General features: G+C 39.7%; 3 protein-coding genes across 13 annotated transcripts; 1 reads left to right on the top strand and 2 right to left on the bottom strand.

Moving 5' to 3' along the window:
* Window positions 1-31,024: 31,024 nt before the first annotated feature.
* LOC117257970 (sushi, von Willebrand factor type A, EGF and pentraxin domain-containing protein 1-like) lies at window positions 31,025-65,810 on the bottom strand. 9 transcript variants are annotated; one of them, XM_033628398.2, is made up of 27 exons: window positions 65,660-65,810; window positions 63,066-63,150; window positions 61,124-61,312; window positions 60,823-60,922; window positions 60,515-60,591; window positions 60,242-60,421; window positions 59,921-60,100; window positions 57,739-57,927; window positions 57,440-57,539; window positions 57,147-57,220; window positions 56,874-57,053; window positions 56,550-56,729; window positions 53,783-53,962; window positions 53,494-53,673; window positions 52,517-52,696; window positions 43,203-43,391; window positions 42,902-43,001; window positions 41,815-41,888; window positions 41,542-41,721; window positions 41,220-41,399; window positions 39,354-39,398; window positions 38,097-38,276; window positions 36,591-36,608; window positions 36,442-36,489; window positions 35,909-35,978; window positions 33,469-33,529; window positions 31,025-33,173 (listed from the first exon to the last, which is right to left on the bottom strand). In XM_033628398.2, exons 2-26 carry the CDS (start codon window positions 63,124-63,126, stop codon window positions 33,469-33,471), a joined length of 3,195 nt encoding a protein of 1,064 aa, XP_033484289.2. In that variant the 5' UTR covers window positions 63,127-63,150; window positions 65,660-65,810; the 3' UTR covers window positions 31,025-33,173. The 9 variants fall into 9 exon arrangements, with proteins under 9 accessions (XP_033484289.2, XP_033484290.2, XP_078025943.1 ...); XM_033628399.2 differs by having other exon boundaries at window positions 63,066-63,146; window positions 65,660-65,791; XM_078169817.1 differs by having other exon boundaries at window positions 65,680-65,695.
* Window positions 65,811-75,899: 10,089 nt separating this feature from the next.
* ptpn22 (protein tyrosine phosphatase non-receptor type 22) lies at window positions 75,900-112,700 on the top strand. Of its 3 annotated transcripts, XM_033629190.2 has the most exons (27): window positions 75,900-75,949; window positions 76,761-77,019; window positions 80,709-80,817; window positions 82,779-82,855; window positions 82,991-83,086; window positions 83,280-83,318; window positions 83,563-83,634; window positions 83,866-83,925; window positions 84,943-85,085; window positions 90,894-90,960; window positions 91,064-91,141; window positions 91,332-91,418; window positions 93,187-93,739; window positions 93,837-93,923; window positions 95,530-95,619; window positions 96,837-96,908; window positions 97,020-97,156; window positions 98,827-98,854; window positions 99,063-99,161; window positions 99,344-99,412; window positions 99,522-99,658; window positions 104,493-104,520; window positions 108,188-108,250; window positions 108,554-108,657; window positions 110,190-110,220; window positions 110,306-110,389; window positions 110,476-112,700. In XM_033629190.2, the coding sequence occupies exons 2-27, from the start codon at window positions 76,918-76,920 to the stop codon at window positions 110,535-110,537; spliced, it is 2,574 nt and encodes an 857-aa protein (XP_033485081.2). In that variant the 5' UTR covers window positions 75,900-75,949; window positions 76,761-76,917; the 3' UTR covers window positions 110,538-112,700. The 3 variants fall into 3 exon arrangements, with proteins under 3 accessions (XP_033485081.2, XP_033485082.2, XP_033485080.2); XM_033629191.2 differs by lacking the exon at window positions 75,900-75,949 and having other exon boundaries at window positions 76,660-77,019; window positions 99,066-99,161; XM_033629189.2 differs by lacking the exon at window positions 75,900-75,949 and having other exon boundaries at window positions 76,663-77,019.
* rsbn1 (round spermatid basic protein 1) lies at window positions 112,665-127,184 on the bottom strand. Its single transcript, XM_033627920.2, has 7 exons — window positions 126,513-127,184; window positions 124,149-124,816; window positions 120,910-121,047; window positions 120,239-120,381; window positions 119,954-120,121; window positions 118,626-118,734; window positions 112,665-118,518 (listed from the first exon to the last, which is right to left on the bottom strand). Exons 1-7 carry the CDS (start codon window positions 127,087-127,089, stop codon window positions 117,982-117,984), a joined length of 2,340 nt encoding a protein of 779 aa, XP_033483811.1. The 5' UTR covers window positions 127,090-127,184; the 3' UTR covers window positions 112,665-117,981.
* Between the last annotated feature and the right edge of the window lie 204 nt (window positions 127,185-127,388).

Genomic DNA, 127,388 nt, shown 5'->3' with positions numbered 1-127,388 from the left:
GTGGAATTTGGGATTACGAACAAAACTCAGCTGGTTGTTTTTATTGTGGTGTGGCTCCCCCCTTAGCGTAGTTACAGCTGCCAAATACGTCATGTTTTCCCCCTCCATGCCAAAGCACGCCCCTTCTAAACTCATTGATGGTAAGATAATATTGGGTGGAATGAGGGGTGGGTGGTAGAGGAGAGCACCCAAGGGACCGAGCGGGACCCTGAGGTCAGGGGGTGTGGTCTGCAGGGTGAGCCTATGATGAAAATTAAAAGCTGATAAACTTTAAGGTTCATGAAAAGGTTACAGGTGTGCCAGCAGGCAGTAGTAACAAAATGAGCCCATCAAGTCTTTGATCCTGCACGATGATGGATTTGAAACATACAGAATTTAAAACTCCTCATCACTGTCTGTCACATCATGTCTCTCATCTCCCTGAATTTCCTGCTCTAGGAAAAAATACAATCAGGAATGTTTACCCACTTCCTTTCTTTCTGGAACATCACGTATGGTGCTGATACTGACCGGAAAACTGTGAATAAAACAACATGACCTCTCTGAAGCGCAGGCAATAACAGGATTATGTCTGTTCACATGTTTTCATGCTACAAAAATGCATTATATTCAGTGATTACTGTGGGCATGTTGCAGTTATTCCCAGAGAATTTAAGTACAAAACAGAAACAATCCCAGCCTGAAAAGAAAAAAAAACTTTACATGGTTAAACAGTAGGCCACTATTTAGATTGGTAAAGTGTAAATACATTTTATCATACATCTAAAAACAAAGATATTTAAACATGCAATAGGTGATTTTGGCCACTTGGGGGCAACAGAATCGAGTTGTGAACAAAATACTGATCCTTGAGGACTTTTTCTTTTTACTTTTAGTAGGTGCTGCTTATGCCTTACACCCCTTTTGGGGTATAGGCTGTCGACAAGGGACCTCCAGAGTACCCGATCGCTGGCTTTCTTTTCCAACTGTGTCCAGGTGTATCCCATCGTCTTTGTGTCTACCTGCAGATCCCTTTGCCAGGTGTTTCTTGGACGACTGCTCTTTCTCTTCCCCTGAGGATTCCACGTCAGAGCCTGTCTGGTGATGTTTGACATTGGTTTTCGAAGTGTGTGCCCTATCCATTTCCATCTTCTTCGTCCAATTTCATCTTTAGCAGGTATTTGCTGTGTCTTCATCCAAAGATCTTTGTTGGCGATCTTGTCTGGCCAATGGATTTTCAAGATTCTTCTCAGCCACCTGTTTATGAAGCTTTGCACTTTGCTAGCTGTGTTATTTGTTGATGTAACATAACTGCTGTATCAAAGTAATGTAACTCGTTACATTTGGTTACTTTTCTGACAAATGTTTCAAACTGTGCAACAAAGCTGAAAAAGTCCAGAAATAGGCTATACCAGGGGTAGGCAACCTGTGGCTCTGGAGCCGCATGCAGCTCTTTGGCCCCCTCCAGTGGCTCCCTGTGGCTTTGACATAAGATTATCTGGAAATGAATAATGGTTATTGTTTAACATTCAGATTTTAATTTGTCATTGTTGTAGAAAGGAAAATTCTTGGAGGAAAATAATATACTGTAGACCACCAATGCTACAAGGTTAGAGTACTTAATAATTATAAATAGCCCACTGACAGTGTAGCCACCTTGTAGTAAGTCATATTAATGAACGCTCATTTAGACCTGTTTGTAATGTTGATGGGCTAATTTAGACTTAATAGGCTGGTATCTATACTCAAACGCTTTATTTGAGATATAAGCTTTTTTTATGAAAACAATACATATGTGGATGTAACCATTTTGTAATCACCAACAGTTTGATTAGTATGTGTACTGACATATTTTTTTCTCACTAACTGTAGGCCTAACTAATTACAATTTTTATTTTGTGATTCAATTACATTTAACTAGTTACATGAAGCCTAACTAGTTACTCCCCCACAGTGCATGTATCATGTATTCTAGGTTCACCCCCAGTTTATCTGAAAAGATGATTATTCATTTATTTATTTATTTTAAAAACAACAGTTATACAAAAATACAAACTGTTAGTCTGAAATTACTTCCAGAATAACCGAAAGTCTCTTTTAAATCATGTGGACGCGAAAAAATAATCGATCTGCTAACTGACGAAAAAAGTATTTAACCTGTTCCCGAACTTCCGCTTCCGTTTGCCAATTAAAACAAGGATGGCGGCCAGGCGGGCACCTGGATAGGTAACTCAGTCGCACCTTGGAAACATTTTACAAATATTTTTTTTTTATCGTGCAGCGGACTGAATACTTTTTCTTCACGTTAGTTGAAGAGGTCTTTGTGGATTCAGGATACACAGCCAAACCAGTGGTAAGTGCTGGTTTTTAAACGACTTTCTGGATTTTCCAAACATTTCCAGTTGGTTAGCTGTTAGCTAATTAGCGACGGTTGTATTACCCCCGTGACCCGGATGTATGCTAACACCCGAGAGGCACAAACTGGGGCTAGCTGCTTAGTGTTCCTCTTTGTCAAATACGTTACAATATAATTGTTATTATAACATTATTTTATAATTACTGTGACATCTGTGTCTGTCTCATATATGTATACTATCTTCACCAGCTAGCTTAACTGCTAGCTTTTCCTGTTTGCTGTGTGATGCTGGGTAGGTTAGCATCAGATTAGCATACAGTGGGCTAACGTTAGCTGCTGAAAAGATTTGCTTGCTGGGCTTGAAACAATTTACAGGAGTGACACAAAGCTGGATAAACCCTAAACAATGATCCAAAAGACGTTGAAACATTTAAAATAGCAAAAGGGAAATGAGTTGGGGTGATAATACTTTATGGTCTTATTACTAGGAGCAATTCCTTTCACAAACAAGTAGTCACATGATGTATAATTTACTTGAAAACATTGATTGTAGACAGGCTAGATGAGGCATTTCTCCAGGTGCGATGTCCATAATATACTCTCCATATATGAGTGCTAATATGATTCAGTATGGCTCAGTGCAGCTGAAGTATCTTCAGATAGAGATGAGTGACTGGAGAGCTGGCTGGAGATCTGACCCTGGAAAGGAAGTTACGACACAAGTCTTTGTATTGTTACTGTGGAGGAGAGTAAACAAAACATCTGTCAGAATTAATTGCAATGGACAGTTTAATCATATGTAGTGTTCTGTGAATCAACAAAAGAAATGCATGATTTTGCACAGGCGGACTCACACTGTATCAAAGCATGAGGGTCAAACAGGGATAGATATCTAATCAGTGCACAATCTGCCAAAATATCCCCTCCAAGATCTGCGATCAAAATGGATAACGTGCTGACAAAGTACAATTAATCCTAACCTGGACTTGATTAACACAACTCAGCTGTTTCACCTGTTTTTGTTTCTTAGGACTAAACCAATTTACCGTGACTAATCCATACATGAACGCCTACAGTTGTGAGCAGTTAGAGCCCAAGAGGAAGTTTCAGAAGTGTACTCTACTTGAACTTGATGAAATGATTTATGTTTTGGACACACTGGCAGCAGTGAAAGGGTTTTTTTTCCCCCCCTCATGCAACAACACCCATGCACAATATGCATCCACCCACATTCACACAGACGTTCTCTCAAAATCCAAAGTGCATGACAGCTGGGGAGAAATGTAATATACTTTCAAATACTTTGCAAAAACAACATGCATCATGGGAAATGTACTATGCAGTTTCAAAGCTGGGATCCACATTAAGGGAGGGGCCCACTGTAAGACAAATATGGGGCCCCATTGACTAATGTGCACGCATGAGGGAGTGACCAGACACATCCCACTTGTAACTGTCCTTTCAGACAGCTGTGTCAAAAGCCAGTGAGGTTTTAATCAACACTTGTGCAATAACAGTTTTACACTTTTGGCTCTGTTAAAAAAAATCACTACAAAATTAGTTTAGTGTTAATAAACTGCAGGTTTTCGTTATGTTTATATAATCTCTTTTGCTCTGTACTATCCTTCTGCAATTTCTAAAGTTGCTAAAATAACAGTTTAAAATGAAGGGACTGTGCTGCATTACAAAAGCAATGAATGTACTAATGAACAAATGATGAAAATTGAAAAGCTTACGTCTAATATTTTGTTTCCATAGCCACCTAAATGGCAAACAACAATGGAAACTTAAATTGATATCCCGTCTGTTTCCTGCACATTACTCTGTGCTGCCGTTGACAATTCCCAACATCTGCTGGGGGAAACAATCTGGAAGGCATTGTCTCTTTTTTCCAGTGATGCAACTGTCCACAGAAGGCACATCACACCCTGTAGTAAACTGTAGGACACACAGTTGATTGCATACTAATGATAATTTACTAAAGCTGTCTTAAGTAGTGCAGACAAATTGCACAATAACGCAGCACAGCCCACAATAAAAGCCTACAATAAATCTAATTTATCAGGCTGATAAAAAGGTGTGATGTTAGCTTCTAAGTACTTAAACTGTAATGTTCATTAAAAATGTACACGCTGTGAAACAGGCACATATGCAACATTCTGCAAGTGATTTATTTACACCAGCCCACAGTGACATAATTCAAACTTTAGATGGAGTGAAGCAGCCAGAGGAAAGTTTGAGTGTGATTGTTGGGTTAGGATGCCCCCTGCTGTGGCCTTTGGGGCAAACTGGGGGCAATTTAAAAACAGCAAAGTCAAAGTCCAATGAAACGAATAAATAGCAAAGTGAAAATAATGTGTATAGTCTTAGAAATATGATTCACGTGGCCCAACAAAAGTTTTAACTTCAGTCTTATGGGAGTCCTCATGCACATTATGTAAACTACAATGTGAGCAGCACAAATAAAGCTGCTTGGTTATTGTGTTGAAGTGAATGCATCACTTCTAATTCCATGCTCTTTGGATCTGCTTAAATATATGTCAACGTAGAAAAATATGGACATATTCTTTCAGGCTGGTAACCTCATCACCATTCTCTAAGCTGTACACTCTGTCACTTCACAGAGGAAGGGCATTCACCGAGTCTACAAGTAAAGCATACTGTGGTTGAAGCTTTGTGTTGGTAGATTTGTTCCTTACTGAATACCAAGGCCTTGGCGCTGGATATGTAGGCGCTGATTGGTCATTCCTCCTTGTGTATATGCACTTGACAGCAGCTCATGATGAAACTGAATGTAAGTCAGTAAGATGAGATCAGATAAAGATGAGAGAACTTAATTGATCCAGTGCAGGGGAACACAAGTATCATAGCAACAAAAGGAAGCACAAGAATCAATCTATAGCACATTTAATAACGTATGAAAAATAGAATACTAAACAAAATGTAGCAGTTGAATTAAATGTCATGTATAAAAATATTATAAAAGTAAAATAAAATAGTCACAACTGCGTTAGGAATTAGGAATGCATTAAATTACTCAGTCTAAAAATTGTACTTCAATTCAAAGAAAAATTGCACCTGAGGTTAGTGTTGTCTCAATACTAGAATTTTAAACTCCAAGATCATCCCTTGAAAAATAGTGATATTTTTACTAAAAGACAAATACAACTAGGATATAGCATGATCATAACATCTGTTTGTCTTGGTTACTGGCAGAGAACAGCAGAATGACTGTATTAAGTATTGACGATGAGAGAGCACAAGAAAGCACAGCTGGTACCGGTGTGTCAATACTGAAGAAAATGAGTATTGAAACTGAGCAAAAAATAGGGAGAGCTGCACTGGGTTAAGGCTCTGTGTAGTTAGTTGTAAAAAAAAAAAATCCGGTGCTCTTCAAGGTTGGTGCAAAGAGTCACTTAAAAATGACTGGTCAGCTCACTTAGTGTAAAAGTGTGTAAGTCCACAGTGCTGGCAGACTGTCCGAAAATGCATCAAGGCACTCTGACTGTAGTTAAAATCCTTCATAAATTCATGAATAACCAACGCGTTTCGACTAGAGAGTCTTCATCAAGGTGTAAAATGCATTGGAAACAGGTGTGCACTTTAGAGCTCATGTAGGGGTCACATGATATATTGGTATGGCCCTACTAGACAATAACCACATTGACAAAAATAGCAAATGAAAATGACATAAATGTATATTTTAAATAATTAACATATTTAGTAACAAGAAAAAGGGTCAATGTGCAATAAAAAGAAAGGAAACAACAGTGAAATAAATTAAGAATTGTTATGGATTGTGACAAACCTACACATAAAGTGGCAGAATCTGAGAAATGTATAAGGACAAAAAGCAATATGTGTGAGCGAACAACAATCTCAGAGTGTATGAAATTGAAATATTGATTAATTATTATAAAAAGTGTAACTCAGTATTTCAGTTTTATACACGTTATGAGTGCCTCGGCTGCATTTTTGGACTGCTAGCCTATACTATGAACTTTTACAGTAAGTGAGCTGGCCAGTCGTTGTTTTTATCTCTCAAATATTTAGTTTTGATATGTAGGGATAAGTCAGTATTTTTGTGTTTTATGTTTATGCCAAGTTAGAACATTTTTTGTTATTTCACATCAGAGACTTCAGTAGACTATTTGTGTTTTTGTCTTTGGCTTATTGCTGTTTTAAATTGGGCAAGTTTCAGCCAGAAATGGTGATGTCACGTGTTTCCATGCACCAGCTACAGTTTCACAAAATTTAAACTAAAATGATGGTAGTTATTATGAGTGTCTTAGGGCTGCTGTGAAACTGAGCCTACTCAGGGCAACAAAAAAGTTTATCTTGGGTGCATCGGTAGGATGGACAACCAAGAAAGGATGGCAGAGGAGATACGCGTATGCCAATGCAACTGGGCTGAACAGCCACAAAAAAGGTTCACAGGCTGAGGTCAGTGCAAAAAAAAAAAAAAAAAGTCAATTTATTTAGGACATCCGTGCACAAAAAGAAGGGTGCTCAAAATGCAAATAGTGATTAAAAAAAGTGAATAAAAACGGCAACAAACGTTTCAGTCCTCGACTTTCATGACTTCATGACTGTTTTTCATGTCAGTAACACTGATCAAAGTCAAGGACTGGAACGTTTGCAGCTGTTTTTATTCACTTTTTTTTTTAAATTATTTTTTGCATTTTGAGCACCTTTGTATTTGTGCACGGATGTCCTAAATAAATTGACTTTTTTTTTTTTTTTTTTGCATTGATCTTAGCCTGTAACCTTTTAGTGGCTGTCCAGCCCAGTTGCACCGGTGTGCAGGTATCTCCTCTGCCATCCTTTCTTAGTTATTTTGAGTGTTAAATAAATAATACCTCAGGGTGTTTTTGTCCCCCAAACCTTAATTATTGCTTGTTTAGATACAAATATCAAATGATAAAGACCAAGGGTTTGAAATTAGCACCAGCCACCAGCCAAATGCTGGTCAAATATCTAAGTGGCTACTAGATTTGCTTCACTCAGCCAAAAAAAACAATGGTAATCTAGATTTTGGAATCCACCAACCATGGTGGCAGGTGGACAAAAAAAAATTAATTTCCAACCTTTAGCAGACACACTTTGAAGAGTGGATATGAAACCTGGTTTTAAGGGCATTTAATCTTTAAATGAAGGCGCCTAATGGATGCAAATGTACTATTTAAAATGCGTATGATTTAAGATAAGATAAGATAACTTAATTTGCCATTTGTATACCTGGACACAGTCTGAGTACAGAGGAATGCTTGTGCAAAAAACACTTGGAGTCATGTCAGAAATAGATAGATGATAAATATCCATCCATCCATTCATTCATTTTCATCCGCTTATGTGGGGCCGGGTCGCGGAGGCAGCAGGCCAAGCAAAGCACCCTAGTTATCCCTCTCCCAGCAATGCTTTCCAGCTCCTCCTGGGGGACCCCAAGGCGTTCCCAGGCCAGATGAGATATATAATCCCTCCAGCGTGTTCTGGGTCTGCCCCGTGGCCTCCTACCAGTGGGACGTGCCTGACACACCTCCAAATAGTAAAAAATAAAGTGCACAAAACAAAGTGTTAAAAAGCAAACAAAAAAGAGGGTTTTGCACATTATAAGTTTAGCACATTTAAAGCTTTTATTGTACATGAACGGGGTTATATGAGTCAGTGTAGTTAGTCCTTATTTGTTTTCGCCATCAGTCTCACTGTTGCAGGGAGAAAACTGTTAAAGATTGGGGTTTATGTGTGAGCATGCTTTGTGCTCTGCTGTGTCTCAGGCTGTGTGCTGGATGTTTGTGCCTGAGGAGGGTGTCAGCTGTGTGATGATGCTCACATAGTGTAATTTAGTTATTCTTTCTAAATATTATGTTTTTTTCTAATTTGTGACTCAGATTGTAATATAGTAATTTAACTTATCTGATTATTACAAAAGAAAAGAAATAAAACTTATTTATTTTTTAGTTATTTTCATGTTTAATGGGAGAAAACATGTTGATGAAAGTTTGGAAAGTACAACATCAAAGAGTTTTTGCCGCTGTGAACTTCCGCAGTAAGATGATAATTAGACAAGATTTTAATTTTCTGTTGAAGAGAACAGCTCAATCCTGCAAAATGATGTGCTACAACCTTCTTTGTTCATCTTGCAAAGGTCAAAATAATTAAGCAGGATACTGAGCTGTTACAGGCAAGATCAATAACTGATCAGATAATAAGAAGTTGCAAGAAAGTAGGTCCTCCTGTGTCTTATATAATGCAAAATCGCTTGTATTGGCTTGCAATGTCATGCAATGACGTATTCATATATACTGAATGTGTTTTATTTAATTAAACATGTTCACCTCACAGTTGCTCTCGCGCTCCCTCTAAGAAAGGTCCCAAACGCGATTTTGAGCAAAACCGGAAGTACAGTGAAGTGTGTCTCTCGTCTCGCCTGCTCTCCACTTCCTCTCTGAGCCTGTTTGTAAACCTGCGTCAAAAGCACGTGATCTTGTTGACGCTTTTCGGAGCAGCGTCCAATCAGGAAACGGGGGTGTGTGGCGGTGGGCGTGGCGTGTTTGTGTTGCTGTGAAAATGTCGATGGACAGGGGGGGTTTTCATTAGAGCCAGGGACCACTGTGGATTAGATGATAACAGGAGTGCTGATGGGCGGTAATGGCAGCCGTGACGGAGGTGTAACCGTGGAGGGGGACCGGACCGGGCATGTGTTGCGAAAGAGGCGCTGTCGGTAAGTCATCCGCCCCCTCCAGGAGACAGCGTTTAATGTCCATCCAGTACCTGCTCCTGTGAATCTTATATACCATCAGTATAAGGATTTAGGTTACAGTGGATCAGTGGTGGGCGGTAGGCTGCTTCACTATCGTCTCATAACCTACTTTTTATCCCTCTGTGTGGTTTTTCCACAGTGTTACAGTTTTAATTCTTTATTTCCTAAACGCACAATTTGTTTTCAAACTGTTCTTATTAAAGGCCAGTGAGAATTAGCCTGCGCACGACCGTGATTTGATTATTGCGATGTAGTGCGCATTTTTCCAGCGTCACCCGGAAATAAGCAAGGCATTTGCTCTCAGCTGTTTCCTTATAAAACATGCCTGGGGGGAGTGTGCCTCATTTTTTTCTTGAGGAGCCAGTGAGAGGGCAGAGGAGCAGGGTGGGATGGAGAGGTGCGCTGGATGCTTGCTGCAGGAGGATGTTGCGCACTTCAATTTACCTCAGGAGTGAGTGGTCTTTGCATCCATGCCGTACTGCGTATTGATTTCATTTTTGTGCTAGATGTTGTATTAGTCTGTCTTTATTGATTTTTGCTTGTTAGTGGCAGTTTTGATTTGAATATTATTGATTCAACTTTTGATATCCCTTTATATCAGAGTTCTAAGTTAATTTTAAAGTTGCAGAGGAGGGGAAATTACTTTAAACTAGTGTTCTCTCAAGAAAAAAAATCATTTGTGAGGAAAACTATATTTTTGCTGCTTTTTCCAGGACATTCGGATTATACGCACTTTGAATTGTGTTGCTGCTGCACCACTCAAAGTGTGTTATACTGCGTTTAGTACAATATCCACCTGAGTTTACTGTGTTTAAATTATAAAATATGTAAAAATGTGAAATTAGTGACCACGTCATTCAAAAAGCATTTGCTGCGTATATGCCTTAAGTTCAAATTATGTAAGGTTGTTTTTCCCATTGTTCATTTGCAGAAATAGAATTCCTTCAATGGGTTTATTTTAGAAGTATATATATATATATATATATATTATTGATTTTTCTGTTAATTTTTAAGTGCGTGTGCCTGCTGTTCCACTGCCTTGACTCAGCTTCATCCATCCAGAGGTTTCTATGTCATACGCACTTTTTATTCCTGATGTAAACAAACCCCCCAAAAGCAATACTCTGTCTTAACACAGGATGGCGTATTTCTGCAGGCTCAGGTCTTTTTACAGAGCATCAACTTATCAGACACAGTGCTGTTTGAATGAGTCAGATTCTATAAGTATTAATGCAACATTACAGAGTGAGGGGGAAACAGCAGTTTGCACGTCTGAATGAGAGCAAGTGGATGTGTGTTTTTATTCATGTTGTGCCTTGTAACTTTGTTGACAGGAGGACTAGCACATCCATCTGTTGTGCTCTGGAAAAAAAAAGGCCTGACATCTCCTGACGTCAAAACCCCAAACCGACTGCTGTCGGTTGCCGGATTGATTTGCCAACTGCTTCAGAGGCACAGTAAGAAATAACATTGTTCAATGATGTGGTAGAATGAGCTCTGAGGAAATAAATATATTTCAGAGCAGAACGAAACAACAAAGGAAAGCTTAGAAATAGAAATTGCATGCCTCCCAGATAAATAGTGCTATTGTTTCTTGTTACAGAGAGAAATAAGGTAGTACGTTAAACTTTCTGAGCCAGTGCTCTTCACAGCAAACAGCCAGCAGCATCTAGGACGTACGGCAACAACAGTGCAGCAGCTCACTGTTTATATCAGTTATTGTCAGAAAGTCGAAGCTGTTGGCCAGGTGCGTATTTTCAATATTTAAAAGCAGGGCGGGGCCAGTAGTCAGCAGTCATGTACGAGCAAAATTATAAAAGTTAACAGTTGCACAGCATCAAAGTGTCACATTATATCTGTACAAAGGTCACTTCACTGCGACTGTGTCCAACACTCTGCTGCTGAGCTAAGGGGGAAGCATTTGAATTTACTGCGCAGTGTGTTTGACATGTCTCATAATACTGCCTGGGATTTTCTCTGGACCTGCCGAGACTTCTTTTTCATCATACAGAGCGTGATGCTGGAACACGTGCCGACGTCCCCCGAGAGAGTTTGCATTCCTCTGAGTGGTTACTGCACATCAGGTAATAACAGGCGAAGATTACACCGTTGACTGTCAATAAAACACTGTTAGAGTGCTACATCTTTTATTTTTATTTTTTCCTAAATATATGTGCATTTAGGAGCAGTGTCCATTGTTCCCAACTCAGCCAAAAACAATATCAATGGAGCTGACTGGGCACCTTTCCAAGGGAGAGATTAAGGTTTAGGAAGTGGAACAGGCATGGCTGATAGATGACATGGCTAAAATTAACACACTGCCCACTGGATGAGGAGCATAAATAGCAGACAGGAAGGACCGGCACTTGAATGTATCTTTAAAGCTGTAGCGCGTCTCTGTCAGCATAAACACAAACCACTGTCACAGTAAAAGCTCCTGTTCTCCCTTAGAGGGTACAGGCTGTTGGGAAAAGGAGTAATTTCCATATTATCAGCAGCACTTGAATATCTGTAATAATGGATGTGGATGTAGTAGAACTGCCAGTGACAGCAATCAAAATCAGGGACACATTAATTGCCTCAGGTATTTGATACAGCAAGCAAAGTCATGCATTTTAAGCACCAAACCAAGTGCTCAACATTCATATTCCTTGGTGTTATTGTAGTCGTCTTGCATAGGACGCACATATAGAGCAAGGATGTCTCCATCCCAGAAGAAAAGATAGACCTCAATCCTCAGATCAATACCCTGAGCATCTACCAGTCTGCTCTGAGCAAACATGCCTTGATCCCTCAGATCCCTTACATTTCCCATATAGCTCCGGGGTGAAAGCTGATTCTTTTACCAATGCTCGCCTTTCTCAGTCCTGTAAGGTGAAGCTGTGGGCTCCATATCCTCTGTCTCCAGTGGGGAATTAGGACATCACGAGCTACAAGTGCTTCGGGGAAGAAAATTTACGGCCACATGAAAAAGCCAAATGAAAATCCAGGCTTGTAACTGCAGGATAATGGAAAATTTAAGACATCCAAATAGCAGGACGGTTTGTGCCTTGTTTAAATGAGAAGGTTTAGGCGGTCAGTGAGTCCGCACTGCAGCACAGTAAATATTCTCAAAAAAGTAGTCGACGTGTTAAGATGTCAGGAATACTCGCTGTCCCCTGTGGAAGCATTGTTCCAAGTTTTTAAAAATCATGAATTATTCATGGGAGCACTTGTTAAATGTAAATGCGCACATTGTCATACATCTCTGCGATGACTAAGTGTGTTGGTGTGTTTACCTTTAGTTAACTGGGACAAAGATTTTATTTCAGTTTAGCACATAAAGGGGACTTTATGCTACAGACACGCAGGCAGAGCTAATAGGCACAGCCTTGTTGAGAACAGACGAGCTCATGAAAGAGACAGAACAAAGCTTGTTCCTGTTAATTCCAGTATTGTAGCGGAAGCTGGACCAGCACAAATTGGCTAATTTGCCAAATTTAAGACCTCCTACTATGACAGATACAAACATGGTTTTTAATTGGACTTACCTTTACACTGGGCCACTGGTCTCCTCGGCCCCTTAGCTGAAAGAGAGATGGAGCAGGGACCCCCTACTACATGTCCTGTTTTAGGTGGAGTTGCATATTAAACTGAGCCGACAGTAACGTGTAAGGCTGCCTCAAGTGCCATTTTAAAACGTACCTTGTCATGGTGCAGACAATACTCAGCTAATAAAATAATAATTATTGACAGATTGATATATTTATGTATCATGTTTTAATGTTAAACTTATATTTGAAGGGCACAATGATTTAGTGTAGGTTAGCTAGCTCTCATGATTGCAGGATGACTCATCGGTAACATTTAGCCTATCCTATCGTCAATGCGTTATTTTGTAGGATTTTTTTTTTTAGCTTTGTTTAATGAATAGGATTTTATCTTTGCTAATGATATTTTTGACTCACAGTAATGTGAATTTTCAGACATATTTGAATTTCATATATACATAAATTATTAGGGCTGACCTTCGAATCCATTTTTGGACATTCGAAGCTTTGGAGCTCAGAACGAATTTAATTTGAAGCCTTCGACAAAGACGACGGCGGGGGGGGGGGGGGGGCTCCGCGGAGGTCCACACAGACTAAAAGTGGACTGTGCCCTGTGTGCGCAAAGCTCAGATTTTACGACAGGCATTTTTACAGGACACTACAACGCGGAAGTGCGCTCAACTATGGAAGCCCGAATGACTGCAGACATTCCTCGCGGAGTCCGCTCCGCTTATAGTGCGCCCGAGTCTGTGAGCACCTTAAATTAAACTGCAGCACAATCAAACAGATGCACAACTCAGAGCATCAGAAGTGTCTCCGACACCAGACTCAGAGCGGCTCTGAGTGCGCTCGTTGTCAGTAGCGGACTGGCAGTGTTGCGTTTAAGGCCTCCCCCAAAAAAACGAAGAAAAAAAAAAAAGCGCCGAAGCTTCGAATTTTTTCTTTCACAATCGAATCCCGTGCCATTGAACAAAGCTTCGAATTTTTTGGGTCAGCCCTATAAATTATAAAAAAAATTATAACATCAATCTAATTGTATTTAAAAATTACAAAAACATTTTGTGGCCCCCTGCAGTCACTCTGAGGACCCACTAGGGGTTCACAGACCCCCGGTTGAAGACCAGTGCCCCACACTAATTACAAATATTTATAGTGTATGCATCTTGGTTTGAGTTTTGTATTTAATAGAATCGAGGGCTGAGCGATATGGAGGAAATAAAATATCACAATTTGACAATTGAGCTTTCTGCTAAGTCATCATCAGTAACGTAGATATACGACTAACTGGGTCAAGGCAAATATTAGAACAGCTAGAACAGTCTGGTAAGTTAAAACAAATTACAGCACTTTACTGTAATACGGCCCATAAAACCGGGAAAAGACAACACTTAAGATACCCAAATTCTAAGATATCTAGTCTCATAACACAGTAGAAAAAAATGAAATTAAATCAAAGTTACTGATCAAAATGTTGGTGATTATAAAGGGTTACATCTGAGTGTATTCTTTCTGGAAAGACGTCTATATAGAGTAAAACATTCATTCTGTTGTGTTGCATCTTGCCGCAGTGCAGGAATGTCGTCTTTTGGCACGGCCTATTTTTGGACATTATTCAGCTTTATTGCCCAGTTTAAATTATTTGTTAGAAAGTAATCAAATTTTAAGTTAGATTACTTTGAGTTACATTACATTTTTAACAGGGTAACTTGTAATCTGTAACCTGTTACATTTCAAGAACAACCTTCCCAACACTGATTGATGTATAGCCCGGCCCTACTAGAGTCCTTCTACAATTAATTCCCACTATTATTCATACGTCATTGGTTGAAACACTACAATGCTCTATAATTCAGCCAGTGTCATGTCTAATAGAGCGCTCCATATCTGTGTTATAAGTCAAATCAGATCATTTCAATGCTTGTTGATTTTTGTTTGTTTTGTTTTCGTACTCTAAAAAGTGTCTTTCTCCTTTCATCTCCCCACAGCTCCGTCAGTCTGATTTACATTACAAATTAAGAATCATCTGATCAAGGTATGTGACCAATCAGATAAAACTGCAAAGACTCAAGTTCCTAAAATAAACTCTGCTAATGTTTGACTGAACCAAAACAGACTATTTATAAGACAGAGACAGGAACACAGTCCTTTTAAAGGAACAGCTACATTCCCGGTTTACATTCAGCACAATTAACTTGCAAAGACACTAGACTATTTTTATACTACGCTCTGGCATTTAATAAGATTTATGATTAGTTTAGATGAAAAGCAGTTTTATTTTGAATAGAAACAGAGAATGAAACAGTTCTCTGTGTTTCCTTTAGGCCAGAGCTGTGGTAGGAAGCACAAAGAACTGAAAGAGGAAGTACATGTGGTCGACCTATTCATGGTATAGCCTCAAAGTGTGGTCGTGACAGTCAATCACCACACACTGTATACTGTTTTTCAACACTTGGTCCACTCTGGAGGTAAAAAGTAGCAGCACTGAATAAGGAACCGCTTGTGTTCTGCGTCAGAAATCACTGTAGTAACCAACATATGGGTATTACAAAAGCATCGCATTACAATGTAAACAGAGCAGCATGTAAATATTCCCTTTGGTGCAGATTCAGAGATAAGTGGTGTCCCTCATTAACCATATTTAAACTGCTGAAAGACCATCTGAGTGCTTATGCAACTGATACATAAGCTGGTGATGTGCCTTTAAAACCAGTGGGTTGTCAGGTGATCGAGGAGGCTCAGTCAGCTCAGCCTCACAGACAGAGGAGCCAGTGCGTCTCTAGCCGAGAGCAGAGAGGAGTGCGCCAGAGAGGAGGGCAGCGGAGAGTGAGAGAGACCCAATTATAAGGGGACATGGGGGGAAATGGGGACACTGCAACGTTACAGAGTGGGGGACAGGGAGCCATGGTGGTAGGGTCCCTTTAACTGCAGTCTGCTCATGCTCACTTGCCTTGTGTGGCAGCTAGCAAGTGTGTTTCTGGCTCAGCTTGATCAAGAAGTTGCGTTGTGTAGCCACAACAGTGGTATAAAAGCACAGAGAATTAAGTGCTGCGTCACACTCGGGAAGAGGAATAGCGTGATCATGCGCGCGTGTGCACGGCTGTGCGTGTGTGTGCGTGCATGCGCACGTACATGTGCATTTGTGTGGGTTCTGCTCTGTTTTTGTGTATATGTGTTAGCTGGAAGTAGCAGTCTAATAGCAGTTGTGCTGTTGCAACAAGATGAAAATAAAGAGTGCGTGTGTTTGAGAGGCAGGAAGGGAGAGAGAGGGAGATAAAGGGAGGGAGGGAGAGCAAGTCAGAGAGACAGAGATTTTGGATTAGTTGCTACGTCACTTTTTCATGTCAGAAGAAACAGGAGCTGAGATAACAGAAGCCCAGAGTCATCGAGTTTTCCACCTGAAGTCGACACAATGGTTTCGGACAACCTCGGCTTTCTCCTCCTCTTCCTCTTCCTCCTTGGTAGTTTTGATCTGCTCTGCCTGTCGCTACTGTATTTGTGTGTGCGTGTGTGTGTGTGTGTGTGGCTGTGTAAGTCCTGTGAGCTGGTAATCGGGGAGTTTCAACATGGATGCTGAAGATGTGACACAGTTTCTCTAGGTCTTGTTGTGATAGCATGGTAAGGTGTGTGTGGTTCGGGTGGGCAGAGGTGCGACAAAGGGGTTAACAAAAGAATATTCTGGAAGGTTCTTAATATCACAGTGAAGCTCGGTCAGGAATGTTTTGCTGAGAATTATCAAGGTATTCAGGCGTCGCTTTTTTTTGTTGTTGTTGCCACCATCACCTTAAGGAAGACGGATGATCATTACAGTGGTGCAAATAGGTGAATACAATCGTGCATGGTGCCATCTGACCTATTATGAAACAGCATTAGACATTTAATACACCATTATGGGAGTGTGCGCAGATGCAGCCAGGTGGACATTACAGCAGCCTTCAGAAACGACAGGATAAGTTCGTTGATTTCGGTCAAGAGGATAACAATTTTCACATCGCTTCATACGTATATAGATATATATGTCTATGTGTCTGTGTTGGAACTGTTGACGGCCGGCCTACTTGTTGTGTTTAACTCTTGATGGAGTTGAGGAGTGAGCATGGGGAGGCAGACATGTATGAAGGCAGGGGCTGGGTGGGATCCAGCTGTACGTTGCTATCAGACAACAGATCAGCTTGGTGTCTGTGGCTAGTGGCACTTGTGTCATGTGATTTGTTTTCACCCTCCAGGGCCACTGGGATTTGGCAAAACCCTTCCCAAGACACATTTGTTTCTGCGTAGTTAGGAGAGACAGAGATGGTGACGCAGTCATTTCAGGGCTGGACTTCACCTCAGCCAGTCCACAGCTTCTATCTCTCCCTTCCTCTCTCTATCTTTTTATCTGTCTGTCTGTCTCTCTTGGAGAAAGGGAGCAGCAGAAGGGACTAAATGTCATGGCTGAGGATCAGAGAGGGAGAGAAAGAGAGGAGAGGAGGAGGAGAGAGTGAGATCGAGAAAGAGAGGGAAGTTGTTTACCTTGCTCTCTTGGTGACTCTGCTTTGGCTTCTCTCCAGTTCACATGCACTGGACTTCCTAAAGCTGCTGCATCACAGGCCATCGTGCCAAAGCTGGATTCTCATTGGGTGGGAGGAGCTCCCCTGACTCCACAAGCTGCACAGCAGCACTTTATTGGCTTAGTACGAGCAAGCAGCTGGAGTTCAACATCTGATTGGTTTAAAAGCACTCTTCTCTGATACAAAGGCTTTGCAGTCGCAGAAACACTTCTCCATGGAAACATCAGTACCTTGTATGTTTATACGTGTTGACCTGTTAATATTTCCCCTATGTGGGTTTTATGCTTGTGTTTCTCTTGTGACGTGTTTATTGTACCTTCATCATCACCTTGCTGTCAACTGGAGTGATAAACACATTGCAGAAGACTGCGATATTGTACTTAGGGATTGTTTGAGTTAGTTGAAAGAGAGTATCAGGAAAAGAAGCACTTTAAAATCTGTCACTGTTTTTTTATTGGTGCCTTTTGTGTTCGGCTCGGTCTTCAGATTGTTTCATAAAAGAATGTTGGAGATAATTTTTGTTCCTTTTGTTAATATTTAATGAGCAGCTTGTTGTATTTTAGCAGGATACTGAAGGCAGCATAAAAGTAGTACACTTTAGTATCTGTTCATTTATCACATGTATTATTCTTATTGTGATATTTAACAATGTTGTAGCATACTTTCCTCATATCAGTACTATCGTGTAGCCGATGGTGACATTTCTATCTGTACTTGTCTCATATGACGCAGTGGGCCAACCTCAGACTTGGTAACACATCTTACAGGTGCTACGATTTCCTAATTATTTCCTCAGTAGTTTACTGAATAGAGCTGAAATGTGGACTAATGACACAGAAAATAGAGACAATGGTCTAAGACAGTGGTTCCCAACCTTTGTCCTTATTAAAGGACCCTTTTTCTATCATTAAGTAAACTGCGACCCCTGACTAAGTGTAATCACACCCAAGGCCGTTGCGGCAAGGACAGTACCTTTGTACACAGGATGCCCTCGCTAACAACTGAACTGCTTGGTGCCCCATATTTGTAGGAACTTTATACTTTATAATTTTTACAGTTTCATTTAGTTCTCTTTGTAGAAATTAATGAAATGCGTAGATGTATATTTTTTCACGACTTTTAAAATTGAGACGGCCTCACGACCCCCTGTGAAGTTTTGGCGACTACCAATGGGGGTCGGTAACCAGTGGTCTAAGACAGTTGTTCCAAACTATTCCAGCCACAGAGTCCAGATTTCCCCTGAGTCATTAGTTTGAGGTCTCACAGTTTAATACATTCAGCGTCATACTTGCGTTTGGCCACGTCGTCGAGCTGGTTTTGTGTCTCTGTCAAGTAGCTGTCGGTTAGTCACTCACTCTACAGCAGGAAACGGCACTTCAGAATACTGCTGGAAATTAACTGTACTTAAAAATAAGTGTGGGTTTTTGACGAACTTGCCACATTTACGAGTCGCTTATGGTCCATTCAGAATGGACCCGCAACCCACTTTTGGACCATAACCCACCATTTGGGAACCACTGGTCTAAGACATTATTTCAGTTTGGTTATTAGTGTTGTGTTTATAACCGTGTTTTGATCTCCAGATGAATTTCCTTGAAAGAACTGCTAAAATATTAATGACTGTGAAAATCTGACATAGATCGATTTAAACCAGAGTGAATATGTTTGAAGACAACATTTTATTCTCCGTATGCCTGCCTGTGGACATTTTTAAAATTTTTGCATGTTACCTGAGTCTCTCGGCTGCTCTGGCAATTAATCAGAATTAATTAATTGGAAGTGTTCCAATAGACACTGTCTCAATTAATATTAAATTATGTAGTGCCTTCCAGGATCTTTCCTACAGCTTTACACCGACATTATCAGCTCCTCTCTAGGAAATAATGGGAAACGATAGGGCCTGTAAAATAAACTGTTACTCAGGCCTTCCTATTCACTCTGAACCATCAGAGCAAAAAGCCCCGCTCAGCATCTTCTGCATCGTGTGCCTGCCTGACACTCGCTGACACCTGCGATGAGGGAGGACTTTAAATCCCCAGACAAGAGAGGTCTTCGTGTCCTCCTGGCTCGAAGTCCAACGTCCAAAATATGCCACATTTCCGAGATGATGCAAGAGCGTGTGTGGCTGCCCATGGTCTGCATTGCAGCTCCAGCCTCTACAGTCAGCGTCTTTCTCTCTCTTTCTCTCTGGCTCTCTATCCTCTAAATGTGCTGATGGTATAACACACTGTATACCGCCGCTGCCTATTTATTTCTTTCCTCTGTAAAGACCGTCGTAAAGAAAGAAGACGATTCTCAGCATCAGCGCTTAAGCCAGTCACCTCACCTCGATGGGGGGTCATTCCTTATGAATGAGTTAACGTTACAGTTAGTTAGTCCACCAGTCTGTGTAGGCTACACATCAACACAAGGCGCTGTCGTGACACACACTAAGAGACAGAAATACACTATTCCGGCTTCAGTGCAGACAGCTGAATCATGATGCGTGTGGTTTTTTTTTCTTCTGTATTTTGACTTTATAGTATTTTGTAGATGTGTTGGAAAGTACAACAGTGAGCTTACAAAGTGCTTATCATGCATGTTTCACTGCAGTTTACTCACTCAGCGATTTACTGCAGGTATTATATTCCTGTTTCTCTGTAAATGAGGACCGCTGTGAGGGTATTCACCCCCTATGGGCTTCCCCAGGGTGCCTCACAGCACCATCCTGATTCCGTCATTGACCGCTCTCCGAAGGCCTCCTGTCCCTTTAAATCTTTTATAAGCATTACACAACAGGTCCAGTGGCACACAAGCAACAAACACCCCGAAAAAGAAAACTGACAGGGTTGGGTTGAGCCAGCCAGGCGAAGGAACCAGACACCTACGGACAGACAGGCCCTCTGATCAGAGCCGTCACTGTGGCTACAGTGCAAACACACACACACACACACACACACACACACACACACACACACGGCCTTACACACCCCCACAGCGCCAAAAAAAAAAGGCTTGGCCTGGTCCATCTGAAGCCTGATAAGGACTTGTAAGGGCCGTGGGGATTTTGTCCTTCCTCTTATTGTGAATTTCAAAGTAAATTGCATCTGATGTTTTGAGGCTGGGGCTCGGCTCATCTGATTTGGCTTTAGTCAGTTTCGAGACAAGTAGTATTTGTGGGAGTTGTCATTGTAAACATGAAGAAATGAAGGCAGGCAGACTGTGTGTGGGCGTGTGTTCTGGAGAGATATGGGTTTGAAGCAAGACAATGATTTGTTAGTGCTCCTTTCACCTGCATGCAAAGAGTAAAAACAGCGGGGGGGGGGGGTATTATAAATGGTTGGGTAGTTTTGTACTTTGTTGAAGCACTTGGCAACAAGTCAGTGAACTGGCCACTACCTGTCTTTGCCCCACCCTCTCAGTGTATTGTAGCTGCGTGTCTGCGTCATGGCTCTCATTGCCAGCGATTGACTGCCACTTCCTTGCTTTTTTCCCTCGTAGTGGCTGGAGAGCAACGCACCATCATCCCCACTGTTCTACGCAGCAACAGAGACAAGAGGACTCGTCGAAGTGCGTCTGCATAGAGCTGCAGGTGAGCCCGAAAGACGTGCAGTGGCAGTGTTTTGTGTGTCTGTTCTTGTTTGGCCCTTTCACACATCCGAGAAGCTTGGATCAAGTATCAGATCAGTTGTGTGGGCGTGTTAGAGAGAGAAATAGATTGAGAGAGGGAGAGAGAGGTGTTCTGGTGCTTTCTCAGTGGTTTTCCATTTCATAACTCTCCCTTCATCTGCCTCCCTCCTCTCTGCTTTCTGTCCTGAAACAGGGCGGTGACTCAAACTTCTTACTGGGCACCAGCATGAGTCTAAACCATCCTAGAGTGCATCACATTTGAGGTCTCTGACAGTCTCCGAGATACTGTCAGGCTTCCCCCGGAACATCATCCTGGTGCAAAACAAGGTAGAGACGGACAAATATAAAGCTTACTGTGCCTATTATTATTAATTCATCAGCGTAATGGAGACCAATGAGGCGTTGTTTAAAAAATTAATTGTTCTACTTGCAAACGGTAAGGCCTCCAGACGAACCAAGACTTTAACATGACAACGTATCTAACAGCTGTTATCTCCTCGCTGTCCTCTCATAGATCTTATTTCAACATTCCCAGCTGAAAGAAGGAAACAGTGTAACTGCCTGTTGTGATTAAATGTCATGCATACTTGTGCCATATTTTCGTGGGCGTTAGGTTAATGCATAATTCACATCTACAAAAAGGACACGCACTGGGTAGTTTTCATACTTACAATAAGCTGTTCTATAAGAGATGTATTTCTCTTTGTACCACTCCAGTCCTTTCACGACTTCAGGTGACGAGTGTTAAAAGTCGGGCTGGGTACTGATACTATCGGCCAAAATAACCCAGTACCAAGTGGTATCGAAACTTCTCCAATAGGGGTGCAATTAACTGTTATTTCCTGGATTGATAGATTCATTTTTTGGTTGATAACGTCAGAAAATGGTAAAAATGTTGATAAGTGCCAAAGCCGAAGATGACGACCTCACATCTTGTTTTGCCCACAACCCAAAGACATTCTGTGTACTGTCAAAAAACAGTAAAGAAACCAGAAAATATTCACATTTAAGAAGCTGTAATCAGAGAGATTGTTTCTTTAAAAAATACTCTAACTGATTCATCAATTATCAAATAAGTTGACAGTTAATTTCACAGTTGACAACTAACCAATTGCTCTAGTCTAATGATACCTGCATTCGACCTTTTTTGCACTGGGAGTCTGAACCCAGACCGTCCCGACTCCCCGCTGGGTTAGTAACCTTTCTGTTGCTGCTCTCTGGAGCTGCTCTCCTCCCAGCAAATGGTTAGCTCAATGTCTGCCTGGTTAGCACGAGCTAACACAGCAGCAGCAGCAGCTAACATCCGGCACCGAGACATTTAACAGCCCCCACAAACTCCAACAAACACCAGCACCGAAACAGTTTGACTCTGTCATTTAACCCGTTTATAGCCGTCGTCAGTTTAGAACTACAGTTGCTAACTTTTATGAGAATAACTTTGTCATATCTGTTGAAACTGACACTACATTCTGAAAAACATACATGAGACAGTCTGTGGAAGAAAAAAAAATCATATTCCTCCTCCCCTCCCACTGCCTCTAGTGGCATGTACGACAATCAGACTGCGGCACGGTCAGCAACAATCAATCAGAGTTGAGGAATCTCAAACACAGCTGTCAATCACTGCTCAAGAACTGCGGTCAAACTGTCAAATATGATGAAATATGATCAAATATGAATCAAGATTGTTACAGCATTGCCTATTTCTCACCTCAGATGTTTTCAGAAATATATTCTAACGTACTGTTTTTCTGTAAAATGAGAAGGTTGGTCCAGTTGGTGTGTGGTGTTTGGTACTCAAGTTTAACTGTATCCAACATGGTGGCCTGGTCAGAAAAGTTCTTATTTTACAGCAAAACAGTACATTTAAATATATGTAAAACATATTAAAGGAAATGGCAACTTTAGAATGAAAATAAAGACAGTACTTACTGACCCTCCTGCCGACAAGAAGTCCAGTGTAGTTTTCTAATCCACAAAAAGCCACTCGTTCGGGGTATCGGAAGGCTTATCCGTCGTAATCCAAGTGCCCTGAAGCCACGATATGCAAAATTGACTTGAATAGACGTAATTTACTCCACTTCTATAGCATAATTTCTCACCATGGTCAGTTAGCCTGCCCTGCTGGCGTGCTGTGTTTACATGACAACTTGCGCAAGACTAGCTGATGGCTAGTGGTGGTGCTAGTTCTCGAGTCTCGCACGAGTTGCCATGTACACTTGGATTTATCACGTTTTCAAAATGTGGGTTCCATGCACTTCAAGTGTTGCTGTTATCCCGGCTAGCTGTTATCCTCCAATACCCCGAATGAGTTTTGTGGATTAAAAAACTACACTGGACTTCTTGTCGGCATGAGGGTCAGTAAGTACTGTCTGTATTTTCATTCTAAAGTGGCCATTTCCTTTAAGGGGAGAAATAGTAGGGCTGGACAATTAATTGAAACCGACATTCAGAACCTCTAGCCGACGTAATCTTGCCCATGTTGGTAATTTCATGTTGTTGGTTGTTTTTTACATTCTGTTAACACCTTCCCCACTGTGTGTGTCCATGTAGCGTCCCCTTAAAAACGTACTACTGCGTGTGTAGTCATGTGATTCCGTCCCGTCCAGTCCGCAACCTGGAAGCAACATGAAGGAAGCAACGTTTGGACACATTTTGGCTTTCGTGAAGACTACACCAAACAGAACGAAATCAAATGTAAACCGTTTCAGTGACCAAAGGTAATACTGCCAATCTGTTTCAACACTAGTAGCATTATCACGTTACCAAATACAATCAGTGCACGGCTCAAAAACACAAAGAGACTGACAAGCACCTAGCAGCGTTGCCAGGTGTACGATAATTATTGTATTTGTACAATAATTTGGCCCTCTGTACGATGTACGATCAATAATCCCAAAAAGGCCAAATGTACGATAATTTGACCATTTCATGAATGTGTGGTTGTAATCAGTATGCCAGAGTTTTTTTGTGAGCCCTGAAGGCATCTGTACCCACGTGACATGTTTCCAGCCAATCGCACTTTGCTTAGCGTGAGATACATGTGACGTTTGTCTCTGAACAATGAGCACGATTGGCTGAATGGTCAGCTGTGCCCGCCCCACGAGGCGCTAGGACCCGTCAGGAACTCGAGCAAGAATGAGATTCAAAACAGAAGAAGAAGAAGAGGAAAAACAGAAGCAAAGAAAATGGAAAAAAAAAGTAAATACTAGAATGACTATATTTGCCTATAGCGCATCAGTAGGATTGTTATTTTGGTAATGACGGATGTACGATAATCTCCCTCAAAATACGATAATTTTGAGTCTCTGGTACGATAATCCTACTTTTCCCACCTGCCAACGCTGGTGCCCAGCAACAAGTGCCTCCACAAAGCAGCTCTCGATAAAACAAGCATTTACAGAGGCTACATGATATGAAAAAGATTCAAGAAAATAGTTCATCTGTGTGTTTCCTTTAATTATTTTAAAATCACAGTGATAAGATGTGCACTCTTTCATTAGAAATAATATCCCAGCTGTAATAGTTGAGCGTATTTACAGTACAAACCAACAACAAAATAATGGTTCATGAGTCGTAATCGAGGTAAAATGTTTAATTAATCATGATGTTGATTTGAAGTCATATCACCCAGCCCTAAGAAATAGGCAATGCAGTGAATCTTGATTCATATTCGACTGCAGTTCAGGAGCAGTGATGACATGATTGACAGCTGCGTTAGAGACTCCTCAGCGCTGATTGGCTGTGTAACGCCAATAGAAATACTACAAGGCAACAGAGAAGGCAGAGGAACATGATTTGTTAATAAAATGACTAAACAAAAATTGTAATTAGAAATACTAGGTATAAAAGCATCATCAGTGCAAGTCTCAATGTGTGTCTCACCATTAAATCAGACTGAATATACCAGCTTGAAAAGGTGTGTTTCCAGGTGGGATTTAAAAGCGGAAAGGAAGTCAATATTGCAAATGTCATAAGGGTACGTAAGCTTTAAGGGTACTTATATTGGTACTGGTATTATAATACTTTAAATGATGCCCAGTCCTAGATACCCAATGAGAAAAAGATGTCTAACTGTTAATACGTAACAGTCATTAGTAACTTTAAAGAATATGCTGTGTGGGCCGAGACTACAGTGGCTCTAAGTTTTTTCAATCCTGGATTCCATAACACATTTTCCAGTCTTGAAAATCTACACTTTAATAATGAGAATATTTCAATCCAAACAGTTGTATGTATCACAGGCAAGTCTGGGCTTTCTCCCCCAGCGCTACTGCCGTATCACAAGCTGCTTCACATCTTCAGTATCTTTCTAAGGCTTTATTTTAATTACAGTACATGCAGATATCAAGCTACGTGTGTGTGTGCTGCTGCATCCGAACCATTCCTTTTGTTCTCTCAAATTTCTTTGTTTCAATTAGTCTGACTGAAATGTTTCTGAAATCCCCTGAAGGGAGTCCTGCTGGTCCATTCTGCACTGTTTTCAGCTATGATTAATGTTCTCTTCCGTTATCTTTTCAGATTTGAGGGTGTTTGACACCACAGAAGGATGCCTTTTGTCAGACGCGCCCCTCTTGGAAGCTGGTTTCAGATGGTGGCTTAGAGTATTGTCATCTATCTAGCACCATTTGAAATCAGTGTTCTTGGGGTGGGAAGTGTTTTCACTGGCCAGCAACAGGCCGCTGTGAAGTGTCACGAGAGGAGTCCGGAGATAAAGGTATCACTCCCTGAAGCACGACTCACCGAGCTACTAACCACCGGTCTGCACTGACGTTCTGACAGCTCAAGCTCTTTGTCCTCTCTCCAAGGTTGACCGATTTCTTTTGGTGTTCAGAGTCTGCTTTTGTTTCTAGCACCATTTGAAATCGGTTACAGTGAAGGACAGATCTCATCTCATCTTGAGGAGGATTTTGCAAGTAAGCCGCGCTGTTTATTTTACAGACTGCAAATCGACTGTGGCGAAATTACAAGTGACTGTGTGAAATTATGAATTAAACATTAATTATTCTTATCCTGGATCTGGATGTTTGCAATCGAGGAAGAAGTATTCAGATCTTTCACACAAATTACGTTTATTTAAAATGACTTTTTGACAAGACAGATTTCTTGTATAATCGAACGTACTTGGTAATAAAAACCATTCAGATTCTAAAAGTCACAATACCACCCTGTAAAAATACTCTATACGTTGTAAGTAAAATTTCTGCATTTTGCTTTAGTGTTACTGTTACTAAAATATTTATGTATGTTCTATTTAAAACTATAATCTGCAATGTAACTAAACAGTCATATACTATAAATGTAGTCATGTAAAAAGTACAATATTTCCCTTTAACATGTGATGAAAGTATGAAGCAATGCATGGAAATAGGCGAGTACAGGTAGCTTAAAACTGTTCGTAGGTACAGTACTAGAGTAGATGTACTTGTGACATTTCACCACTGGATGTTTGTCTGCCATATTGATCAAAGGTGTATTTGAACAATTTCGAGTCAAATCCACAAGGTGGCGCTGTGATATTAAATATTGGAGGAGTCCTTTTTTTTATTAGTCTCTGCACCTACAGCTGATATTAGCTATAGACAAGAGACCAGGTGCCCACATGCAGCACTTTTAGAGACTCTGATCTATACTATTACATTCTTAGGATTTTTTATGGCACATCATACTATGACTTTGATATGACACACTGCACTGTGCACTGTTGCCTCACAGTAAGAGGGTTCTTGGTTCGAACCAGGGGTGGGGGAGCCCTTCTGTGTGGAGTTGGCATGTTCTCTCCGTGTCAGCGTGGGTTTCCTCCAGGTGCTCCAGCTTCCTCCCACAGTCCAAAGACATGCAGGTTAATTGGTGACTCTAAATTGTCCGTAGGTGTGAATGTGAGTGTGAATGGTTGTCTGTCTCTATGTGTCAGCCCTGTGATAGTCTGGTGACCTGTCCAGGGTGTACCCCGCCTCTCACCCAATGTCAGTGGGGATAGGCTTCAGCACACCCGTGACCCCTAACAAGAAAAGCGAGTATGACATACTATACTTTGACATTTGTTTATGACACACTGTACTATGTCTGTATTTTAAAACATTTGAAATAATACATGATTATTTTCCTGACATACTAAACTATAACTTTTATTTTAATTTTTCATTACATACTATCCTACCATACTGTCGGGTTTTTTTATGATTCTGGATGACATACTATACTTTTTTTTTTCTTTTTTTTATAGTGTTCTTACGACATAATATACCAGGGCATTGTTGAATTTTTTTTTTTTTACAACATACTTTACTATGACTATGTTTTTTATAATTTTATTTGACACACTATACTAAGTTTTAGGAACATGCTTTTTTTTTTACATGATTTTGGACGACATGTTATACTATGACTTTTTTACATGATTTTTGACGACATACTATACTATGACTTTTTTTACATGATTTTGGACGACTATGACTTTTTTACATGATTTTGGACGACATGCTATACTATGACTTTTTTACATGATTTTTGACGACATACTATACTATGACTTTTTTACATGATTTTGGACGACTATGACTTTTTTACATGATTTTTGACGACATACTATACTATGACTTTTTTTACATGATTTTGGACGACTATGACTTTTTTACATGATTTTGGACGACATACTATGACTTTTTTTTTTTACATGATTTTGGATTATACACTATACTGTGATTTTTTTTACATGATTTTTGATGACATGCTATACTATGACTTTTTTTACATGATTTTGGATGATACACTATACTATGACTTTTTTACATGATTTTTGACGACATGCTATACCATGACGTTTTTTCATCATTTTGGACGACATACTATACTATGACTTCTTTTACATGATTGTGGACGACATACTATACTATGACTTTTTTTTACATAATTTTGGATGACATACTATACTATGACTTTTTTACATGATTTTGGACGACATACTATACTATGACTTTTTCACATGATTTTGGACGACATGCTATACTATGACTTTTTTACATCATTTTGGACGACATACTATACTATGACTTCTTTTACATGATTGTGGACGACATACTATACTATGACTTTTTTTTACATAATTTTGGATGACATACTATACTATGACTTTTTTACATGATTTTGGACGACATACTATACTATGACTTTTTCACATGATTTTGGACGACATGCTATACTATGACTTTTTTACATCATTTTGGATGACATACTATACTATGACTTTTTTACATGATTGTGGACGACATACTATACTATGACTTTTTCACATGATTTTGGACGACATGCTATACTATGACTTTTTTACATAATTTTGGATGACATACTATACTATGACTTCTTTTACATGATTTTGGACGACATACTATGACTTTTTTTTACATAATTTTGGACGACATACTATACTATGACTTTTTTTTTTGGACATAATTTTGGACGACATACTATACTATGACTTTTTTTTTTTTTTTTTTACATAATTTTGGACGACATACTATACTATGACTTTTTTTAACATAATTTTGGATGACATACTATACTATGACTTTTTTTTACATAATTTTGGACGACATACTATACTATGACTTTTTTACATGATTGTGGACGACATACTATACTATGACTTTTTTTTACATAATTTTGGACGACATACTATACTATGACTTTTTTTTTTTTTTTACATGATTTTGGACGACATTATTACTTTTTTTCATGAGTTTGGACGACATACTATACTATGACATTTTTTCATGATTTTGGACGACATACTTTTCTATGACTTTTTTACATCATTTTGGATGACATACTATACTATGACTTCTTTTACATGATTTTGGATGACATACTATACTATGACTTTTTTTTACATAATTTTGGATGACATACTATACTATGACTTTTTTACATGATTTTGGATGACATATTATACTATGACTTTTTTACATGATTGTGGACGACATACTATACTATGACTTTTTTTTACATAATTTTGGATGACATACTATACTATGACTTTTTTACATGATTTTGGATGACATATTATACTATGACTTTTTTACATGATTGTGGACGACATACTATACTATGACTTTTTTTTTTACATGATTTTGGACGACATACTATTACTTTTTTTCATGAGTTTGGACGACATACTATACTATGACGTTTTTTCATGATTTTGGACGACATACTTTTCTATGACTTTTTTTTACATAATTTTGGATGACATACTATACTATGACTTTTTTACATGATTTTGGACGACATACTATACTATGACGTTTTTTCATGATTTTGGATGACATACTTTTCTATGACTTTTTTTCATCATTTTGGACGACATGCTATACTATGATTTTTTTCGTGATTTTGGACGACATACTATACTATGACTTTTTTTCATGAGTTTGGACGACATACTATACTATGACTTTTTTTCATGATTTTGGATGACATGCTATGCGATGACTTTTTTTTCATCATTTTGGACGACATACTATACTATGACTTTTTTCGTCCGAGGGTCCAAAGGACAAAGGGATGTCGTATGCTGTAAAGCCCTCTGAGGCAAATTCTGATTTGTGATATTGGGCTTTAGAAACAAAATTGATTGAATGATAGTATGTCGTCCAGAATCATGAAAAAACGTCATGGTGTAGTATGTCTTCAAGAATTATGAAAAAACGTCATAGTATAGTATGTCGTCCAAAATGATGAAAAAAAGTCATAGTATATAGTCCTTCGTCCAAAATGATGAAAAAAAGTCACAGTATAGTATGTCGTCCAAAAAAAATGTCTTTTACAGCTGTGTGTGTGTTCTATGCTGCTGTCCCTTTTTCCCCTCCTTTGCAGATCTGCCCAGGTGTGCTGCATTACCTAACGAGGTGCAGCACACCTGGCATGGGGAAGGTGCTTAAGGGCTCCTGTGCCAGCAGCAGACGAGAGAGGCTCTGGTGTGGGGACTGCTGGTCCTGCTGCCTTTCACCGTGGGAGTTTTTGTCGTCTTGTCTACTTGTTTTCATTCTAATAAATCCCATGGATTTGACTGTTTTAAAGGTGTTTATGTGGATATTATTGGGTCAGTGATGAGTTTTGTTAGCCCCACAGGGCCGCCCAAGGGTGGGGCGTAACAGGTCAGAGTATAGCATGTCGTCCAAAATCATGAAAAATCTTAATAGTATAGCATGTCGTCCAAAATGATGATAAAAAGTCATAGTATAGTATGTCGTCCAAAATTATGAAAAAAAGGTCATAGTATAGTATGTCATCCAAAACTATGAAAAAAAGGTCATAGTATAGTATGATGTCCAAAACTATGAAAAAGAGGTTTTTCTTATGATCTTGGATGACATACTGTAACAATTTTTAAGATGTTTTTATGACACACTTTACCATGACATTTGTAAATGTTTTTTTCTAATGACATAGCATACTATTTCATTTTTTAAAAGTTGTTGTTACATACTATGATATGACATTTCTGTGGCACTATACCATAACTTTTTTAATTCTTTATTTTGACAACATACTAAACTATAACCTTTTTTTTATGATTTTTGGTTACATACTAGAAACTTTTTATGATGTTTTCACAACATATTATGGCAGTTTTGTATGATTTTTCTGACATAATTTTCAAGGACAATTTTATGATTACACTTTGGCATACAAAATTATGACCTTTTTATGCAATAGTAATCAACGTTCAAGAGCTATACAAGATGTTTCCATGGTCCACCTTTGGTCTGCAGTCTGATAAATTATGCTGTAGATAGTTTCCACTTTAATTATTTCTCATGATTAGGCTAAAAAATTTGGGATCTCTCATATTTCAGCTGGGAAGTATAAGAATTGTCCCATCGGCCATCAGAAACAAACATGAGGGCATCCCTTCCCATTGGTCAGCTTGAACCTACAATCCTGTGGCTGTGAGGTAACAGTGCTCACCACTGCACCATGCTGCTGCCTTTACAACTTTCAATAAAGGCCCTAAAGTGAGTCTTTCAAACTTCTCTATTTCATACGTATGCACATTAAGAAAACACTGTGAACACACTATTGTCTGGTCAGTTGTGACTCAGGAGGCAGGGCAGGTTATCTGCTAATCACAGGGTTTGTAGTCCAATCCCCGCTGTCCATATCTCCCAGTGCTCCTCATGATTGGTCAAACCTAGCCTCCGGTGTGTAAGAGAATGGTTGAATTACAGAAGAAAATTCAAAGCACAGTCCATGATTATGTTTATTTCATTAATTAATACAAAAGATAGTGCCAAAATAGCACTTTTCTGACTGCCTCAAAATCATACAAAACTCTGGAAATGTTCTGACACAAATTTATTTTAATAAATAAAGATAAAAAGCCAGGCAAGTGCAATTTTTTTCAAAGATCACAGTCTATACATCTTTATAAGACACAGACACAAAGCCCGTATTTCAATACTTAAAGTCTGCCTCTTCTTTTGGGTGGTGTGGGGGTGAACAAATACCAAACTGACAGTGGCAAAGAGACGTCTGCAAAACCAATTCTTTACGAGGAAAATAAATAATGTACTCATTTAGAACTTAATTTTTCTATTTTTATGTCATGGGAAACTTTTTTTGAAAGCTGGTGAAGCTACAGGACATGAAAACCAATGTGCCCAACATGACATCACACATGGCTAATTATTTAGCATTAGCATTAAGCTAAGGCAGGCCTATAATTAGGCCTCCATTAACAAACGCACAACAATTGACACACAACAAGCTAACAAACACTTGATAATTTGCATTAAGGCATAAAGAGCATGCCTTCTGCTCAGGCACTACATGTTTGGGACAGTTTTATAGATCCCTTTGTTATCTCTGGAAAGGTGGAAGTTGAATCTACATGATGGGAGGACGGGTTTATCGGCTATATGAGTGAGTGATTTTGCTGGTGGATTAACTATTTCAGCTACACAAATGTTGTCATTTCTGATATACGAAATAGTTACAGGCAAATCCACTGTGTTCTAAAGCATAAACTAAAACTGTTGAACTATGGCCGTCCTTACACCTGGTATTATGTGCGTCTTGGGTGATCCGATCCTAAGAGGACAGCTATGTCTGTCTGTTCACACTTGGCATTACAACGCTTCTCAGCATACTTCTCAAGTGACCACTTGTGATCGGCTCTTACTTCCACACTCTTAACATCAAATAAACACGAACATCACTTCTGTTTTGCAAATATCAAATGTGTTTTTAACCGGACTGAGGTTTGTCATGCTGCAAGATCACAAGCTCCACACTGGGGATAGCTGCTAAGAGTCTGCTTACACACACACACATACACACACGCACACACACACACTCAGTGACGGGGCTATCTGTCTGCATCACATGCTAACGTTACCCAACCAGTTTCAGAGAGAGTCGAGCTGTTTTGGTGTTGGTGTCAGTTTGTTTGATAGTTGTTGCTGTGTTAGCTTTTGCTACCTGGGCACATGTTGAACTGACTGCTGGGAAGAAAGCTGCTCCAGAGACGGTCCTTCAGCACTGCATCTAACTTGTGTAATGGCAGCAACAGAAAGTTTACTTATCTGGTAGGGAGAGTCGGATAATCAAGGATGTCGTCTTAGCAGAAGGTCCTTCAATGCGACAAAATACTATACACACTGCTGAAAAAATGTAGCCATATGCAGCCATTTGATTAAATCTCAGGACGCATTGACAACGCACTATACCTGTACTTGGAGCTCCCCACCTGTGATCCAATTGTAACGCATGTTAATACCAGGTGTAAACAAGGCCTTTTGATTTTTGAATGTTTCTAGTCTAAACAAAAATAATTTAACCCTACCAGCTGTGTTTAAGGTCGAGCATGCATATATTCCTAACTGATTTTGCTTGTTTTAAGCCACTGGTATAGCTGAGCTATACTGGTCAGGCTGAGCTGTGCTCTGAGCTACAGTGCAAACATTTATATTCATACAGAGCGTTCAGGCTTCTGATAAACATGAAATCACATTCCTTCATTATAACAGCACTGAAACATGCTGCTGTGATGCTGTCAAGGAAAGGGAAGGCATCCCAGACATTACTGATTTGAGTTATGCAAAATAGAGAAAAAAAACCTAGTTATGAGTGACCTGTCAAAGATTAAGATTATTGTGGACTAACTACAGAATCCGCTTAAAGCATAAACATAGGATTGAGCTCAATTTGTTGAGGTTTCTGAATATCACGTCGGCTTTTGATACTAATGGCCATGGAGTTTCTTCAGTCTGTGGCATCCACGTGCACGTGGACAGCACAAGTACATTCCAGGACAAGTCCTGTGACGTTCCTCTTCTCAACCGACATTTTTCAACCCCAGCAACATTGGACCAGCAGGACCGCGATGCTTACTACAGAGAAAAAAAGAAGCAAAGAAAAGTAATCTAAATTAGACATGTTTAGGCAAAGTGTATGACAGTGATGAGTTTTAGGAGAAGTAGCACAGGAAGTGGTCCGACAGGTTAGTTAGCAGCTATAAAATTATAAAGAAAGGGAGGAAAACATTAGTGAAACATCACAGACAGACAGTATGAAATTCATTCATTCAAGCATCTGCCTACATTATCACGATTCCTGGTCATCACATCATTATCTGTTCATTTGGCATAAACGAGTTCAAGCGCCCTCGGCAGTCCATCCTCTTACCTAGAGTGCTACATCCTCTCCATCTTTTGGAACCACATTGTCAGGAATGCCGCTCCGAGAGCTGTAATCCAATAATGACTGGTCAACGTTACAGCTTAGGCACGACGAGGTAGATAGGAAGCGAAGCAAGTTTAAGGAAGATCAGAGAAGCAGCCTCTTCACCCACAACACCACACACTGCCCATTGAAGGAGACCTCGCAAACACACACACACACCACAGCCCAAATGTCCTAATTTGTGTGGGTGTTACTTTGGGATGCAAAATGCTACCTGTTCATTTCTAACAGCAGAAATCAACAGGTCACCACAGCATCATAGAGAGCACTAAAGTTCAAATTGCAGTTTCATATTCCTGGTGTTCCAAAATTTAAAACAAGATCACTGTAAAAAAATAAAAATAAAATAAACCCCATAATGTTCACGCAGTGTATGGGCTCTTCACATTGTTTACATAGAATACAAATGTGAAGAGCACGCACCTCTTCTGCAGAAAGAAATACAGGACAGTAATAGCACCAAACACTCTTGTCACGTTGTCATCATATTTCATTGACTCATGGCCCAAGCTGTGAAACCTTCACGCATACTTAAGTTTCAAAACTTTATAAGAAGCAGTGTGGCAGGATTTATTCAAATCTTCAATTTTGAAGACGTTTGAAGAGTTAGGCTTTTCACACAAACAATTCTACCCCAACAGGAAATGAAATGTGTTTGCTCAGAAACGTTTCCAGAACCAAGACATACAATAAACCACTACTTCCTGTTTTGCAGATAAAAATAGCCAATGTACAAACCGAATAAACCGGAAAGTCAATTTCAAACAAGAACTACAGACTTCTTTCTTACATTTTATGGCGTACTGTGAGATGACATTTTTATTGAAAATTTAATGGCATAGTATACTATGACTTTTTTTAATGACATGCTGTACTGTGACATTTTTTTATGCCATACTATGACTTTTTTTGCATACTAAACTTTTTTTTTTGCTTTCTTTTTTCTTTACTTTTTTTAATGACAAACTACATTATGAAATTTTTATGATTTTTTTATGGCATACTGTACTATGGCAATTCTTGTGACATGCTATACCATGCCTTTTTTAAAATTACATTTAATGGCACACTATAATATGGCATTTTTGTAATTTCTTCAGCATATTATACTATGACATTTTTGACATACTTTAATATGACATTTTATGACATTGTAATGGCAAACTATGACTTAATTTATGCCATAACATATATTTTTTTAATCGTACTATGACATTTTTTCAGATTTTTTTTGCATTCTATAATAATTTTAATGGCAAACTATGACAATTTTATGCAATAATATATCATTTTTATTACATTTTAATGACTATGACCTTTTTAATGACATGCTATCCTTTTTTTTGCATACTATACTATGACATTTTTTTCTGTTTTTTTTGGCATACTATGACAATTTTTATGACATGTTATGTGATACATTTTTTAAAATGAGTTTTTATGGCATACTATACTATGGTATTTTGACATTTCTGATTTTCTTTATGGCACACTATACTATGACATTTTCATGTTTTTGTTTTTTTTTTTACATTTTACTGGCATACTATGGCTTAAATATATTTTTTGACATACTTTACTAAGCCATTTTTATGACATACCATACTATACATTTTTTATGATTGACCTACTATACAATGGAATTTTAATGTTTTTTTAAAGACATACTATGACATTTTTATGACAATCTATACTACAACCCTTTTAATGGCATACTGCACATGGACATTTTTATGACATGCTTTACTATGGCATTGTTATATTTTTTTTTGGCAAACTATGCTATGACATTTTTGTGACATATTACATATTTTTTTATTACATACTTTATGGATTTTTTTTCTTTATGGATTACTATACTATGGCATTTTTAATGGCAAACTAAACTATGACTTTTTTATGCAATACAATAACATTTTTATGAAATTTTAATGGCAAACTATACTATATTTTTTTAAGAACTTTTTATGATATACTATACTATACTGTAACTTTTTATGACATTTTGCTGGCATACTATATCACTCTTTTTAATTACATGTTATACTATCACATTTTTATGGCATACTATGACATGCTGTATTATGACCTTTTATGGGATACTATATCATCACATTTTATATAAAATTTAAATGGCATACTAGACAATGACTTTACGATGACCTTACTTGTGGCTTTCTACTAAGTGCTTTGAGGGCTTACTACAGCGCCCCTCAATGACAACGTTGACACTGTGTGGTAGAGAAAACCCTTAGTCAACAGTGCACACAACTTCAACATGCAACACTTAATGGCACTGAGATGTGAACAAAAGATGAGGAAGCCACGACAGTGACAAAGCCATTGTAAGGGTTAGTTGGCATAAATGAATAAAATGTGTTACCCTCGCTTTGTCTTGATGCACGGGATTCCACAGAAATACCATCCACAGAAAACGAGGGCAACAATGACAACTATTTTGATAAGAAAAACAAAATTGATGTTTGAAGACGATGACGTAAAAATGACAGGCCATGAGGCCAACAAATGTAGTGTCATTTAAATGCCATTAGAAGTGTTAGACTGGTAATCCCAAAAACTTTTTTTATGAAAGTGCTTCTTAAATTACCTCTGCTCTTTGTTTGTGAGAATATAAATTTGATATTATTTAGCCTTACATGCACATTCCATGGCAAAATGGATATCATGTACAAAACACAAACCACAGTCAAATGACAAAATGAAACACAGCCCTTACTACATGAGTATATTCTTTGTTATTAGTTGACCCAAATAAGAACATGGTGCCCTCTCCAGAACTTTACGGTCTACTTTAATTACCCATATTTTTATTCTGTGGACAGAATGATCTTATTTGGGTCAACATTATCTCTTTACATTCTTGATCTACTGTTAAAGGATGAAGTTGAAACTTACGTGTCAAACCAATACCCAACCCCAGAGCCAGGCTATTTCCATTATTGCCTGTAAAGAAAAAAGATGAAAGAAAAAAATAGTGGTTTTGGTTATACTGCAATGCTTCTCTGCTACTTTTAAGTAAATATGAGATTTCTTTGATGACTTACCAGTTGTGTCAGAATCAGCTGAAACAGAGATAAAAGTTAAAACATTGAACATCAAGTCCATCTACATATCCACACAGGCATTATCAACTGGACTCAGCAGTGTTTTGAGGAAACATTAATGTGAAGGACATTATGATGAGATAACATGTTTGGCGACAGCTAGTGTGACTGCTTTGACTTAAACACAGTATAACTGCACGACTGCTCTCAGCTCTCCTCATGTTTTGGTCTTGAAATCAATTATATACCTATGATGAATGTAATTGTTATATGTATGTATGTATTTATTTATTTACATCAGTTGACATATTGTTTTCGCAAATTGGAGTGTGTGCAAAATTATGGAAATATTCAAGGTGGAAAGTTTCCATGGGAATTAATGGGAATAAAATTGAAACATTGGGGTTATTTGCTCAGTTGTATTTACCGTGTCATTTGTAAATAGAAACTAATCTTTTACCATATCATGAATAGTTCATTAATTTGCCAAATAAATCCATTGATTTGTCAAATACATGCAATGTAAATTGGTGTTGTTTGAGCTACTTGTCCATACTGAGTTTATTGTATACAGTAGATGTCAGTCAGCATGCCCCCAGTTTGGAGAAGCAGGCTGGAATACTGTGTAGGGATGCTCGTGATTAGATGTCTAAATGATTTAAACGTCCGCCCCCTCGCTAGTCGGAACCAGAAACATTAGTCGACTAAACCAATTAGTGTTTTATTCATGTATGGAGCAAAATACTTCTCATTTCAGCTGAAATTTAACTATAATTTAGATGTTGTTTTATTAACTTTAAAGTGAATTGCTAGAATTTCTGTCAGATAATCTACAAGGCTCAATGTGCCCCACATTTCAGAGGCCATTTATTTATATTAGATGTTACTTTAGTGGTTAACTTTTGACTGAGTTGCCATCATGTTCACATTCATACCGCACAGCACAAAGTGTCTCGCACAGTGGCATTAAAATCTGACATGGTTGTTGAAGATTGTGATTAAAGGCTTCAAAGGACTCTTAATGCACACAATATTTTTTGGGACAATGTTTCAAGTACTTAACAATAAATTGTGCTAAATTTTGACTGTTTTCTGAGTGTTTTTTCCTTTTTTTAGACTAGTCGACTAGTCTTAATTAGAATTTTCATTTAGTAAACGGGGAAATTAGTCGCAAGGAACATCCCTAAGGACGACCCTAAATTTATTTCATAGATCCATCCTTAATTTCATGGCATAAAGAAGGGGCATTTGAGTGAGACAAAGACAAAGGAAGTGTTGCCATAGCAATTTCCTGACTTTTAAAATGTAACCACTGAGCAAAAGGAGAAAAAAACCTATGCAAATTGGATCTAAAAGGGAAACCATGGAGAGAAGTATATAGAATGTTACGTGATAAAACCTGTAAGAATATGATAGCATCTGCATTACTATAAATATGTTCATACATAACACGCTGTCTTTTCTGTACAGACCTAAACCAAGTGCTAATTGTCATTTATGACTTACCTTGACATTTTGGAAGTTCAGGTGACCACTGACCATCTCTCCCACATCTCAGGGTGGGCTCTCCTATCATTTTATACCCAGGTTTGCACTGGTACGTCACCAAAGACTGGTATCCATATGGGGGTCGAGTACCTCCAATCCTCTCCGCATTTGTAATATGAGGTTCTTCACATCCACGCACTGTAGGCAAAAAAAAAATCAAATGGAAATTAATACAACTGTTCAAAACAACTTTTTCCAGAGTATATGAGAGTATCAGTCACTGCTGAGTTTATAGGATAAATAACATGAGGCTATTTAGTTTGTTTAACAAAAGGACAAGGTATGGAACTGTTCTATAGGGAAGGTAACCTTACATGACTTCTGTTGTGATCTGGCACTATACAGAAAATAAAATGAAATAAAATTAACTTGACCTTCAAGGGGGGTCGGGGCACCCCTCAAATATAATGGTAGGGGAAACACTGGTATAGCATAATTTGTTTTGGAAAAATGGATTGGCTAACTGTTTATGGGTAAAATTAACACTTGGGAATGTTTGTTTTTTGAATGAATTTGAGTGAATTCAGTATCTTTCAGATTCAGATTCATATTCAGAATACTTTATTAATCCCCGGGGGGAAATTGTTTTTGGAACAAAGCATTTTATAGCATTTTGACGATTTACTGCAAGAATGTGATCAAATACTGTACCTTGATTTATAAGAATCATAATTTATACTTGGGAATGTTTGATTTTTGAATGAATTTGAGTGAATTCAGTATCTTTCAGATTCAGATTCAGAATACTTTATTAATCCCCAGGGGGAAATTGTTTTTGGATTCACATTCTTGCAGTAAATCGTCAAAATGCTATAAAAAAAATTCTATAAATATCACAACCCTATTTACCTTGTTGCAAGAAAATAAACTCTAAATTCTTTTGTATGCTTCACCAGGACCATTTAACAGCATTTCCTTTACCCCAAAAATATGATTATAGGTTGATCCAAGATATAATCACATGGCTTTAATACTGTAAAACACCTCAGACTTTTGGTGTCGTTCACCTCAAAAAGTCCTTTTTTGGCCCAAACAAAGGTTGGCTTATTTGGGGTGGCAGACGGGTATGTTAACCAATTAATAACTATGGGTGTAAACCACAAGTTTCATCACATCCTATGCCAGTGGTAGGGGAAACAAAGAAGTTGCACCATTTTATCATGTGACAAACACTATGGCGCTTCAGATGGTTTTGAACATTAACATAGACTTTACCTGATGGTGTGGTGGTGGTGGTGGTGGTTTTAGGTGTGGTTGGTCCTACAAAAACAAAGGGCTAATCAGGACAGTGTTACCAACACATAGATATATTTATTCACTTTGAATATGTTGTTGTTGGCTGTAGGAACTAATTAAAATACATTGCACACACACTTTATTTGACACAGAAATTATTACCTCGCTGTTACCCCATATAATTGAACCCCCAACAGTCCAGCACTAGCTACGTTACCATGCTAGCTACATTAGCTATGGCTGATTGAAACAAACATCTGTAATCCTGGCTGTTTGATAATCCAATTGCATTGCCCCATCTGAAATATTTCCATGACTCCATTTAAGTACTTTAAAATAGGTGGGCCTGTATAGCAATATAGCCATACACTGTTATATGCCCACTTTCCAGGCATTTGCAGATAAGTACATTTCGAGCACTTGCTAACGGAACTCACAGGTAAGCACATACGAATACTCTGCAAAATGTCATGGCTGCACCCCTCTTTGGGGAAAAGAAAACCAAAGATCATACAGATGTCGGTGCAATTTGACGTGATTGGATTATAATTTTGACAAGTCTGTATGCATTTATTTCTTATTGAACATTTGTGTTTGTAGACATGTCAGATAATTGTTTTGTGACTTGGAGCTAGCACTGAGCCCACACTGTCACTGACTGCAGTCCCTGAGGAAATAATATTAGATTTTGGGAACACTGAAAAGGCGATTTCAGAGATAGGCAGACAGAAGAGTCTAAGTATGTGTTTGAAGGATATATCCAGGATGTCAAACAGACTCCGCAGCAAAAACATGTTAAAAAGACAAAAACAGTTAGCAGTGTGAGCCCAGTGTGCAGATCACAGTGCAAGAGTGAAAGGGAAACTGGGGCGTTGGTAGCGCAGTGGATAGAGCCGGCGCCCCATGTACAATGGCGATGCCTCGCTGCAGTGGTCGCAGGTTCGACTCCAGCTTGCAACCATTTGCTGCATGTCACCCCCCGTTCTCTCTCCCCCATTTCACTCTATCCTGTACATTAAAGCCCAATTTTCAACCAGCTGTGTGTCACCGCAGTGTGCGCAGATTAACAGTGTTTGGTTCCTGTAAAGGGGGGGTGGTCTTCATACTATGTCATAATCAGTAAAGAAGCAAAAGCAGCACAAGTATGCTATAACTTTAGTGACTAGCTAGCTAACCATGCACTTTTCAGGGTTTGATTTTGGTTTTGGAACAGGAAAGAAACGTACATCTTTTATTGACTTTTCACAAAAGGAAAACGGTTATTATTGATACATGACGTGCCCCAGGCACAACATTTAGCTCCAAATCTACAGAACCAGCCTGAAAATGAAGGAAGTCTAAAAGGATTGCATGACAGTCAGCTGTACAGTTATCGGACCCTTGCCAGAGCTGGCTGATGCTATGCTATGATTGGCCAGTCTCGAGGGGCGGGACTTAGTGAAGGGTCAATTTACAGTATTTCTGATTTCAAAACTTTTCAAGGAATTTCATGACTGTGGTAACCATGAACTAATTTCATAGATTCATCTTAAAATTTTAATTTTTGCATTTTTAAAATGTAGTTATTTCATGGCATATCTAACGGGCATATGAGGGAGAGCAAGAAAAAGAAACTGTTGCCATAGCAACTTCCTGATTTTTAAAACTTAACCACTGAGCAAAAGGGAGAAAACAAACCTATGCTATTTTAATCTAAACGGAAACCATGGGCAACATTATCTGATTAACCTAATCACATGTAAGAATGCGATAGCATCTGGATGATTATAAAATCATGTTCAAACATAACAGGCTAACTTTTCTTCACAAAACTAAACAAAATACAAATTGTCATTTATAACTTACTATGACATGTTGGAAGTCCAGGTGACCATTGGCTGTCTATTCCACATATCAGGGTGGACTCTCCTATCATAATATACCCAGATCTGCACTGGTACGTCACCGTAGACTGGTATCTATGAGGGGGTCGAGAACCCCCGATCCAATCAGCATTTGCAATAACAGGCTCTTCACAGTGAACCTCTGCAGACAAAAAAAAATTTAAATGGAAATTATTACAACTGTTCAAAATAACTTTTTCCAGAGTATATGAGAGTATCAGTCACTGTTGAGTTTACACAGGGAAAATGTTAAAAGATTGGATAAAAAAATGAAAGACACTTACTGATACATGTGGGAGGAGAAGGCTCAAACCCTCCATCAGCTGAACATGATATTGTTCTTGATCCAGAGAGTGTGTAATCTTGTTGACAACTGTACTCCACAACTTCTCCATATTGATAGACTTCTTTATCTGGCCTGAAAGTGCCGTTCTGTACTGGAGGTGGGGGATTACAAGTCACCACTGCAAAATACAAGTGACATCTTTTAGAACAGAGACAGACAATGAGCTTTTATTTTGTCATGTTGCTTGTATTAACACAGAGAGATTACCGACCTTCACACTCTGGCATCCTGCCCATCCACCCTTGAGCTCCACAGAGACGTGTGTTTTTTCCAACCAATCTGAAACTAGTTAGGAAATCCAAAAAAAAAAAAAAAAAAATATATATATATATATATATATATATATATATATATATATATATATATATATATATATATATATATATATAATTAACTAACTTCAGACAACAAATTTCAAGAAGGATCTGCAGGCCCTACTGAGCACCTGAGAGTAAGTTTTTTTATTTGGAAACATAATTGGTGCTGACATTTTCCTGTTACGGTCCGGGAGGCAGACACCGTCTCCACATTTAAGACTAGACTTAAGACTTTCCTCTTTGATAAAGCTTATAGTTAGGGCTGGCTCAGGCTTGCCCTGTACCAGCCCCTAGTTAGGCTGACTTAGGCCTAGTCTGCCGGAGGACCCCCCCTATAATACACCGGGCTCTCTCCCTCTCCCTCTCCCTCTCCCTCTCTCACTGCATCTTGCTAACTCGGCCATTCTGGATGTCACTAACTCGGCTTCTTCTCCGGAGCCTTTGTGCTCCACTGTCTCTCAGATTAACTCATATTGCAGCGATGCCTGGACAGCGTGACGTGTGTGGTTGTGCTGCTGCCGTGGTCCTGCCAGATGCCTCCTGCTGCTGCTGCCATCATTAGTCATTAGTCATACTTCTACTGTTATTATACACATATGACTATTGTCACACATGTATACTGTCAGATATTAATACATACTTTCAACATATTGTACCACAGTAGCCAGAACTATAACTATAATATTATTACTTTCAATAATGTTGTTGTAAACTACTGTCATTACCTCTCTCTCTGGTTTCTACCATTTTTTTTCCCCGTTAAAGGGGTTTTTTGGGGAGTTTTTCCTTATCCGCTGCGAGGGTCATAAGGACAGAGGGATGTCGTATGCTGTAAAGCCCTGTGAGGCAAATTGTGATTTGTGATATTGGGCTTTATAAATAAAATTGATTGATTGATTGATTGATTTTAGACTTAAAATATCATATCTGTCATTACATTTTAAAAACATGAATTATCAGAGTTATCAGCTTATTACTAACCCAACGTTGCAAGTGACCACTAGTTCATCACCAAACTCTGTCCCTCGAGGGTAGTCAACATTTCCATTTGGCACTTCTTCAGCAGCGCCACAGTTTCTCCCTGAAAAAAGAAAACCCTCATATGGATTAAATTCCTCCTTTAAAATTGACTGGATATTATTATGCACAAATAATTCAACAGGCTGGCTACTTCATATTATCAGTTACTCATCTAATCAAAAAAAGAGAATTTGTTCAAACTGGCTGTGAAATACTGCTGCTATTACCAATCTGAATGTAAAAATTATGTGCTAATATTTACTCTCGCATTTCAGCATCAAAGTACTCCAACTGCCAGCAGTACAAGTAATGGATGCAGACCCTCCTGCAGACACGTGGCCAACAGCACAGGCAAAACTAACTTTGGTCCCATCTGGGAATGTGTCTAAAAGAATGTATTCGTCCTTCAAATTCATGTTGTTTCCTCCTATAGGTCTGGTGCAGTCTTGAGCTATAATGAAAAATAGAGAAAGAGAAAGAAGAACACAGTGAGGACAAGATAGCGTTAGACAAAACACAAGCTTGTGTATAATAACATACAGTATGCAGCAAGCTTATCTGCTCTGCTACTGACCTTTAGTTGTAATGACAAGGCCAAGACTGCTCAGTAGAAGGAAGTAAGTGGCATCCATGACGGTGTATGACAACTCTGAGTGAAGTCAGTGAGTTTTCTGGCAAAGAAAAACACAAACATAAGCATTGCAAAATTAAAAATTATATGTATTATCATGAACAATATGACACGGCAAAACCCTAGTTTATACTAGCACTGATTCCAATCACGCAGAGCTATCTTCACAGAACACATTAAATTACAGTCATGCAAGCTTGGATGGATTACTGAACGGGCCTACCAGGCACAGGCCCACTGGCCCAAAGTGTCAGGAGGCCCCTTGGCCTTCACTTGCAAAATGTTACTCAAATTAACTCGTATCAACCAGAAGAAGACTCAAAATGACCATCAAGAGACACATAAGAAACAACTAGAGGTGCAAATGAACCACGGAGACACAAAATATCAAAAACAACCACACAGAGACACTAGGCAACTACAAAGAGACATAAAACAACCAAAAAAAGACTTTAGATTGCCTCAAAGAGACATAAAACTGCCTCAATAAAGCACAAAATTACCAAATAGCAACCCAAAGGGAAAGAATGCAGAAAGGACACACAAAATAAGGGCTGCCCCCGACTAAGAATTTCCTAGTCAACCATTAGCCATCATTTAGGGCCATTAGTCGACTAGTCGCCCGCATGTTTACGATATTAATTTGATTATTAAATGATATATTTTGGGCGGGGCAACACAATGGTTTGAGTTCAAGGTGTGAGAAAGAATAGTATCAGTAACGTTGTTAACACTGTGCTACATTACAGAGAAATACAAAACCGTACTAATGAACCTTCATTAACATAGGCCTATATTTTATCTACAAGTGCACGTCACACACTGAGCGAGCCGCCTGTTAATGACGCTGTGGGCTAATGGGCATGTAGCTACTTCCATGTTTCAGATGATACGTCATGTTTGTAGTCGACCAGTGAAGATGAGTTTACATATCACCCTGGGTTCGTCCTTCACCTTCTCAAAATGATCCCACACTTTGGATTTCCTGCCCGACATGTTATTAACTAGCCTGTGGAATAACCGCAGGTACCAGCCCTGGAAATTAACCTGACTCCTGTCTGACTGCTGAGCGTGGACACTTCTTGTGTCTGTCCTTTCAAATTAAACTCCCACATGGTCCAGTTATATAGAATTTGATTTATTTTGACAAGGTGCAGCTTTGTTTTTGTTGGGGTTTTTTCTGCGACTAAGCGACTACTGAAATCTTGCCAACTTAACAACCTTTCTGGTCAACTTATGTTTGGTTGACTTTTAGGGGGCAGCCCTACACAAAACAAAATACACAAATGACCTTACTGAGATACAAACAGAAAGATGCACAACGTCTACAAAGAAATGCAAAACCACCACAACCACTTGCGTCTTGCCCCTGCCAAGGACTGGCGATGAGGCCTTTTGCCTATCTGTGCCGAAGGACGCCATTACCTCATAATCTGCCTATGCATGCCAGTTATCTTCAACTGTGAGTTACATTAAACTAAAACGTCACCTTAAGAGTTTAGGTTAAAATATCACAAACAACGATACAAATGTAGTCTCAAATGTATGTACACTGGTCACTTGCCAGTCTTGGTTGGTAACTGTGCTCAGTATTGTCCTTTGTTGCCAAACGTCACTCAATATAAATCAGTATTAGCTTATTAGTGTGACGCTGCTTATATACTTTATCTTAACGGGTTTTTTCACAGCTTAACTGTAGCGTCAGCTTCAACTGGCAAATTCGGCACGTTTTAAAAGGGAGAAACACAAGAAAGCCAGCACAGCAGTAAAAGCTCACCCCGTATCATCAGTAACTTAACATTACCGCTGTAACTTATCACCCGTGTTTTCCAAACAGTGGGCGGTAACGAGTTGCGGTTAAACTAACTGCGTAAACCGAACTCTAACGTCCATTTATATGTAATATATGCCGAAATTACCTGTAGATCCTAAAGGTGATGAAATCCGCCAAATTGTGTTCACCTGACAGTCTGAATAAGCGCGTTTTCACTATATTATCAAAGCGTGAAGTCACAGCAGTTCCTGTAACCCAGGCTTAGAGTTAAGCTAGCAGGCTAACGTTAGCTTACCAGTTAGCTAACGTTAGCTTACCAGTTAGCTAACGTAACATCGTCAACCGTTAATCCTTCGTTGTTTCCAGTCGTGTTAGTGTCGCTCTTCTGTTATCTGTTAATTTCGGTTAGAGCAGTTTGTTAAGGCACGAAACCGTTTTTGACTTACCCAGCTGAGTGTGAAGGATCACTACAATGGTCGCTGAGCTTCAGTGATCTTCGTTTCCCCCTTGAGCATGAACGGGTGTGACTTCCGGTCTGACATAGGCGTGGCTTTTGCATGTATTCAGTAAGTCACATCTGACTCACAGCAAAAGTCAAATGAACATACTGTTGACCTCTATCCATGAAACTTCAATAAAACACTACAAACATGTGTTTTTGGACTTTTATCGGTGCTAATAACTGATCTGAGTGTCTGTTATGCCTCGGCCTACCTCCAAACGAACAGTAAATAAATGCTACATCAAGAAAACCCTCTGTAGCTGCTGGTGGAATGTAACTAAGTATATTTATTCAAGTACCGTACTTACTACTTACTTGACTTCTTTACAAATTAAAATGTTTGCATAAAAACAGGACAAGTTCATAAAATATGCTGCTTTGTTATAAGGGACTGTTCTTTATTTATGTGGCTGGGGTGGTACTTTTTTTTCTTTTTACCATTCCCTGAAGCTACAAGTATTACTTTGAGTGTCCCTGAGTGACTGGCAGAAAATACATGACCCTCCCTCGACCATAAATTAGGCAGTAGATGTTTAAATCTTACCCCTTGATGTTTGAAAGTGAAGTCATGCATGTTGCTTAGTTCGTGCAAACTGTTTATTTGTGGCCAAAGTTTAAATGAGACATAGAATAAAATGATTTTGATGAAATATCACTGTTTTAAGATCACATCTGGTTTTGTTTTTTTCCTGACGGAAGCACTCATGGCACATGATGCGTCCAAGGACTGTTGAAATTTGAAAATCCAATGACAATTTCTGTTTTTACAGTTTCAGCTACGATAAATGGTGTAATTTTTTAAAAGAAAACATGTCTGCATATTTTCTTTAAAAGTCTGAAGTAAAATAAAAACAAAATACAGCCATTTCAATTTATATCCCCCTCCCTTAAGCCAAAATAAAAACATAAGCCCCTCCCCAGTGCTTAGAAAATAACTTGACATGCCTCCCTCTTTTGCATCACCCCTCCTCCCCCCTCATAAGTAACGAACAGTCTCTAAATTAAACTACCCAACAGATTATCCTCCTGAGACCCACACTTTTGTATGGTATGCTTTTTTTAATTTCTCCTAGTTAATTCGGATCAATTGGACCCGATAAGTATAAAAAACATTGTCAACAATAATAATAAAGTCCCAATGTCCTCAGATGAGTACCTCTTATCTCGTTGTCTTATCTCGTTACTGTCGCTAAATTGGTTCAAATTTGTTGCCATATCAAACTACAAACATTATTAATCATAAATAAGCAAGTTTCAACCATAAAATGTGATCAGGTTTTGGACCTTGTCCACTTTTGTGTCGGGATCAGCTGCAGACTGACTTGGCAGAGATGGCTGCCATCTTGTTTTTCCATTAATGAATGAATTGTGCTCTTACTACCACTAGATGGCACAAAAAGTGTCCACGAACGAGGACAACAGGTCTAAGTTAAGTAGAATGACGTATAAGGTCAAGTGAACCCAAAATGTGATGTCCTCATATGAGGACACAGGGTCTCAGGAGGATACCATTAGTTGATTAATCAGTTAGATGGCTGACAATTGGCAGCTATTTTACTAAACATTTAAGTGACCCTCTAGTTTATTTTGAATAATTTTTATGTATTGGGGGCATGTTTTAATTTCTATTTTTTTACACTTTTTTTTAAATAGGGTACTCTTTCTTTTCATAGTTAAAGTACATTTTCCTCATTATACTTTCTTACTTTTACTTAAGTTACATTTCAATGCAGGGCTTTTCTTGTCACAGAGTATTTTCACAGTGTGTTTTTTTCCTAAGTGAAGGAACTGAAGACTTCCTCCACCACAGCATATTACCATACAGGGCTTAAGAAGCCAACTGGGCACCCCTTCCTAGAGCTGTTTGGTCCATACGATGTAAGGACAGGGCACTAGATCTAAACACCCTATAGAAAACCTGAAAGGACTAACAGAAGGTTTAAAGATGGCGTCGCTGTTGTGACTAAAGTTAATGTGAATGCAACTCCTTACATTTCCCAGAATGTCTTTGAACTCTCCTGGTAATGTTGACTGATGTGTCATGTTCTGTCTAGTCACAATTTGCCTTCATTTCAATGGTAACAATGGAGACCACTGGACCAGGCATTCACAAAGCGTGATGTAATGGTCCCTGCCCTGGCAGGGCCAATAAGAGGAAGTGATGTACTTCCCACAGAGCAACAAGTAATCGGTCTTTTTATAAAATGTTCCTCTTTAACTATTTTCCTCTCCTGCCCCGAAATCACACAGCCCACTTCCCTTTTATGTCACTTCCAACATCTTAAAAATAATACAAAGCTTGTGCAGGGTGGTTACGGAATCTTGGGAATGGAACATATTTTTTATGATTTGGACATACAAAGTCATTTTTTACTTTCTAGTTGTAATAATGACGGGTACAATATTTACAAAAACCAGACAAACCCAACAGCCCACATAGTCTGAAAGTGACAAACAGTTTCTACAGTACATTGTAAGTAGTACAATATTAGGGGATTTGCAGCTTTTCACACAAGGAAAACAGATGACTCCATCGCAGTTACTGGACACCACAAGTTCAAGGATGATAACTCTGCTTTCTAGCTTCAGATCGATGGGCTGTTATAGGTAATATATTGTATTCTGTGTCCAGCACTGAACATAATCCTCCTTCTCAAACTCAGTCAGTATATTTCTATGTCATAAAACAACTTATCGCTGATTCATTGTTTGTGCAACAGACTGGTTTCCTAATATCAGGCTGAAGTATTTGCATTTCTCTGAAGACACTTTCCTTGTGCACACAGGCCTACATCACTCATAAAATTTACACTCTAGTTTTACCTGGAACAAAGACTAAAGCAACAGCAAGCTTTACATTTTTATTTTGACACGCTCCGTCTTTGAATCATCTCTCAAATCACACTCATGTATCAAAATAAAGCCAACATACTCGAAGTCAGTGCTGCCACATGGCCTTTATAATGACCCAGTGTGGAGGGAGATGAGAGCAGTGCTGTTTACGGTCAGGATCCGTGGGTTTGGCTTTCCGTTGTAAAACACCCATGGCCTCAAACACGCCCTGCCCGTTTCCTAATCTTCTATTGTATGAGCTGTTTACATGAAAGAACAGAATGAAAATAAGCACTCAGGCTGACTGCATTTGCTTGATCTGTTAAAAATAAATTCACATTCTAACAAATCAGGAATGTTCACAGAGCAACAACTGTTCTTCATCATTAGCCATGGTCAACACTGCCAGTTGTAAAAGTTCTGATGTTTATTGATACTATTTCAATAAATATAAACATAAAGGACTCTATGTCAGGTATCAGTTCAAGGGGGATCCAAATGCAGACTAACAGGCATGTTGAATTTTTAATAAAAAGCAAGCTTTAATTCAGACGATAGTAATGATCCAGTACAGGCAGGTAACTAAAAGTCAAAATGCAAGCAGAGCCAAAACTAAATTGAAATTCTGAAAAACTGAAATCCAAACAGCACACCAGGCAGGAAATGGAGCAGGGAATGACACCAGGAACACAGGGGTGAACACAGGATGAATATGGGATGAATATGGGAACAACACAGAATGCACACAGGACGAGCACAGACAAACTGACCAAGAACAAAGGGAAACCCAGGTATATATAGTATCTCACATAAGTGAGTACACCCCTCCCATTTTTGCAAATATTTCATTATATCTTTTCATGGGACAACACTATAGAAATGACACTTTGATATAACTTAAAGTAGTCAGTGTACAGCTTGTATAGTAGTATAGATTTACCTTCCTCTGAAAATTACTCAAAACACAGCCATCAACATCTAAACAGCTGGCAACATAAGTGAGTACACCCCACAGTGAACATGTCCAAATTGTGCCTAAAGTGTCAATATTTTGTGTGCCAACCATTATTATCTAGCACTGCCTTCACTCTTTTGGGCATGGAATTCACCAGAGCTCACAGGTTGCTTCAGGAATCCTCTCCCACTCCTTCATGATGACATCATGGAGCAGATGGTTGTGAAGACACCTTGCGCTACCCCACCTTCAGCTTGAGGATGCCCCACAGGTGCACAGGTGAGTTTATCACCTTCACCTTCAGCTTCCTCAGCAAGGCAGTTGTCATCTACTAGGTGTGTTTAGGGTCATTATCATGTTGGAAAACTGCATTGCAGCCCAGTTTCTGAAGAGGAGCGATCATGCTCTGCTAGGAATTCATGTTTCCCTAAATGAACTGAGCTCCCCAGAGCCAGCAGCACTCATGCAGCCCCAAACCATGATGCTGCCACCACTATACTTGACTGTAGGCATGGGACAGTTGTCTTGGTGCTCTTTCAGCATGTGTGGCACCTTGGTGAAGAGCACCAAGACAACATGATAATGGCCCAAAACACACCTAGTAGATGACAACTGCCTTGCTGAGGAAGCTGAAGGTGAAGGTGATAAACTCACCTGTGCACCTGTGGGGCATCCTCAAGCTGAAGGTGGAGGAGCACAAGGTGTCTTCACATCCATCTGCTCCATGATGTCATCATGGAGGAGTGGGAGAGGATTCCTGAAGCAACCTGTGAGCTCTGGTGAATTCCATGCCCAAAAGAGTGAAGGCAGTGCTAGATAATAATGGTTGGCACACAAAATATTGACACTTTAGGCACAATTTGGACATGTTCACTGTGGGGTGTACTCACTTATGTTGCCAGCTGTTTAGATGTTGATGGCTGTGTTTTGAGTAATTTTCAGAGGAAGTTAAATCTATACTACTATACAAGCTGTACACTGACTACTTTAAGTTATATCAAAGTGTCATTTCTATAGTGTTGTCCCATGAAAAGATATAATGAAATATTTGCAAAAATGGGAGGGGTGTACTCACTTACGTGAGATACTGTATACACAGAATACTAATCACAAGAACAAGACACAGCTGGAGTAGGAAGACATGGGCAAAAGGAGGGAAATGGAGATTTGCCAACAACAATGGTTTGGAGGGGAACACAACGGGGGAGCAAACAAGCCCGTCCCAATACCCCCCTTGGCCCTACCCCTAGATTTGCACGTTCCCGCGAGGGGTAGGGGTGTCCCAATTCCTTTTTGCGTGTAGGGGGTAGTGGGTATGAAACTAGTCCTTCGGAGCGAGGGATTTCAGATGCTGACTTGCCAGCGAGGGGTAGACATTGCCATGGCTACCACCAAGCAAGAGACGGGGAAAAAAGTTCAGACATGTACGGTTAATTTCGCAAATAAACATGAAACGTTTTCGAATAACTGTGTATTTGTGTAGAGAATGGTATAACAATTTTTATTGCTATTCATGACGTCTAGATTGGAGTTGACAGCAAGCTAGCCAGCTAGCTAACGTTACCTTCGTCAGGTTGCTTGTTAGCTAGCTAGTTAGCTCGCACTGTCTGGCATCTGTCCTGTTCTGCAAAATTGTCGGATTTTTCACATTACAATAACATGCCAGCTATTATAACTATGCTGCCTCATAATTTTAGCTAGCTAGCTAGCAGAAGTCCCCTGTTGTACATATCTTATTACTCTAATGGTACGTTAGTAGCAAGCATAATAGTAGCTCCATTGTAGATGCCGGTTGGAAATGTAGATGGCTCGTGGCTTCCTGTTTAAAATAGTTACGTATGCGTGAATGTAACCGACGCAGTGACGTAGTGAGTGGTGTCCCAGTTCCTAGGGAAAGATTTCAACCCCTACCCCTTGTTGCTTCATTTCGAGGGCCAAGGGACAGTGGGCAAGGGCTAAGGGTAGTGGACAAGGGGGTATTGGGATTAGGCCTAATACAGAACAGGTGTGAAGGGAAGACTCTGGAACAGGGAAGGACTGATGAGACAGGTGTGACAGAAAAGAGATGGAAAAACACACAAGGACAGGAAGTAAAACCAGACCCAACACATAAACATAACAGGCTGACTTTTCTTTACAGACCTAAACCCAGTTTATTTATGACTCACGTTGACATGTTGGAAGTCCAGGTGACCATTGGCTGTCTATTCAACATGTCAGGATGGGCTCTCCTATCATAGTATACCCAGAGCTGCACTTGTATGTCACCGTAGACTGGTATCCATGAGGGGGTCGAGAACCCCAAATCCATTTAGCATTTGTAATACGAGGTTCTTCACACTGAACCTCTGCAGGCGAAAAAAATATTAAATGGAAATGAATGCAACTGTTCAAAAGAACTTTCCAGAGTATGAGAGTATCAGTCACTGCTGAGATTACAACGGGGAAAATGTTGAAAGGTTGGGGGAAAAAAAGAAAAACACTTACTGATACATGTGGGAGGAGAAGGCTCAAACCTTCCATAGGCAGAACAATATATTAATCTGGATCCAGATAGTGTGTAATCTTGTTGACAACTGTACTCCACAACGTCTCCATACAGATAGATTTCTTTATCTGGCCTGAAAGTGCCGCTCTCTACTGGAGGTGGGGGATCACAAGTCACCGCTGCAAAATATAAGTGACATCTTTTAGAACAGAGACAGACAATGAGCTTTTATTTTATATATATTTTGTATTAACACAGAGAGATTGCCAACCTTCACACTCAGGCTTAGAAAACAGTTTTTCTGATTTCATACCTTTTAAAGGAATTTCACGACTGTGGTAACCCTGAATTAGATTTATAGATTCATCCTAAAATTTTGTCATTTATGACTTACGTTGACACGTTGGAAGTCCAGGTGACCACTGACCGTCTCTTCCACATGTCAGGGTGGACTCTCCTATCATAGTATACCCAGGTTTGCACATGTAGGTCACCATAGACTGGTATCCATGAGGGGGTTGAGAACCCCAGATCCACTCAGCATTTGTAATAACAGGCTCTTCACACTGAATCACTGCAGACAAAAAAATATAATAAATGGAAATTAATACAACTGTTCTTAATGAAGGGTCAATTCCAAACCATTTACAGGCCTAGAAAACAGTTTTTCTTATTTCATAACTTTCTAAGGCATTTCATGACTGTGGTAACCCTGAATCAATTTCATAGATTCATCCTGAAGTTTTATATTTGGCGTTTTTAGGGTTCGAGCCCCATGCGGCGCAAGGACCCTTTTGAAATGCAAGGAATTCTTCTTGAAAAGTCATGAAACTTTGCACACATACCACAATTGGTGAAAAATTGTATATTTTAAGGGTCTCATGCTTCGGTGCAAAAAAATGGCTCAGTAGCGCCCCCTACAAAAATTCTATGAAGCAGCCCCCAAAGCTGGTTTAACCTACATGTACAAAAATTGGGAGGCATATGTAACATCCCAAGATGTACAAAAAGTCTCTTGGAGCCATACCCTAAAGCCAACAGGAAGTCAGCCATTCTTAATGTAATGTGCAATTTTGGCCATTTCCTAGGGGTCTGACTTTAACAAACTCCTCCCACAGATGTGATCCAGTCGTCTTAAAATTTAGTGTGTACCATCCTAAGACATTGGACATCAAAAGTTGTTCAAAGTTTGAGTTGTTGTCAAACTGTGTGATCGTGGGGAGGCGTCAAACTTCCATGTTTCCCTACCAAACAGGAAGTGGTTTGTAACTCCAGCATACATGTTCTAATCTGCCCCAAACTTCACGTTTTATAAGACTGCAGGCCAACCACATGCGCATTAGGTGTCATGGTGATTGATTTATGACTTACGTTGACAAGTTGGAAGTCCAGGTGACCACTGACCATCTCTTCCACATGTCAGGGTGGACTCTCCTATCATAGTATACCCAGGTTTGCACATGTACGTCACCGTAGACTGGTGTCCATAAGGGGGTCGAGAACCCCAAATCCACTCAGCATTTCTAATGACAGGCTCTTCACATTGAACCACTGCAAGCAATTTTTTTTTTTTAATGGAAATAAATACAACTGTCCAAAATAATAGCTGAGTTTACATGGGGAAAATGCTGAGAGGGAGAACATTTTTTTAAACACTTACTGATACATGTGGGAGGAGCAGGCTCAAACCTTCCATGGGCTGAACAATATATTGATTTGGATCCAGAGAGTGTGTAATCTTTTTGACAACAGTACTCCACAATGTCACTATAGTCATAAGATTCTTTCTTTGGATGGAAAGTGCCATTCACTATTGTAGGTGGCGGATCACAAGTCACCACTGCAAAATAGAAATTGCATATATTAGAACCGAAATAGACACTAGAGTTTTCATTAAGACGTTATTTACAAGTGGCTTTCAAATCAGAGAACACTGCCAGTTTAAACTGGTGGTAAAATATTGCTGCTATCAGGAGTTTAAATGTAAAATTCAAAGTCATGTTGGGTTCTCCAACAGGTTTGTAAAAGTTGACCATATGACTTATGACCATGTTCATCTCTGCTTCCCACATCTGCCTTACCTGTAGGGTGTTATGTTGGTTCATAGATATTATTAATATTTTGTACACTTCACTAATTATTTTCTTGTCTCCATTTCCCATGTGTACTTCTTTTATAAAGTTTTCTATAGATGTAGCTTTTATGAGTTTGCCCACTCATTGTGTGTTGTCAGGAAAGTTCTTCACTGCAAGTATTTAAAGAAGTCTTTCCAGGGGAGATCAAAATCATTTTTCAACTGTTCAAATGTCTTAACATTATCGTTGTTGGGGCGTCGGTGGCTTAGTGGTAGAGCAGGCACCCCAATTACAAGGCTGTTGTCGCAGCAGCCCGGGTTCGACTCCAGCCTGTGGCCCTTTGCTGCATGTCACTCCCTCTCTCTCTCTCCCCCTTTCACACTTGTCTGTCATATCAAATAAAGTTTGATAGGACAGACCCCCTCCCCCAAAAAAATATCAAAAGATTATTGTTGTTAAATAACTGATGCAGATAGGTCGGTCCGTGATCTGACCATTCTCTAAAGATGGCATCCAGACTGTTAGGTGTAAAGGTCTTCATAGATCTAGTGCTTGTCAATGAAGAGATTAGCTTTGGTAGTCCAAAGGACGGACTTTATTTTATTCCAGATTTTGAGTGTAATCTTAGTCCAGTATGACATTTCTTTTGTAGGGGCATCTAGAAAGGGTAGGATTTTCAATGGCTCTGTGCTCATATATTTTTCAATATTAAGGCAGCGTGTGTACACTCCTCCGAGAATCGCCACCTTAACGTGGTGGAGGAGTTTGAGTGTCCCTGTGAACCTGGGTGCTGTGTTGTCGGGGGCTAATAGCCCCTAGTGGGGTCTCCCAAGGCAAAGTGGTCCAGGGGGAGGGACCAGACTAAGAGCGATTCAGAGACCTTCAATGAAACAGACCACTCGGGAGAATAGTACCTCACCCGGTATGGGGAAACCAGGGCCTCCTCCTGGAGACAGACCCGGGGGGAGAGGTCGCCAGCGAGCGTCTGGTGGCCAGGCCTTAGGCCATGGGGCCCGGTCGGTCTCAGCCCGAAGAAATAACATGGAGCCATCGCCCTGTGGGCCCACCACCCGCAAGGATAGAAATTGGGGTCGGTTGCATTGTGTGCCGGGCGACAGGCAGGGGCGGGGGACCTGGCGTGCCGATCCCTGGCGTCGTGGACTGGCTTTTGGTACGTGGAATGTCACCTCTCTAGTATGGAAGAAGCCGGAGCTGGTGCCCTCAGCTGGGGACCTCAGAATTGCATCCCTGCTTTTCGCAGATGATGCGGTTCTGTTGGCTCCATCACACCGTGACCTCCAGCATGTGATCGGGTGTTTTGCAGCCGAGTGTGAAGCAGTTGGGATTAGAGTCAGCACCTCCAAGTCTGAGGCCATGGTCCTCTGTTGGAAACCATTGGTTTGCCCTCTCCGGGCTGAGGGAGAGTTACTGCCTCAAGCAAGGGAGTTCAAGTATCTTGGGGTTTTGTTCATGAGTGAGGGTAGAATGGAGCGTGAGATGGATCGGCGGGTCGGTGCGGCTTCTGCAGTGATGCAGGCGCTGCATCAGTCCGTCATGATGAAGAGGGAGCTAAGCCAGAAAGCAACGCTTTCAATTTACTGGTCCATCTACGTCCCAACCCTCACCTGTGGTCATGAACTCTGGGTAGTGACGGAAAGAATGAGATCGCGGATACAAGCGGTGGAAATGAGTTTCCTCTGTGGGGTGGCTGGACTCAGCCTTAGAGACAGGGTGAGGAGCTCGGACATCCGGAGGGAGCTCGGAGTAGAGCCGCTGCTCCTTCACGTGGAAAGGGGTCAATTGAGGTGGCTGGGGCATCTGATCAGGATGCCTCCTGGGTGCCTCCCGCTGGAGGTGTTCCAGGCACGTCCCACTGGTAGGAGGCCCTGAGGCAGACCCAGAACACGCTGGAGGGATTACATATCTCGTCTGGCCTGGGAACACCTTGGGGCCCCCGCAACCCGGACCCGGATAAGCAGATGAATATGGATGGATGGATGGTGTTTGTGCCATTTTGAATCCATACTACAAAGGCTTTGTTTGTGGAATTTTTTAATGCAACAATATCATGCCATATATAACAGGCATTTGAGTGAGAGCAAGAAAAAGAAAGTGTTGTGATAGCAACTTCCTGATTTTTAAAACATAACCACTGAGCAAAGGGAGAAAACAAGCCAATGCTAATTTAATCTAAAAGGGAAACCATGGAGAGAAGTATATAGAACGTTACGTGATTAAGCTAATCACATGTAAAACTGCAATAGCATCTGGATTATAAAATATGTTCAAACATACCAGGGTGACTTTTCTTTACAGACCTGAACTCAGTACTAATTGTCATTTATGACTTACGTTGACACGTTGGAAGTCCAGGTGACCATTGGCTGTCTATTCCACATGTCAGGGTGGACTCTCCTATCATAGTATACCCAGGTTTGCACATGTACGTCACCGTAGACTGGTGTCCATAAGGGGGTCGAAAACCCCAAATCCACTTAGCATTTGCAATAACAGGTTCTTCACAGTGAACCTCTGCAGACAAAAAAAATATAAAATGGAAATTATTACAACTGTTCAAAATAACTTTTTCCAGAGTATATAAGAGTATCAGTCACTGTTGAGTTTACACGGTGAAAATGTTAAAAGATTGGATAAAAAAAAATGAAAGACACTTACTGATACATGTGGGAGGAGAAGGCTCAAACCCTCCATCAGCTGAACATGATATTGTTCTTGATCCAGAGAGTGTGTAATCTTGTTGACAACTGTACTCCACAACTTCTCCATGCTGATAGACTTCTTTATCTGGCCTGAAAGTGCCGTTCTGTACTGGAGGTGGGGGATCACAAGTCACCACTGCAAAATACAAGTGACATCTTTTAGAACAGAGACAGACAATGAGCTTTTATTTTGTCATGTTGCTTGTATTAACACAGAGAGATTACCGACCTTCACACTCAGGCATCCTGCCCATCCACCCTTGAGCTCCACAGAGACGTGTGTTTTTTCCAACCAATCTGAAACTAGTTAGGAAATCCAAAAAAAAATATATATATATATATAATAATTAACTAACTTCAGACAACAAATTTCAAGAAGGATCTGCAGGCCCTACTGAGCACCTGAGAGTAAGTTTTTTTATTTGGAAACACAATTGGTGCTGACATTTTAGACTTAAAATATCATATCCGTCATTACATTTTAAAAACATGAATTATCAGAGTTATCATCTTATTACTAACCCAATGTTGCAAGTGACCACTAGTTCATCACCAAACTCTGTCCCTTGAGAGTAGTCAACGTATCCATTTGGCACTTCTTCAGCAGCGCCACAGTTTCTCCCTGAAAAAAGAAAACCCTCATGGATTAAATTCCTCCTTTAAAATTGACTGGATATTATTATGCACAAATAATTCAACAGACTGACTACTTCATCTTATCAGTTATCCATCTAATCAAAAAAAGAGAATTTGTTCAAACTGGCTGTGAAATACTGCTGCTATTACCAATCTGAATGTAAAAATTACGTGCTAATATTTACTCTCGCATTTCAGCATCAAAGTACTCCAACTGCCAGCAGTACAAGTAATGGATGCAGACCCTCCTGCAGACACGTGGCCAACAGCACAGGCAAAACTAACTTTGGTCCCATCTGGGAATGTGTCTAAAAGAATGTATTCGTCCTTCAAATTCATGTTGTTTCCTCCTATAGGTCTGGTGCAGTCTTGAGCTATAATGAAAAAGAAAGAAAGGAAAAGATGAACACAGAACAAGTGAGGCCAAGATAGCTTTAGACAAAACACAAGCTTGTGTATAATAGCATACAGTATTTAAAGAAATCTGTCCAGGGGAGATCAAAATCATTTTTTAACTGTTCAAATGTCTTAAGATTATCGTTGATAAATAACTGATGCAGATAAGTCCATCCATGATCTGACCATTCTCTATAGCTGGCATCCAGACTGTTAGGTGTAAAGGTCTTCATAGATCTAGTCTTGTCAATGAAGAGATTAGCTTTGGTAGTCCAAAGGCCGGACTTTATTTTATTCCAGATTTTAAGTGTAATCTTAGTCCAGTGTGACATTTCTTGTGTAGGGGCATCTAGAAAGGGTAGGATTTTCAATGGCTCTGTGCTCATATGTTTTTCAATATTAAGGCAGCATGTGTATGTACCATTTTGAATCCATACTATCAACGGCTTCATTTGTAGCATTTTATTAATGTAGTAATTTCATGGCATATATAACGGTTGAACTCAATCTTTTATAGTTTCAAAATAATCAAAGTTTGGGTACCCTGCATGGTCAGTGCTTAGTAGCGCCCCCTTTTGGAAAGTATCACAGCTTCTAATCGCATTCTGTATCCAGTGTTTCAATTCTTGTTTGAAGGATTTTCTCCCATTATTCCTGCAAAAGGCTTCTACCTCTGTGAGATTCATGGGCCGTCTTTATGCACTGCTCTTTTGGGGCCTATCCACAGATTTTCAATGATGTTTAGATTGGGGGATTGTGAGGGTCATGGCAAAACCTTAAGCTTGCGCATCTTGAAGTAGTCCATTGTGGATTTCAAGGTGTGTTTAGGGTCATTGTCCTGTTGTAGAATCCATCCTCTCTTCATCTTCAGCTTTTTCTATAGATGCTGGGATGTTTGCTTCCAGAATTTGCTGGAATTTAATTGAATCCATTCTTCCCTCTACCTGTAAAATGTTCTCTCCGGGCTGAGGGAGAGTTACTGCCTCAAGCAAGGGAGTTCAAGTATCTTGGGGTCTTGCTCACGAGTGAGGGTAGAATGGAGCGTGAGATGGATTGGCAGGTCGGTGCAGCTTCTGCAGTGATGCAAGCGCTGCGTCAGTCCGTCATGATGAAGAGGGAGCTAAGCCAGAAAGCAAAGCTTTCAATTTACTGGTCCATCTACGTCCCACCCCTCACCTGTGGTCATGAACTCTGGGTAGTGACGGAAAGAATGAGATCGCGGATACAAGCAGTGGAAATGAGTTTCCTCTGTGGGGTGGCTGGACTCAGCCTTAGAGACAGGGTGAGGAGCTCGGACATCCGGAGGGAGCTCGGAGTAGAGCCGCTGCTCCTTCACGTGGAAAGGGGTCAGTTGAGGTGGCTGGGGCATCTGATCAGGATGTCTCCCGGGTGCCTCCCGCTGGAGGTGTTCCAGGCACATCCCACTGGTAGGAGGCCCTGAGGCAGACCCAGAACACGCTGGAGGAATTACATATCTCGTCTGGCCTGGGAACACCTTGGGGTCCCCCAGGAGGAGCTGGAAAGTGTTGCTGGGGAGAGGGATGTCTGGGGTGCTTTGCTTGGCCTGTTGCCCCCGCAACCCGGACCCGGATAAGCAGATGAATATGGATGGATGGATGGTGTTTGTACCATTTTGAATCCATAATACAAAGGCTTTGTTTGTGGATTTTTTTAATGCAATAATGTCATGCCATATATAACAGGCATTTGAGTGAGAGCAAGAAAAAGAAAGTGTTGTGATAGCAACTTCCTGATTTTTAAAACATAACCACTGAGCAAAGGGAGAAAACAAGCCAATGCTAATTTAATCTAAAAGGGAAACCATGGAGAGAAGTATATAGAACGTTACGTGATTAAGCTAATCACGTGTAAAACTGCAATAGCATCTGGTTTATAAAATATGTTCAAACATACCAGGGTGACTTTTCTTTACAGACCTGAACTCAGTACTAATTGTCATTTATGACTTACGTTGACACGTTGGAAGTCCAGGTGACCATTGGCTGTCTATTCCACATGTCAGGGTGGACTCTCCTATCATAGTATACCCAGATCTGCACACGTACGTCACCGTAGACTGGTATCCATGAGGGGGCCGAGAACCCCAAATCCACTTAGCATTTGCAATAACAGGTTCTTCACACTGAACCTCTGCAGACAAAAAAATATAAAATGGAAATTAATGCAACTGTTCAAAAGAACTTTTTCCAGAGTATATAAGAGTATCAGTCACTGTTGAGTTTACACGGTGAAAATGTTAAAAGATTGGATAAAAAAATCAAAGGCACTTACTGATACATGTGGGAGGAGAAGGCTCAAACCCTCCATCAGCTGAACATGATATTGTTCTTGATCCAGAGAGTGTGTAATCTTGTTGACAACTGTACTCCACAACTTCTCCATACTGATAGACTTCTTGATCTGGCCTGAAAGTGCCGTTCTGTACTGGAGGTGGGGGATCACAAGTCACCACTGCAAAATACAAGTGACATCTTTTAGAACAGAGACAGACAATGAGCTTTTATTTTGTCATGTTGCTTGTATTAACACAGAGAGATTACCGACCTTCACACTCAGGCATCCTGCCCATCCACCCTTGAGCTCCACAGAGACGTGTGTTGGTTTTTCCAACCAATCTGAAACTAGTTAGGAAATCCAAAAAAAAAAAAAAATATATATATATATATATATATAATAATTAACTAACTTCAGACAACAATTTTCAAGAAGGATCTGCAGGCCCTACTGAGCACCTGAGAGTAAGTTTTTTTATTTGGAAACACAATTGGTGCTGACATTTTAGACTTAAAATATCATATCCGTCATTACATTTTAAAAACATGAATTATCAGAGTTATCATCTTATTACTAACCCAACGTTGCAAGTGACCACTAGTTCATCACCAAACTCTGTCCCTCGAGGGTAGTCAACGTATCCATTTGGCACTTCTTCAACAGCGCCACAGTTTCTCCCTGAAAAAAGAAAACCCTCATATGGATTAAATTCCTCCTTTAAAATTGACTGGATATTATTATGCACAAATAATTCAACAGACTGACTACTTCATATTATCAGTTATCCATCTAATCAAAAAAAGAGAATTTGTTCAAACTGGCTGTGAAATACTGCTGCTATTACCAATCTGAATGTAAAAATTACGTGCTAATATTTACTCTCGCATTTCAGCCTCACAGGACTCCAACTGCCAGCAGTACAAGTAATGGATGCAGACCCTCCTGCTGGCATGTAGCCAACATCACAGGCAAAACTAACTTTGGTCCCATCTGGGAATGTGTCTAAAAGAATGTATTTGTCCTTCAAATTCATGTTGTTTCCTCCTATAGGTCTGGTGCAGTCTTGAGCTATAATGAAAAAGAAAGAAAGGAAAAGATGAACACAGAACAAGTGAGGCCAAGATAGCTTTAGACAAAACACAAGCTTGTGTATAATAGCATACAGTATTTAAAGAAATCTGTCCAGGGGAGATCAAAATCATTTTTCAACTGTTCAAATGTCTTAAGATTATCGTTGATAAATAACTGATGTAGATAAGTCCATCCATGATCTGACCATTCTCTATAGCTGGCATCCAGACTGTTAGGTGTAAAGGTCTTCATAGATCTAGTCTTGTCAATGAAGAGATTAGCTTTGGTAGTCCAAAGGCCGGACTTTATTTTATTCCAGATTTTGAGTGTAATCTTAGTCCAGTGTGACATTTCTTGTGTAGGGGCATCTAAAAAGGGTAGGATTTTCAATGGCTCTGTGCTCATATGTTTTTCAATATTAAGGCAGCATGTGTATGTACCATTTTGAATCCATACTATCAACGGCTTCATTTGTAGCATTTTATTAATGTAGTAATTTCATGGCATATATAACGGTTGAACTCATTCATGGGCCGTCTTTATGCACTGCTCTTTTGGGGTCTATCCACAGATTTTCAATTATGTTTAGATTGGGGGATTGTGAGGGTCATGGCAAAACCTTAAACTTGCGCATCTTGAAGTAGTCCATTGTGGATTTCAAGGTGTGTTTAGGATCATTGTCCTGTTGTAGAATCCATCCTCTCTTCATCTTCAGCTTTTTCTATAGATGCTGGGATGTTTGCTTCCAGAATTTGCTGGAATTTAATTGAATCCATTCTTCCCTCTACCTGTAAAATGTTCCCTGTGCCACTGGCTGCAACACAAGCCCAAGGTATGATTGATCCACCCCCGTGTTTAATATACAAACATACCTTTGCTCATTGCATCCAGAAAGTTCTATTTAAACTTCATCAGTCCACAGGACTTGTTTCTAAAAAACATCAGGCTTGTTTATATGTTCATTTGTAAACTTCTGACACCGAATTTTGTGGTGAGGACACAGGAGAGGTTTCATCCTGATGACTCTTACATGAAGGTCATATTCATACAGCTATGTCTGCACAGTGCATCACCACTCCAGAGTCTAATAAATCTTCCTGCAGGTCTTTTGCAGTGAACCGCTGGTTTTGATTTGCCTTTCTAGCAATCCCACGAGCAGCTCTCTTGGAAGGTTTTCTTGGTCTTACAGACCTCATCTTGACCTCCACAGTTCCTGTTAACTGCCATTTATTAATTACATTACAAACTAAGGAAACAGCTCCCTGAAAACCCTTTGCTATCTTCTTATAGTTTTCTCCTGCTTTGTGGGCATCAGTTATTTTAGTTTTCAAAGAGCTAAGCAGCTGTTTAGAGAAGCCCATGGCTGCTGGTTATTGGGACAAGGTTTCAGGAGTCAGAATATTTATAAAGCTTTGAAATTTGCATCACCTGGCCTTTCCTAAAGATGATTTGAACAAGCCATAACCCTAACAACCTTATTATGGTCTGAGACACTGTTAAGAGTTGTCTGAAATATCTTGGGGTGCCCAAACTTTTGCATGGTGTTCCTTTCCTTTTTTTTTAATCTAAAATTGTACAAAACAACAATAACACTGATCTTGCTTAAAATGTTGAAAAGCATGTTTCATCTTTAACTTCATGGCATTTGGAGATCAGCTCATCTTCTACTTACTTAACTATTCACAATAATGAAATTTTTGAACGGGGCGCCCAGACTTTTGCATTCCATTGTATCTGCTTGGCCACTAACCTTGAGTTGGAAGACTGCTCAGTAGTAGCAAGAGAGTGACACCCATGACAAGATATGGCATCTCTGACTGAAGTCAATGACCTTTCTAAGACAAAAACAAAATCATGCGAGACGATCTTAGTATCAGCTTCATTAACATGGTTCATACTAATGGTAATTCCATTCAAGCAGAGCCGTCTCCACAGAACACAACAAATTACAGTCTTCTTTTTTGCGTCCTCACCTCAAACTAACAAAATTTGACCTTATAGTATGGGTAAATTTAAAGAAACACTCACCTTCAAAGTAAAAAAGATCCTGCAACACATAAAAAATGTCCTCATATTTAAACTCTCATTAAAAAAAAAAAAAAATGTTAACAGTTTCACTGAAAATCTAAAAGAAATCCTGTGGAGAATGACAATGGATGCTGGGATGACATTTATTTGTAGGTCAACCTGGAAGTTAACATCAGCCATGTTCTCTTAGCGAAAATCCAATGGAATTTTACCATTGGATTTGGGATTATTGAAAAAATAAGGTCTGCGGCAAACAAATGTTTAAGATACTAGCATGTTTGTTTCAGCAAGATAATCTGACAAATGAACAACAATTTTATTATGTTGGAAGCGTAAATGCATTCGCCAGAAGTAAAAAGCTAATGTTAGGCTATAAGCAAATTACAGCCTACACCATGGTCGCAGGACTTCACTGTTGCTACCACAATGAGGCAGCAAAGCTGTGTTAGCATGATAATGTTCTGTAGTCTCATTTAGCCAACTGCTCGTAACCGCCTCTTTTAGGACACATAAAAACTTTAAAATTCATGAGTTGTTTTTTACTGATGTATTTTATGCTGTAAGACAAAACATGAAAATGAAAATCTGTAGCAGCTGCAGCTGAAAAATGAAGTCAACGCAGACATGCCGAAAACTGCAGTTCCTTGAGTGGCCACTTGAGGCTCGCTTCAGAAGCGAGTCAGTAGACCCCTATGTTAAAATTTCCAACTTTACAGCAGAAATAAACATGTTCACAGCCTGGTACAAAGATTTTTGGCCTCTATAGCTGGTTTCAACATTCATGACAACTACGGGGGGTGAATTTTTTTTTTTTTTATAACTCACTCATTTGCGATTTATTAAGTCGTCACTTTATGCATATTCAAAGGTGGGGCCCCTTGAGTTACAGTCTGTCTGCAAGGCCTCACCACAATCTATGAATAAGATCCACCCCTCACTCCTCCACAGCGCCAACCTCTCAACCAAATATGGTCAATTCTGGCTCAAAGAAACCAAGATGGCGGCAGCCAAAATGCTAATGCTTCAAAACGGCAGTCCACAAACCACTGGGTAATGTAACCGTGGCTACATCCATTATTTATACAGTCTATGGGTACGCCAAAAAAAAAAGGTCATAGTTACAGTATGGCCATTTAAATGTCATAAAAAAAATCATAAATATGTCATAGTATGCCATAAAAACAACTTTGGTCTCTATAGCTAATTTCTACTCTTTGCTCATCCACAGCTCCACCTCTTATCCAAATATGGTCACTTCTGGCTCCAAAAAAACAAACAAAAAAAAAAGACAGTGGCCAAACCCAAAGCTTCAAAACAACAGTTGACAAACCAATGGGTGACATCACAGCTCTGTCCATTATTTTATACAGTCTATGAAGAAAAGTCATTGACTTTGAGAGAAGACAACCGCAAATGATAAAATGCTAATGCGAAATGCATGCTATGACTTTGAGCACATAAAATCCAAAGCAAACCTACCTCCACTAACAATACTACATAGACAGGTCCTTGGGATTTAAAATCTAAAAAAATACATTATTTTAAGAGTCGTAAGTGCTATATCGTAGGCAACTGGACTTGCTCGCGTTTCTTGAAGACGTTTCGCCTCTCATCCACGAAGCTTCTTCAGTTCTAAATGACTGGTACAAAGTTGCAGGCTATAAACCCTGTGTGGGTGGGAACCCTTGCAGAGTTGTAGGGGCCTTAATGACTCTGAAACTAAGAGCTCATGTGACCCCTACGACTCTGCAAGGGTTCCCACCCACATTTAGAACTGAAGAAGCTTCTTGGATGAGAGGCAAAATGTCTTCAAGGAATGCAAGCAAGTCCAGTTGCCTACGATAAAGCACTTAACAATTACCATGACCTGGATGACTGAGAATCTTCACCGACATTATTTTAAGAAGTGTTACTGAAATTTCAACTTTTATAACAGCCCATTATTCAATGGTCATTTAATTCAAATAAATTAGTGAAATTTCTGATTTATGGTGACGATGAAGGTGACATTAATTAGCCAACCTTTAATTTTCTTAAATACAGTAACGGTACAGTTACAGGCATTCATATTTTAGCATATGCCAACAGTCAAGGACACTACACAGGAATTTCTGGCAAACCTTTTAAGGAAGATCTTAGCATTCATTCATTAGGTAAGTTACATGTAATGTAAGAATTCAATGCAGTTTTAGAGATACTTCACAAGTCAGTTTGGCTGCTCCAAGCACTGAACAAAACAACAACAAACCCTAAACGGTGGCTAGTTTGACCGCTGTGCCCCAGGCTTGTTTAACTCAGCTGTCAGATAGCACTTACAAGTAAGTGTGAAGAATTACTTCGGCAGCTGCTGCTGGTGAATTTGGATATCCGTCCTGATGGCTGCCACTTTATAAACAGTGAAGCATTTTGCGTCCTGAGCCGAAAGTTACCAACATACGATAACCCCTAACCATGAACCTTAAATATTGACAACACAAAGTCCAAACATCACAAACACAGTTTTTGCACTTTTATGCCAAAAACTGATTTAGGAAGGAAAAGTTGTTCAATCATTATTTGAGCCTCTAAAAACTCCCCAGTATGTCACAACTTGTCTCCAGACAATCAGTCGGCTAAATAAAAGTTTAATCAAGAAAAACCTTTTTGAATGTTGTATATGGCCAAATAACCAAGCAGGGCATATGAGGTCATAGGCAAGTGGGCACAGATGCCAGTAAGGACCCTCTCCACTACCTGCAGCCCATATCCCTCAAGCTGCCGGGTTCATACTGAGTGTTGTCAATACAGAGCATCAGACCTAAACCTCCTGTAGGAAACCCGAGGGGACAAAGAAAATTGAAGATATTATAGGCCAGCATCACTCATAAAATTTATGACTCTAGCGCCTGTTATTGGTTTATACTCACAAAGACAGAAACACCAACAACAGCAAGCTTTATTTACAGTTTTTAATTACACATGCTTCAATGAATGGTCTTTGAAATCATACCCATGTCTGTATCAAAAGAAAGATAACATGCTACAAGTCAGAACTACTGCAAGGTCTTCGTCAGAGTCTCTGAGTTGGACTTTGTAAATAATCCAGGGCCCGAAAATAGGGGCCTGCAAAAGGTCACTCAAATTCAAAGTCAGCCAGAGACTCAGAAATGACCACAAAGAAACACAAAATGAGTACAAAGAGACACAACAAGACCATAACGAGTCACAAAACAACAAAGAAAAGATGCAAAACAGCTGCAAAGAGACAGAAGCTTACAACTATGAAGAGGCAAAACAACCAGAGACAAAAAATGACTATAAAGAAATTCAAAGACTACAAAAGACCCAAAATGACCACAAAGAATCATACACTGACTATAAAGAGATGTAAAACAGCTGCAAAGAGACATAAAGAGACTCATAATGACTATGAAAAGATGCAAAACAACTACAAAAAGGGGTTAAACAGCAGACACAAAAATCTAAAAAGACACACAAAAACACCTCTCACACACACACATGAAACACAAAATAACAACAAAGAGGTGCAAAACAGCCTCAAAGACACACAGAAACTTACAACTACAAAATGGGCAAAACAACCTCAAAGAGACTCAACGTGACTATAAATAGATGCAAAGTAACTACAAAGAAATTCAAAATGAATACAAAAGACCCAAAATGAATACAAAAGATGCAAAATTACTACAAAGAGATGTAAAACAGCTGCAAAGAGACACAAAGAGACTCACAATGACCATGTAAAGTGGCAAAACAACCACAAAGAGACAAAAAAATGACCAAAAAGAAACATAAAATGACTACAAAAGACATAACGAGACACAATACAACTAGAGACAACGTGACTATAAAGAGATTTAAAATGACTACAAGACTAAAAATGACCACAAAAAACTTTCACAAACCACAAAGACACACAAAAAGTCCACAAAGAGCAAAAATGACAACAAAGAGATGTAAAACAGCTGCAAAGAGACACAAAGAGACTCACACTGACTATGGAAAGAGACAAAATAACCACAGAGACACAAAATGGCTATAAAGAGATTCCAAATGACTACAAAAGACTAAAATGACCACAAAAAAACCCATAAAACTACGAAGAGGCACCAACTGTCCACAAAGGGCCAAAAATGACAACAGAGAGATATAAAACAGCTGCAGAGACACAAAGAGACTCACAACAACTAAGAAAAGAGGCATAACAACCACAAAGAACAAAAAATGACCGCAAGAGACACAAAACAACTACAAAAAGGGGCTAAACAAAAGCAGAGACAAACATCTAGAAAGAAACACAAAAAGACCACAATGAGACACAAAACAACAACAAAGAGGTGCAAAACAGCTGCAAAGACACAAAGACTCATGACTATGAAAATAGGACAACAACCACAAAGAGACAAAAAAGGCAGCAAAGAGGTATACAATGTCTACAAAGAGACACAAAACAACCACAAAGAGCCTCAAATGACTATAAAGAGACGTAAAACAGCTGCAAAGAAACATAAAGAGACTCACAATGACTATGAAATGGGAAGAAACCACCACAGGGACACAAAATAACTATAAAGAGATTCAAAATGATTACAGAAACATAAAACACCTCTAAAGACACACAAAAAGTCCGCAAAGAGCAAAAATGACAACAAAGAGATGTAAAACAGCTGCAAAGAGTCACAGAGACTCACAATGACATGAAAAGAGGCAAAACAACCACAAAGAGACAAAAAATGACCACTAGGAGGTTTAACATGACTACAAAGAGACATAAAAAGTCCACAAAGGGCCAAAAACAAGGAGATGTACAACAGTTGCAAAGAGACACAAAGAGACTCACAATGACTATAAAGAGCGGCAAAACAACAAGAGACACAATATGACTACAGAGAGATTCAAAATGGCTACAAAAGACTAATAATGACCACAAAAAAAACCCCATAAAACTACAAAGAGACACAAAAAAGCGACAAAGAGACACAAAAACACAAAATACGACAAAAAATAAAAGACACACAGAACAACACAGATGTGGAACAACTACAAAGAGACGCAAAACAACAACAAAAAGAGGCTAAGCAACCACAAAGTCTGTGTTTCTAACTCTTTCTGTATACAGAAGAAGGGGCCCATTGTCTCATTATCTACCAATGGCCCTAAAACATGCCCCATGTCCTAATGCTGGATGCTATTACCTGTTTACAGAGAGAATAGAATTAAAATAAACACTCTAATTTTGCTTGATCTGATAAAAATCAATTCACATTCTAACACATTAGGAACGCTCACAGAGTCAGTTCTTCCAGCTGGCATTGTGAAGGTTTATTTTTTAAATTAAAACTATTTCATTTTAATATAATGTATGACAAATATTATTCTAGTGTTATTTGAGTAAACATAGACACAGATCATTCCTCTTTAAACATATTAAATGGAAATGATTGTGTGTGTGTGTGTGTGTGTGTGTTTTGGTGGTGGCATTGAAAAGCTATCATTTATAATACATTACAGTGGTTTGATAAACGCTACAATGAGACACTCTGATAAAAACGCTGATGTCCTCACCACGTGCTATCAAAGAACCTTGGCCAACAATAAAACCACAAAGCAATGTCACAGGTGCTGATATGGCTTCCAAAGAACTACCACTGTAAAAGCAGGTCAGTTAACCATATGGGGCATTCGCCTCACACAAGCCCTCCTCCTCCTCCTCCTCCTCCTCTTGGCACGTTTGTGTCTCACTTTTGTACATTTGAGTACTATGCACAGAAATATCAGTAAGGATGCAAAAGAAGCCCAGCGCAGCAGCATATACCAGAATGGCACTCCTGTCCATGCCCTGAAAAACAAAGATTTGATCAGTGACTAGTTTTCAGACAACAAACACTTTGTGGATCCATTTTAGGAGTTATGGATGAATGAATCCAACCTGCTGAAAAACAGATCTTGTTCCGTGTCATTGACTGGAAGTGACCAGTTGGTTGCGTCAGATTGGATTTTTACAGTAGCTTGGCAGGTCGTCAGAGCTGGAGTTGTGGCCGTGGTGGTGCTCATTCTGTCAGCGCAGTCATAAACGGGTTGGCCTGATGATTAAAAAGAAAGACATTATGATGGCATTTCTTTTATGAGCTTGTACTTTGTGCAATAAGGATTTCACAACAGCCTCAAAACAAATCAGAACCTATGAGTTCATTCTATAAAGCCCATGTTTATAATGTATTATATCTTCCTATTTAAAGCTCTGTGTAGGATGTTCATTACAATTTCGATCTTTAAAATAACTGATGGCAAAAGAAAAATGAGACAAGGGTTCCCAGGGATCTGTAAGACTTTAAGGAGACATTGAATTCATTCATTCATTTTCCATAACAGTTTATCCTGTTAGGAGTCATGGGTTTGCTGGAGCCTATCCCAGCTGACATTGGGTGAGAGGCAGGGTACACCCTGGACAGGTCACCAGACTATCACAGGGCTGAGACAGCCATTTACACTCACATTCACACCTACGGACAATTTAGAGTCACCAATTAACCTGCATGTCTTTGGACTGTGGGAAGAAGCTGGAGTACCTGGAGAAAACCCATGCTGACACAGGGAGAACATGCAAACTCTGCACAGAGGGGCTCCCCAACCCTGGGGTTTGAACCGGGAACCCTCTTGCTGTGAGGCGACAATGCACCACTGTGCTACATTTAATTAATTAATTTAAAAATAAGACCGTAATTGGTATTAAAATGTCTTAAATCAATTTTTCAAAAAATTTAACAAATGCTAAGACATGGTGCATTGGATTTTCATTTATTTTTTCTGATCTTGCTCTGTAAAATCTCAAAATAATTGGTAACTTCTGTCTTTTAAAAATAACTTAGCAAATGCCTCACACATTAACGTCACACAGATCAGGACAGCGGAACCAACAATAATCATATTTTGTTTCCAGCCGGGATGCTCAGAGCAGTGCATCCATTGTGTGTGGCTAGCTGTCACTGCACACTGTCCAACATGGAAATGTGCATCAAAATTTGGTGTCATGGCCAAACCCGCTACAGGCAACACAAACAAGGTTCAATGGACTTTATGCAAAACGTTTTTCTAACTCAGCGCAAAGAAAGTCAGGGCAGTGGAATCCCACAAGCAGAGTGTGTCACCCAGAAAACCTGCCTAAAAATGCCACATATTTAAAAGTCATTTGTGAAACATTGTCCCTAACCCTCAGTAATTAATGTGAGATCATGTTTGGTTTTCTTTAGATCTGATTATTGATTGATCTTAAATTTCACTCTGAGTGGCATTCAAAAAGTTTTAAATTTAACTTGCCCTATAGCTGAAGCAGCCCTGGAGACAATCCCACTGAGGGGTGCAATGTATAATGTGTCACAGGTCATAGTCAAATCATACACACAAGGGCCTCAGTACAATATACAACTACAGTCATTTGAAAAAACAATCTATATCAGTTATTACAATCACTCATTTTGCATTCAAGCTTATAAGGTCTTTTTCTGCCTTGAACGGACTGGGAGTGTGGTTAAGGCTTTTCAATATAACTTCATGATAGTAATCTTAAACCATAAGTGAATTGAGGGTGTATTCAGGCAGCAACAATCACCATGTGTTGACTCTGACGTCAGAACCGTCTGAAAAAGGAGAAGTGTCAAAAGTGTATTGGCAAAGAGGAAACGGAGCCGCAGCTTTACTTGCAGCGCAAAACTGACTGAGAATGTTTCATTCACTGGGACAAACACAGACAGACGTTATACTTTTAGCTTGGTTTCATGTTTACTTCTATCCTCCATTTATACTGTATAAAGCCTTCCACAGCAAAAATGAAACCATAAAGTTATGCGATTTTGTTTAGCCTTGATCTTTGTAATCGTACAGTAAAAACTGTAAACAAGTGACAAAATGTTCTCCCAACAAGATTTGCATTCAGAATGACACGAATCTTACAAAATGGTTGTACATACTGTACTTGTAACAGCGTATAGAAATACTTGAAACCCACAGAGAGCTGACATGAAAGCAGTACAACATACTTTAACCACACTCACCATTCATTGTGCTTGTAGAAGGCAAATTAATGATAGTGAACTTTCACACACAGTCAAAGCAAAGCAATTATAAGATATAGTCAGACTTTTTTGTGAAGTAGACTTGTAATATCTGATGTCTTTTTGCTGTATAAGTACTTACCGTACAGTCTGACTTACTGGAGCTGTGGCTATAGGTCTGCCATTGGCTGACTATTTAGGCCGCCATTTTCCCTTCCTTCGACTATCTGTCTGTTACCATTTTTAAAATCCCCCTCGCTAAGGGAAACAACCGAAACAATCTCCAAGCTAACAAATCTGAAAATGACAAGTTTTGACGAAGATTTGGATCATGCAATACGGCCTGGCTGCTTTGTTCTTTCGATGAATTGTGGTAAAGATCTTGAGTGCTAGCTCAAAGGCAGCTGGACTCAATAGAGTTTCTTGAAGATGTTTCACCTCTAAAATGGTAACAGGCAGACAGGAAGAGAGAAAGAGAGAAAGAAACTCAAGTCTGGTAGCCTACAATATATTACTTAAGATTACCATGACCTGGATTTCTGAGAAGCTTCACCAACTTCTTGTAAATATCTCCAACGCATAAAACTACTTGTGAACACACACAGGAAAAGCCCAGACTCCGTCTTGCAGGACTCTCATGCCCAATGTTGACCTGTTTTCTGACACAGAGTTGATTTGTCACCTCCTTTGAAATGTCTCCAGTGAAACGCCTTTTTTTGCACTGGGAGTCTTATCTCGAACCGTTCCAACTCTCTGCTGAATCAGCAAACTTTCGGTTGCTGCTGTCAACTGAGCCGCTCTCCTCACAGATTCTGGTTAGCACAAGCTAACACAGCAGCAGCACCACCTAAAAAGACGTTCTAACGAACTCACACCAACTCGATAATGTCAGCTGTGTGATGCTAACAGGTAGCCCTGTCACTGTGTGTCTTCCTCTTAACACTATTTTGCAAGGGCACCATCTCTGAATCCTGGGTTTTGCTTCACATTGGACGATTGTGATTGGTTCAGGGAATCAAAAACAAGCCAGAGTGTTTTTCCCAACAGCAGAATGGTAACATGGTGATTCCAGACCTTTGTCTGGTACTGACACGGTGCTGCTACACAAGACTACTTACAGAAATTAATCTGACTCCTAATAAGTTATGCTTTAAAACAATACTATGATGCTTTATAACATTTCTTATTAATAATTGTGCCTGCGTTATGGAGCATTTAAAAGGAATCTATAAAACACAGGCTTCACATAAAGTGTGACCTAATTCTTGCATTGATATTTATAGGAGAGAATACATCACATCCGTTCTTACCCTCCGCACAAACAACATAGATACAGCTGCTGTCTGCAGGCATCAGAACCTGCACCGAGAGAACATCACTCCTCTGACTGCTTATGTCATTACTGGCAATACAGTAATAATCGCTGTCCTTGTCCAAGGTGCCACAGCGTAGGTGTAAGTCTGATGAGCTGTGAAGCAGGAAGTCCTTGTGGTGTGTGTGTTGGTACCATGTGTAATGAACGCCAGTGCCCCTTTTACAGCCACAGCGCACTGTCACCGGCTGACCCCAACATGTCTGTCTGTCCACCAGAGAGCTCAGGGGCCAAAGACTGGGTTTAGATACTGGAACTGGGAACAAGAAGAAAGCAATATATTTGAATTCAGCCTGACAGTATACAGACACAAACGTGCAAAAGCAGTCTGTGATTATATTTTATTCTTACCTTCAGTGATGACCACGTTAACTGAAGTCATGATGTCAGCATATATTTTGTCAATCCCAACCCAGTACACTCCAGTGTCGCCAAATTGGAGATCTGTGACTTTCACAAACAGCCCTCCTTTTCCTAGATCTACTACCTGAGACCTGTGTGTATTTTTAGTTGTGCTGTCTGAATCTGCCAGAATCGTACAGGTGCTTCTAGAGTCCCCTTGGCACCAGTACTTTTTACTGAACAGGAATCGGTTTGTGTCATAGCTGCATTTAAGAATGAATTCACCTCCAATATGTGCTGTGGTCTTTCGATCACATCGGAGCTGAAGACTTGCTGGAAGACAAAAATCTGAGTCAGTGAATCAGAATCAAATTGCTCATAGCTACAGCAAAAAAAAAAAAAAAAAAAAAAAATCAGGTTATTTCACAATATATTAAACTTTATTTTTAATTTATTTCATTTCATTTTTCCTGACAATAATTTTAATATTAACATTGTAAGCTTTGTAATAACATGCAAAAACAGGTCACAGAAAAACCTTGATGTAAACTTAAACTCAAATTATCAAAGCGAAATAACGTTTGCAACTGTAAATACTTTCCGTGCATGTGAATAATTTCCACAAGTCGGGCAGGCAGATCACACACATTTCACACAAGGAGTAATAATTATTACATGATGTGAGAATGTAATGCGATAAAATGGTCATAAGCATATCTTAATATCATGCACATCTATCTATCTATCTATCTATCTAGTTTTTTTTCAGTTATCTATTCCAGTTATCTATTTTTCATTTCCCAAAAGGTACATAAATTAGTTTAGACATTTTATAATAAATAAAAACAGTGTTACGATAATTGATACAAGGCTACTCACCATGAAAAAGCAAAACCAAACACAATGTTTTCATTTTGATGTTTCAAGTCAGAGTGTGAGATTTTAACAACTACCAAACACACAGGAAGCTATAGAGGTGGACTGTGGTGATCATAGCTTCCTGCAGGTGCTTTGAGGGTTGCAGAAATGCTTCTGAGTGCTGCTATGCCCAGAACACACACATGAGTTGTTGCATGAATAGACCACATTTCAGATAACTCTCATGTGTTCCTGTAAAAGCCCCTTAAGGCATGTAGAGCCTCAGTTTCATATATGGGTACACTGCATTTTTAATATGGCAACACATTATAGTAGTTTGATGTGTTCCTTGACCTTTGAGATAATAGCACCTTCATTTGACTCAGTCACTTCAATATATTTTGTCACAAACTGGCCTAAAGTCGGTGACGAAAACTGAAGAATTATACATGAAAACCTCATTAAAAAAATACCCACTCTTGTTCTTAGAAACACAGCTGATTATGTCCTGAACTCTCATAAAGAATTACCCACTTTTGTATCTGCAAACACAGCTGGTAATGTCCCAACATCTTATTTAAAAAAGCCACTTTTGTCACTACAAACATGGCTGGATATGTACAGACCTCTCATGAAAAAATGACCCAGTTTTAGCTAGAAATGTCCTGAATTTCTGTTAAATAATATCCGTTTTTGTCGATAAAAACACGGCTAGAAATGTCTAAAATTCTCATTTAAAAAATACCTGGATTGGTCGCTAGAGAACATGGCTAAAAATGTCCCTGCCTCTCGTTAAAAAATACCTGTCTTTGTTGCTAGAAACACAACTGAAAATGTACCAACCTCTTGGTAAAAAATATCTGCTTTAGTTGTAAAAAAACATGGCTGACAATGTCCCAACCTCTCGTTGAAAAATACCCACTTTTGTCGCACAAACACAACTGGAAATGTCCAGATGTCCAGATCCCTTGTTAAAAAATACCCATTTTTGTCACTACAAACACTGCTGGAAATGTCCCAACCTTTCGGTAAAAAAATCTCCACTTAAGTTGCAACAAATGTGACTGACAATGTCCCGACCTCTCATTAAAAATTCACTCCATTTGTTACGACGAACATCGCTAAAAATGTCCCAACTTCTCATTAAAAAATACCAGCTTTTGTCGCTTCAAACATGGCTGGAAATGTCACGACCTCTTGGTAAAAAACATCTGCTTTAGTTGCAAAAAACATGGCTGACAATGTCCCAACCTCTCTTTGAAAAATACCCACTTTTGCCGCACAAACACAACTGGAAATGTCCGGACCTCTTGTTAAAAAATACCTGCTTTTCTAACTACAAACACAGCTGAAAATCCCCCTATGTCTCATTAAAAAAAAATTCGGTTACATGGCTGGAAATGTCCTGACCTCTCGTTAAAAACAACCTGGTTCTGTCGCTACACATGAAATAAGCTGTAAACAAAGTAAGTTTATAGTTGATTTAATATTAATAATTGTGTTGTACAGGTCAGTAATGAATCCAGCAGTGTGTGTTTAGTGTGTGATGAGTGAAAGTAAAAAAAAAAAAAAAATCGTTAACCAAACCAGCTGGTGGGAGGGGGAGAGAAGAGAGGCATTAGAGATGAAGTCACTTAAATAGGCTGTGACCCAGTTTACACAGGTGTCGGTAGTTTCCTGACATCCTTCACCACTCTGCCTGTTGACTCCTGAACCAGGAAGCCAATTTGTCTCAATTTGTAGTTTCAGACTTGAATCTGTCTGATGATGCTTTTAACAATAAAATTCCACAACCCCCTGTGTAAATACAGCCTTGTCAGAATATCTCATTGTGTAAGTTTATCACAAGGCCACTAGATGTCGCCATGCTACTGATGCAGAGTAACACCTGCTGAGTACAGTGAGCAATACATTGTTTACTTCATATGAACTAAGGCACAGTAGGCTACCTCCTCTCATATGAACTGCATGTCAGCTTTTCTGGTAAGCCTGTTCTCAGTACGCTTTCCTTATCACTCTGATGTTTTCATCTTTATATCATGGTACTAGCTATGTAAGATATACTTTACATATATGTTTCATTATTTTTATCCATACTTGTATTCGCATACAGCTTGTTTTATGTCATAAAGGGAAGTCTCGTATGGATGACTTAATGCCCACAGTTCCTTGAAACAGAGCTCCTCCCATTGCTCTTTAAAGCCTTCTAACTCAAATTTGAAGCTGCTCACCCACTAAACAAATTACATAAGTTTTAGAAGAAATGGCAGAGGTTACTGGTAATTAATCTCAAATACTGTGCAGTGGTTTACCAAAACAAATGGCATATGTGGAGATACAGAAGGCATAAATGAAGACCCAGACAGTTGACTGGGTTAATTCCCCTCTCATCAGAACATCAGGCTTTTCAGGATTCTCAGACACCCTCTGTCTTCACCACTCCCTCTGTCGCTGCCTCCATCCCTACCCACATCCCTCCTCCTCCCCTCTTGTGTGCCCTGAATGTTGTCCAACAGGCTAGACTGCCTGCTCGCACTCTGACTTCGGGTAGCAACAGTTGTTGGTGCAACTTTATATGCATAAATGCGTGGCCCACACTGTTAGTGGGTGTCTCCCTTCCCGTCCCTCTGCAGCAATGTCATGCAATGAAACACCCGGGTAACTTTAGGACCCAGTGAGAGACACCCAGGGGGCGCGGCAGTATTTTTAATCTGACCACAGAACCTGTTAGCTTACTCTTGCTTCCTCTAAGACAGTTCACGCGTTCCCTCACAATAGTTCCTTGATGTGACAGTTGCAATAGAGAAGTGCTCTGTGTAGCAGCAGCAGCAGAGGCGCCACAGCCCTGAACTCAAGCCTCGGCGACCCTAATCCATGACCCCTGGATGAGGACCTTTGTGTCCTGACATGCCTGTGAAAGGTGCACTATCCCAGGCAGTGTACAGCCAGCCATGGAGCAGCAGGCCTGGATACTGAGGAGCTTGCTGGCCCAGCTGGAGAGACAGGAGGCTGTGGATGAGCAGGCACCGAATGGCATTGCAGGGGAGTTTGCGGTGAGTCAACTGTCAAGTTCCTTTTGTTGGAGTATTGTTGTTAGTCGTACTGTAGATAAAGAAGACAGATTTCTTCCTAACAGCGATGTTTGTTGACACTGAATGAAGTACGTACGTACGTACATTCTTAATAGTTTTCCAGACTGCCAAAACGTCACAAAAGGCAACAAGTTCAGGGAAGTAACACGCTGCTATTGTAACGCCACTTTTAAGCTTCCTCTTTGCACTGATGCTTGTCTTTGAAGGCGCATGAACAAGGAAGACTCATAGGCAAATCTATTGTAACATTTAACAACTAACAAAGCTCGTTCAATTAGTCCATCACTTGTTCAGTTATCAGTCATCAGCCTAGTACACACGGAACAATACATGTACATTCACACACAACACATACCCACAAATTCCTTCTCCTCTGAAGTCTTGACACCCAAGATGACATCATCTGTGGGCTGCTGCCATGGTGATGAGTGACATGCCAGTGCCTGAGGACAGCACCGAGTGCTTCACATGCTGCCCCTCTGCTGTCATGCCGCTCCCACCCCGATCACTCCAGAGAAAGGGGTCTACTGCATCACTTCCTTTAAGAACAAAAAGCACTCTGTGGTGTTAACGGCGCAGATGGTCCACAAGGCCATTAGCAGACTGTTCGGAACTGCGAGAACTGGCCTCCGAACAAAAAGACCAGTGTCTTAACAAATCCTGTGAGTGTGGACGTGCCATGACTTTAATTTCAGTGTCAGACGTTCCACACAGTAAATTCCACATGGAAATCCTCTCGGTTTGTAAACTGTCATGTCAGTTTCTAGTAAAGTGAGTCATAGATTCTGGTCAGACGGGGTTGAATCACATAGAAACTGGACATGTATGAATGTTGTGGGATTGGTCACATGCCATTTGACCCCTTGCCTTTTTAACTCTCCTTAAGACCGAACAAGTAGTCATGGAAACTGAAAAAAAAAACGCCAAAACATTTTAAAGGGACCGTTCATCCCCAAATCAAAAATACATATTTTTCCTCTTACCTGTAGTGCTACTTATCAGTCTAGATCGTTTTGGTGTGAGTTGCAGAGTGTTGGAGATATCAGCTGTAGTGATGTCTGCCTTCTCTCTAATATCATGGACTAGATGGGCATTTGGTTTGGGGTGCTTAAAGTGCCTGAAAAAAAAAAAAAAAAAAGAAAAACTCAGCATCAACGTCTCTTTCCAGAAATCATGACCTGGTTACTCAGGATAATCCACAGGCCTTGTTGTGAGCAGTTTCATGTAGAAACTATTTTCTTTCTACACCTGCCAACTGTATCACTGCAAAGAAGGAAGCGTGCATCTACTCATGGAGGAAAGGTTCATGCTCATGACAGCGCTGGATGTAAACATAAATGCATCCTCGTTGGCTGAACCGTGACAGTAAGCTAGCAGTATTGATGTGCTGTGTCCAACTGTATCACCGTGCAGTAGGAAGTGTGCATCTACTCATGGACGAGAGGCTTGTGTTTGTGACAGTGTGCGATGTAAATATTAATGGTGTTGTCCTTGGCTGAGCCAGCGCATTCTCACTCCCAACACGTCAAATACCGTGGCTTTGTCAATAATTTTGGCATCAGATACAAACGTACAGAGACACTTTTGGCGGTATGATACACACCATCAGAAATAGCAGCCACTGTCCACAACCAAACTCAAACACTGCCGCGTCAGAGATTGACAGACTGAGAAAGTGAGAGTGAGAAAGTCCGTATAAGGCAGATGGGTATGGGTGGGTCAAACAAACACCTGAGGTCTCATTTATAAACATTGCATATGCACAAAATGAGGCCTAAGAGAGGTGTATGCCACTTCCCCCGGAAAAGTTGTAATCTCTGAAAACAGACTTGATTGGAGCAACTTTGACTCATGCTCATTAACATTTTGGAGACAGGAAATTGGCGACACAGATGGTTAGGTGGAAACCTGATTGAAGAATTAGTCAAATATTTTTTGGCGCACTCCATTTTTGTCTTTTGTCTGTACATACATTTTTAGTATGGATCCTACGCTTTGTTTTATAAATGAGACCCATGGCTTTCACCAAGGAGCCCACTGTTTGTTTCCTGTTTTAAACCAAAGTCAAAGTTATTTTATTAACAACATAGTGTGCTACGATGTATACCATGCTACACTAGTAACGTATGTAACATGACATGTGGCACTTGACGTGACATTGATGTTGTTTTCTAAACTTAACCACACTCTTTTGTTGCTTCATCTTAAGGTAATAAATGTAAAAACAAAGTGTTTTACCTACATATTAAATGTATTTTGAAAAAGACTGTATGTATGTAGGGCGGCACGGTGGTGTGGTAGTTAGCACTGTCGCCTCACAGCAAAAGGGTTGCCGGTTCGATCCCGGGTGTGGGAGCCCTTCTGTGCGGAGTTTGCATGTTCAGTATGGGTTCTCTCCGGGCACTCCGGCTTCCTCCCACAGTCCAAAGACATGCAGATTGGGGACTAGGTTAATTGATAACTCTAAATTGTCCGTAGGTGTGAATGTGAGCGTGAATGGTTGTTTGTCTCTATGTGTCAGCCCTTCGATAGTCCTAGCACGTCATATTTTGACATTTAGGACACTGACAATGTGGTAGTATTTGATGAGTTGGGATGAGAACAGGTTGGCTGAGCTGTAACTTTAGTTAACTCAGTGCTGCTAGGTAAGATTGAGTCAGTATCAGTACGTGGTAATACACTTGGCAGGTCTAGTTCAGTAGAAAGAAAATGGTTCCTACACAAAACTGCTCACAACAAGGTCTGTGGATTATCTTAAGTAACCATGTCATGATTTCTGCAAAGAGACATTGCTGTTGACTTTTTTAAATGTATTTTTCGGTGCTTTGAGCACCACAAGCTGAGTGCCATCTAGTTGTATTATATTGGAGAGAAGGCAGATACGTATCTCTACAGCCGATATCTCCAACACTCGCAACTCACACCAAAACAATCTATATTGATAAACAGCGCTACAGGTAAGAGGAGAAATATGTATGTTTTTATTTTGGGTTGAACTGTCCCTTTAATAAATCAACTACCATCGATTTGTGTCACAGCAGTGAGGTGGTATTTAAAATAAAGTTACCTATGACTTGAAAGCATCATACGGTACGCAGCCACCAATATGAAAAAAGATTTTGCTTGATAGAAAAACATTTATTTATCACATTACCCTACCCACATATGCTGAGACTCATAATACTTTGATTCTACCTGCACTGCCTTCATTATGAAAAGTCATGAAACTTTGTTTTGCTGATCATAAGTTGGAGAAATCTTATTTAGGTGTATTAACTCTACACTCGACTATATGTGCATTTAATGCCTCAACAAAAGCTGAGGCACATTTTACACTGTAGTCTGTTAGAAAAACAGTTTTCAGCTTTTTGGTCATTTTGTTGTGGAATAGCAGTGACACATAGTCTACATAAAAACAAGCTAATACTGGGGACATTTTCATAATACAGCAGTACTCCAATATATAGTCTCAACAAGTTACTTAACCACCAACATGGTTCAGCCACCACCGGCAGATTCTAAACATAACTTAATTTATCAGTTGGGAAAGTGGGGAAAAAGCCGTTTGACATTCACATAGCTTAAAGAAATTAAAACTTAAATGCTGTAGTTGAATATAAAATGATTAACTTTCCTTCTTTTTTCCCCAGAGGTTGAAAAGTCAGTCAATGAAGTACCGCACTGACAGGACCTTCCCAACCAAGACAGCAGAGAAGCAGGAGAACATCAAGAAGAACCGATACAAAGACATTGTTCCTTGTAAGCTCTGCTCGAGGCACATTTCACATTTATACTTCTGCATTAGATGATAAATATACCTCTGCATCAGGGCTGCTCAGATAAGATATGACAGAGAAACTGTGACTGTGTGACCTCTCTATAGTCACACCTCTGACACATTAATGCTCAAAGTAAATGTGGATGGATCAAAGAATAGGCTCATGGTATTACAGGCTGCATGGCATTTAGATACAGATACACAAACACTGTGATGCAGACAGTGTTTGTGTTGTTTGTGAAAGTGATATGGATGAGCTCGTGTTATGATCTGCTCGGTTAAGGGTCGACAACCTATACGATCAAAAGAGACATTTTTTTTACCAGGAAAAAAACAACATAACTTTGCAGAGAAAACGAATCTGTCCACGAGTTATTTAATGCTCTGTTTTCCTCCAAGACTTTCACTTTTCTGGATTTGGAATCTATAGTGAGTTGAGCTAGAGAAACTGGAGATTAGCAACCATTATCTGGTGCACATTTAAGTTGGTGAAATGTTAATTTTTTTTTAATTAGGTGTATAGGTTCCACACATTTAAAGTTGAAGAATGCAAATATTTCCCCCGTGCTAGCTTGTTAATCTGGTACAAGTAGAGGCCGGCGATATATCGAATATACTCCATGTATCGCGCCTTGTTCCACATGACTATATTGTTGAGTGTAAATTGTCACGTTGTTTTTTTAGCCACCGGCTATCTACCTCTCTCTCATACACACACACAAAGAAAGACTCACAAACATTATACATCACACACACACACTCCTCTGCCCATCCAGACCACCACTGAGCAACAGAGTGTGAGCAGGGTAAAGGTTTTTTTCTCCTCTGCAGGACTGCAGACCACTAATGTTATTATTTAGACACATTCATGCAGTAACACTGCAACCTGCAAATAGTATCAATATATGAACTAGAGAGCTGTTAGTTTGTTAACTATTGCTGTTTGTTTGATCAATACTTAATGCAGCTTTATTATAAGAGTACTTTATTTAACTTTATTATGACTGTATTTTATTTATTTTAATCTTAACACTACCTAATTTAACTTTATTACAGCAGTACTTTAACTTTATTAGCAGTACTTTGTATAACAGTGCTTTATTCAACTTTATTTTAACACTACTTAATTCAAATTTATTATAACACTACTTTATTCAACATTATTACAACAGTACTTTATTTAACTTTATTATAAATTTACTTTATTCAACTTTATTATGACGGTATTTTATTTATCTTAATTATAACACTACTTAATTTAACTTTATTTTAACACTACATTATTTAACTTTATTGTTACACTACATTATTTAACATTATTATAACAGTACTTTATTTAACTTTATTATAAATTCACTTTATTCAACTTTATTATGACAGTATTTTATTCATCTTTATTATAACTACTTAATTTAACTTTATCATAACACTACTTTATTTAACTATATTTTAACACTAGTTTATTCAACTTAATTATAACACTATTTTATTTAACTTTATTATAACACTATTTTATTTATCTTAATTATAACAGTACTTTATTCAACTTTATTGTGACAGTATTTTATTTAACTTTATCGTACCTGTAGTTCATTTAATTAAAAAAATATCCTTGTACTTAAAATTTAAAACATTTCAAAATATTGCAATATAATTTTTTTAGCTGTATTGTCCAGCCCTAGGTACAAGTGTGACTAATTATGTTGACAGATCGTATTTGATTAATTTTTAAAAGTACATTCTCTATATCTATTAAATAGGACAATGTGGAATATGTCAATCTGGTTTCAAGAAATAAATACTAATATAATTTCTTCTGTTTCTAATTTATTTTAATTCTTTGTATTTTTTTGCACCATAAGGCTGTGAGAGGTCAAACAGTCAGTGACTTCTGAGCTGTGCAACATTGATATTACAGCTACATATTTCTCTCTCATTTTAGTCGACCACACCAGAGTAAAGCTCACTCTCACCACATCTAAAAATGACACTGAGTACATCAACGCCAGTTTCATCAAGGTAAATTAAGTTTTTTTTTCTAAGCAGAATCCTTTTTTTTTTTAAATAAATAAATAAATAAATAAATTACACTTTCAGTATATGTATATTTACAGTATGTAACTAATGTCACTAACAGCTGTGTTTTGTCTACAGGGAGTGTCAGGCTCCAGGGCTTACATTGCTACTCAGGGTCCTCTTCCTCACACAGTACTGGACTTCTTGAGGATGCTTTGGGAGTACAACATAAAGGTATGACCCGCCTGCCGTCTGTGGGCACAACAAGGTGTTTCAACGTATACTGTTGCTCTCAAAACAACTATTAGCATGTGTTGGATAAAATGATCCTTACCTTGGTTACATAAACTGACCTTTTGAACTCCACCAGCAGTGATGTGGTATATTTTGGTACATCGTAAATCTTGTTGTCTTGTCTTGGCTCCAGGTCGTGGTGATGGCCTGTCGAGAATTTGAGATGGGAAAGGTAAGACAATTATCTACATGTCCATGCTGCTCCTGCTGCTTGTGTACCATCAACACTTGTGCATTCTGTGTATCAGTTTACCTTCAGCCTGCTGTGGTTTTATAAACCAAAACGCTGGGTCACTGCATGTGTTGGTCTGATGTTTAGATTGAAGCCATTTTTGTTGCGCCTGTAAGACCATTTAGAACAATGTGAAATGTAAAATGTGAAAACCACTGTTCTTTCTTTCCTTTTTTTTTGGTAGAAAAAATCAGAGCGTTACTGGCCACAGAAACAAGAGCAGCCATTTGTTTGTGAGCCATTTACAGTTTACTGTGTGAGTACTTTTATTTTCACAGTCACACTTCCTGCTTTGACGTTTCTGCAGAACGGTTCCATAACATGTGCTGACACACTATCTCACACTATCTTCACACAACATCTGTGTCACACAATGCTTGGTTTTACTATTATTAACACAGTACAAAATAAATTCAAATTATCCACCTTTTTACGGTAACAATAAGTACTCACTTTAAAGACGCACTGCTGTTTTTCTTCTTAACAGGATTCAGAGGAAAATAAAGGAGATTATCTGACAAGGACGTTACGGGTGACTTATCGCAACGTAAGTAGTGTTTATACTGTACTCTGACTGTGAGAATAACTGTCAGGGTGATTCTCCTGAGACAAGCAAGAGATTATCAGCTTATATTGTTGTTAGCTGCTACAAAGACTGGAGGCAGTTGCTGAAATTTCAAAACTCATGAGATCTTGTAGACAGGATCTACTCACTAAAATCTTTTTTTTTTTTTTAATTATATTAACAGTTTTATTGATATTTCTTTCTTTTGGAGTTAACACACATTCAGCAAGGGAAAATTAGATCAGTAAGACACAAGAACAGAGAAAAAGAAAATCCCCCCCCCCCTCCAAAAAAATATGTAACATACATTGGATCTCATACATCCGTTGTATACAAGCCTTAAACTGGACGCTACTGTTTTAAAAGTGTACAGACAGTGTCACAGTGGTCTTCTAGGCCCTTATCAAAGTCTTTGAGTGAGCAGGCTGCCCGTTCCATGTTCAGCAAGTCCAGGTATTCCTTCAGCCAAGACTCCCTAGTGAAACAGGCTGTTTTATGCTTCTACCAGTTTAGAAGAATTAGTCTCTTAACAGATAAGCAACCTAATGTCCATAGGCGCTCAACATTGACTCCAACATTATTGTCCCATTTCAGGCCCAGCAAGCATTCTTTGGGGCACACTGAAAAACTCGGACATAAGAGATATCACTTCTATCCAGAGTGTTTTAACAACTGGACAGTCCCTGAGCAGGTGGAATAAAGAACCTTGGTTGCCACAATTAAGCCATCTTGGATAATCTAACAGGAGTAATATATGCTCTGCACAGAATCTTATATTGTATGATCCCTCACACATTTTGAAGATCTCAAAGATGACCTCCAAATTATGTTCCACCAAGAGGCAAAGAAAATAATTTGGTTTATGTAAATCTACAGCTTTTACAATGATACAGTCACTAAAAGCAACATGAATATGTTTGTCATGAACCTTGTTATTAAATGTGCTCTGAAAAGAGGTTTGATTTGTTATTGCATTTGTGATGCTTTTATTTTTTCTAGTGTAGCCGAACTTTGAAACAGCTGCACTATTTCAACTGGCCAGATCACGGTGTACCTGACTCCATCCCTCCCATTCTGGACATGCTACAGGAGATGCGCTCCTATCAAGCCCATGATGATATCCCCTTTTGCATCCACTGCAGGTCAGGCTTCCTCATGGAATTTATTTCTACTTAGTTCTCCTTAAGAAAAGCGACCTCAATCCATCTATTATCAATAATTTTAGGCCTGTTTCAGGCCTAAAACTGCTTATTTATTTATAATAAAATCTGCCACAAATATCAATCAGACAATCTGGAATGATAAAAGCATTCAGTTGGAATTTCTGGAGAGGTCCTCGCCTGGTTTCACTCTGATTTAAGTTTTTCAGTGCTGGTAAATATACTACAATTACTTATCTAATTCTACACAACGGTGTTCCACAGGGCTCCATGCTTGGTCCACTATTCTAACCATACATGCTTCGACTGGGCCAAATTATGCAAAAACACGGTGGGAAATTTCATAGCCATGCGTAGCTATCGGGCACTGTGGAATAATAAAACCATTCAGTTGGAATTACTGGAGAGGTTGTCACCTGGTTCCACTCAGATTTTAGTTTTTCGGCAATGGTAAACATGCTACAACTACTTATCAAATTCTATAGGATGGTGTTCCACAAGGCTCCATGCTTGGTCCGCTATTCTAACTATATATGCTTTCACTGGGCCAAATTATGCAATAACATGGTGTTAAATTTCATAGCTATGCAGATGACACGCAATTGTATTTATTTACGAGTTGAACAGTCTAAATTGTTTGACTGCTTAAAGAGTATTTCAATTTGGATGACTAACAACTATCTGAAATTAAATGAGGAAAGAGAGAGATCTTAGTTACTGGGGCTGAATCAAAGACAAACAGAATTTTAGGTAGCCTTAAAACTCCTGCAAAATAGGTTCAATTTATATTTATAGATTATGACTTATGGTAAGAAATCATTCTGTGTCATTTATGCCAAATACATGGTACACAGCTGAGGTGAAACACTTCTGCCACAGCATGCCCACAGCAGGGTGCGCCCAATAGAATAAGCTGAAGAACACACTGACCACAGAAGCTACGCTTGCAATGTGGACACCAAACTGCTCAACCTGGTTTTTAAGCAGCCGGTCTATTTATTTTTCTCTAAGCTCGGCTCTGCGACCCTACAACAGGTAGAAACTACATAGAACTGTGTAAAAAGTGTGTTGTTTAAAATGTTTAACATTAATACCTCATTGTACCAGAGGCAGTGTGACGCAGCAGAGCAACCTTGCATTTGTTTTTACATTTCACATTAAAGTAAATCAATCAAATCAATGCATCAGGTTAGTAAAACAATCCAGTGAATTTGTTTAGAACCATTTAATGTAGCCTATACCTTACAAACCCCATGTAACCAACTGCCTTACCTCTCGGCAAAACTCAATACACACACAGTGAAGCTAGCAGCAACCACACACTGCAAAGATGGAGTCTGTGTAGCAGGTAAATACCCCTGTCTCAGGCTCCACGTCTATGCCTCGTGTACTTCGGCCATCAGACCACATTTTTCAACCATAGAAATCAAACCAACTATATTTTGCACTCTCCGGTGCAAGGACATTGAATTACACTTTTGTCTTTTCTCATCTTGACTATAGCAGTGCTCTTTTAACTGAACTACCCAAGTAACAAAAGAACAGACTTCAGCTTGCACAAAATGCAGCTGGAAGAGAAAGTACAAGTAAAAGACAACACATCACAACCATAGTAGCATCTGTCACTGGCTCCCTGTCTCCTTTACTTTTCCTCCTTACTTAGTCAACTGTCTCTGCCTCTATACTCCTAAGAGGAGGCAGCCTTTTCTCATTATCAACCAACATCCTAAAATGAATATTTGGCAACATCTGTAAATTTTATAATGATTATTATCATAATTACTGATGGACAGGTCTTGTTTTGTTGTAAGAAAGCACTTTCACACTGACAGAGTGAAACTCTTGGTTCAGAGTGAGTAGTTACTATGGCAAATGTATTGCCTGTGGGCAGCATGTATACGTCCCCCCACTATAGACCTTAGAAGTTATTGGCACCTCCTCCTATGAGACAGGAAGTGTGCGTAGGCGGATAGCCAGCGACCCACAAGGTTTAAACTGTATGTGTGGGCATTTCCCCTCAGTTTTTCCAGTCTTACACCTCTGTCTGATTTAAAAGCCACATCTTTTTAGTGAAACTAACAGTTAAACTCACTTCTATCTATTCACACACACAACTGCATGAAGTCGCAGATTATCAGACAATGGGCTCCTGCGCAGAGATATGCAAAAGCCCCCTCTACTCTTACATAGGAGCAGGACAAACATACTTTGTAGTTGTTTAGCCTCTTCTTCTATTGTTGTTTTGCATCTCTTTGTAGTCATATCGTATCATTTTGTGGTTTTGTGTCTCTTAATGGTAATTTTGTGTCTCTGTGAGGCAATATAGTATTTCTTTTGTCATTATGTGTCTCTTAGTGGTTATATTGCCCATTTTTGTAGTTATTTTGTGTCTCTTTATAGCTCCTATGCATCTCTCTTGGTCATTTTAAGCCTCTTCCTGTTTGGTACGTGTTAATTTGAGTAACATTTTGCAAGTAAAGGCCAGGGTTGTAAATGTTGCTGTTGTCCCTGGCTTCATATGAGTAGAGAAAAAGTCCACTAGCCGATACGCTAATTTATACAATGTAAAATCCCATACGCTTATGCTAAAAACATTAGCATGTTGTATTTGTGAGGAAAATGTGTCCAGATAAAGACAAGTGTTTGTCTGTGAATGCTGCCGAGTTATAATGAAGCTGATTTGTGTACTTGTGTTTGAAACTGTCTCTATTAAGCCATGTCTAATGTGTGTTTTGGGTGTGTGGTGGTGACACAGATACACCACCACACAAGTATAAATGACAACGCCGTAGGCCACATATGTAGGCTGCGGCATAGGCTCTGCATACAGGTACACACAAATATAAATCCTGCTTTACACTCTGGGCCCCTGGTCCCATGCCCGGTAGACCCGTTCAGTAATCCTTCCATGACTGCGTGTGTGTTCTGTGCTTGATTATTCATATGAGGTGTGGGGCCTTAGAAATAATTTGTGCTGTGAATCTGTGCATAACAGATTTTTAAGATGTTTTTTGTGTGTGCACAAATATAGTGTACATCAAGTTGGCTAGGGGGGATATGGGGTGGGGCCCATGTGAGGTTATGTGAGATTACTGTAGCTGCTTGAAAAGATGAGCGGATGAAGGATTTTTTTTTCAATGTGCCATTTCAACAAAACCAAGGATGAGCTTTATTGGAAACCTATGATTTATTGGAAACTGCAGTGCTTTGTTTAGTAGGATAAAAACAGTCATCGATTTTGCAAATACAGATGAAGCACAAAGACTAAGTTCAGATACAAAACATTAAATAAGTCACTTACTTCTTGGGATGTCTGGTGAGTATATGTTATTTGGTACCTGAAAGCGTGTTTTGTTTTGATGACTAATTAAAGTACTTTGCGGCACATATTAAGTATAAATTAAGTAACTGTATGACAACTGTCGAAAAATGCGATATGAAAGCATGTCGCGCCATGACAGGCCCACACCTTCCTGAGGATGATGTGTCAGAAGTGGAATGTTGAGTCAGTGGCAGAGTCCAACCTACATACAAGGAAATCACCCCACTTTTGAATGATGTAACAACTAGACAGCTGCAGTCATTGTCACTGCAAAATGTCACTTTGTTCCTCAACACTTACAGGGAAAGGAAGTTATATCACAAACCTCTTATAGTGTACTTTACTACAATCAAACCCAAACACTAACTGCAGCCTCTATAATTACCATTAAATCAACTCCCATCTGACTCAGTGACACAGGACAGTCATGTTGGATATTATGAATGAGCAAAGTTTCTAAAAATGACTTCTCAGCCTGCCCATACAGTATAACTTTAGAGTCAAAGCCTTAAACCTTTTCTATCTATTTATTATTTCTACTGTTTTAACTTAATCTGTGAATTTAAAAGATGTTCACTGAGCCTTTTTGAACTGGTTGAATTAGGATCTGGAAATGACTGTCAGCATTTGCTCACAGGAATATGTCACCCAAAAATGACCGTTTAATTAGTCATACTGTCCAGCTGTATGGTCTGTTTCATTTCCCATTTTCTCTAGAACCTTATTTAAAGCTAAACTGAAAGTGAAAGTATCTGTGCCCTCTTCACAGCCAGACTCCAACATCAAGGTTTTTTTTTAATGCAAAGATGCAGTTTGGGGGGTACTGAGCATACGACTGGATGAATGAGACTTGGATTTTTCTGCATGAGTTGTGTGAAAGTTTGTAAGCTGATGTTTTGATATAGTTTTGCTGTTGTTAAACTGGTCCCCAATCAATCAGTAAATCAACATGTCTGCCATTTTCAGCAGAGGCATGTGACAAAAAACAAACTGTATGTTCCAGTCCCCATACTACCATACTATATAGTATGCCAGAAAAAGATTTAGTATGTTCCAATACATAGCCAGGGTACGCTCCAAATCACATAATTTTTCTTTTTACCTATTTATCTGTTACCAGAGACAGAGATCAACCCGGAGAGCTCTGCTGTTGTCACTTTGCAATGTATGTAGTTTAACTTTAAAGTAATAACTACACAGATTGTAGGTTCTAATATGTTATATTTGTGACGGTGAAATTACATCTGCATTTCTCTGTCGTTGTTGATTTTATAGTTATGTTCTGTTGTTGTTTGTAATATTTATAATTTTTTTGTTCACTCAAACTATTAAAATTCCTATTATTACTATCGACTAGTCATCAGTTACTTGAATGTGCTGTCATCCGTCACTGCGACTTCTGACAGCTGTCAGTCAGCTGTTAAGCTGTCATCTGTTTGCGGCTCAGTAGATATGACGCATCTTCACTACGCAGAGGATTGTGGGTCAGAATAGCCAGAAAAGCACGCAGACGTCGTAGTACATCCTGGTACTCTCTGGCACACTACATTTCACATACTATGTAGAGGGACGTACTAAATCTTTTTCTGCCGTACTACATAGTATGGTCGTATGGGGATTGGAACACACAGTATATCAAATGCAGTGTGCCAAAAATACCAGGATGTTCTACTACATCCCATCTGATTTTGCAGTATGCAAGCCAGCATGCTGTTCTGGCTATTCTGACCCACAATTCTCTGCAAAGCGGACGAAACCATGACTGTCAGAAGTCACAGTGATGGATGATAGCCCATTCAGGTGACTGATGACCTGTCGATCAGTAATAATAGAAATATGAATTGTTTAATTGAATAAAATACTCATAAATATAACCAACAACAAAAGGACAGAAGCATTATATAACGATGACAGAGAAATGTTTAGCCTACAATGTATGCAGTTATAATTTATTGTAAAATAAATGGGTTGACCTCTGGCCAGCTTGTGAATGGCAATTTGTTTTATCTCCATGGTAACGCATGTATGAGTAAGAGGGTCATAGCATAACATAATGAGGAAGTAACATTCCCGCTTGCCTGCATACTACATGCAACAGTGCATACCTTTTAAGGGCAGCTGCAGTACCTACTAAAAGTAAAAGAAAAAGTAGGCGATTCACAACGCACCCATCATTTTCCTCACTAATTCAAGATAACACGACTAACTGATTTACAAAAGGCCATTTTGTGAGTGAAGTATTCCTTTAAACCTGCTTAGTGCTGGATGGGCGCAGTTAAGACCATGCACGACAACGAGTTTCAGAAAATCAAGATATTCATGACAGTGTGCTTGAAAATCTGTTGTTTGCAAATACCCTTTTAAACTCGTCTACGACTAATAATAATTTGGGTAGTCACATTGAGATGTCCCTCTTGCTGGGGATAAGCTGAGTGCTTAAATGTGTCTTGTTGTTTCTGTGGTTGTAGCGCTGGCTGTGGTCGAACAGGAGCCTTGTGTGTCATCGATTATACCTGGAACCTCCTGAAGAAACAGGTGAGATATTCCCGCCTCTATGCTCTCTGCACATTATCTGCCTAAAGTCAGATTAATTCAACTGTAAAGATTCAAGCTGAGCTGTTTTCCTGCCTGTCTTTAGATGATCACTCTAGATTTCAGTATCTATGACTTAGTTCAAAACATGAGAACCCAGAGGCCCTCGGTGGTTCAAACCAAGGTAAGCTGCTGTCATTTTTTAACGAAGTATCACATGTAACAAATCTTCCAACAAGCAGAACCACATTTCAGAGAGTTCTTAATGTCAGTCGCTCCCTCCTATCAAAGATCTTGTGATGAAGTGTGTTTCGTGTGTCATTCCCCAAGGGTAACGTCACCTAACAGAGCAGGTTTTTGTTGTTTCACCTCAGGAGCAATATGATCTGGTGTACCGAACCATCAAGTTACTGTTTGAGAGATATCTGGAGACCATGGATGCACAGGCCTGCAGAAATGAGGTGAGCAACCAGGAAGACTCCTTTGTGAATGAGCCATATAAAGAATGGAAATGTGTAATATGTTGCTCCACCAGCACTAACTATCACGTACAACCATCTCGATCAGCAAAGCAGAAACAACATCTGTGGCAGGCTGTGGTTTCACTGTCACCGATATAGAACACAGTCACATGACCTGAGTGGAAAATTATCATATTTGCAGACAGATGAAGGCATTAATAAGGCGACTGCTTTACCCAAAGCGAGACACTTATCAAGCTGTATTTTATCAACCTGCAAGGGCCTTTGAATTCGCAAACTGTATAATATTACACACACAATGACACTAAATGTTTGGCAAAATTCATACATGCCAAGCATTAATGCATTTACAACCCTGATTCCAAAAAAGTAGGGATACTGTATAAAACATGAATAAATACAGAATGTGATGATTGCAAATCCTTTTCAACTTATATCCAGGTGAATGTAATCCAAAGAAAAAGATATTTAATGTTCAAACTGATGACTTTGTTGTTGTTTCTTTTGAATAAACACTTCTTGGAAATTTGATGCCTGTAACTAGTTTCAAAAAATTTGGGATCGGGGAAACAAAAGACTGAGAAAGTTGTAGAATGGTCGAGAAACACCAGTTTGGAACATTCGAAGGGTAAACAGGTTAACTGGTTACAGGTGACAGTATTCATTCATCCATTCATTTCCCATAACCGCTTCTCCTGTTGCGGGTCACAGGGGGGTGTATCCTACCCCAGCTGACACTGGGTGAGAGGCGGGGTACACCCTGAACAGGTCACCAGACTATCACAGGGCTGACACATAGAGACAGACAACCATTCAGGCTCACATTCACACCTACGGACAATTTAGAGTCACTAACTAACCTGAATGTCTTTGGACTGTGGGAGGAAGCCGGAGTACCTGGAGAAAACCCACATTGACATAGGGAGAACATGCAAACTCTGCACAGAAGAGTTCAAACCCCGACCTCAGTTAGAAACAGGAACCATCTTGCTGTGAGGTGACAATGCTAACCACTGTACCACAATGCCGTCATGGTAGTATCATGACTAGGTATGAAAGGGGCATTTTCACAAGGCTCAGTCATTATATACACATATCCGATATGCCGAGGTGTAACAACTCATTTCGTTTACATCCATGCATCTGAAAACATGGATGCTTCACACACATAAATCCAGTGTCTGACCATATGTCTCCCCCTCTGTTACTGAGGTATGATGTTGAGTAATGGCCAAAACACGTTTTTTTGCAGATTACAACATTACTTCACAGAGAAGTTGACCTTTTGGACTTAAAATGTCATCACTTCCTTATTTTATCCTATTAGATATTTGTGTCAAATTTTGTCATAAATAGTGTATTAATTAAAAAGTTATGGCTAAAAGCATATTTTGTGAGGTCACACAGACATTGACCTTTGGCCTTCAACCACCAGAATCTGATCAGGACATTACTGAGTCCAAGTGAACATTTGGGCCAAATTTGAAAAAAAAAAAAATCTTCAAGGTGTTCTTAAATTATCAAGTTCACAAGAATGAGCTAGATAAGATCACAGTGACCTTGACCTTTGACCCATGACCACTTAAAACCTAATGAGTTCATTGTTAAGTCCAAGTGGACGTTTGTGCCAAATTTGTGCCTTCTTGAGATATCTCATTCAGAAGAATGGGACAGACGGGTTGTAGATGTAAATTTTCCTCATTTATTAAACCTGTTGTGACTCACGCTAACCTGTCAAACTGTCCAGGTGACCACGGTCCCACCCACTATCACACCTGACACTGAAAGCGAGCTCTCTGACCTGAGTGAGGACATGGATCTGCTGCCACAACTCCAGAGCCTGCTTGATGAGGAGAGGGAGGCTTTAAAACAGTACCACACTCCCTCGCCTTCTGCTTCAGATAATCTCATTGACTTGAGAGCCAAGGACACGCAGAGAGACCAACAACAATGGTACCCACGCCAGTCCCTTCCTGAGGCTCTGGCCACCACCCAGCACCTGCAGGAGGGACCCAGGACCTCACCCACACAGCTGCATGCCAGCCAGAGAGCCTCCGCAGTGGAGGAGAGGAGCAATGACGTACCAACACTGCACCCTCCAGCTTCACCAGCCATGGCGGCAGCCATCTGTCTGATGGTGGAAGACCCGTACTTTGACACTCCAATGAGCTCCCCTTCATCTGAGGAGGCTCCAGTGGACTCCAGTGAAGAAGCCAAACAGTGGGCAGTTAGCCCCATCTTCAGCACACCCACACTGTGTCTGAATGACCAGACTATGGAGCTTGACTCTACTGCCTCAGGTAAATACAGTCATACAAGTGCACGTGTTAGTCCAGAGCACAGAGACAACAGGGTAGTGGGATTTAACCTTCAGATTAACTAATGTGCATTTTGCAGGTACTGGTGGAGATGATAAAGATGAAGAAGAACCTCCTCCCCTACCTCAACGAACTCCTGAATCCTACGTAATTGCTGTGGATGAAGGTTGGTGTTCTCCTCGATAAACTGGAACATAAACCATTAGTTTCTATGATACAGACACCAGTCATGGCTGTGCTTCCAATTATTATTATCATTAGTTTGTTATCTCAAAATAAAAAAGAGCTTAGTTATCTCGGAGTAAGAAAGCAAAAGGTTGTTTTATTTTGTTATCTGGTGAAAACCAGCTTTATGAATGAATGAACGACTTTATTTCGAACCAAAAATTAAAAAACAAAACGAAAACAAAAACATAATAAAAAACAAACAAGACAACGATAAGTGCCCCTCCCCTATCTTACACTTCTTCTTTTACCACATATTATTTCAACAAATTCCCAATTTTATTTACAAATAATTAACAACTATCCCCAGTCTATTTAGCACCTAATTAAATCAATAAGTAATAAACACAGTTTATTTACAGTCCAAGCACCACCCAATGTTACAAATTAAATATGCACTCCCCTAACACAACCTTTCCTCATCTATACGTCAGCCAAAGATCTCTTTTTTATTTTTATTTATTTATGTTATCTCAAGATAATGACTTAATTAATTTGCTACTAAAAAAAACAAGCTTTTATCCTTGTGACGAGATGATTCACCATTTATGACAACAAAAGGTTGTTCTAACAAAATCCAAGGCAACTCTTCTCTGGTACAAAAGTTAAAAGGCCTAAAAACACCAACATGTTTCGGCCATGCTCACTGGCCTTCATCAGCCAGTGAGCATGGCCGAAACATGTTGGTGTTTTTAATGTTCATCATGAACTAGCCATTTAATAAAGGCCTTTTAACTTTTGTACCAGAGAAGAGTTGTCTTGGATTTTGTTTTTTCAAGATGTACTGCACTTCCTGACCAAAGAGCACCTTCCTGGATACCATGATACTGCAACCCACATGAGCAATTCATCTGCTGTTGTCTTCAAAAAGGTTGTTCTATTTTGTTTTCTCAAGATAATGAGTTTATTCCCTTTTATTATTTTTATTTCATTTTCTAAACACACAAAAAAACAAGCGTTGTTTTCTCGAGATAAGAAGATGATTAACAGAACGTCATTTCCTCTTATTAGGCTACTTTTGTTTGTTCTTAGAGGTGGTGTCTTGACAACTGTAGCAGCTGATTTAAGTTGAAACTGTCAAATTAAGGAGTACCTGTTAATGATATTATTGATTGCATCAGATGGTGATGGTAAGGAAGTGGTACCTCAGTCAATAATAAAAATAACAGGTACTCCTTGCTGAGGTGTTTTCAGCTTAAATCAGCTTATAAGTAGCCCAATAAGTTTGTAATTTTCCTCATTTTTTTGAGACAACGAAATAAAACAACCTATTATCAAAAAATAACAAAGCTCATTTTCTCAAGATGAATAAATAGGTAACTTGTTATTTCAATAAAAGCACTGAAAAAATTGGAAGCATGCTATGATGCCTACTCTGAGCACATTCCTCCTTCTTTTGGTTTAATGTATAAACACCTATTTCACGGCTTCTGATCATCCAATTTTATTATTTACACTGAAGCAAGTGCGTATGGGTTTCCTGATATAATAATCTTGCTGTGTGCTCATATATCCAGGACCTAACATGTTATGCTTGTGTTTGTCAGAGCCCTCAGAACCCTGTGAAAGGTTAATGGTTATCATTCCACCCAATGCTGCTGCTGAGGCTGTCAGGGAGCTGGGAGGCGAGAAGTACAGTGAGTGGAGAATATCTTAAACTCTTAAATATCTTTTAGAGTGTACTCAAATATGCTTTTCTTTCAGTGCCACACTTAAAGGTTCTGTATGCCACATTCAGAGTAATAATACAGCAGCAAACAGCTATTTGCTCTGTAAAGATATAGTGGAGTAATGTCGCCAGGAGCAGAGAAGGAAGTCAAGCTAACTCTGTGTGTGTTGGAATCCAAGCTTCTCGTGGTTTGTTGTGTGAAGTCATTTCGGCTGTGCAGGCGTGTTAAGGTGCTTTCACACCTGCCCTGTTTGGTTCAGTTCAACTGCACTCAAGTTCATTTGTCCCCTGTGTGCGGTTCATTTGGGCAGGTGTGAACACAGCAATCACACAAACATTTGTTTGTGGTGAGACTGCAGTCACATGACACATTGTTTGGGTTAAACATGAGCATGTTACAGTCCTGGAGGATTATTAATGTGCACCTCCTCCTGTACTGCCTTAATATGCACATTCAGCACATCCAATGCATCAAAACATTGTTTTCTAGTTGGAGCTGCGCCTCGTTTTCAAACTGTATGGTTTGACTAAAATGAACAATGACAGCAATATAGTCCACGATGAGCAGCGCTAAAATCAACCTGCGTAGTTGTCCCTCCATTGTGACATTAGAAAGTGTCACATTTATCTTGCAAGTGTACTCTTCTTCAATGTTTGCTTTACTTCCTGGATTTTTCCCACATGGAAATTCTGACCAATCAAGAGCAGCTTTCTCACACAAGGCATTTAATCTGGTCCGCTTGTAAATGCTGCTGTGAGAACACGAACTGACTCTAGGCAATTATACAACTTTGTAACAAATTTAGTCCCTGATTCGGACCAAAGCAAGACAACTCTAGGTCTGAATGCACCCTGAGTGAATGTGTGTATCCCATAGCTAGCTCATCACCGCAGCTTGCACTGTTGTCTCAGAAGTGTAACGTCCACTCTCTGGTTCCTCCCTGCTTAACATCATTAGCCCTGTCAGCACGGTTGCTCTCGTTTAGCATTGTTTATGGACTAAGCTCCATTTGCTGCTAGCCGCCTGTCACTCCTATGTTGGGAATGCGGACAACGTATACGCTCTGAATTCCACACAGAGCTCCTTTCATGTCTGCATTTATTTTGTTAAAGTAAAAGTGACTCTTTGATGTTAAAAAATCCGCAACACTGACTGACTGATGATGTTTTTTTCCATATCACCAGGCAACCCCCCCTCACCTGTCCCCCCACTTCCAGAGAGGACCCCAGAGTCCTATGAGTTGGCCGTTGATGAAGGTGACTTCATAAGAAATCGCAATAATTTCAATAATAATCAAAATAGTGAATATTTTTGAAAAAAAAAAACTGTAACAATGAAATTGATTATTGTTGTTGTTTACCTTTCAGCTCCTGTGGAGCAGATGTCAGAGGTCAAGCCGGCAGTGAACCTGAACAGAATAGGAATGTCCTCAGAGTGGTTTGGTGACTCAAAGCCAGCTGCTGCCGCATCTCAGTGTGAGGCGGCTCCTTGGATGAGGAGCAAGGTGAGGACCAAGTCTCTGCGCTGGCTGAGGTGTGACTTCCTCTAAGTCACTGCTGCAAAGGCCGGAAAGATACAATTGAATGATGAATGAGTATATTTATATTATTTGAGCACATAATGACATCAGCATCTGTGTGACACCTCTGGTCAAGTGAGAATGTGGATAATGCACATGTGTCACCAAGACCATAAAAGTTAAGTGTTAACTTTTAAAGGAGGTTTAAACCTCATTAAATGAACAGTGTGTAAAATTTAGGGGGATCTGGTGGCATTAAGCTGTGAGGAAGTTCATTGCTCAGGACGTTTTTAGCGGGAGCTGAGTTATCCACAGAGGACCAGGTGATTTAAACTGCTAAAGACACTGAATAAAGCAGTTTCACATTAGAAATCAGTGTTCCTCCAACACTGTTTGGCTTGACAGATGTGTGCTCACCTTTACTCTGACAACTTAAGATGGTCAGGAGGTTTTTACCGAGAGCCGCCAGAGTATCCGCAGAGGTCTCCTACACTACAAAACAAACTGACTCTGGGCTTTAAACCAGTAAAAACACTAAATAAAGCAGTTCCATGGTGAGAAATCTGTTTTATCGATGCTGCTTGTCACAGAGGGGCCTCTAACTACAGTGGTCGACGCTAAAACGCAAATGGTCCTTTCTGGAGCCAGTGTTTGGTTTGTCCACTCTGGGCTACTGTAGAAACATGGCAGACTTTGTGGACGAGGCCCCACCATGGATGTATCAAGAGCCCTGGATACAGCTTTGGAGGCGGGGCCTTGTTCATTCCAGTGTTTCAGTCTGTGGCATGAAATTACTGATTTGATCGACGCTGCTTCCAAATCACTGGGCTGAAAGAGCAAGTGAACTTCCACCAGCTGAGCCGGCTACTTTTGGTTTGGCACTCCACTTACTTGAATGGACATTTAATCTTGCTCTTCTAGATTTTCCAAATGTCATTACAACAAATGGATGAAATCCTGATACTGAAACGAGTAATTTTGCAGGTTTGTGATGCTCAAAAAATGCACCCACTGATTTACAGACATCTATTTCCAAATATAAGTCAATGGGAAAAGTCTTTTTGTGCCCAAAGGCATCACGTGACGAACTTGAGAGGTGTAATTACACTGTTTAGCCACTAAGCAAATTAGCTTCAAAGCCTGGCACACTTCCTGGGGTCCTGGGACCCGCTTCCTATGTAGATATAAACGGCTCATTCTAAGGTAACAAAGAAACACACCTAGTATGTTATATTCCAATTCTGCCATTATATCTAACTCCTATTCTTACTCAATTGGGCACTGATTTTGCTTTTGCTCCTTGAAAACACCTCTTGTCTTGTATATTTTGCCATAATATTGTTTCTAAAACTGGGTCCAGTGAGTGACCCTGACCCAGGGAACCCACTGGTTGTTCTGGTTGTGAACTTTAAATTGTGGTTACTGTAATTTGAAACATTCTCTGGCACAAGAATTTCCCTCGGGATAAAAAAAGTTCAGCTGAATTAAACTGAATATCCCCCTGAATCCTACACACTGGACCTTTATGTATCCTGGAATTTAAACTCAGACTGATCGGTTTCTGAAATTAATCTGTATAAAATTACTGTTATCAGACAGTGAGAGCATTCAACGCATCAGTTGTGTAACAGCAACATACTTTCGTTTCCTTGCAGAGCCTGAAAGCAAAAATGAACTTCACAGGTAAGATATCTATAATAACATAATGCACAAGGCTGTATGCACTGGCTAATAATTCAGCCAGCTGACAGTTGATATACATAAATATAAATTCAAATTTACAGGTTATGTGCCTTTTTAAAAACTGTTGGGAGAAACTCAGCATCCAGTTATTATGAAATTAATACATGCGTGAGTTAATCGCAATAAAATGTTCTTGTGATATCTCCAGTAGCAGCACCACACCCTGATCTGGCATCAAACACAACCTCAAACCTCCACCCTTACTGTCCACCTCTGGACCCAATGACTCCTCCACTGCTGCCTCAAAGTAAGATCACAAGACTGACTGATGAAATTAAGATCTAAAAACCCACACGTCTGTCACTTACAGAGAAGTTACACAAATGTGTTTAACCATAACACACACACACACACCCACACACAAAATCGATAAGTGCATTCCTTGTTATTCAATAATAAATTAGAGGTTGATTATCTCTGGTTGTGCAGCTGAGGAGAGCCTGACTCCTCCACTTCCTGACAGAACCCCCGAGTCCTTCATCCTCACCACAGATGACAGTGAGTATAGCGCCGCCTCCTTACATCAGAGACACACAGTTCAGCTCAGGCTGCAGGGTTTGTTGTCTAAGTGACGCGATGTTTTGTTCCGACTGCTGTTTTACAACAGTGCACGAGAAAACCGCCCTCTGCCCGCCGCCACCCTTAGAAACAACACGGCCCTCCCCGAGGGTGGGGTTGTCATCTGAGTGGGATGGCACCGTTCAGCCCAAGAGATTCCTCGATGTTGTTATGAGCAGGAGCAAGGTAATGACAGTCAAAGAAGTCACATATATAGTGTGTTACTGCTCACCCCATCACCAGGAAATAAATGTTGGAATTATATGTTTCTCCAGACAGTATGTTACATTTGCACGTTGTAGCAGATACATTCACCCCGTTTCCACCGAACACTTTCGATAGTAACCCTTCAGATATGGTACCTAGACCCTAGTGTTTCCACTGCAAACAGTCCTCTTAATGTGGGCGGAGTTGTTGTCACTCACTGCTCCGTCCAGCACTCACTGTATTTCCTCCTTTATCAGTCTGCGCCTCGTTTATCGTCCACAGAACGAGGCTGCATGTCGACATTTTTAGAACAAGATAAAACAGGCTGCAGTGAGAGTCTCTCTCCATGGCATATTTAAAAATAGCCAGTTTGTGCATTTAGTCCTTCTCAGGCAAGCTCAGGGGCCCACAGGAACAACGCTCCGTGACGCTTTTTTTTTTACTCCGAGGTAGGATTAGAATATATGCAGTTCACATAACTCGGCCGAAACAGTCAAAGTTGTCCCAGTTACATTTAAGGTGTGTTGATGGATTCACGTCATCAACTCATGCATTGAGTAACATTACAAGTTAACGTTCCACCTTAAAAGATGACGGCAGTCGGCCCAGTGAAATAAATTATTTCTTTCTCAGTCTACAGCTGCTGTGAGAGGCACGAACAGTACGAACAGTGGTTACATGAGGCTCAAAACCAGCCACATCTCAGCCCTGAGCAGACTGACCGTCCTCTACTGACCAATCAGACTGCAGTGAACTGAACTGAACCGTACTGCTCGGTGGAAACGGGGCTATTGAGACCTTTTTTCAACAAAGCTTTCATTAGGTTTGGGCACAAAAAATACTTGGTTATGGTTTGGAAAAGATCATGATTTGGTTTAACCCATTTGTGCCCAAATTTTTCTCAATGTTTTTATGCATATAATCATGTTAACTGAGTCCCATATGAACATGTTCTAAAGTTATTTCCTCCATTTTGTGCTCTCTGTTCTAGAAAATCTCATTTGAATGTTCGGCAACTATAGTTGCCGGTGGGCACATACCTTGTATCTATCCCTCTAATGGTGAAAAGTGAATTAGAGCACAAAAAACAACATGTAATTCAGTTGTCTTTATTGAGAAAGACTTTTTTTTTATTTAAAACAAGTCTGAGAACAATTTAATTTATGAATTTTGTCATCAAAAAACTTGAAAACGCCAAAATTTGAATTAAAATTCTCTGATTTGCACAAACTAAAATACACTCGCTATAGCCGGGTTTTGGTTGATGAGAAAAAAATTTTGATTCGCAAAACGGAGGATGGAAAAAGTTATGTTCGAATTAAGTCTGACGTAGTGCACTTTCACCCCAACTGCTTCCGGTGTTTCTGGTTCACTCACAAGGCAAAAACATTGCGGAAAACAACAACATAAGACTTGTGTGGACGGAGGACAAAATAAGAACATTTCTAGCCTTAATAAGGCAGTAATGCATTTACAAGCTGGTTGCCAACCACCAAAAAACGTAGAAGAAGAAGAAGAATGCAAGACTTGTTTTGTTTTTGGTTCTGCGAAAAACTTGTGCGAGTTCGTAGTTTTCACCAAAGTCCGTACATTTAATGGAAACACACAGGATTCATATTTCTTTTATTGCGCATTTTCCAATGATTCAAATCACTTTTGGATGGAAACATAGCTACTCAGGTTCTTGTCCATCATCAGTGATGGGTAGTTGCATGTCACCATCAGACACAAAGCAGTCTCCTTTGACCAGCCTAGATGGTAGGCGTTTGGGATCAGAGGTCACATCATTATCATCAGAAAAATCGCTGTCACAGTCTGTTTCGTGGGCATTACTCTCAGACTCTGGCACAACTGAAATGCTTGTGATTTTTGCAGAGGGATCATCTGCATTAAGGATGTCCAAAACCTCTGCCAAAGTACAGTACAGGCCAAAAGTTTGGACACACCTTCTCATTCAATGCGTTTTCTTTATTTTCATGACTATTTACATTGTAGATTCTCACTGAAGGCATCAAAACTATGAATGAATGCATGTGGAGTTATGTACTTAACAAAAAAAGGTGAAATAACTGAAAACATGTTTTATATTCTAGTTTCTTCAAAATAGCCACCCTTTGCTCTGATTACTGCTTTGCACACTCTTGGCATTCTCTCCATGAGCTTCAAGAGGCAGTCACCTGAAATGGTTTTCCAACAGTCTTGAAGGAGTTCCCAGAGGTGTTTAGCACTTGTTGGCCCCTTTGCCTTCACTCTGCGGTCCAGCTCACCCCAAACCATCTCGATTGGGTTCAGGTCCGGTGACTGTGGAGGCCAGGTCATCTGCCGCAGCACTCCATCACTCTCCTTCTTGGTCAAATAGCCCTTACACAGCCTGGAGGTGTGTTTGGGGTCATTGTCCTGTTGAAAAATAAATGATCGTCCAACTAAACGCAAACCGGATGGGATGGCATGTCGCTGCAGGATGCTGTGGTAGCCATGCTGGTTCAGTGTACCTTCAATTTTGAATAAATCCCCAACAGTGTCACCAGCAAAACACCCCCACACCATCACACCTCCTCCTCCATGCTTCACAGTGGGAACCAGGCATGTGGAATCCATCCGTTCACCTTTTCTGCGTCTCACAAAGACACGGCGGTTGGAACCAAAGATCTCAAATTTGGACTCATCAGACCAAAGCACAGATTTCCACTGGTCTAATGTCCATTCCTTGTGTTTCTTGGCCCAAACAAATCTCTTCTGCTTGTTGCCTCTCCTTAGCAGTGGTTTCCTAGCAGCTATTTGACCATGAAGGCCTGATTCGCGCAGTCTCCTCTTAACAGTTGTTCTAGAGATGGGTCTGCTGCTAGAACTCTGTGTGGCATTCATCTGGTCTCTGATCTGAGCTGCTGTTAACTTGCGATTTCTGAGGCTGGTGACTCGGATGAACTTATCCTCAGAAGCAGAGGTGACTCTTGGTCTTCCTTTCCTGGGTCGGTCCTCATGTGTGCCAGTTTCGTTGTAGCGCTTGATGGTTTTTGCGACTCCACTTGGGGACACATTTAAAGTTTTTGCAATTTTCCGGACTGACTGACCTTCATTTCTTAAAGTAATGATGGCCACTCGTTTTTCTTTAGTTAGCTGATTGGTTCTTGCCATAATATGAATTTTAACAGTTGTCCAATAGGGCTGTCGGCTGTGTATTAACCTGACTTCTGCACAACACAACTGATGGTCCCAACCCCATTGATAAAGCAAGAAATTCCACTAATTAACCCTGATAAGGCACACCTGTGAAGTGGAAACCATTTCAGGTGACTACCTCTTGAAGCTCATGGAGAGAATGCCAAGAGTGTGCAAAGCAGTAATCAGAGCAAAGGGTGGCTATTTTGAAGAAACTAGAATATAAAACATGTTTTCAGTTATTTCACCTTTTTTTGTTAAGTACATAACTCCACATGTGTTCATTCATAGTTTTGATGCCTTCAGTGAGAATCTACAATGTAAATAGTCATGAAAATAAAGAAAACGCATTGAATGAGAAGGTGTGTCCAAACTTTTGGCCTGTACTGTATACCTCTCTAATCCTCCTGGTTTATCTCTGTGGAAAACACAAAAGAGTTTGCTCCCATGGCCACTGGGGGCCACCATTTTGTGAAATTAATGCAATTTGAAATGGATATTTTTTACCAAACAATTCCAATTCTATATCCCTGTTCATGTACAATAGTGTTAAAGATGTTCTCCCTGTATTTGACATCATTCAGTCCTTCTAATCTACCACACAGTGCAACACAGTCAGTGCTAACATTGGCAGCGCTAATAGCTAGCTAGTTAGTTAGCTAGGTAGTTAGTTAGCACCAGCTACCAAACACTAGTAATGTTGGTTACCAAATGTTAAAGCTAACACTATCAAAAACTGTATTGTTACCAAATATTAGCCCTTTGTAATGTTGGTAATGTTAGCTAACGTTATTATCTACTGACAAGGTATGTGCCCACCGGCAACAATAGTTGCCGCTTGGACAAATGATTGCATACAGAAAAAACTATACATCCAATGTAATATTTTTGTTGTTTGGATGAGTCTAGAGACTTCCATGATTAAGTAGATATATATATGTCAACAAAAAAAATATTATTATAATATGAAAATCACCTTTACTTGTGGGGGTTTGTCGTCGCCATGCCCTCACTAAGATGGGTCAGGAACTCAACAACGCCATGTGACAGGAAGTATGTGGAAACTTAATTTTTTTTCTTAATATGATTTTCTAAGGTGTCTACTCACATATCATTGATATATAAAACATGTATAGTATTTAGAAATGTATTTTTAAGTGGAAAATGACAAGCATACACTTTGGCAACTATTGTTGCTGGTGGGCTTAAATGGGTTAAAATACCTGGGTTTGGAAGCACAATCCTAGTGGGAAAAGCAGCAATGTCTCAGGGAAAGACTTTGTGTGTCACTATGATGCTATAAAGCACCAATGTTTGTCTAAAAGCTGCTGGACACACAGCAATGACTTGTTAAAACACTACTGTTTTTGTTGTTTGTTAGTCTTGAACACTGGTCCCCTTCATCTACCAATGATTACTTAGAAATGACATCACTTTAAAAACACTGATATGACGCGCATGAAAAGTTCACATGTAACGTGTGGTTTGCAGAAACGTACATTTTAATCTAACAACTAGGCTGGTTACACGCACAAAAGACTCGCCAACTCACTTTCCTATACTCTATTCATCACTTTTCCATTCGCTGATTACCCTGACAAGTTTCCATGTGTTAAGGCTTTAACGCTGTTTTCTTTTGAATGTTCCCCCCCAGAGTGTTCGAGCTAAAAGTTCCAAACAAGGTAAGCAATTTTATCTCAAGAGTCATTCCTTTCTCTTCTGCTTTTATTCAGAGCTCACAGTTAAAGGAGGGAGCTGGCAATGTTCTATGTTTCTCTTACAAGCCATATACAGTATCTCCAACCATGAAGAGACCAAAACCAACAGTGGTAGTTTTGGTAGTTCATCTCTTAGTACTTTCCAACTTCGCCAGTCTGTCTGAAGCACTTAGACCGGACACATTCATTCCAACTAAAGTCATGAATACGAGCTTTCATGTTTAAAAAAGGGCTCAATAAATCACTGTAACAGCTGGGCGCTGTAGTTTTTATCAAATGTCTCAAACAGGAGTCAATATGGTTGTGAGATTCTGGTGCAGATAAGTGTGTGCTGGCTCAGCTCAGTTTAAAGTACAGTGCTCATGTTTATCATAATATTGGAAAATGTCAGAACAATCATGAGGCTCAATCATGTGTCTTTATAATGTTTAGAAAACAGTGGAGGTCTATGGCACAGAGAAATAAGTTCTGTCAGGTTTGGCTACACAGATAATAACTGATAGATTCATTGTTAGTTTTGGTCTTTTCCTCAGATCTGTTTATTAATAACATATTATACTATGACTAATATTTTTCATTACATTTTTGTGACATTATTTATTAGGCTACATTTTTATGACATGCAGTACTTTGACTTTTTTGTCACATTTTTTTGACATACGACACTGACTTTTTTTTTAAATGATTTTTTTTTTTGACATATTATACAAAGACTTTTTTCAACTCTTTTTATGACATACTATACTATGACATTTTTATGACTTTTTTTTAACATATTATACAGTGATTTTTTATTAGCATTTTCAGTATTGACATACTGTGACATTTTTTATGACATTTTGTGACATACTACACTATGACTTTATTTATTAGGCTACATTTTTATGACATGCAGTACTATTACTTTTTTGTCACATTTTTTTGACATACTACACTGACTTTTTTAATTATCTTTATATTGACATATTGAACTGTGAGTTTTTGTTTGTACTATTACTTTTTTGTCACATTTTTCATGACACACTTTTCCATGATTTTTTATTACACTTTATATTACATATTATACTCTGACTTTTTTATGACATTTTTTGACATACTATACTTTGACTTTTTTTAATGATTTTTTATGACATATTGAGTTGTGAGGTTTTTTTTATTTACATATTATACAGACTTTTTTCAAATCTTTTTTTATGACATACTATACTATGACATTTTTATGACTTTTTTTAACATATTATACTGTGATTTTTTTTTTTTTTAGCATTTTTTGTATTGACATACTGTGGCATTTTTATGACATTTTGTGGCATACTACACTATGACTATTTGTTAGGCTACATTTTTATGACATGCAGTACTATTATTTTTTGTGACTTTTTCATGACACACTTTACTATGATTTTTTATTACACTTTTTATTACATACTATACTTTGACAGTTTTTTTGTTATTTTTTGACATACAAAGACTTTTTTCAATTCTTTTTTATGACATACTATACTATGACATTTTTCTGAGTTTTTTTTAACATATTATACTGTGTTTTCTTTTTAGCATTTTTTGTATTGACATACTATGACATTTTTTATGACATTTTGTGACATACACTATGACTTCATTAATTAGGCTACATTTTTATGATATGCTATACTATGACTTTTTGTGCCATTTTAATGACATACTATTTATTACAATTTTTCATGAATTACTGTTGTATGACTTTTTTAATTACATTTTTCTGACATATTATACTGTTACTTTTTTTATGACATTTTGTTGACAAACTGACTTTGTCATTAATTTTTTTGAGATATTGTACCATGAGTTTTTTGTCATATTGTTTTTAACATACTATACTTTTACTTTTATGACATATTATACTAAGATTTTTTTCAATTCTTTTTTAATGACATTCTATACTATGAATTTTTTATAACATTTTGTTGACAAAATTTGACTGTTTTATTACATTTTCTTGACATATTATACCATGAGTTTTTTGTCATATTGTTTTTGACATACTATATTTTTACTTTTTTTAAATTTAATTTTTTATGACATGCAGTACTATTACTTTTTTGTCACATTTTTTTGACATACTACACTGACTTTTTAAATTATCTTTATATTGACATATTGAACTGTGAGTTTTTTTGTTTGTACTATTACTTTTTTGTCACATTTTCATGACACACTTTTCCATGATTTTTATTACACTTTATATTACATATTATACTCTGACTTTTTTATGACATTTTTTGACATACTATACTTTGACTTTTTTTTAATGATTTTTCATGACATATTGAGCTGTGAGGTTTTTTTTACTTTTTTTTCAAATCTTTTTTATGACATACTATACTATGACATTTTTATGACTTTTTTTTAACATATTATACTGTGATTTTTTTTTTTTTAGCATTTTTTGTATTGACATACTGTGGCATTTTTATGACATTTTGTGACATACTACACTATGACTATTTATTAGGCTACATTTTTATGACATGCAGTACTATTACTTTTTGTGACTTTTTCATGACACACTTTACTATGATTTTTTATTACACTTTTTATTACATACTATACTTTGACAGTTTTTTTTTGTTATTTTTTGACATACAAAGACTTTTTTCAATTCTTTTTATGACATACTATACTATGACATTTTTCTGAGTTTTTTTTAACATATTATACTGTGTTTTCTTTTTAGCATTTTTTGTATTGACATACTATGACATTTTTTTATGACATTTTGTGACATACACTATGACTTCATTAATTAGGCTACATTTTTATGATATGCTATACTATGACTTTTTGTGCCATTTTAATGACATACTATTTATTACAATTTTTCATGAATTACTGTTGTATGACTTTTTTAATTACATTTTTCTGACATATTATACTGTTACTTTTTTTTATGACATTTTGTTGACAAACTGACTTTGTCATTAATTTTTTTGAGATATTATACCATGAGTTTTTTGTCATATTGTTTTTAACATACTATACTTTTACTTTTATGACATATTATACTAAGATTTTTTTTTCAATTCTTTTTTAATGACATTCTATACTATGAATTTTTTATAACATTTTGTTGACAAAATTTGACTGTTTTATTACATTTTCTTGACATATTATACCATGAGTTTTTTGTCATATTGTTTTTGACATACTATATTTTTACTTTTTTTAAATTTAATTTTTTATGACATATTATACTAAGATTTTTTTTCGTTAGATCTTTTATGACATATTATACTAAAAAAAAAAATCAATTATTTTTTATCTCCAACACTCACACCAAAACAATCAAGGTAAAATATTTATTTTTGATTTTGGAATGAACTGTCCCTTTTATGTATCATCTTATTTTTTTCACTGACAATAATCCACCTGTTTGTCACAATGTTGAATTGTGTTCTTTGTTGAGTTCATACAACAGCATGCATGTTGAAGTTAGTATTTAGAAGTACCTATCTTCACCACTGGGAGGCATCCTTTAAAACAAAAGATGAGATGTTGACTGGTAAAATGTCAGATCTGCTGATATTTTATTTATGATTAATCTAAATAATTGTGCTGATATGAGTGGTTGATTATTACTGTGTCTCTGCAGAGCCCCTCAGTGCAGTTTGGCAGGTTGCTCCACATCCTGTGGTCGTGGCTGGAGCAGGAAGTGGTGAGTTACTTCAGACACTAGAGGGGCTGCACATGACATGATAACCTCTTTCACACGTACTGGTTATTAATAGAATCATATTTCCTGGTTATCAAATCAGCACATACAAGACCTTGTCGTATGAAAAGTGTTAAGCCACACACATCACACACCTAATGCTGCTGTGGTTCCATTTAAGACTCGATAATAAAGGTAATACAGGTTTCTCATGCTGCCTTATGTAACGAGCGCACTGGGGTCGACATAAGAGTGTTTTCAAATGCGGCACATAATTACATTTTGTTATCTGTTTGTGTTTATCAGCACAAGTGGAGCAGCATGATGTGAACCGCAGGCCTCCTCTGAACACTGTGACATCAGGAAACAAAGCAGACAAAAGCAGCGAGAAGGGCATGTCTCGAGCAAGGGTAACACAAGAGATATACACAACTAGTTACAGTTACAGTCAATAACATTTATAAATTAAGTTTTTGACATATTTGTTGAAGCTGTAATTATATTCTGACAGCAGTACATGAGGCAGATGCTCATCTTCCTCTGCCTCCTCATAGTGCTCCCAATGGTATTTGCAAGAATCCACAATAGCTGTTGGAAAAAAAACAGTCAGAGCCAAGGCAAACTAAGCAGCGCTGATCAAATATGAATCAAGATTTTGTAACTGCATTGCCCGTTTCTTGCCTCAAATGTTTTAAGAAACATATTTTAGTGTTCTGTTTAGCTGTAAGTTGAAAATGTTTGCTCCGGCTGGTGGGCAGTGCTTTGTTTGGGCGTGCCTGTTTCCAACGCTACACTAAAATACACAAACACAAACAGTACACTGAAATATGTTTCTGAAACCATTTGGGGGGAGAAGTACAGCGAATCACAATGTTTATTTACATTAACTTCCAGGTAGAAAACCAACGCGTCAGTTACTAAAATCAAAAAGCGTTGAAGAAATGCTCTCAGGTTAGTTAGTTTTTAGCCACCTAAAAGAAACAGCCTATCCCAGCTGACACTGGGCGAGAGGCAGGGTACACCCTGGACAGGTCACCAGACTATCACAGGGCTGACACATAGAGACAGACAACCATTCACACTCACATTCACACCTACGGACAATTTAGAGTCACCAGTTAACCTGCATGTCGTCTTTGGACTGTGGGAGGAAGCTGGAGCACCTGGAGGAAACCCACGCTGACACGGGGAGAGCATGCAAACTCTGCACCCTGGTTTGAAACCAGGAACCGTCTTACTGTGAGGCAACAATGCTAACCACTGGCCCACCATGCCGCCCAGAATACAGCGTACACTTTTTAGGTGGCTAAAATACATTTTTGCTGCAGCCCCCGTCCACAGCAGTACATAATTTAGCCACTGTGCTGGTAGATTTGGTTTTAAAGGAAGCTAACATAACTACGCAGTACATAAAATAAGTACAGCAGAAACATCAGATAGGTCAGACCACTCTGTTTGACTATATATATCTTTGAAAGCAACAGTTGCGGCTGAGAATGACAACCAAAACAAACAAGTTTGCCGATTTCACGTAGCTTTGCAATTCAAAACAGTTGCCAGTTTTTCACACCAAAGTGACTGTGGTTAGCGCAACATCATTGTGATTTGGTCTATAGGCAATACAGTGACAGAATTTTAATTTCATATTTAAACGGTGCTTCCTGGTTTGACAGTTTGGCAGCAGGTCACTAGCAGTGACTACAATGACAGCTGTGTTAGAGCCTCTTCGGCTTTGATTGGTTGTTTTCGTCCAGGCGTGATGGATTCAAGCAAATACCACTGGGTATCTGTCTCACATACTACTGACAGTCTCAGCAAATATTGTTATTGTTATTATTAGTAGTATTACTGTTGTTATTTATAGAAACGTTACTAACTTACAGCTTTACGAATTAAAAGGAAAATTTGTAACTGTAACTAAACTTTTGTTTCCTTTCTCCAGAGTCTAAAGTTTTTTAGACACAAACAAAAACGTAAGTGATGCAGATTTAAATTTTGGCTCAATAAATGCCCTGATAATAAAAGTGGCACTAACATGTCTTAAAACTATATTCACAGCTAAAACTGCCCCTCCACCACCTCCTACTCAAACTGGAGCACCACCTCCGCCATACGGTGCTTCATCTTCAATGTTCAAATTTGGTAGGCCTGCATCTACTTCAATACCACATTCACATATTGTACAATGTCACATACCACTTTTATGACACCATCTTCATCTTCTGTAGGATTTGGGAACCGTTTTGGAAAGCCGAAAGGCCCCAGGAGTTATCCAGAGACCTGGGTTTGAAAAATGGACCTAATGATGAATCAACATAATGAATTGTGTCGCCCAAGGACTTGGACAGCTGGAAGATTATTTTAACAGTATCCCCTGAAGGTACTGTGGGAGATCACATACAGTGAACCTAAAAAGCACCAAAGGCTGCATCTCCTCGTCTCACACAGCTCAGTAGCACCCTCTGCAGGGAAGAGGAAGTTTCTTGATACCAGCTCTGATGCACTTTGTTTAGTGTATCAACTCAGGTTGATTGTAGTTATTGATCAGTGCATCATTGAACAGCATGAACATCCACTTGGACCAATGACTTGAAAGTTTAATCAAAAACCTCAGTCTCTAGGATAATTTGCTTTAAGAGGTGGGCGGTCTGCAGTGAGAGGTTTTACACTTCTTGTTTTAATGCTCAAAGCAATGCTGTTAAAGGAATACTTTGCCTAACAAAATGATCATTTATTTATCAATTACTCACCCTGTGTAATGCAGAATACATGCCTTCACAGTGAACGGAGGAATCCGAAAACTGAGAAAATTCTTGATGAATTGAAATCAGTGGGGACCATGTTTAACACCAGCAAAACTACATCAAAACACCTGTTTAAAAACTCTTAAACAACTCGTGCAGTATAATCTAAATCTCATTTATCCAGGTCTTGGTCCTTCCTGAACAGGGAGCTCTACTTGATGGGGAACTGCTCCCTTCAAAACCAGACTCCATTGACAAATTGGAAGTTTGTGTTATTGTGTGATTTTGTTGAATCCGAAATAACCCTAATTAACAAACAAGCCAACAACTGAGGCAACGATAGACCAGCGAGTGTTCAGCGAGGTAAAATCACTGTTTCTGTCCACTGAAGAGAGCATTGATTCGTTTCTTTTTCAGTTCAGTTTTAATTACAAAGGTTTCAGCTAGGGATGCACGGTACTGGATTTTTTGCCGATATCTGATAATCAGTATGTAACAACTCATTTTCCCCTACCTAATTTTAGGGATCATCAAGTCTCTTCTGTCGTGGCTCTAACATCATATTATGTATGCAATCTCTTATTGTGATGGCCCACCAGCAGATAGAGACATGAAACTTATCAGTGTATGTAATATTTATTCAATGTGCCAATTAAGAAACAGCATGTTGGCCAATTCTGATCATTTCATTCATTTTGAAGCCAATATTGGCTGTTACAGATGATGACCCGATATTAGATCCCTCAGGTCTGCTAGTCTGGGTCTTCTAACTGTTCCAGAGTCCAGGTCAGTTCTTGTTCCTCACCTTTGGAGCAACCTCCCTCTGAGCGTCAGATCAGCTGACTCTGTTCCCGTCTTTAAATCTCGTTTGAAAGCGTACTTTTACAGATTGGCCTTTTCTGACAGTTGATTAACTTATTGTGTGTATGGGAGCATGTGTATATGCAGCCACGTGCATGTATGCATGCTTACAGGTATACATGTGTTTAAGTGTATATGTTGGTGTAGGTGTTTGTATATGCAGATATTTTATTAGTATTGCTTTTGTTTTGTATTTTCTGCACCAGCTCGAAAAGGACTCTACAAATAAAGTTATTATTATTATTATTATCATTGTGCAGCCATGAGCATATGTCCTGAGTACTGAGCATGACTGGATAAATGAGACTTGGATATTTCTGCACGAGTTGTGTGAGAGTTTATAAATGGGTCTTTTGATATAGTGTTTACTCCAATTCATCAAGAATCTGTTTTTGGATTCTCACTCATAAACAGGCAAGATAAAGTTTTCTTCATGACCGAATTTTGTGGGTGGAGCATTCCTTCAAACTTGGTGTATGAGGAATATATTTTGTTATTTGCGCGTGTGTGTGAGAGTTTGCGTTTTTGGCATGAAAAGAAAACGGGTATAATATGAATCTTTTTCATCAGCACATCGCTTCTCCTGACATAAAGACAACAAACTAAGCATCACTCATTGTACCGTGCGTGTCATTTAATTTAGTTTCTCTGCTGTATTCATATTCGCAGATCCATCTGTAGTTTTTAAATGATTTTAGAAGCATCATATTTTAAAAGGATTATCAGGATATCTCAAGGTACAGTGAATGTGATGTATACTGAGTAATATGCATATGATGCAACTGTACAGGTAAAATGTGTTAAAACTGGTTGCACACAAAATTATTTATTAAAAAATATAGAAAGTCTATGCATTCTCATTGTGTTTTTTTTTCTCTACGTAATCATATTGGTATCAGACCTCTACTGCCTGTAAATTATCACCGACAAAAATGATTAAAAACGTCTTAGTACAAACATTAACAACAGCAATCATTGGTGCTAGAACACAGAGCATCACAACAAATATGACAAAAAAGGCTGATGTGACCGTCAACTTATTCCTACATTGAGCTATTAAGTCAAGACCTATGACAGCCAGATCACTCAAACAAATGAAACCATTCTGCTTCCTGAATAAGATCTAATATATATGACACTATGATGTTACTGTTTCTTTCAGGTGACATGCAGATGTAGAAATCAAGAAGCATCATGTGAGCAATATTCGTTATAAATAGAAAAACAAAAACAAGATGGCTGCTGGGCCAGTCCCCATTTTACCCCCCTAATCATCAATAAATAAACCTCACAGTTTTAAATGAGGCTGACCGTATACAGTACAAGGCACAAAGATGTAGTCAGTGGAAGAGAAAAGGCAGTATCACATCATCACTTCATTTATAGAAGACTACAGAACAAAGGCCCCTGTGAGGTTCAGATGAACTCTAACGCTCAGATCAGAATCTCTGCTATCTGTGTTCAACGTTATCTGAGGACTGAAACAAACGTGAAATTCACTTACATCTGTCACAGTGCAGAACACTTCAGTCATGGATACTTTTGAAGGAGGCCTCATTACTTAACTTTGCCAGGACTGAGAAAAAACAACAGGCGTTGGCTGTATAAATCCACACAGTTACACTCCTATACAACCACAGCAACCCGCTACAACGGTGCCTTCATCCCCCTCGTGACATCACCCGCTAAAACTAAATGTGAATTTAAGTCAAGTGAAAAATAACCCAAGTGCACGGACAGCATCCACTTATTCCCAGCAATGACGACAAACATATTTACATACCAAACTCTGAAGACAAACTCCACACCTGAAGAAAAGATTCAGACAATTATTGCTAAGTGCAATAGCCACGGTTGTTTTGTCATTCAGAGGCGCTCCTTTAATCACATTATAATCTTAAATAATCATCACTGGTTATAAATCTGTGTTCTTATGTTGAGCTCAATCCTAAGAAAATAAATAAAATATCAAACACAGTATCAACAGTAAGAAAAGGGGCATTGTATCAAATGCTTATTAAATAAAGAACTGCGCAAACTGCAACTTATAAAGCTGACAAACACAAGTGTTAAGTGCCAGTAGTTTGATTAGATCATTTTAAAAAGGAGCTGTATATGACATTCAGAGCATATCTGTGATTCAGAGTCTGATTCAGGTTGTCTGCACATGGCTCTCAACATGGAGGTGGCTGACCGGGCAGCTAGCAGCACTGTTGCCGTCGTTAGTGTAGTTCGTCCTGTTTGCAATACGCTTGTTCTGTATGAGCCAGGCCTGTACAGGACCGATCATCGGTGATCACCACACAATGCAAAGTGGACGATATTCTCACAAGATCGAGGCAGCCGCTGTTTTATGTGCCAGGCACTAGGGGAAAACACCTTGCTCTCACCTGCTCTAACAGCTGATTGGTTTAAATGTTGTCTCACCATTATGCGGTTTTATAAAGTTTTTATTTTTGCTGAATTGGAGAGATTTTGGTTTTATTTGTCTGATTTAAATGATTGGAGGCTGTGAGCTAACTGATACATGGATCTAATAACGTTTTAATAAACCAGAATGTTAGATATAACCAGATATGAATGTTTATGTGACTTCCTGTACAGACTGGAGGCTGCTGGAAGCTGTCGGGAAATTGTCCTAACTTAGCGCTTTATCACTGCTGCTTGCACTTGTCCACTTTCCACGCAAGGCACAATCAAAACCAAACAACCCTGATGTTAGCTGCTAGCCATTCTTAGCTGCTAGCCACTGGCCGCTGTTAGCACCTATTGCTGTTAACGACCGTTAGCTGCTAGCCACTGGCCGACCTTTAGCTGCTAGCCACTGGCCGCTGTTAGCAACTATAGCTGCTAGTGATCGTTAGCCGGTAGCAACTAGCCGCTGTTAGCACCTATAGCAGAGATACTGGATGAAGGGAGATACCCAACTGTAGGCTTATACAATGTTAAAAAAACGGTTACTCTTCCTGTCTCCTAAGTGGGCGTGGTTAGCTCTCCCTCCAATCAGAGCCTGTTCTCCCTCAACCCCCCCTCCCCACCACCGTGTTGAACAGAGGCTCTGTGGATGTCTGTGTATGCAGATCGAGAAGCAGGTGGAATGAAAATACATTCTTCCTATTATTGCAGCCTATTGTTGCACAAAGCTTGGGCATTTTTTATTTATTACTAGCGGTAAATAACTGTTTGTAAGCTAACTGTGATTTTACCGCCTGTTTATCAAGATCACGAGATCTCGCGAGAACTTGTTTTCTGAGATGGATAGGGCTCAAATAAAGTTAACTTTCTCTTGATCTGTGCGGATGAAAAATGCAGCTTTAGCGTCAGAATGTTGGTAAGATGTGTGGCTTGTGGGAAATGAACCCAATATTTACTTTAATGACTACAGGGCTAAAGAATTGACCATAAATCGTGATCACGTTCATTTTCCTCATTGACGACAATACATTCAGAGCTGCCTCAAGTCTCCTACGGGGGCGTGGCGCTGACGTCACTGAATCAGGAAGTGAGCTGAGTTGGGTATCTCGCTTCATCCAGTATCTCTGCCTATAGCTACTCCACCCCCAACCGTTAGCTGCTAGCCACTAGCCGCGGTTAGCATCTATAGCTGCTAGCCACTAGCCGGTGTTGGTGCCGTTGGCTTCTGGCCGCCTGCTAGCAGCTAACAGTGCTAAGGTTCTGTGTCCATATAGCTTTTTTCTACAGCAGAAAATCGGCGGTATCATCCGCATCAGTATGTTTCTATGACAATAATTTCTTGAAACAAACGTTAGCTAGGTAGCGTGACACAGAGCACTGATTCCAGTGTTAACAACAAGCTTACAAAGCGAACGATAATAAAAAGGAAAACACTCACCATCAACATCCAGTGTCTATAAGCTGACATGCTTCCCAAAATGAGCTTTGCTGACTTTGTTGTGACAGTACACAGCAGCCTAGTAGAAGTGACGTCACTGACACTTTTCTGAAAGTTCAATGAACTTCAATTAGAGGCATTCACAGTGCGTACACAAAAAAAGGTGGAGCACTATGAGAAAAAGATGCTGGGCGCAGTGCTTTATCTCTAGGAGGCCGCATGTGCCCTCTACTCTTTAGGAACAACAAAAAAAGATGCCAGCGCTGAGAGGAAAAACAACCCCATCTGGACACGAACCATAACAGCGTGTACAGCGCTAACAACAACAGTGCTGACAGAGATAAAGGTGTTACCTTGGGGGGAAATCAGAGGGTGGGTTGGGACTGTGTTATTGGCGGTAACCACCATTTTAGTACAGCGCAGGGGGAAGGCACTGAGCTACACAGGAAATCATATGCACTTACATGTATGTGCAGCCTAGTCTGAGTGGGCGGAAGTTCGCTGCATAGATCAGCCTCTCATTGGGCGGAACGAGCCACCCACTGAAGTCCCGCCCTACCACCTCCGGTTGTGTAGCAGTTTTCAACCATTTTCAACACGTCCTTTACTAACTTTTGTGGTGTTTGGTCTTGCAGGGATGTAGCCATTTTTCTGCCATGGTTTGCGTCCTGTAGGCGATATTTTTGTGTGTTACACCAAAACCTGTTTCCCCCTGGCAATATTTTTGTAAGCGCACCGTTGCTGTGGCACCGCCCAGAACGATTGTGATTGGTTGAAAGAAATACAAGCGGCCAGGGCGTTTTTTACAGTGAGAGTCGACCCAGCCAGACCTTTCTTTTCTTGAGAAAGGTCTGGTGAGCTAGACTATGTGCAGCCGGACCACCTACCTCAACAAAGAACAGAGGAGCTTGGACTACAACACACACAGGAGTGTGAGTTCATCCTCTCCTCAGGACGCCATCACTCCACTGTATCTTTACATAGCACATAGCTGTTTGCTGCTATGTTAATGTTCTAAATGTAGTATACAGCTCCTTTGAGTTTCAACCCAAAGGATATCTTTTTGAATTTAAAAGAAATATTTATAAAAAACCCCAAACATTCATTTTTAGCTTCCTATTTTTACTGTCTCTTACCAACCCTGAGGCCTGTACTACGAAGCAGGATTTGGAGTTAGCAAGGTTGGGTTTGAGGTCTGGGTTTTCGGTACTACGAAGCTGGTTCTCTTTTTACGGGATCAATCACCGTGGTAACACGTGCTGAACAGCTAACCTGCTCTGGAGCAAATTATGTCATCACCCCGACCTCTGACCAATCAGATCACTGAAGATCATCATCCAACTAAACAACAAAAAAATACTCTGAACTAATGTCACATATACCTACGTGTAATTTGAGTCTCGGCCAATGGTTAATTTTTGGCTAGTATTTTCAATGTTTGTAAATTTTCCATTATAAGATTACAGAAATTCATTTTCATCTCTTGCCATTAACATTTTACTGTCTCGCAGTCCCAGACACTTTCGGTGATGATGTCGCTCATAATCAACACCCCTGCCTTCTTAACATGAATATGCTCCTGGCTAGATAGGAATCCCCAGAGTTGACTGAACTAGTTGATAACCAGCTTTGTAGTACCGGTTATCCAGACGGCCAATGTTAGGGTTAGTCAAGCCAGATAAGGAGAAGATATCCTGGGTAAGTTGATCTGGCTTCGTAGTACAGGCCTCAGGACATCCAATATGTGCCAAGCTTTACAGACCACTGACAATGTCTGGGTATGGTTAGTCTATCTGCCACTGTCACTGAGACGAATAAAAAAATTATGACAGTATCATGTTTCCAGAGTAATCATATATTATGTACGTGAACAATCATCCGCCTGCCACGGCCTGCCATCTTTCATGAAATCTTTCTGTCAACAAAAGAAACAGTGGAGCCTTGAACATAAACCAAAAAAGTGTTTCTTACAGTAAATGTGGCAACTTATATTGTCAGTCTAAAAATAATAGTTCCTTTACATGATGCACACCTTCTGAATAAGACAGTAGAGAGTTCCAGTTTCGGTGCTATCAAACAAAAAAAGTGTTACAGAGTCCCATTCAGTCCCTTTGCTGAAAAACATCCTATGGGAACATTTTATCGACATTTAAAGATTAAAAAAAGAATAATTTAAAGGTTTCCTGATTGACACAAATGTCAGTTTGAGTCTACAATTCCTTCACATATGCTCCTCCCAAAGTGGGCGAGAGAGAGATTGTAGGAAGAAAGAAAGGTCATTTAGGGAAGCCCGCCGTGTGGCCGAGAGCTTTTGGAAGGGTGGGCTCTTTTGAAGGTGTACATCCAGCGTGGACTGCTTCCAAAGAAAGGTGGGGCTCCTGGTATCTCGGGGGTATGTGAGCAGATTTGGTGGGCTGCGGAGGGGCCGGCTGAGGCTCCTGGTTCGGTGTTGCCGGCTTCTGGAACTCTGGTTCTTCTGTCTTGGCCACCCCACCGTGGATGTTGTCTCCCTGTGGTCGTGCACAGGGGGTAATGGTCGCGTCAGGTCTGGCGGGGGAGGAGAAAGAGAATCGCCCTGAGGTGGGGCTGGGATCACTGGGCCACTGCTCCTCCTCCTTGTCCTTCCCCTCTGGTTGGTACTGCTTGAGGCGGATGTGCCAGGCCAGGCTGCAGACGGCCGACACTGTCTTGAACTGGTGGATGACATTCCTCGGGATGAAGTAGATGTCATCGTCACAGAGCTGGACGCGCACGTAGCGGATGCCTTCCCTCCTCAGCTGGTTGAGTTTGGCATCATCTACCCACTGAACACACTGCGTGAAGACAAACAAGGTTTTATGTTTAAAGTTTTAGCAGTATAGCTGTAGTATAATAAAAACATCTGATATGATACACGTACTAACAGATCATGGATTCTAACCTGAGACACTGGGGGTTCATACAGATCCAGCTGCAGCCTCTGGACAACTTCATTGAAGTCCCCAGCGTCGAAACACACCACATCTTTGGTTATCCGAGGTCGGTTATTCCTGGAACACATTACAAACAAGCATGAAACACACAAGTCAATTGTCCTTCCTGCTGGAAATTCTTTATCAAATAATAAGATAGACAAACAGAGCATGTTATGAATCATTAAAGCCCAGATCACACAGAAAGTGTTTCAGCAGCTGGAGGCAGCTTTTTGTCATTGTTTTTAATGAGATTGCTTGCTGTTTTTGTGTTGGGGTGCCTCGCGTTTCTGCAGTCTAGGAGCCTGCCGTTTTTTTCAGACACTTTTTTCAGTTGAAAAAAAAAAAAAACTTCTACTCAGAGTGGGAAAGCACCCCACACCATCTCTTTTTTCCCCATTGTCCAATCACATGATTTAAGAGGCGGACCTTCTGTGGTGATCACAACAACAAATTTACAGTTGGTGGTTGCTGGATATCCAAAGTTATACGGCCTGATGATAGACAGCAGGTTGTCAAACTGTCAAACAGTGCAGTGCGCCTCATATTTTGCAACCTGCAAAATGCTTTATGTGTGATCGGGGCCTAAATTATAGATCATAGAAGTGTTAACATCATAATTAAATAACCTTATAGAGGATTTATTTTGGGCATGTAAAGAGGTAGATTATTCCAATCAAACCAAGCTTTAAACATAAAGGCTTTCTTAGCTGTAGACCTAGAGACTGCAAAAACAGAAAAAAGATGTATAGAGTGTCTCAACAGATAATTAGAGGAGAAAGGTACCAAAAATTGCTTTAAATATTGAGGTCAATTAAAATGTATACATTTAAAAATAAGCTAAAGCCAGTGTAAAACACCAGCATCATCCAATATTGGTAAAAGAAGTTTTAACAGTCAGTGAAGAGCAGTTTCTAGATCGGAAATGAACACCAAAACTGAGGTTAAATTTCTTCACAAAATAATTACTAATAACAATAATTTGTGTAAGATAAAGGAAAAGAAGGCCGCACACCAAAAAAGCTCCAATGCAAATAAAATTTAATTAAATCACTTCATGGATAAATGAAATTAAGTTAAATTTTATTTGCATTGGAGCTTTTTTGGTGTGCGGACTTCTTTTCCTTTATCTTACATGTTTTGACTTTTTTGTCCAGCACCCAATCCTTATTTTTGGATGTGCGCGCTTCCTCATTTGTATTAATAATAATAATAATAATTCCTCATCAGATACCATTATGTCATCGTGAGCATTACTAACTATTTACCCGCATTTTTATTAAACTGTTTCACTTACCATTCTCCAAAGTGCACTGCCTTCAGCACTCCGACAGCAGCAGTGCTCTGCCAGTCAAAGCTCTGCCCTACATGGTCAGCGTGGGCCTTCGTCCGGTCCTCGAACAGAACCTCTCTGGGTTCACTGGCCCTCGGCAGGTAGTGTAGATTTTTTACCTCATTCATGGACCTAAATAAAAACACGCGAGTAGACATGTAAAGGACAAGAGGACAGGTTTTCAGTCTGCACAAGCACACCTAAACACAACTCTGTGTTTATATATTGGCTTTGCAGCTGTAGCTGTACCTGCGTCTTTTGAAAGGCGACTTGGGCATGTCAGCCGTGGGCACCATCTGTTCTCCTGGCCGCACCCACATGATGGGCCCGTCGTCACTCTGGGAGCGGCAGTCCAGCTTCAGACTGGAGAGGGTTCCCCACGGTAATGTCATCTGTGTGGTGACACACACACCAACATTCACACACACATTATAGCAAGCAAAACACACTGTATGCTCCTGAAATCTATAGGGTTTAGGGGGTCTAGTGGAAGTTATGGACGCAGGTTATGGATGCATGTTCATGCTGTGACCGTCATGGTGCGAGCTAGTAATCACAGCTTTAGTTAATTGCTGTGTGAGGACAAACTTTTTCCCTGAATATGACCCATCAGAATATTGACACCCATCAGCCACGACATTACAAGCACTGGAAAGTGAAGTGAATAACATGATTATCTTATCTATTTAAGTGGCCGTCATACAAACACCAAAAGCCACATCTCTATATACACATACTCGGTCTGCAACAGTGTTTGCATGTGCAGTGTGTATCAAGTGGTGTCCACATGAATGCCAGGACCCAAGGTTTCCAAAGAGAAGGCTGTAACAAGATGATCAGTGTCACTCACTTCACCTGCCGGCTCACCTCACGTCACCTGATCAGTGTATAAAAATGATAAAAACAAATCTTCCTCTGACCTTGAGAAACGGTGACTCCTCCAGCATGTCGAGGAACTCTGGGAAATAGTCTCCCACTTCCTCGTCCACAGCTCCCACCAAGCTGATCTGCCTCATGGGTCCGGACCGGTAGGTTCCTGAACAGTAAGTCCGGCTCACCTGGGACAAGAGAAACACCTCGAGTCATTCAACGTGACCACACACTGTACATGCTTTATACTTATTGCTTTAGTATACTTTGTTTTTCTGTTAGTGCACAGACTGTTTCATTGCTATTCTGTTGCCAGGACAACAGCTTTGGTCCGTGTTTACTTCCTGTCTGCTACTGCATTAACAAACAACCCAAGAGGAAACACAAAGGGACACATTTAGAGTGTTTATCTTGTCAAGTTTGAAACCGTCTTTAAAAAGGTGTCTGCTGCAGATGTATCAACGAGATATGATTATTAACGCTACACAGGAACTGTCATCACCGTCCTACTTTGAAGAAAACAGAATTACTGCTCCGAGGAGGCAGTATCGACTTTACAGTATTACTTTTGTCCGACGTAATCCTTTAAGCTAGATGTAGAATTTACACTCGCACCACGGGGGAGAGGCTGTGACGAAGCCGCGGCAGCACATCATGCCTAACGGATCCTTTTTACTCTGGGAATCCACACACAGTCAAACTGTTGGATTCCTCACATGCTTATGAGTGTGTGTAGGCGATAAGCTGCGGACCACAGCCTCTGAGCTTTATATTATGTTTTTATAAATCAACTCACAGCTACCACCGTGTTGGTACCTGCATAGAAAATTTACCAGACTGTAATCATTGTAAGGAAAGGTTTTAAAGCTACATGAATCTGTATAACGTTATCATCCTGATGTGAACACTGCAGTCACTGTGTTTCTATCTAAAGGCCTGCTGTATGCAGCTTTATACAAAGCACTGACCCAGTAAAGTGCAGCAGATACAAACGAAGCATTTTAGTGCAATCACTCTGCTCTCAAAGCATCAATTTATTCTCTGGACTCTCTAGTGGTGAAATTACCAAACTAAGTCTACTTTCCCTGCATAAACAGAAAACCGCTGAGCTCTGTGTGTGTCCTCCGCAGATCTAACATCACACATGCAGACATCCTGGCTCAGTCTTTCTCCTCTCTGCCATCTTTATCAGGCAGAGAGTGCGGGTTTGATCCTGCACTGACGTGGAGCAAAAGCAACTCCATTAGATCTCTGTAAGAACAGTTACAACTTAGCACCAGCACACTGAACAACTCAACAAGTCAACTCCTGGGGGGTGAACATGTTGTACATATACTCAACACTGAACTTATTTTTATCTAACAGACTGCAGTCTGCTAATTGTTTTTCCATGCGTCATCTCGGCCACTTCTTGATTGATATGAATTGTTTTATCCATCCATCCATTTTCACACGCTTATCTGAAGCTGGGTCACGGGGGCAGCAGGCCAAGCAAAGCACCCCTGCAACATTTCCCCAGCGACGCTTTCCAGCTCCCCCTTGGGGACCCCAAGGCGTTCCCAGGCCAGATGAGATATGTAATCCCTCCAGCGTGTTCTGGGTCTGCCCCAGGGCCTCTTACCAGTGGGACGTGCCCGGAACATCTCCAATGGGAGGCACCCAAGAGGCATCCTGATCAGATGCCTGAACCTTCTTAAAGGGAAATTTCGGTTTATTTCAACCCGTCTCCTATCGTCCTAAATTTGTTTCAAGTGACTAGTGACATAAAAATAATAGTTAGCATGTTAGCCGTTAGCCTAGATACAGCCGGGGCGCATAGTAGCGTCAGACCTGTTAAAACGTAAGTGAACGGGCAACCTTCAAGTGCAAAGTTAGTCCACTAAACAAGCTTTTTTTCCACAAAGACCGCCTCATATCGTTAGGATAAATGTCAGAGAACATATAGAAAACGACATGTAAACGTGTTGTCTTACCTTACCGGTGTGCTGCCATGTTTGTTTACCATCTAGCTCTGCTTTCCAAAACGCGGCCGAAATATATCTTGCCAGCTCTAGATAAAGCCCTGCTGGATACTAACGTTACTCCAGGTGGAGGTGTCTCGTACTCGGTCACACCCAGACCTTGAAAATAAGGCTGCAACCGGTCCCATTCCTTGCAACAGAGGCATTTCTCTTCTGTGGGCACTGGGGCACAGCATTCACAGGTACACCACCAATCTCCAGAGCTACGCAGCCTTGCAGCAGCCATTCCTCCTCTCTCGTCCTCTACCTGTTGTGCCTCTCTCTCTCTCTCTCCTCCTTTGTTCTTCAATTTCACAAAGCTCTTCATCAGTGTATTCTGGCTCAAATAAATAAGGGCGGCCATCAAACTCTGCAAAATCAAATTCCTCCTCCACAAAGTCGAAGTCTGGCAAAAAGTCAGCCATTATTCTATAAATCTTTCCTAAAATAAATGAATGAACTTTTCAGGCTACTGTCTGGTCCTGCCTTCCAGCTGTTGCTGCTTGTTCAGGCACGGTATGAGATCGCTGCTTGTTCTCGCGATATTTCGGCTTTGGAAAGCAGAGCTAGAGGGATAAACAAACATGGCAGCACACCGGTAAGGTAAGACAACACGTTTACATGTCGTTTTCTATATGTTCTCTGACATTTATCCTAACGATATGAGGCGGTCTTTGTGGAAAAAAAGCTTGTTTAGTGGACTAACTTTGCACTTGAAGGTTGCCCGTTCACTTAAGTTTTAACAGGTCTGACGCTACTATGCACCCCGGCTGTATCTAGGCTAACGGCTAACATGCTAACTATTATTTCTATGTCACTAGTCACTTGAAACAAATTTAGGACGATAGGAGACGGGTTGAAATAAACCGAAATTTCCCTTTAACTGACCCCTTTTGACGCAAAGGAGCAGCAGCTCTACTCCGAGCTCCTCTACCTAGCTCTTAGACTGAGCCCAGCCACCCTTCTGAGGAAACTCACTCCGACTGCTTGGATCTAGACCTCATTCACCACAGACTTTTATAGCAAAAACTGTCAAACGTTAGCCAGTTCCAACCTCCCAAATTTGATTTCTATGATGGTAAATTGAATCGTTTTTGTTTCGAAAACAGCCCTAATTTAAACTAAATTAAAAAGCTCAGCTGACTGAGCTGATCATGAACAACACCCACTGACCACCGCTTTCATCATAAAGTATGACCTATAAACTTGGTTGTGGTAAAAGTGCAGATGTTGAGTGCAATTCCAAACCCTTTGCTGAGGTCAGGAAGTTACCTGGCCTTGTCACATACCTGAGAGTGAAAGTTGGCGATGGTGGTGGTCTCTATGTCTTTCTTGCCCAGTATCTCCATTTTGACCGGCGTGTTGGGGAAGTTGAAGGCAAAGTAGTCCAGGAAGTCAGGTAGGAAGGCGGCTGCATTGTGCACCACTGTCAAGGCATATGCGGCTGCACCTCTCGTCTTCTCGGCAAAAGTCAACTCCAGAAACTCCTGGGCGAAGCACTCCATCTCAGCCGGGCTGAGACACGCTAACTCATCAGCATAGGCGTGCAGAACTAACCCCCCACCGTTGGCTTGCCTCTCCTCGTGCATGAAGCGTCCATACCAGGTGCCCGTCTGCAGGCAGGAGCTGCGAATGTAGTGGTCTTGGTGGGAGAGGAAGGGGACATGTCCGAGTTTGAGAGCTTGGAGGTAGGGTTGGTGGTTGGCGACAGCGTCTCTGCCAGGGTGGTGGTTGCTTTCGTGCTTCACGGAGCCAGGCAGAGACGGATCGGGGTGAACGGGCAGAGTGAGATCTGCTCCGAGCCCTGCACATACAGTCTGAACAGCTTTGTTGTGCATGTGTCGGACCTTCTTGGCAGTGTGCTCCTCCTCACGGTGCTTCTTCTTCTTCTTTTTCTTCTTCAGGAGGTATTCCTCCAGTGTAAAGGATTTGACGTTCTCATTGTGGGGCCTCGGCTCTGCAGGTACAAGAGCAGGTAAAAGTCAGAGGGGCAGGGTTCAGGTAGTTTCATCTGTGACCCTGCTGGGCACTACAACAGATTATTTTCATACATAATCTATTTTATTGACAATCATGCTTGATACAGGGTGTCCACAGATATAACCAAGTTAAATTTAAGACTCTTTAAGACCTTTTTAATACCACCTTATTTTCACGGTAATGTCACTGTAAATATTTAAGACTCATTGAATCTGAATTTAAGACACCTGAAGACTTTTTAAGGAGCTGTAGACACCCTGTGACAATGGCATGCTATCTACCCATACTCACAACATTATTGTGGAGGAGTTACCCAACTTTTTGACTGTCACACACCCTCCAATGATTGATGCTAGACAAATAAATAAGATTTTGAAGGCATATGTATCTATTTAGTTCTTTATAATGGCACTATTGCACAGTCTGCCTCTCCTGTAAGAGAGCAAGTAAAAGCAAGGCCGTAGCCATGGACTCAACATTGGGGGAGGACCAAATCTACCAAAACCAAAAGTCATAGCTGAATTTCAGGAATTCTTTTGTGCTGTTTTAGTGCATAGGCTTGTTGAAAACTGCGTCAGTATGGAAAGTTAAGTAGTTAAATGTCCTTTTCCTTAAAATGCCAGTTGTTCCCTCACCAAAATTTACTTTAGAGCACTTTTAGCACAGACCAGGGGTCGGCAACCTTTACTATCAAAAGAGCCATTTTTGGCTGGAGTCACAAAAACATATTTGAGCCTCATAGTTGAATTCAGCCTATCAACATTACTACTGGATCTAAATGAGCATTCATTATTGTTGTAGCACAAGGTGGCTGTTCTGCAGAAGGCTATTTATGATTATTTGGTACTTTGACTTACTTTAAAGCAAATAAATTTGTCCCTGTTTCCTTTCCGGATTTTAAATCCACAGCCAGCCTAGTTAGGGAGACTCAAGGCTACTGTAGCCATCTCTAGTGATGTTTTTGGAGGAAAAGGCGCCAGGCCAAAGACGAATGACGCACATTTTAGTAGATGAAATGTTAAAATATTTTTTTAATCAGTGTATAGGCTACACATTTTAACAGTTGATGAATGTAAGAATCACTTTAGGGAAGTGTTCCCTAAAAAAAGCCTGAAATGAAAAGTTTTGTTTGATTGTTTTTTATTATAGTTTTTAAGTAATTTGTGCCATAACTAAATTAAAATTACCTGAATAAAGAGTGAACTTTGTAAAAGCTTTCTGAGCTTTTCCATTTATGATTAATTATGTTTATAGTTTGATTTTAGCAACAGTAACAAGCGTAGACGCTGTTTATTAGGAAGTACTCATTTGAGGACACTGGGACTTTATTATCATTGACAATGTTGAGTTTTTCATTTATACTTTTTGGGTCCTATTGATCCAAAATAGCTCGGACAATTAAAAATGCATGCTAAACAAAGTTCAGGTCAGTGGGGGATATTGGGGGTGATCATATTTGAATACTGTAATAATATGTATCATAATTACTGGCATGAGTAAAAGTCACTGAAATCTTTTTTTTATTTTTATTTATTTATTTATTTATTTACATATTATCATAGTATTAGACCTGACCCCTGTGTATCACTGAGAGAAAATAAAACAATACATATTACAGTCTATTTTTAAATAACATACCCCCTTTAGAATATACACAGAATAATGAAACTCACCTTTCTTCTTCTTCAGCTGCGTGTGTTTCACATTAGCCTCGGTGTTTTCCTTCTTGAGCTTCAGTTTCAGCTCCTTATCCCGGTGCTTGTCTTTGAAATCCTGGGGCTTGGCCTTGACCATTTTGAGCGGCGTGAACGTGAAGAGCGCAGGTGGCTCATGGGGCAGCGCTCGCTTCTTCTGCAGCTGCTCGGGCACCTTCCTCTGAGGAGGAGGAGGCGGAGGTGGAGGAGGTAAAGTCGGCTGCAGGCTCTTGGTGCCGTTGGTGAGCCCGTGGCGGTGATGGTGGTGATGGTGGTGGCTGTGCAGGACATGTTTCTCCGCGCTGAACTTGAGGGGTTTGAGGCTCTGCTGCAGCTGATGCGGCTGGTGGCTCCGGTGCTCGGCGTGTTGTTGGTGGCTGAGGTGGTGATGGAGCTTCACTTTCTTCGCCTCCTTCACCGACTTGTCCCGTTTGTCAGCGGGCGGCGACAGGTCCCTCTTCTTCTTCTTCTTCCTCTCTCTGATGAGTCTGGCCAGGCTGTCCCTCACCTTCTCCTCTTCTACTTTGGCACGGAGCAAGTCGACTTGAGCTGCCATCTTTGCACGTACAGTACATTTAAAGGACTCGGGGTTCCTAGCGCGCAGGCGCCCGAAGAATTGTAGTCCTCCTGCCGTTAATTTGTAGTTCGTGTCAATATTTTGAGTCTTCTGCGCATGCGTACTATATGGAGCTATGGGTGATGTAGTTTTTTGGTGTTGCAAAGCTGCACGGGAGTCTGAGTACACTGTGAGGACTGCGTGCTGTCTCGCACGCACTCACTTCTGCTCTGCTGACGTCATGGTTAATTTGATCACAGCCACGAGAGGCAGTGCTTCACCGTGGACGGTCCTGACGT

This window comes from Epinephelus lanceolatus, chromosome 8, assembly GCF_041903045.1.
Source record: "Epinephelus lanceolatus isolate andai-2023 chromosome 8, ASM4190304v1, whole genome shotgun sequence".
Taxonomy (NCBI): Eukaryota; Metazoa; Chordata; class Actinopteri; order Perciformes; family Serranidae; genus Epinephelus; species Epinephelus lanceolatus.
This window is presented reverse-complemented; position numbering and strand designations above follow the sequence as displayed.

Bases quoted from the DNA above. Each gene is read 5' to 3' on its own strand.
- LOC117257970 (XM_033628398.2), bottom strand. From the start codon at position 63,126: ATGCCATATCTTGTCATGGGTGTCACTCTCTTGCTACTACTGAGCAGT. The intron at 60,101-60,241 runs GTAAGTGCCTTT...TTTTGTCTGCAG, and splicing joins TTCTCCTCCCACATGTATCA to AGGTTCAGTGTGAAGAACCT. The intron at 39,399-41,219 runs GTAAGTTATAAA...TTGTTTTTGTAG, and splicing joins TGGACTTCCAACATGTCATA to GACCAACCACACCTAAAACC.
- ptpn22 (XM_033629190.2), top strand. From the start codon at position 76,918: ATGGAGCAGCAGGCCTGGATACTGAGGAGCTTGCTGGCCCAGCTGGAG. The intron at 80,818-82,778 runs GTAAGCTCTGCT...CTCTCATTTTAG, and splicing joins ATACAAAGACATTGTTCCTT to TCGACCACACCAGAGTAAAG. The intron at 104,521-108,187 runs GTAAGCAATTTT...GTGTCTCTGCAG, and splicing joins AGCTAAAAGTTCCAAACAAG to AGCCCCTCAGTGCAGTTTGG.
- rsbn1 (XM_033627920.2), bottom strand. From the start codon at position 127,089: ATGGCAGCTCAAGTCGACTTGCTCCGTGCCAAAGTAGAAGAGGAGAAG. The intron at 124,817-126,512 runs GTGAGTTTCATT...TTGTACCTGCAG, and splicing joins GCAGCTGAAGAAGAAGAAAG to AGCCGAGGCCCCACAATGAG. The intron at 120,122-120,238 runs GTACAGCTACAG...GTTTTTATTTAG, and splicing joins TCGCCTTTCAAAAGACGCAG to GTCCATGAATGAGGTAAAAA.